Genomic DNA, 120,260 nt, shown 5'->3' with positions numbered 1-120,260 from the left:
CTGAAGTCATAACTTGCCACTCTTTAAAGAATACACTGGACCTGGCCAGATATTTGTCTTCTTAAGCAGTTGAACTTATCTGATAACGGATCATGTGGATTCATCACGCCTCCTTTGGGAGGGAGGAAGACACAGAGAGAGATGGCACTTTTTAAAATGTGGAATATCTTCAATGCAGACTCGCTCACAGATCTTAAGTTATTGTGGAAGTTTAGCTATTCATTGTTCCAATATCCCTGCTAGATTTTGTATAATTCTGTATTAATACGCAGGCAGGTTCTACCCCATGAGAAACACCATCACAGCTTCATTTGTACGTATTGATACTGTGGATTCTTGCCAGTGCTGGCCCTTGTATTTACTTTAAGCACTGATCACTTCTGATTCATTTGGTATGTTTTTTCCTCTTTCTTGTATATGTTCTACTATGAAATGTATTAAGATACTACCAGCTAGGTGAATGTTTTTGTCTATGGTACAAACAGTGGCAAATATTGGTAGTAAAGGCACAGTAAACCCTACGTAAAAGAAAGGAAAAAAAAAACCACACCACCACGAAACACCGAGCCCTAAACTATAGCAGGGTAAGAAAAAAAAAAAAGAGCACCCCGTTCACAGAGAGAAAGCCAATTTTTATTTCATTTTCACTTTTTGAAGTGATTTTTTCCGTTTCATTTTGCTGTAAATCAAACTATTTACACCCTGTGGTTTCCATTCAGCTCAGCACCTGGTTTTCTTTCTTCGTTACACTAAATGTTGGAGGCTCTGGCAGCCGTCGCACTGCGTGTCGAGGATGTCCAGTGGAGAAAGCTCTGTACCGCTGGCCTCGGTGAGCAAAGCGTGCCTGTGGATCCCTGCAAGGAGGAGGAAGGGTGCAGGTACAGGGAGCAGGGAGAGTCAGTGACGTGCCTGTGTCGTCATTTTTCTTTCTGGAACACAATTGTGTTGCTGCTTGGTGAGCTGTGCAGCCTGTTCGAGCAGCCTTCTCGCAGCTGTGCCCGCCGGGAGCCCTCTTCCCACTGCACCTTCCTCGTGTTGGTTTTCTTGTTGCTGTTGTTTCTTTTTTTGTTGTTGTTAATGAGATTAATAATAATAATAACCACTGAAATGCCTAAAAAACTTCCTTAAATCAAACAACGTTGGCAACAATGTGGCACGTTTCACTGAAATCCACCCCACAAACACACAGCTCTACTCTTGTAGCAAGATGTGGTTGCTCCTAAGCAGAGTGTTTCCTTGCTGACAGAAGGGACAGATTTGGGGAAGATAAAATAAAAAAAAAGAAGTTTCACATCAGGGCCTATTATTACTTCTATTTTGAATATTTATACTGCTGCTCCAATGGAGCCAGTTGGATCTATTTCTACGAAATAGCCATTACCTATCCCGTGGCACAAAAACTGCATGAATATTTTTTAGGAACTTTTCCTATTGGTGTGCATTAAATACTGTAGTATATCATAGCTTTGCATTGTGTGTAAAACCTGAAATCCCTTGTTTTGACTCTTGTGTGTTGTGCAAGAATGTCCTGCAAATTGTTTGTTCTGAGCAGAAGCAAAAGGTACGTTGAACTGCCGTTACCTGTGCCACAGGCGAATCGATAAGCACCTCCTCTATGGGCAGTTTCAGAGAGATGTGCTTGTGATTTGCAACCAAATCAGCCAGTACAGACCTGGTTTGGAGCAGGATAGACCAACTGAATGTGTGCATTCTTGGTTTTGTCTCCAACAGAGAGCTGCTCAAGTTTGTTAGTGTAATCAAAGCCTGTGGAAAAGCCCCCAAAGCAAAAACCTGGAGCGATGGTTCGCGTCCTCCCTGTAGGACACGGCCAGAGCTCACGCAGACAGTTACACTCAGCTGCAGTGCGTGTTGATGGCTTTGCTCTGCGGGGCCAAGCGAGGGCTGGGTGCGAGGGGCTCTCTCCTCCCGGCGTTAGGGCAGGAGGTGCCGGCCACGCACGGGAGGCAGCCGGCGCGCGGCTCCGGTTCCCGGTGCCATGGGGTGGACGGGGGTGGCTGGCTGTGGGGAGGAGGGAGCTGAGCCCCCAAGGGGCTGTGGAGGGGCGCGGGGATGGGGGCTGAGGGAAGCCGGGGTGAAGCCAGCTTGGGGTGGGTTTTGTCGATGCGACACTGGTTCATTTGCGGTTTTATCCTTCTGAAAGCAAAGCGCACCGGCACGTCTGAGGCTGCTTGGGTCTTTGGACCACTCCACTGTTTGTGTTTCCATTCCTGGCAGTTTCAGGCAATTCTTAATGACTAGTTCAAAGGGAGATTAAAGAGCCTTTCCCCAGTGGAGAGCGCTTCACTGCAGCTCTGACTTTGACCTGATTTAAATACGTGATCCCTTGGTAGTTTCAACTCTGCTCATCGTGTGGACGGCCTTCTTTGGCAGCGGTTCAAAGGCGGAATGGTAGGATGTGATACAATGCGAGGAGGTCTTAAGACATGCTGGAAAAACTGCTTTTGTCCCTACCAAAGCTGAGTTTTATACTTGCCTTTTTTGTTTTGGTTTGGTTTGGCTTTTTGTTTGAGGTACTGCACTTTTTGGTACATTGTTTCTGTGATAGGAACACCAGCCTGAGATGTGTACATGGGAGGAGATTTTCACTAGTATAATCTGGTTTTTTTTTTCCTTGTGATGCTGCTTCTCTGCTTTGTTTTCATCTTTCTGTCCTCAGCTGTGTCACTGAAATCAGTTGATTATCATGCTTTGGATTAGTGATATGAGCCTTGTGAAAAACGAATGCTCATTCTTAACATTCAGATAGATGCGTGACTGGCTTTTTTCTTGACAAAACAAATCAGGTAGAACAGCAATCTACTTTTAGAAAAACAACGTACAGTGTAGGTGGAGCAACCTGAGGGAAACATTTAATATCCTGCTGTCAGAACAGGAATTTTTATATGCCTTTTCCAAATAACCATATTAATATTTGTGAGATAAAATGTAGATTGAATATTGTTGGATAACTTTTTAGAAAACCATAACTTTCTGCTGATTGACAAATATTTCTCGTATCAAGATTTTTTGGAAGCCCTAGTCCTTTCAAATAAGGCTCACAGAGATGCAATAGTGTAAGGTTTATCTATTTCAAAGTTTTACCACTGGAGCTTTAAAAGTGTTTAAATATGTACTTTAAAAATCAATCTCAGTGGACCATGCTTAGCTGGATTTAAATCTACCCTGTATTCATGAAGCTTCGCTTGATCAGTAGCCACTGTAAGTTAGTCTAAAATAGACTTAAATCCAGGTAAGAGTGTCCGTGTTAGGTTTGTACAACTTCAACTGCATCAGTTTAAAGCCATGCTTTTAAGGAAAGCGGTGGAAGTTTGAATATTTGGAAGACCTCAGCCACTTCACTTCAAATTTGTGGAACTGCAGAGTTTGAGCACGCTGAATGGGTGTACCGAGGGTGACGCAAAGCTTAAAGGAAGAGATTTTTCAGTATTCACTGACCTGAATACTGAAACCAGCAGCAAAACCCAGTGATGGTTTTGTAGGGTCGGCGTACATGTTTGCAGCAGTAAGTCCTGAAAAGGACTGTTGCACTTTGTTTTTTAAAGATGAACAAACTTCTTATTTTCTTATCCAAATAGATAAATAACTATTAATACAACCAGGCACCTTTAAGGGAATTTACATGAATATTCTGTTAGCACTTAGTGGCCTCAAATCTGAAGCAGGTTTCTTTAATGCATCTACGTCCACCCAAACTGCTCTGACTTGTTGGGATGAAATCTCCAGAATCGGTCTCAGGTGTGGCCAACTCCATGCCTTTTGGAAAAGTTCTCTTTATTCACAGGAAAGCAGTGAGGGAAGAAATGGCAGTTTGTTTCATAGTACACGAGGGGATATAAATTTGGCTGTGAAATCCATTGTTCACTGCCCTGAAACAGCCCGAGATCTAGGCCAAGTTATCCAACTTTGGGCAGAAGCATCTAACTTCAGGAAAGCTTCTAAAAAAGCACAATTTGTTTAAAGCAACAGATTTTGTAGTGTATTTATATAGTTAAAATGACTTTATCGTGGTATATTTTAGGTAGTTTTTTATTTTACTTTTTCTACCAGCCTTGCAGAACAAGTTTTAAACCTTCCACACCAAAACAACCTGACAGAAATCCTGTCAATGTGATCTTTGTCTGCCGGATTTGAATGGTGCTACAAGTCAACATGATAATTTTACGGCAACAATTTAACATAACCTTTTAATTGCCAGTTGAGGGCAAACATACCGTTGCATGCCTCGGCCCACGAGGACGGTGGTAGCTGATGACAGACCTGCTCAGAGGTTGCAGACTCTGAGGTTCTCCATCGGCGTGCCTGGCGAGCCGGGCGGCGGCTGTGCCAGGTGACGAGGTGGGGACCCTCGTCCAGCCCCTGCAGCACACACCTTCCCTCTCTGCTGGAGCTTACCGTCGGGCAGGCTGCTGGGGTGCTTGCACGCTCATCGGTGCCAGAACACCGGGGGCTGGTTTGAGCAGCTCAGCAGACAGTTACCGGTAGGAGCACAGCTGTTTTGGGAGGGCACGTCTCTGGGACCCAAGAGGAGAACTTCTGATAGAGGTGGGATACCCAGACCCTGTATGAATGCTGGGACGTGCCATGAAATCTCTTTCAAAAGCAGACCCCCCTGTACACCCAACAGCCACCTGCTTGTTTCCTTAAGGTTTTACCTTGCTCCTTGTGTTGCAGGCATTCAGCATTTTGCTTCCACTTGCTGTGTCATCAGCTGAATCCCTCTGGCTTTGAAGGCTGACCCACGTCCTCCTTAACACAGGGTTCATGCGCTGGGCTGGCAGAAATAGGCTGTAGTTTTTGATCCAGTAAATTGATGGGAGAAAATGCAAGGAGATCTTTGCTTGGCACAGCAGTCTCAAACAACCCGACGCCAGAACAGTGTCAGCCTACTGTCTGCCTTTTGAAAATGCCCCAAACCACTGAAATAACCACTCGTTTCACAGTACGTGGGAAGGTTTCCCATAGGATGTCTTTGCAAAGACTCTTCAAAGGGAAATTTGCACATATGAGGATACTTTATATCTTAAGTGGCCTCAAAATGAATGAATTGGGTGCAACCCTGCTCAGTTCCAGTTATGCAAAGACACTTTTTTTTAATACAATAAACATAATTGATCTGATTAAGTGATTATAGATCTGACCTGGGCCTTTTACACTTTATGAAGCCAGACTATGCTATGCTATACTAGTTTTACTGAGGAACTCAGTCATACGATCATATAATTCATTGGCAGATTTTTGGCATTATTTTTTAAAATGTATGAACGTACATTTATATTCAAGCAATATATATATATATATACACACACACACTTTACCTAGTATGTCCACTGTTGTTAAAATGAAGCCCTGCGGTAACCAGCTGCCATCTGCCTAGGAATGCAGCCCTGTTGTGGCAACTGCTAAGATGCTCAGTGTATCAGTATTTAAGATAGTCTTACACGCATCTATTTATAAATGCAAGAGATGGTTACTAGTTTTTATTTGTTTCCGCATTGTATTATCAAGGTGTTGTGAGTGGTGCATGGCAGTTGCATATCTATAATATAGCAGGTCAAAAGCTTAAGCAGCTTGTCTTTGTACATTCAGTAATATTTCTACTTGTAATTATTAAGTCGTTTGAAATTCCAGGTGCGTTTGCTGAACATAAAGACAGCTTTGAAAAAGAAACGAGCACGCACGAGACGTTGAGGAGGTCAGGAAGTTCTGCACTGAAGTATTTATATGTTTTATTTATTTATTTATCGTACACTGAGAGCGGAGCCCCTGGTTCAGGAAAACATTTCCTCCTGCTGGCAGAAGATTTAGGAACTTCTTAATTTCAGTCCCCACCTAAAGCTCAGGCCAGGTTTTCCTGAACCAGGGACCAAGCAGACTAAGCCATTAAAAGCATCGTACCATCCTTCTGAGTGGCCACAGAAAGTGGTGAGACCTTCCTGGATGCTTCTTGTAACTTAGATTAGTAGAGCAGCTGAGGAGCGCTGAGACCCCCAAAGGTGCTTCTGCCACACTCACCTCTCGATCTGTAAGAGCAGACATACATAAATAGCAAATACTCATTGCTCTCTAACGTTTGTGATATCACTGTCACGAGGTCCCATTTGCAATAATTAAAACTCACATTTCGTAATGTACCAACAAGTAGAATTATTATTTTTTTTTTTACATTTTTTAAATTTTTAGTGATCTTTTAGTAAGGAAGTAATCTTCCTTTGCCTGGTTTTCCCCAGCTCCCTTAAACAGTAAATGGCTCTGGTTAAATGTGAAGATCTCTCTTTAAAACAGATGTCACGCGCTAGCAAACGCTGGGGTGAAGCTGACATTTATTGTCCCAGCTTTATGATGGGGTGGTTACCGTTTGCAGCAGGGAAGGATCTCCACCTTGAAATCCTGCAGTAAAAAATGGTCCCAGCACTCGCAAACATGATTCTTCCCCATTTCCACTGCATTGTTTTGGTTTCAGGTAGGTCAGTAGATCTCCATTGCAGAAGAACAGACCGCGTCATTGCTATGGGTGTGAGTTGCAGTAGGGCTTGTTGGGAAATACAGGAGCAATGGTGGAGTTGTTTCACAGTCAGTGTGTTGGGGGGGGAACTGGAAGCCTGTATTTCATCAGCTCGTAAAGACTTGGGGATTTTTCAGATTAGAAAAGAAGGAATTGGGAGATAAAGGCTGATTGCATAAAGTACTGCATCGATCCTTCATATGATGTTCAAGATTTGCATAAGCGTGCTTCCACATTCTGTCCAGCGCAGAGCTCAGCCGAGCTGTTTGTCCCAGATTCGCAGAAACAATCCTTTTCTTTCCCTCACCAGTTCTCACTGGCGACTCAAAACCTCTGAGCGTAACATACGTTTCTGTAGCTCAGAGCTCTGTTGTGAAATTGCACAATGCTTGGGTCAAATGAGCAAGCACAGAACTTGAACTACAACAAGTTCGTGAAAGAAGCCAAAGCAAGATGTTTGTGGAACAGCTTTGTTCTTCAGGTTTTTTCTTTAAATGGGTGACAGAGGCAAAGGACACACAGTGTGATTCTGTAATTACTCAGCACCCGTGGAGAGCAAGTGCAGATGAGAGTAATACGGCATCACAAAAAGCTGGCTGTTGTGTAATTAGGGTTCTGGCAAGTTTTGCAGGGATTGCATTTACGCGGAGGTTTGCCTGAATACTGCTTGATCTTTACAGCTCTCGCCCTCCTGGTGAAAGGTATTTGTTCCTGGCGAGAAACAGTGCATCCCTTTATCAGGGAGAGGGGGAGAGGGACGCCAAAAAACAACCTCGCTTCACAAGCGTGCGTTTGATCTGTTAACATAAATGGTTGCGTAAACACGCTCGTGGCAGTCTGCATACCTGAGAGATGAGCTGGTGTGCAGTGAACTTTGCCGTGCACTGAAGATTTAGGGACAAATTTTACTTGATGTTCTCTGGAGGAATAGTTTGATCGACTTCCCTGTCTGTCCTTGTGAAGCTGAGGATCATTACTAGCCCTTAACGCAGGCAGGATTTGTGAGAGATGACTAAAGGAGTGATAGATTACATTCATCCTCACACTGAATGTTTCCAAGACTGAAACCAAACTAGGAAGATGTTTGTTTGGCGGATTTGGGGTTTTTTTTGCTGTCTAAGTCCTGTGGAATCCGAGATCCCTCGGTAAGGTCTGGCAGTGGTTCAGGTGCTCCTGTTGGTAGAGCATCTGTCAGCGCTCCACGTGCAGGAGGGCAGCACTGGTGCTCCTCTGCAGCCCGTGGCTCGTCGGGTCACCGGTTCATCGGCCCTCGGGTGTGCTGCATAGATCCCAGGGCTGTAAGGACAGACGGTGTCTGCGTGGGGGCCGCTTTTAGCCCTGCCAGCCCTTTCCAGGGCCAAGCCCAAACTGTCCTATTTCCGTGGCGCCAGCCCTGACCCGGTGAGCCCCGTCGGAGCCGGCCCAGGTCAGCTTTGCACCGCCGAGGTGTGCAGGGAGAGCCCCGGGGCCAGCACCCCAAACCTTAAACAGCGGCGTGTGTGTACATCACCTCGTGGCCCAGCAGCTGGCTACTCAAGATCCGATAATTCCGTGGGGCTATTGTGGAAAACTTGTTGTTGTACCATGACTAAAGGTTGGGGCGCTGAACGCAGCCCCTGCTATGGCCGGTTCTAAACAAACGGTGATGGCCCCGTGCGGGTTTCTTTGAACTGAGCGCGTGGTGAGTTCCCTGCTCCGTGGTGCAGTCACGGCATCAAAGCTGCGGGAAGCACAGCAATAAAAGTGACTGGTAGAAGCAGCTTTTGTTTGATTTGGGGTCAAACGACGCTGTCTGGGTTCCCTTTCAGTGAGTGCGAAGATTCTGTGATGCTTCTAACCGCAAGGAAGAAAACGTAGGTGGAACTGAGTGCAAATGCACATACAGTGTATGTTCACTTACAGCCAGCCAGAACACAAAATCAGGAGTGGTTTCTAGTAATACCATTCTACTCAAAATAGCTTTTTACTGAGTCAGCTTAGAAGTGTTAAAATGGTGGAGCCACAGACAAAACATTTGTTACCTTTTGAAATGAGTTACAATGGTTTTGTCATACTTGTACGAGTATTATAAGGTCAGTCTTTCTGTATGTTTGTTTTACAACTTGTTGTAGAATGGTCTTCTATGCATAGCTGTTCCACTTGCCTGTGTAAGTTACAAATTTAACAAATGAAAGCATGCGTTTTTCTCTGTTTGCTGGTAACCTATGAAATTAGAAACTTGTATTTCTGTGTTTTTAATGTGTTATACTATAAACAAAATTCACAGCACTATTGTCTATGGAATATCAAAAAGTTTTATTAGAATTAATTACTTTAAATGTTTTGTCATTTGATTTAATAATGTGTCAGACATCTACACTAAGACAATATAATGTTTATCAATAAAAATATCCTCTCTTTGTACTAACTTAACACTTCAGGGTGCGCTTGGACACAGGAGTAGAGCACCCCTGCGGGTCACAATCCCAATGATTTGTTCATTTTTGGCATAATTCTGAGAATACTTTGTACCACTCGTTTGACCTGAGCATTGAATTAGGGAGCGAAGGAAGAAGAAAAGAGAGTTTTTATACTTTGTGTTTCCTCCACCACTTAATGTGCCTTCGCTGTAAAGGTGTGTGCACCACGGTAGTTCAGGTGGGTCAGCTGGCTCGTGTGACCTGTGCGTGTCAGAGTCCGTACAGAAGCAAACGCGGAGGGAATTTTATTTGCTGTTATATAACGAGTCAAATTCTGCTCTGTTACAACAATACAGATCTGAAATTACTGAACTTAGTTACTCTCTTCCAGACGCAGGGTAGTGGGAGTTGGTTTTCCATTGCTTGCTTTCCAGCTCTGTGTGCTGGCAGCCCAGAAGGTGTGTTGGAATCCGTACGGGTGCTGGGTCTCTGAGAGACTTTCCCGTGAGTAGTTTTCTGGTTCAAAGATAATCTTGCTTTTCGTCACAATTTGGAGCAGTTCCAGCTGGCTGTTGGACTCTGAAGATGTTCTCACTCCCTAGCCCCTGCCGAGGTGATATGCCAAATATGCATCTTCTTTTATTTAGCCTTGTGATTACTTCACTTTAGAAAAATCTCCTGTAACTTACTGCCTGGAAAGCTAGAAATTGGTTTGCAGAGGTCAGGGGGAGTAATTGGATTTCTAGCTGCCTTCATTAAAGTTAGGAAAATCAGAGTGTTAAGGCAAGGCATCATTGCTTTTGCTGGAGGAGTTATTGAAGAGTATGTATTTCGTGTTCATGTATTCACTTTTGCTTTTTTAGAAGCTGTTGCTCTGTCATTTTTGCAGCTATTCTTCAGCCATCACAAGCCCTGCCTAAGCAAAGATGTGAATTTTTAGTGCAGAACAAAAAAATGAAACATCAGAGCAGAAGTACAAAGTGGCAAAAAGAAAACTAAGCCTCCTCTCCTACCTGGCCATCTTTATCCACCATAAAGACGCAGAACTAGGGCACAAATCCTATTTATTGTCCCTTTGGAGGTCACTTCTAGCTTGCTTTACAGAGGCTCAACTTGCGTCTTTGCTACCCCAGAAGCTATTCACTTTGAAATACCGCTTCCAGAGATGAGCGCGCTGTTCTCTGTACGTTGTGGATGACAATCTCCCTCCAGGCTCTTCCCAGCTGATTTTGACCTGTTTATTGCATCGTTTGCTGCTTGAACAAAACTCTGTCTGCCTGTGTGCTCAGCATCATGTCCTGATTGATAACTCAAGTCTTCAGTCATCCCAAAATCAGGTTTGCAAGAGGACGGATTAATGAATGTCTCTGCTGCTGAGGGAAGTGTCTTTTTTTGTTTTAATCTTTAGAATAACATCTTAAAAAAAAAAACAAAACACAAAGCAAACAAACAAACAAACAAAACCTAAAAAAAACCCTAAACCCTGAGATGCAGGTTTTGCGGCTGGTCTTCCCTTCCCGTTATACCACAAGACAAATTGTACTATATGTACATCCCCAGTACACACCCTAACCTGTACTGGAGCATCAGACTGATCTTCCTTCCAAAATGTCATTCTTAAAGCCAAGGAAAACGACGCCGTGCCCTGCTGCCTGAGCCTACCTGAACCTGCCACAGCGCAGCCGGCGGTCCTGCTGCACAGCTGCCCACGTCAGCGCTGCAGACCCCGGCGTCGGAGGAGCCAGGACTTTTGTCTCGTGCCTGAGGGATTCAAGCACTTGCCTTCCTTTCTGTCATTAACAAGGGAGAGCTCGGAGACAACCCTCCACCCGAAATGTTTTGTAGCCTCTTGGTGCTGCAGCCTCCCAGGACACGGGCAATGGAAAGAGCAGGACGTACCAGCGCTGCTCGGCGTCCCAAAGGAAGCGCAGTGCCCGTTCATGCGCGAAGAGCCGTGGACAGAGCCACCTCTTCAGAGAAGCGATGGGGTTATGAATCCCAGAAGGGCTGAGCCATTTCCACACAACTCTGCCGCAGCCCCGGGCTTCAGCTGCAGGCATCCCCCAGCTCAGAGACTTCGCGCCGGCGGCTTCTCCCCGTCCTCGCGTGGGGTGCCTGGACACCTTATCCGCACCCCGGAGAACGAGCGCTCAATGGTTGGGGCTCTGGGTGCCAAAATCCCATGTTAGGCAGCCGTCAGGTCGCTGGTGGGCTGCACAGCTCCTTGAAGCTGCAGCTGCTGATCCTCGGCGCTGGGAGGTGGATGCACACAGGTACTTTCCAGAAAGCTCCTGAAGCAGAGGCAACGCGTGGCCGTGCCTCTGGAAGGGAAGTTTGCAGACACAGGGCTTGGGACAGGCTGCAGGTGTGTTGATTTTGCACATGTTTTTCCTCCCTGCCGCAATGGCAATCAGCCCTCTTAGCGTAGCTGAGCATCTGCCCACGTCCCCTCCAGCTGCTTTAGGTGGGCTGCAGCTGGCACTCGGAAAGGAGGAGGCTCATCTTCAGCCTGTGGCTGTGGGAAACAAACGGCACTCTGTAATTAGAGTGAGCCTTCTTCGCAGTGCCAAGCAACTCGCTAGAGGAGAGCAGCACAGAACAAACAACAACAATGAAATGCCACAGCCTGGAGAGAACAGGTGCAGTGAAACCACTTCAAACCAGAGCAGTTGCTCTGTTTTTTTTCAACATCTTGCACAAGCAGATTTTACAAGCGAGCCTTTAAAGAATGAATGAAAAAAAAAAAGTGGCATAATTAACGTATCAGCTGCAGTGGAAATGTCTCAAACAAGTAACATTAAAAAGAGAACTCTGCCATTATCTTTGTGTGTGTGAACTTAAATCAACACTCGTCCTGCCTGAAATTCTTTTGTGCTGGCTGCAGTGGGAGCTTGGATTTTAGAAGTGTGTTTCCTAATGTTGCAGAGCAATGCCATCTAGGGCATAGAGACCTACCGACAGGAATGCTGTCCATCCCTAGGGACAGAGCTCGCTGGACTGAATATTAACAACTGGTCCATCACATATGCGTTAGACCTGTTGGGATTTGCTCATTTTCAATATCTGCTTCCAGTTTTCCAGAGTATGCTGTGTGTCAGATGTTAATGGATAGTTTTGTCTCCACTGGAAAATAATGAGTTTCCGTATATACCTTATTTCCTCCGTAAATCCACTTGAAAGCTTTCATCTGTGCAGCACAGCAGGGATTGTCGATGGTCTCTAATCTTCAGCTACTCAAGGACTCCTCTGTGGCTGTGATTAGAGCAGTGATACCCTTAGAAGCAGATTAAAATATTAAACCTAACAGGGCAGATCTTGGCATCCTTATTCAAAAAGCTACTTACTCTGTCACTGAGATCCTCCTGCTCAGACCAAGCTGCCTGTAGAATATGGGTCTGCGTTAACTGAAGATGCCTCAAGAACCTGGCCCGGTTGCAGCTCTGTCCTCGCTCCTGGCTGTCGCAGCTCTCCAAGCTGAAGGGTAAGTGCCAAATAGAAGTAGGTAGCAATGTACTGGGTTCAGTGGAGCTCTGTGGCAATAGCTACTTCTGAACTGGACTCACGTGTATTACTGTCTTGTCCTCTTGCTTCCTACCACTTCATTATGCTTGGCCTTTCTAAGGGATGGTAACAATATTTAGTGGCACTTTAGACCAATATGGTTTATCTCTGTAATGGGTTTTCTTGTTCTACACACACTGATCTGCTCCCTGCTGGAGAAGAGCAAGGGCTTTAACTCTCACATCAATCTCAGGAGATCCTTCAAGCTCCAAGGCTGCACACCAGCTTGTGGACCAGCCAGCTTCTGCCCACTCCTGTAGGAGTTATGCTCACAGCTTATCATCCTCACGTTATTGGCCTAGTATGACTTAGCTGTTTTTACAAGCAGCTCTAAGCTGAAGGCAAAATACTTGACTGTAACTTGAAAGCACGCTGGGAAACGTTAATACTTCCACTAATAAATAGCTACAGGCATTTTTCCCCTCCCCTTGAATAACAGCAGCCTTGTTGCTACCCCAGCGAAGGGAGGGCCTGATTCTCCCACAAGTCTGCAGAGGTCTGGTTTGGCTGCCCCGAGATAATAAAGCAAATGCCTGCTGCCACCCTGGAATGGCATCGCCTGCGGGCACAAAAATGCACGTGCACGCAGGCACGGTGAGGCAGCAGAAGTCTTGGGAAGCAGCGGGCAGATGTTCACAGTATTAATTAAGAAGCAGAAATTACATTAGTAATTACATTTTTGTTGGGTCTAGTTAAACAGTGCACTGTCAAAACATCATGCTGAAGTGACACATAATGAGTTGATCACAGTTCTCCCTAGTGGTACATTGGTGTGGTGTGTGTCACTTCTCATTGTAACCGGAGATTTGAAGCGCAGTTGACGTTATTTAGCAAACAATTTTATGGCCAGGCTACAAACACTGTCTTTTTCCCCCTTTTTTCTTCTTCGGTAGTGTTGTAAAGATGAAAGGATGACTCACAGTCATTCCTGCAAGTTAAGGCAGTTGGCGAGAGCAGGACTGGAAATGGCAGCCTGTGTTTTTGGAAGGTGATGAGAGCGTGTTCTCGTTTGCCAGCACCACGACCACTGTAGTGACGGCAGAGGCTGGTTTACTCGGTAGCTGGTACTTCCAAGCCCTTTAAAACTGATGTCCAAACTTGAATCAACTCAAGTCGCTGTGCTGCAGTGGTGGGTCTGAAACAGCATCTGTGGTTCAGAATTCAGGTGGAGTGAGGAAGCGATGACCCGAATACACGTCCTACCGCCCCTTCCCTCCTCTCCATACGGTGTCACATAAAAAAGATACGTGTTCGGTGGTGTGGTCAGAATAGGGCTCTGATGCTTCCCAAGTTCCTCAGGATTACTCACAGCTAGTGTCTGGCAGTCATCATCTCCCTGGACAGAGATCTCCTCACTACTCTCATGTCACTTTGGCTCGGGCTGCAGAGAAAGGAATAGCTTTTGGCACGTACGCAGCTGGAATGAGCTTTCATTGGCAGCTGGAGGCTCGTTATTGCGCCTTCCTTCTTGCTCCCTGATCTGGTGAGGCTGCTGGTGAGGAGATGGGATAGATGCCATGGCCCTCGCAGCTTCCTTGCATGGTGCTCGGAGAGGGCAGGACGTGTGGTGCCCCTGGGTTGCTTTTGGCCTGCCTCAGTGGAGGCTTTCTGAGAAACTGGGGGTTCTGGTCCACGCGCTCTTTGAGAGCTGGGATGTCCTGCAGCCCTGTATGGATATACGTTTTATTGGAATACTGTTTTCAAAAAAATTACTTCAAATTAAAGAGAGGGAAGGTGAAAAGCAAGTGCTACTGAGCTGGAAATGCAGTTTTGCACCATTTCCACTTATTCTTTTCCTGGCTGTCAGGAAGACGCGTGAAGACGAGCTGCTGTCAGATGTCTCATCAGAACCCCAAGGTGGAAATCCGTCTTGATGTGGGGGAGTGTTGAAACGCTGTTGGCCAGATCTCCCTTCATGGAGCAAGACTCAGAGAGTTGAACTTAAGAGCACAGCACCGTGAAATAATAAAAGAGTGATTTCTTCCCATGGATGCAGTGACTAACGCTCGTAAACAACTCGATTCCAGTCCTTTGCTATCAACCTTAAAGAAGGGAGGAAAAAAAACATTGAAGATGCAAAAAGAGTAGCTCTGCGATGAGTACAGAAAATATAAGACACACATTTTCCTTCCGTGTTGGAGAGGCCATATGAAGAAGCTTCATAGCATTTGTCCAGCCTGATTTTTATCCCCAGAGGTGGGAAGGAGTGAGCGTGGATTGCCCTGGCCTGGGATCCAGCTGCACCCTGGGACTTCTCTGGGCACCCTCCTTCCACGCAGCTTTTTGAGGTTCATGGTGTCTCTCTTGTGGCTTCTGATTGTGTGAGGTTTTGGAGTATATGGCTTTCAGGGTCAGGATAGCTGTCTACCTCGGCACTCGTGAATCCTGAAGTAGGAAGGACTCTCTGTGACAATGAAATTTTGATGAAGATGGAATATCCTCTGGATCTGGAAAATGACGAGGTGGAACAAGGAGAGATTCTGCTTCGCCATGCACGGCAGGTCATGCCTGAGCCCAGAACAACTCAGGATCCCAGTACCAGCCTTGCTACAGCTTGCAGAAAAACTAGTTGGCTCAGTTCTGTGGGGTTTGTTCACTTCTTGGTTTGTGGGTTTGTTTGCTGGGTTTTTTCTTTCCGTGTGTGTGAGTATGTACGTCCCCTCTGCTCACTGTATGAAAAAGTCATTAGGAAAACTAAACAAAACAACTAGGTCTGTTTTGCTCTTAAGCAGTTTTTGCTGTGCCTCCTTCACGCAGTTTGGTTCTCGTCTCCCCCTTTGCTATAAAGCACAGCTGAGCACCAGTGTTGTTTTGCAAATCGGAACAAGAAATCCGACTTAGAGCCCGAAGTGTGATACCCACAATACTGCCAGGGGATAAGATTTTGACTGTGCTGCAGTAATCACTGTCACATGCTGTAAGCCGAAACACACATCGTGTTCTAAGGTGAGAAAAGATCCCTCTGAAGTTATCAGTGAACATGACCAGGCTCTGGAGGGCTGGGGCAGAGGCACCTCCACGGCTGGGACACCGCACAGGTTGCTGTGGAGCAGCAGCAGCGTGTTGGGCACGCAGTGACTCATCTGCCTTTCCTGCACAGAAGTGCTGCGGTTTCTCGTCCCCCTCCTGCAGAGCTCACGGCAATGTGGCAGGCTTCTCAGGTAGGAGCTGGTGGAAGAGGAAAGTCTCTTGACGTAGGGATCTTGGCTACCACGAGAGAAGCTGGCTGAAGGAATTAATAGTTGCTACCCCTTGCTGCAGTTGCCAGGGTGTGACAAAGATAAGCAAGTCTGTTTCCTGTCCCCTCGGTATCTACGCAAGACGCTGGAGATCCCAGAAACAGTTTTCTTCTGCGCTTGTGATGGAAATGAGAAACGGGTGTTTTCATTTTTAGAGCTAAAGTACATACTGCCCAGGCCTGGTCAAAACCACATTACATGGGAAAGCCTCCCTCACCTCACCTCACCGGGGTGTATAACACAGCAGCTTGGGGAAGGCTCAGTGCCATTTCTTGTCCGGACTAGTCAAGTCCTCTAGCCCTTTCCACCAAGGCTTAAAGCCTTCTGCCTACACATCTGTCTCTGCCCCACACCCGTATGATAAATACAGCACAGCCGTTCAGGGCTTGGAAAAATCTGCTTTTCTGCAGGCTTGCTGTATATATAGAAAATCACGCCAAGCCCGTGCTCACAGCTGGATTGAGGGGGGTCTCAACCAGGGATAAATAAGAAACACAAGCCATGACACTTCACCCAGTGTCTCGGGTACTTGAAAGGCTGTGTGCGGCCAGGTCCTTTCCAGTAAATTTCCTCCAGTCTTTGGAGCTCAGTTCTGCTCCAGTTTGGCAGGGCTGGCTGTGTTCTAACCTGCCTCTCATTTACTGCCTCCTCTTAGCTCTTGTTTTCCTCCGGGGCTGGCAGGCACCTTACTGAACTGCTCCCAAGTGCCTTAGGGAGGCAGTGGTGCCTCCCCCCTCTCTGTAAGGGTAGCCAAGGGCTCTCACAGCTATGCCAAGCCAGGCACTGCAAAGCTGGACTTTAATACCGTCTACTAGGCTACCTGAATAAACACCAGCAGCTGCCAGAGGCAGCAGGACTGAAAAGTCAGTCACAGTATCCCTTGTGATAAATGCTTTTTGATGTCCAGGTTCTGCGTGGTGTGCGCGGCAGGTGGAGCAGAAAGGTTTCAGAGGCCCTTGAGCAGCTGCAGGACTCGCCACTGCTGTCACAACTGGCAAGCAGGATTGCTTCAGCTGCCCCCAGCTCACACCAGTGTCACACCGTGCTGTCAAAGGCAGCTCTAGATTGCACGAAAGCTGCAGCAACAGAAGCTGCCCAGATGCATTAAGCAGTTGCATCCATGAGCCAGCCAGGTCTCTTACGCCTGAAGATCAATGGCTGCTTTCACAGACGCTGTGGATTAATGTAACTGTCACCACCTTGTAAGACAGCATCGCTTTGTCCTACTGCCTCAAAGCCAGGTAGGCATCCACCTTTCATTTTAATGGTCTTTTTGGAACTGCTGTACCCCCTTTAAGTAGGTTTTTCCACCGCCGTGTGTTTGAGTATGTTCCTAACCCACGCTTGACATGTCAGCTGCTGTCTCCAGCGTGGTTGCTAGCGTTTTTAATAGGTCCTCTATTTACGGAGAAAACAGCTGCCAGACCAGAGGGAAAATCTTGCTCTCATTGTTTTGTTATTGAAGTAACTTGCACTGAAGTGAGTCTAATAAACTGGTGAAACACCGAGTGTTGGGGTCCTGGAACGGACTGTGGAACGTGCATCCTAACGGCATCGATGCTGTGATGTATTTTCCCTGGTTCGTTAGCTGAACTCAGTGAAAAGGGGACATGGGTCAAATCCTACAGCTGGCGGAACAGAAAGGTGCACGGGCCGAGCACCCCGCGCCCCGGGGGGTACCGGGGCAGGACCGCAGCGGGGCTGGTTTGGGCCCGGGCGGTCAGAGGGGCCTCGGCCGGGGCTGGGCCGTGCCCGGGCTCCGTGAGCGCCTCTGGAGCCCCCCCGGCTCCCCGTCCTCGGGGCCTCCCCGCTGCCGCTACCGGCGATTCCCGCTGCGCCCGGCCGGGCGGAGGGGCGGGCGGCGCCGGGGAGCCCGCACTGCAGCCCCGCGGCCCGGCCCAGGTGAGGCCCGCGGCGCCAGGCCGGCCGTGCGGAGCGCCCCGGGCCCGGCGGCTGCGCGGGGCGGGGCGGGGGCCGGGAGCGGAGCGGGCGCAAGGCGCAGGCGCCTGGCCCCAGGGGGAGCCGGCTCCGGGGTGACGGCAGGGGCGGCCCGAGCCGGGCGGCACGGAGCCGCGGCCCCTCCCCGCGCCTCGGCCCGGCCGGGGGCGGCTCCCGCCGGCGCTGCGCGAGGCTGACCGGCGGCGAGAGGTGAGGGGCGGCCGGGGCGCGGGCGGCTGCGGGGGGCCGGGGCTGCGGCGGCCGCGGCGGCCGCTTGAAATCGCCTCCCCGAGAACGCGGCGCGGGAGCGGGCGGGCTGGGGGACGAGGGGCCGCGGGGCGGGCGCGGGCTGAGCCCCGGTGCCCCGCGGTGCCGGGCAGCGTCGCCCTGTGCCGCCGGGCCGCAGGTGGGGAGCCGGGCGGCAGCCGGTGCTCGCTGCCTCGCCCCCTCCCCAGCCGGGCTGCCTCCTCCCGCGGTGGCCGCGGCCGAGGGAGGGCCGGGTCGGGCCCGTCCCCCCCGCGGCTGTTCCCGGGGGACGGTGCTCCAGGGCCCTCGCACCCCGGGCTGGTGCTCGGCGCCGGGCCTCTGCGCAGGGGCTGGGGCCGCTGCCTGGCTGGGGACCCCGCTGCTCGCCCGCCCGCTGTTCCCCTCGGTGTAACTGGGTCGTACGGACTCGAAGGAGAAGCTTCGTGCGTGTTCGCGGTGCGGGCTCACCAGCCTGGGGCCTGCGGGCTGTACAGCACAGCACAGCCGTACACCCCGTAAACAGGGGCGAAGAGTTCTCAGTCTGGGCATCTGCATCCCTTCTCTGACGGGAATGGGGCTTCCTGGGGCCCGAAAGATGGGGTACAATGTATGTATTGCCAGTTACTCTTCCCAAGTATTTCCTTATAAACATAATGGTAAAAGTTTATTTTAAATCACCCAGGTTTGATAGATCACACTGATTTGATAGATGTAGAAAAGCAGAAGATGCACTTTCCTCTGTTAGCTTGATTCCTTTGTCTTCTCATCCTTCTAAGATACTTGTTTTATTTGCTGAAGTGTAACTCTTAAGCTCTTTTAAGTGAGGAACGTGTTTATGTGCCTTTGCCAGCACAGCTGTGTTGATGAGGATTGAGCAAAACATGCTTTCCACCTGGTATTTTGTGCGGGCAGAAGCCCCTGGGGGGTAAACAGGGCAGCGCTTGCGGGAGTGCCGTTTCTCCGTTAGATCTTGGCTCGTGGGGAGCAGCTGAGGGACTTGCGGAGTGACGGGAGTTAACTGTTTGCAGAAGTGCGTGTTAGCCCAGGTGTGGGCTGTAAGGCTGATGGAGCGGTGGTTAGAAGGGCAGGTACTTGGAGCTGGAGACTCTGCCACCCCACAGCAACTCTGCCTTCAGTTCAGCTGTGTCTGCGCTGACTCTGTGAGTAACTCTGTTTTGCTGGGATAAAATGTGCCAGTATAGCTGTGGAACCAAGCTCTTACCTTTCCTCGGGCCAGATCTATATTAAGTTTAATTAATTTTAGATTATTTAGCTCTAAAAATATTTAATTGTTAATAGCTTACTTGGGACCTGAATATTTGATTACATGAGCAGGAAGACTAGTAAATAGAGTTGTCTGTTAATCATATAGTTATGCAAGAAAACTGCCATGATTCTTAAGACGTTTATATGGAACAGTCCCCTGTGTTTTACCATATATAATCCTAGGAGGTATTTAATTTCATCGAGAGGATTTGTGTTCAATCCACTGCCTCATTCTTTGTGTTAATTAAAAACATAAACTAATAATTACCAAGAATATCAGCAATACTGACTCTTCTGAAAATGATGATAGAACAGCTGTGTGCAACGAGTTTCCTGTATGTTGCTAGGAATGCACTCACCAAATGGGTTTTGAGGCTGGCTTTTTTCTTCAAGGGATTTCTGTAGGTTTCAGTCTGTTTATATTTGGTAAACTTGTAAATGTTTGGATTTTTTGTTTGGTTTTGCCACTCACCAGGTTTGGGATCAGACAGCACTGTTGGAAATGACATTCCAGGGTGAGGTATCCCTGGTAGGTCAGTCTGGCAAGACTCGGTGGTGCAGTAGCTGTAATGTAGGTTTTCTCTCCGGTTAAGGCTTTAAAAGGACAGCTAGTGTAAATATTAGTCTGTGCTGAGAAATTGATCCTGTTAAGCTTCAGGATTCTGAGGTTGCTTGAAAAACTTCTGGTGGCTTGAGAAACTTTTGTGCTGAACAAGGTGCAAACCCAGGAATGTGTAAACTCTGCTATTCAGAGCACAGGTGGCCCAACTGTGGGATGGTGGTTGTTTTTTTTCCTTCAGAAGTGCAAATTCTCTTGTGTCAGAGCTATACCACATGAGTGGTACAAGGCTGGGCTGGTGTCTGCTGGCAGCCTGTGCTCCTGGCACGGCTGGATGAGGTGCGTTGGGGGGCTCTTGTTGCTCTATCACCCTGTTGCGCTCCCAGCCAACCCGGTGTCCCTTGCTCCAGCTTGAGGCCCTGCTGGGAGGTGTGTTCATGGTCTCTGTGTGAAACTCTGCTCCAGTGTCCCCCTCCCTAGCTCGCTGAAGCATATAGCGTGTGAGGGCTTTGGCGTGTGGCTAACAGGACCAGGAAGGGTGGCTCCTGTTGCTCTCAAGTATGTCTAATGTAGAAGATGACTAGCTCTTTTCCTTAAGGCTTAGGGCATTTTTGGATTGTTTCTAAAGATAGATCAAACATAGTAGTTACTAAGGCACTGGATGAGTAGTATGGTGACTGAATTTTTCGCAAGGGAGCTACTGCTTTCAAAAAAAAAAAAAGGCAGAACAGTGCTGCCAATGTAGCAGTTAAAGAGCTTCTGTTATCTACTAGAATAATGCAGCTGTCACATTGTAGTGATGAGTAATGTAATTCATCTCCCATCAGCAGGAGGGAATTGGTAGAACACTATATGAAGTAGATACGGTCTCAGCCCTTTTCTTAACAGACCGCAGTCACAGCTTATCAGCCCTGTAGGATCACTGAGGGCATCTGGATCAGGAGCTGAAAGGGGTTCAACAGCAAAATCGTGGTCTTACCTTCCAGATGTAGTGACTCCAAGCACAGAGTGAAGCAACGTACAGAAAACTGGTTCTGTGGTCATGTGTATTGCAGGCTCCCTGGTTGTGCAGGACTTGACTGTGGCTCTAAATACTTGGCATACCATACAGATCTCGAAAATAAGAGGTTTACATACCTCTAATCTGTAATTGGAGATTTATCAAGATGTGTCTCTCAAAAAAATCTCTAAAATTCCTTACTTAAGAGCTGTTCAGGGAGAATGCTAAGCAGAGTCAAGTGTTGCCAGTTAAACCGTTTGTTTTGTTCAAGTTGCTTATCATTTGATTGCTAGTGTGTATTGGGAGAGGGAATGAAAGCGTGACAACATTTGGCACCCTGTGTTAAATTCAGTCATTGTGTAACAAAACACAGAGGTGGTGCAGTAGGAATTGGTTGGATACGAGGCTCTAATTTCCAATACATGTCTTAGTTTAGAACACTGTAATTATTCCTGACACACAAAACGCTACAGCAAGACACTTAATGCCATACAGTTATCCCATATCTTCTTATGGAGCATGTTACTCAGAGCTGGAAGGGATGTCATGTCCACTTCTTAGCATTTATGGTGCTTATGACCTAGACTAGGCCTGCTTACGGTCATTAGGTTTATCTGATGTTCTACCACCTGCACTTACCCGATCCTAAGGCATGCTGGTTCAGCCTGCCATACTTGTTCAAGAGTCTGGGTATTTGCAGTTTGAGCAGGACAAGGAGAAAAGGCTGGCAGGAATGTGGAATTTTCGTTGTCTCTCGGCTGCTGTGAGCCGCAACATGGTTGGTTTGTGGAAGGGTGGCTGCTGCTTCTTTGCGTTCTTGGCTGTAGAGTCTGAAGTGCTTATGTGGTCTGGGCCCAGTGTGGTACTTACCTGGCAGGGGAGACTTTCTGTCCTATAACCCAGCCTGTTTTAGTTTGGCTTAGAGGGCCTCTTGTAGAAGGACCAAGACAAACAGGTACAGTCTTTCCTCTGCCTTCTTGTTCCACAATGCTGCTGCAGAAATGGAAGGTGATGCAGGATCTACTGGCCATCACGGCGAGTCTCAGCCCACGGCTGCCTCCACACTGGACCTGCTGCCCTGAAAAGCACCCGCTCTCCCAGCTGACGTGGTTGGCAAGATGGAGACAAAGGTTCGTGCAGCGTGCAGGCACGAGTCCTTTCCTCATCCAGGCGCTGCACTGCTTGATGCAGCCACGGCAGCCCTTGAGTGAAACGCGTGCTGCTGCCCTGCGAGCAGGCGGTGCATGCGAAGCCGTCCCGTGAGGCGTTCCTGCAGCACAGGCCGTTCTGTGAGATATTACCCCGTGGCCCACAGTGTTTTGTTAGAGAGGGTGAGGGTCCACTCGCTGGGCAATGAACGCTGTCCCGACGGGTGTGCTTCTCTGGCCTGCCCAGCGGTGGGCTCACAGCTGCAGGGCGGGCTGGCGGAGGCGAGGCCTGGCCTGCTGCGGCGGCGGCCTGTGCCCCCGGCGGGCCCTATGCCCCCAGCAGGCCCTGTGCTGCGGGCAGGCACAGCAGGCCCTGTGCCCCCAGTGGGCCCTGTGCTGTGGGCAGGCCCGGCGGGCCCTATGCCCCCAGCAGGCCCTGTGCTGTGGGCAGGCACGGCAGGCCCCGTCAGGCCCCATCACTCCGGCAGCTGGGGCCCAGCCTCCCCTTTGATGCCCTTGTGGAAGCAGGGCTCTCTGCCTTTCCTGCTCGTGGGGTGTCTTGGCTGAGAGGAGCTCCTGGGCGGGAGGTGAGTGAGGAGGAGGCTGGAGAGAGGAGCTGTTTGGCTTAGCGGTGGGAGGGGGTTTACCCCAAAACCTGCACCTGGCGCCCCAGGAGGCGGAAGGAGCAGGGCAGGAGCCTCGGCACAGAGGTGTTAGTGACTGCCTCTTTTCACCCGAGTGTTGTTGCCTACAGTTTTCAGGCAAAACAAAAAGCAGAATAATGTAGCACAGCATTCCTAGGGTGTCTAATGCTTGGAATGTCTGTTGTTTGTGAGGATCGTCCTTCAGTCGAAGGTGGGCAGGCCTAGTTCTCCTTTCTTAACGGTAAGTTTTGTACCTACTCGGTTGACTTCAAGGGAGTTGCTCCTGAATTTATGCTGTTAGTTGTGAATGCTGAATCAGGCCCAAGAGCTTGGTCTTATCCTTGTAATGTTTTGTTGCCTTTTGTAGTTTTTATGACCCTACGTATATAAAGCCCATGCTTAACTCTTTTAAATAAAATGGAAAATTTTGCAGGATTGCTAAAGCCATGTATCTGTTCATTTTGTTTTTTTTCTCACGTATCATTTATTGAAAGTTTGCAGAAAAATTTAAATGTGTTCTCTAAGAAAAGTGACTAAAATTGATTGTCTTATAATTGCAAGACTGTTACTATATCATTTGTTGTGTGCTTAGGAGAAGTTGGGGAATATTTTTTTTGTCTGCTGTTCAGTCTAAGTTAGTTTGATTTGCAATTGTTTGAAAATGGTCATCTGTCTACTGCAATGCGTTGAAAAGAAGCTGGCTGATAAAGCAGGTGTGGATTTTTCATGGTTTTTTTTTTTCTGAATTGAGAGCAGCAGAGAGAAATTGCACATGAAGGAAAAGAAATTGTGGAGCTGCAGTCACATTCTCTCAGTAGGTTCATTCTGGTTTTTTGGAAATGCTGTTCTAAAAATAAGCTCAGTTGAAAATTACTGAGCACCCTTGCTATACTGTTCTCTTTGAAGCTGGTAGGGATTCTACCATCAGTGTGAATATGGGAGAGGAGCGTGAAGATATGATAGAGTGGAAGTAGCAAAAGGAAGTTATTGGAGTCCTACCAGTCCTCTGGCAGGAATAACAGTATTTTGTAATATGTAATTATCATATATGATTTGGAATTAGTGAAGCCATTTGTGTTGGGTGATGCGTGAAATGCGTGTTAATGATGCTGCACCGTGGAGGATTCTGGCCTGTGAAGATGGTGTGTAATGAAGGTAGGATGAGATGAATGGTATTTAAAAACTAAGGGACACATCCTTAGTTGAAAATTAGTGTTGCTCCATTACAATCAGTGGAGCACTGCAAATTGACTCTGGTGAGGGATGCCAGCAATTGTCTCCCCCAGTGTCATATATACAGGCTTCGAAGCAGAAACAACTTTATTCTGAGGGGCTTTCCTCAAAAAAAAGGCTATTCTTGCTCCTCACTCCATCAGCTCCAGAATGTGAATGTCATCTGGCCAAATGCCCAGGACTAAACACAGTGCTCTAAACATGATCTCACAAGCGGCTTGTAAAGGAAAAGAAAAAAAACAAAAACTTTTTGGACATTTAAATGGTTCTCTTACTTTTTTTTTGCATCCAAAATGATGTCTTTGGCTTCTACTTTATATTTGCTGAACACAAATCCGTGCTTTCCAGTAATTAACTCCAGGGCTCTTTGACCCTGACTTTGTTGAAACATACTTCTAACATGAAAATAACCCAGAGTCTTACTGGTTTTGCTTTCACTCGTGATGTATATTACACACGCTGACATTCACTTTCTTAACTTCCTTTGCTTAGTAGTTTCTCTTAATCGATGATGCTTTTTGAGCATATGCCAACATATGTATTTAAGTATGTTTGAGACTGCATGTGTGGAAAGCGATGGAAATATTTGCTTGACTCACTGGACTGTGTTCCTCACTGAGCTTACTGGTTCCGGTGAAGACTCGGAGGTGTGGAGCACGTGAGGTAGCAGAAGGCAGGTCTGAACGAGTGATCAGAGCAGCACGTTGAGTCAGTGCATGGAGAAATGTTATTTACCGTGGAAGAGGACCCTCTTTTATCTTCATGCCCTGCAGATGCCTGGTCAGGTGCTGGAGGCAAAAGCCAAATGCTCTGGCACAGGGTGGTTTCTCCTGTGTGGAGCCATGGGCAGAATCGCCAGCTGTTGTTTTCCAGCTCCACCTGTGCCCTTGGGCCCATGTGGCAACGTGCTGCCTTTCACTCAGGCTTCGTGCTGATTCTGTAAGTGAGCTTTGTGATAACTTTAACTTAGGAATTAAATAAGGCCCAGACTGAGGTCTGTGTATGCCTGCTGCCAGTTTTGGGTCTGCTTGTGTGGGAAACTGCTCACCACTTTTTGCAAAGAAGTTTTTAAATTTAATTTCTCTCTCTTTTAAATTTTTTTTTCATACAACCACAAAGCAACCCCATAACCTTCACAAAAATAAACACGCGTCCTTCTGCCAGCTGGGGCCTTAGCATGCTTTATGACGCATAACTTGCTGAGACTATAATTTCTTAGGAAAACAGTTAGATATTGGCAACTACGAGATGCCAACACTCAGTAAATTGTCGTAATAAGCTATTTTAGCTCCAGCTGGGGATTTAAGAAAATAATTTCTTCACAATGTTCTCAGTGGTTAATGCGAGATGAAAAATCATAGTTTGGTCACTTTGAGCAGCTTGGGAGAAGGAGGCCGGTGTGTTTGCTAAGGGCCACTCCTGTTTGGTTTGCCTGTCCGGCTACCTTCAGGGTGCTCTGCGTTATTTAAATTGTGTCTGTGTGTGCCATGTATAACCCCAGCTTTGTACATAGACCTCACTAGCCTCTGTCTAGAGACAACTCTTTAAAATGGCGGTTGTTTTGGAAGTTGACAAGAGAAGTCTTGGGAGGCGTGAGTAGAAAATGTGAATTTTCAGTCCTGTGACTTACTGCCAGCATTTTGAACTTGATTGACTTAAACAGTAGCTGCAGTGAAACTCGTATCCTGAAGTGTTCCTCTGAACGTGTGTTAGACCTGGGAGTTGTCGCTGAAGGCTTCGTAAACTGCTTTTAAAGAATAGAAATTTACTAAAATTATCTTTGAGCCATGAGTAAACTTTTCCACTAGTTAAATATGTCAGACTTGTTGTAAAACTGTTTAGTTAAGTCAATTACGAACGTGGGTCAGGAGTCTACTGGCCCCTCTGCAGTGTCCCAGAAAGGTGCCATCCCTGCCTGCCCTACTGTGTGAAAAATAGACTGTGGCTCTACTTTAAAGTGGGGTAGGATCCAGGAGCTTTTGATGCAATAAAAACAGTGAACAGAAGTTATTGCACAGCAGCAATGTTTGAGGCCTACAGACTGGTCATGAGGAGTTATGCAGAAAGTCTCAGTCCCAGCTTGTATCAGTGGTCTTCATTTTCTGTAGTACATACTTCTTTGCAGACTGCATTGCTTGGAATTTTTTGCTTATTTGATCAGAGAGAAACTGAAGATTTACCATCAAGTGAGCAGCTAGCTTTCCTTTGGTTAATTCAAATTTTCTATTTAATGGTTCCGTAAAAATTCTTAATTCATGTTTGTTGATAAATGCACAGCTTATCCATTTTGGCAGGAATTCTCTACAAAGATATTCTCAGCACTTGTTTTCCAGTATGTCACTTAAAATATTTAACTTTATTGCAAATTTTTTTCTAGAAGGTATGATCCGCCAAGATAAATATTTGGTTTGTTATAGTGCAGATTCATTTTTTGATGTCTGTATGAAAAACGTTATTTCATCCCTTGGTATTTCATGAATGACGGGACATATGTTAGCTATCACTTATGGTGTATTTCCCATATGGTTAACAACAGCTCTGCGAGCCAGAGAAGTGTTTTCGCTCTCTCTGGCGTGTCTTGCTCCTTGCTAAAGACAGTACGTGCACGCCCTGTTGGCAGACACACCAGGCGTCTTCCTTTACTGATGGCAGTCTGCTATTTGCTGTGCCAGGCTAGACCTGAGAACCGTTGCATTTACTGCTCCACAGTGAGCTGGGGGCATCTTTTTTTCCTTAGTATCACAGCCTGAGAGCTATGTCTAAATCAGCCTTTTATTTAAGGTTTATTTCAGGCCAAGGAATACATAGTGTTGTGTTACCTGTTGTAACGCAGGTTGCGAGTGTTTCCTCTGTCGAGGCAGAGCGTGCCTTTTGGGCCCAACAGAACGGGAAGGTGGCCTTTATTTCGCTAGTGGAAATCTTTATTCGCAACATTGTGCTGGAATCTGGTACGTTAAAAGGACAACGAATTTGAGAAAGGTAGATCAGAGGTTCAGTAAGCTCTCCATTCAGCAAGGTGTTTATATATGTATAATTTCAGCTATGGATGATCCATCAGTTTTTCTGTTCACGCTTGTCCTAATTGACACACGTTGTTAAATGAGCGCTGATGCAGCATAGGCCAACGGATCACGTTTAACTCTTGAAACTGTGGTAAAGGTCCTGACAAAGACCACCAAGACGAGCAGCTTACAGGTTGTATACACCGTCCCTGACATCTGTAAAGCCCTCTTTAGTCTGAATGTACAATCTCCAAAGGCAGCTCGTGTAAAGATTTGGCAAAGGTCGTTACGTGTGACGCGTGTAGCGTTGCTCTTTCAGCATTTTATGGAATCCCTCGCTTTTATTCGTCCGCTCTGCAGTGGCTATCATGGAAAGCTGCTTGTCAGCTGGAAGCCTTTTGTCTCAAGCTTGCCAGCTTTTAATTGAAGGCAATATGATTATTTGCTTGGCTATTTAAACCCATTTTGAGGCTATCACCTTTTCCCTGCCTTTCAAACCGTCATTAACCCCAGCAAGGCCTTAGACCTTCCTCTTTCAGCAAAGTACCTGCACTGGAGTCAGTGCCCCTCTACTGTGTTCAGTTTTGGTCCCCGCTGTACAAAAAAAGATGTGGGCAGGCTGGAGAGGGTCCAGAGAAGGGCCACAAAGATGATCAAAGGACTGGGAAGCCTGCAGCATGAGGAAAGGCTGAGAGAGCTGGGTTTGTTCAGCCTTGAGAAAAGAAGGCCTAGGGCGGAGACCTTATCACCATGTTCCAGATTTAAAGGGTGGGTGCAAAGAAGATGGAGACTCCCTTTTTACAAGGAGTCACATGGAAAAGCTCAGGGTAATGGGTACAAGTTACTCCTGGGAAGATTCTGACAGGACATGAGGAAAATTTTTCTCACTCAGAACAATCGGCCATTGGAGTAATCTCCCCAGGGAAGTGGTGGATTCCCCATGTCCTGGTTTCACTGGGATTTGGTTTCAGTTTGTGGCTAGCCCTGGTGATCAAGGCCCTCAGCTGTTAAATCCAGGGCAGCTGACCCCGGCTGGCCACAGGTGTGTTCTGTATCATTGACATCAAGCTCACTATAAAAGAGAGGGTTTGCAGGGAAGAGGGGGGGCTCTTCCTGCTCTCCTTGCCTCTCCTCCCTCTTCCTCATCATGATTGCTGGAGCAGCTTGCTAGTGATCTGTGGGTAAGTGTACTTTTGTCTGTTTTGTGTTGTCATTTATATTGATTTCTTCATTTAATTGAAATCTGATTAACTTCAACCTACAAGTCTCCCTCCTTTTCCCAATTCCCTTCCTCATTTGGGGAAGGGACACTGGGTGAGAGAAAAACTGCTATTGTTTAGCCTCGGGTGCGGGCTAAATGAAGACACCCCAGCACTGGACACTTAAGATTTGGCTGGACAGGGTGCTGGGCTGTCTTGTCTAGGCCGTGCTTTTGCCAAGAAAGGTTGGACCGGATGATCCTTGAGGTCCCTTCCAACCTGGTATTCTGTGATTCTAGTGTGTCGAGTCCTTGGGTCTGTGTTGTGAATGTGTAGGCTGATTCAGAGTTGCACATAAGGCGATCATCTTTTCCATGCCAGACCTCCCAAGGCTACATGTTCTGTCTTGGGTTGTTGGAAGGGGGCTAAGTTATCGTTCCCAGGGGCAGTCTCTTAAGTCCAGCCTTGGTGGTCATGAAATGGCAAATTAAACCGTTACTGTTCGAGGCCTGAATGTGATACGGTGGTGTCAGTGCAATTTGTATGTGGGCGTGAAATGTGTGAGTGCAAGGGTAGGTATGTTTCTGTGTGAATTTATGCATTGAGGAGATTGGGCAGAGATGCTTTTAGTTTGTGGCAAGCTGCTAAGAAGCATGGCAGCTGTTTGAAGATGCTCGTGGGCTTGGAGTGCATTTCTGATCAAGAGATTAATGAGCAGAAGTTGTCAAAAGTTCACTGAACATGCTGGCTCCAAACAAGTAGCTATTGCTGCCGAGTTCTGCCATGCTGGTAGCATGGGGCAGTCGGTGTTTGGTGCTGTACCAAGAAGCAATGGTAGAAAGCTTAGACTGACATGTCACTGGCAGGGTGGGCAAAGCGTGGAAGGAGAAATGGAATTGCAGTGTGAAAAGTGATATAGATGTTTTTGAAGCTGGGTTACAGTCTGGGTCTCTTTCCACTCTGCAAGTAGGATGAGACACAGGACAGTGATCGTGCCCATGTGAGGCCATGGTCCATGAACTGTAAGAGATGTTTATTTCCTTTTTGATTTCCCTTTTGGTGCTACGGTTTTGGAAGGAAGGCAGAATGGGAAAGACTTGAGTTTTAGAGGTGGCTTGAGTTCCCCTAGCTCAGTCACAGCAAGTCAAGTTACTGGAGAGATTTGTGGCTCCTCAGAGACATGGATTTGTGTTTGTGCAGGGGATGCATCATAGCTGAGGTACAGAAGAACAGAGAGCAATGAACTTCTTGGTGTTTATTTTAAGAGCAGTTGATAGACTTTGGTGAAGGTTTTTTTCATGTTGCTGAATTTATACAAAGAAGCTGTATAAAAATAACTGGCACCAGATGTAGGAGCAATAAAATAATGCCGTGTTAAGTCTTGAAACTGTGGTATGTAACCACAGGAACTATTTTCATCCATTGGCATCTTTCTCTTTATTATCTACAGAAAGAGAATGATGGAATTTCTGTTAGCTGTTACTCAAACAATTTAATTTTTAAAAGAACCGAGTAAACCTGTATCCCACTATGCTTAGCCCCAGCTCCCAGTACACAATGATTGCCAATGTTTGTTGCTAGCAGTCATGGGAATCTTCTGGTACCAGTGTGTCAGCAAGAATTAAGCCTAGAAAATATCTTGTCATCTGACTGCTGCCTCACTTTCTGGGTTTAATTGCATTTGATTCAGATTAGAAAGAAAAAAAGTTGACACCAACAAACTCTATCTGACCTGTGTGCATAGCATAACCCCCGATACAGTAAACATGTGGAGTCACCAATGTGTTTTACTTCAGAATGGTCTGCTGTTGTCAGTACTTTGACCCAGTTTCACCATTTCACCAAATGAGGCTTATTTTCTTCTAAAACACTTATTTCGAAACACTTTGTCCCAGGAGAGAGAAAACAAATTGTTTACACAAGCAAACTAATAGTGGAGAATTAAACACCCACACTTCCTTCTTCAGGAGTTCCCCTGCTAGTGGTTTGTATGAACTCAGAAGTCCAGCGAGGAAAGAGAAACTTTTAGCAGTAATCAAATGGGTCTTGATGGGACTGACTGGCAATTATGGTATTCCCTGTACCACTGGGGGATCAAAAATAGGTTGAGCAGAAGGGAAAGCTGCTCATCCCAAAATCTAAGGTGGGGGAAAGACCTTCTTTGTTCCTTGTCTACGTGAGGACAGCCTGGGAGAGGCTTTAAGCCTTTCTCTTTACTGTAAGAGCCAGTTAGTGGCTGTAGCATCAATACCTCCCTCTTTATATATGGGACTGTATGTCCTGGTCTTGTGAGAGACTTGAGGATAGCAGAAGATAGGGGAATTATTGGGGTGACTATCTTAGACCCACTTCTCAAATACAAATGTGGTGTTGGAAGAAGGGGGAGGGATGAGAAGGCTGCTCAAACCTGTGTAAAATGCCAGATCTTGGAGATGTTGTATACTATGAAATACATCTGTCTTTCCAGGACCCTTATGCAGATGGCTAGGGAGGAGGGGGGAGAAAAGGAGAAGAGCTTTAGTAGGAAGTAAAAAAGAGTGAAAACTGTAAAAATGTGAAGACAAGTGGGTTGGTGGATGGAAAACTTACAGGGAAGAAAGCTGGCAACATCATGGGGTTTCATCCCCATGGATTCAGCTGCAAGAGTGAGGGCAAGTTGGGTGTAAGGGCTGGGGTAGGAGAGATGGGCTGGTCAGGATAAGCAGAGCGAGAGAGAAGAGCTAGTGATGGACAACCTGATGGAAAAAGGGAGAGGGCCAGGAAAGCAGCAGTAACCTTTGCATTGTTGATGAATTGCAAGTCAGCAGTGACAGAAGAAGGAGCATTAAGGTGATGGAGATACCAGAGATGGTTATCAGAGGGAAAAGTTATAGGGAGAGGTTAGAGGGAACAATTGTCTTCTGAAGGAAGATCAAGAAGAGCAACATGGGGACAGGAAGGATGACCTGTGTTTACGTGACTTGGAAGTTACACAGATTGAGACCCCAGCCAGGAAGCTTGGTTGGGGCTAACATTGTCAGACCCGTGTGTATATATAAAAAAGGAAGAGGAGTGGAATTAACTTGGGACAGATATGTCAACAGCCTTCAGCTTTGAATTTCCTGGGTTTCGTTGGTGTGTGTCATAACCTTTTTGTTTTCACTATTTATTTTTTTTTTCCATGAAGAAATAGGACGGAAGAAGAAACAGTAAATAGTGTTTATCAGAATAGTATGTCATGTTTGGCTTCTCTTATTTGTTTGGTGAAAGTATATTTAGAAACTAAATTGTAGATTCTAAATATTTGAGTCTCTGAAACTCCCTTGTCCCTCAAAAAGAAAGCATCTCCCAAATGAATCCCTCAGCCTCCCAGATAAGAAACAGTTCAGTTATATGAAAAAAAGTAATTAAAATAATATTTCAGAGCATAGTTGGTCAACGTTGTGAGTGAATTTTCTCCTAAAACAATCACTGTTTATAACCAGTCTTATAGTCTTGATCCTCATGGGAAATGTACGGGTGCCTCAAGTGATTTTGAGGGTTTAAACTTCCTTCCTAGTTTTCCCAGACAGGTCAGGTAGGGGCAATACCTCGTATTACACTACCTGCAGACTTTGCTCTGAAGAACTGTTAGATTGCCCTGTTTATGCCCCTCCCGCCCCAACCAGATCCTCAAACAGGCAAGAAAAAAAGACTGTTCAAATTAAGTTTGTTTTCTCCCCGGGATCTTGTGTGTGGTGGTGTTTTTTGGTGTGGTTTTTTTTTCCTAACTCCTAGTAACATTATGAAATAAGTCCACGCATTTTGTCTCCTGTGCTGTGTGTATGGCATAGCTGAAAGGACGATGAGAACGATGGGCTTTGGTGATTATCCTGCTCACTTGTACGACAGTGAACTGACTCACGGACATAGCTCAGCCTGTTTTTTCCACTCTGTATAGTCGAAGTGTGCTTCAGGAACAAATTCCACGTTCTGAGCTTGACAGTAGCTTTCCCTCTACATAATACAGGTTAGCAGCACTGTGAAGGTCTGAAGTGGGGCAAACCCAGCTCACCAGTCTGCCTCTCTAAAGCCCAGACAAACGATGGTGCAAGCTTTCCACATGGAGTAGCTCATCTCTTCGTGGCTAGTGGATCCTGGCTAGGTTACGTCGGTGAAAACTCTCTCTGGGATAGGCATGAGCTGTCTGACACATTTACACGGGAAGTCTTTGTATGGAGAGCGAGTTTGTTTAATTAAGTGAAAGATTTTCTTGCAGTCTTTTCTGTGCACGAAACAAAATAAATAGATCGACCTAAACACTGTTCTTGTAAAGTTTTTCTAGCGAAAATATTTTCTTTTGTTCATTGAGAAATAAATCTTTTGCTTGGTACTCCATGGTTTGCTGTCTGTGTGCACTGATTCTCCATGAAGAGTTGTAACTGTTTTGGAACTGCGCTACAAAAAGTGGTGCTTAAAGCAGTCGCTTCTGCAGAAATAAGTAGCGAGTGCCGAGGGAATAAAGCAGCAAACTGTCTGTAAAGTCTGCGTGTCTCTGATGTGCAAGTGTTTAAAATCAGCGGTGCAACCACAAAAACTTGCATGTGATCTTCCTCATATAGGCTGATTACATTAACCTCTTGGTCAGAAAGCAATAGTGGCAATGTAGCTAATGACATGCAAACACAATTGTTCTTGAACAAAAAGCAAATCCACGACTGCATAGCTTGAGTGTGCTCAGGTCAGTCACTTGGTGCTGACCTGGTGTAATTCAGTACGTAGGAAGCTTTGCATCCTTAAACAGGGATGTTGAAAATTGATCCTTCAAGATCCAAGAATGTCAGTGGATTTACACTGGCTGACCCCGAACACTTAATCTACTTATTTTAGGAGGGAAAAGCGAAGTTCAATCGCTCTAATTTTTTTTCCATTTATTTAACGTTAGATAAATGATCGCATATCACTCACTGGGTGAGCTGCCATTTTTTTTTTGTACGCATTTTCCAGGAGTAGATAAATAATAGTTGTGGTTTGTTTAGTCAAGTTGTCCCTGTAGAAAATGGACATCCAAGCTTTTCTTGTTCCTGCTGATACATAGCTCCAATAGTACATTAAATTGTTTGCTCAGAGTTTAGAGCCTTCTGCGCCTGGAGGTGTTTTCTCACCCAGACTGTATGTGTGTATCGTTTGCTAATAAATATAAATCTAAAAGTCTTATTAATTATTTAAGCTGATATGCTTTTTGATTTTGTGCTTTCTATTGGGTTATGCAAACATAGTAATTCCTGTGTGATGAAAAGTAAAAATGGGTTTTGGAGGGGTGGGGGTCTCCCACCCCTGTGAGAAACTGCGAAAGCAAAATAATGCTTTTCCTCTGATACTTTGTTCTTTCAAAACAAGCAAAGAAAAAAGCCAAAAAAAAAAAGTTCCCAATTTTCATGGGAAAGGAAGACTAGTTATATATCAAAGTTCTCACCTAATCTGAGACTGGTTTCTTAAATCTTGAGAGTGAGTTAACCGCTGGAACTTTTTGTCTTAATGGATCCGTGCATGGGGTCAAAGAGGGCACCTACACTTCCTGAAATTACAAAAACATCTTTCTTTTTTAAAGGTGATGCCACACTGTTCAGATTTGTGTCATTTCACATACACACAAAATCCAAAAAGTGATTCAAACGTTCCCCTCCCTGTTGGTCTAATTCTTTTAAAAGTGGCTGGAGGATGAGGTATCAGCAGGATTTGCAAAGCAGCGTGAGCGTCAGCGCCGGCTGGTGCTACAGAGGCAGCTTTCTGCCCTGCTCCGAGCAGTGAAGGCGGTCACTTCTGCACTGGTGCTGCTTTTTGTGTTGCTGAGGTAACTTAACCTGCTGGCTAGTGTGTAATCACATCAGTGAGGACTGGAGGACACTAATGTTGAGTATAGGCTTGCACAACTATAGCATCCTGTGGGTTGTGTGTCTTGGGATGTGTTATTGTGCAGCTCCTCGACACTGTGAACATCGGTTTGGGTGTACAGCCTGAGTTAGAGTCATAGAATCGTTTCTGGTTGGAAAGGACCTTTAAGCTCATCAAGTCCAACTGTTAACCTAACACTACCCCGCCCACCACTAAACCATGTCTCTAAGCACCACATCTACTTGTCTTTTAAATCCGTCCAGGGATGGTGACTCCACCATGTCCCTGGGCAGCCTGTTCCAATGCTTATAACCATTTCAGTGAAGAAATTTTTCCAGATATCCAATCTAAACCTCCCCTGGAGCAACTTGAGGCAGTTTCCTTTCATCCTGTGCTTGTTACCTGGGAAAAGAGACTAACACCCACCTCAGTACACCCTCCTTTCAGGCAGTTGTAGAGAGCGAGAAGGTCTCCCCTCAGCCTCCTTTTCTCCACACTAAACCCCCCCAGGTCCCTCAGCCGCTTCTCATCACACTTGTGCTCCAGACCCTTCACCACCTTTGCTGCCCTTCTCTGGACTCTCTCCAGCACCTCGATGTCTTTCTTGTTGTGAGGGGCCCAAAACTGACCCCAGGATTCGAGGTGCAGCCTCACCAGTGCCGAGTACAGGGGGACAATCCCTGCCCTGGTCCTGCTGGCCACACTAGTGCTGATACAAGCCAGGATCCTGGTGGCCTTCTTGGCCACCCGGGCACGCTGCTGCCTCATATTCAGCTGGCCATTGATCAACACCCCCAGGTCCTTTTCCACCAGGCAGCTTTCCAGTCACTCTTCCCCAAGCCTGTAGTGGTGCATGGGGTTGTTGTAAATGACCATGTTTCTATGGTCCATAAAATTGCTATTTCATGTAATATGCTAATAATTTGAATAAAGAAAAAAGGGTGAATATGTTCCTAACTAATACTAAGGAGTAAATTGAGAAGTGGCCCAGGTGGTTACATGCCTTAACAGGTTTACCAAGAAATTCAAATATTAGCCCTTACCGTGGACTTAGCTGAAATAAATCTAGTGTATATTTAACTGCCTTAACTTATTACACTCAGAGGAAGAGCAACCTGTGTATTGAAGAGTAGCAGCTACTGCCACTGGGAGCCACCTGAAAAACAAGGTGTCAAGTGTAGTGCATTTCTGATGGCCTGATTCCATAGCTAGTAGGTGAAACATCAGATCAGTGGAGGTCCAATGGCACAACTTACGTGTTTCCTTTTGAATGCATCACATGGAAGATGAGCCTAAGGTCAACATCAGAAGAAGAAAACACTGTTTGTTCCCTAGTTAATCATTGCCTGGAAGTCTCAAGCTGTGCTGAAGTTGAAGGACACAGCAAATGAGCTCTCAGTGTTTGTATTCAACCATCTCAGGCTGAGCAGTACCAGCTTTTAAGTGGAACTTGGAGTAACAGATACGCTCAGCGACTTAGGGGTTTCTTATAAACTCTTCTTGCGAACCATTCAGTGTGCTCTGTACTGAACCTCATTCCAGTACTTGTGGACGTTGATGGAAATCTTTCTGTTGATTTTATGAAACACGATGTAGCCTCTTAGGCATTGGCTACCTCCTGAACGATGGTTTACCTTTAACTGCAGAGTTGAACAAAGAATAATCTTTGCAAAACATTTCTTAGGGAATAATGAAACCGTTGCTTGCAGTTATAAAATAGTTATTTTCTTAGAGGGAGACAGCTATTCAGCAGGTCAGCGATGCAGCAAACACAACTAGAAAGCGATTGCGCTATAACTGAAAGAAGCCATGTTTTGTCATTGTTCAGTGGTGTACAAATGATTTAACATTTGATTTTATTATTTTTTTTAATAGTGAAGAGCCTAAAAGATATTTATGGTTATCTATTAATTGAAAAAAATAACGCAGCTTTTGCAGTTCTCTTAAGGTCACTTTTCTGTCTTGCAATCCATGGCTAGTTTTTATTTTTAAGGTCAAACAACCAACTTCTAGTTCTGTTTGCTCTTTTTTTTTTCCTCCCCTTCTGTGTGCTGCTTTGGGTAAACAAGTGGAATCCTTTGCAACAAATTATATGAAGAAGAATTTTTCAAAAGCAATTCATTTTGCCCTGTCTTTGCAAGGGGAATTGCTTTTACTGGAAATCAGCTGAAAACAGCTCAGAATTTCTGAAAACACCGAGCAAAATGTGTGAGAGCTTTGATGTATGTAATACTCTGCCACGCTGGAGAAATGTTTTAAAATGGGAGTCATGGATGTTTTAGAGCGCTGCAGAAATTTAGCCATCTGACACTTATAAACCAGTCTGGACCTGGTGATGAGCGCTAGAAACGCAACCCTGCTGCTTGTGCTGACCTGAGTACCGTTGCAGGGTGGTACACGTAGTCTGTGGTGCCTGTTCCACTGCCTCTGGTGCCGTGCACTGAGAGTACGTATTAGCACGCGATGGGCCTGGGAGGAGGTTGTGCAAGTGTGGAATGCTATCAGTAGTGTGCTGGACGGTGCACAGGAGCTGTGCTGCTCTTATCAGACTAAGAAAACAGATAAAATGAATTCCTGGCGGTTGTTCTGATATACTTCAGCAGCATGTGGGGAGTTTGAGATTGAAATTATCTAAAGAACAGAACATTGTGTGTGAATTATTGATATCCAACGTAAGAGTGTGTTGGGGTTGTTTTTTCTGGAGGTAGGTGAACACTGTGGCATTTCAGGTGTGTTTTGCGAGGTTTCCAGTTGCCCAGTGAATTTAAGGTACCAGAAGTCAATTTTGGTTTAAAAACATCTATCATAAGCACAGAACATCAACCACATCATCCTGGCTTTTACGTGTGCTGGCCTGGCTTACTCTGTTGAATTTTAAAAGATTTGATGTGTACCTGCTAATCTTTCTAAAGAGCATCTTTGTGGTTTAATGGACGAACCGGCAAAGGTTAACTTAGCTAGGTCAGCTTCTGTCCCTAGGCTCTCCCTGTAGCCAGGGAGGGGAGAGCCAAGTTTAGAGGACCTCTGTTAAGGGACCGTTCTGTGTCCTCCTCGCCAGAGTTACCCTTTCTGTGCTGACTGAGGGGCACCCAAGGGAGATTCGCTCTCTCCGAAACAAAAGTGGTGCTTGTTATTGTCTGCTGGTGCAATATAAAACTCTGCAAACAAGGAAAGGGAGAGATGTATGGGATTAATCCATCAGAGGAAAGACCCACGAGCTCTGGCAAATAAGTAGTAAACTACAAGGTAACTTTCCATGTCTAGTACTGCTTTTATCATTGCTTCAAACACATATACCTTAACCATTAGGTGAAGATAACATGTGCATAGTATGGATGTAAGTTCAAGTTTGATCTGCTGTATTACGGTGTTGCAGGATTTCTTTTCCTGTGTATTACAGATTCACAGAATGGTGATAATGGAGAATATCGGTCATGAAGTAGTCCTAAAAATTTACAGATCTTCAGAACAGACAAATACCACATAGTAGTTTTAAGAATGTTGGTGTTGATTTTGGCAAGTCCTTAAAAATGTAGGTGAAGGTGTCCCTCTCCTTCCATCAGGTTGTTTTAGCAGGCAAATCTTATTTATAATTTCTCCCCCATCTTCTGAAGTTTTGCATATCTACAGATACTATGCACGTGTTTAATGAACAAAGATGTATACTTCAGGTGCTGATTTTCAACAGCATGCTGCAGTGTCCTTCCCTGGCTGTCAGTCAGCATGCCTGTATTTTTTTTCCAAACACGATGAAATAGAAATGATGGTGTATATCAGTAATTGTTAGGTGCAAAAGAGTAAATTGTAGAAAAAGGTGCTGTATAGGTGTAGCTATCTAATACAAGAATATAAGCATATCTAATCACTTAACCCTAGACCATGGAAATATTTGAGTAGATAGAAGTGTTCCAGCTCACTGAACCGGCAGCAGGTCATGTCTCTGCTTCCCTCTTGCTCCACGGAGGGATGTCATCTCTGGCAGCGGCGTGCTCAGAGCTTTGCTTGGTGCCTCTGTTGGGCAAGAAGGTGGGAGTTGCGATGTGAATGCTGAAGCCCTCATCCTTCTCTGGGTTTCATGGTACAGGAGATAGAGACGCTTTTCCCAGGTGCCTCAACCCACGGTCGAGCGCAGCGGGTGGTATCTTGCGCACCTCCATCCAGGTGCAGGTGCTGTAACCCATCTCTCTGCATTTGCTTAATGCTTCATTATGAGTTCTGAAGCTGCTCCAGACCTTAAAGCTATACGGTGATGCAAGCGATTACCTGTTCTGGCTTCTTGCAGGAACTGCAGCTCGATGTTAGAAGTTTTTTTAAGAGGTTTGAAAACATATTTCTGAATGTTTTCACTTTTATAATTCACTGGTTTTGGCAGGAATAACAAATGGAAGTTACTGAAATACTGCCAAGAATTTCTCGTTTTGTGAGATATCCAGGCCAGGGAATTTGGGAAGAATATGAACCTTCTGAGAGGTTATCCAAATCGAAGCAAATCTTATAAATGTGTTTCTCTGACATATCTAGAGGCAAAGCAAGACATGAATGTATCGGCGTACAATCATTCTCTTATTAGAGATGTGGTAGTATCCTTCACGATTAAGTGCGGTGCCAAAGGAAATGACTTGGGTTTTTATTCCTTTTCAGTAACGTGGAAAGTATGCCATGGGAGCAAGCAGGAAGAGGTTGTTCAGTGGAAGAGAGGAAGAAGAAACTGTTTGGAAGGGGTGCAGAGAGACAGCGCTAGCAAACATAATCCTCTTGGTAGTGTGCCATGTTCAGCAAAGCTTAAGGGTTGGGTTTGCCGAGGCATTCGGTGTTTGCCTAGCTGAACGCTCCTGTTGGAAACAGTGATACAATGTCTGCTCGTGTCAGTGGGAGCAGAGTCAGGCCAACTCTGGCGTGCTTTTCAGATGGGATTTTCAGGTGCTTTCATTTCTTTTTGAAGTCATTTATTACCTCAGCATAGATAAAAGAAGTGGGCAGACAGCTGTGAGTGGGACAGCAGATCTACCCAAATTCTAATGGGACTCAAACCTCTCCTGAGAGTGCCATGCTGAAACAAGTTCAAAGTAATTCCTCTTTATCCTTTAGTCTCTTAAAAGGCTGCCAGGGAGTAGGATCTGGAATCAAGGGGAAAAAATAAGCCTGCAGGAAAAAGGCTGGTTGAGACAGGAGTGATGACTAGCTGAAACCAGATGCAGAAAGATCAATGTGTAAGTCTGGCAGTGATGTTCCCACTTCAGATTAAGTCAAATAAACATATCAAGCCTGATGCATGGACTAGTTCACAGCCCCTGAAGATCCAAGTCTGTCCAGCTAGTAGTTCCTTAAGCAGTTGCTGATATTTTATGGCTTAACGCATAGTGAGGTGGAGGAGTCCTTGGAAAGATGGCTGGGATTTTAGCAGCATTGTTATGTGAACCAGGATAAGGAGCATTGATACTTCAGGATGCAAATACAGGTGTCAGAAATGATCAGCCAAGGAAACTGAAGACAGCTGTGACCTGTAAGAAATAAGCAGGCTGACGATGTTGGGAGCTGAAGAGTAACCTTTGCATGATACAGCTTGGTATCTAGGAGAATGTCACCCTCTGTAAGTCAGAGCTCTGAACAGGTCCAGGGGGAGGGCAGTTCGCCAGCTGTTTGTTTTAGGAGAGAGGACTGCTAGGAAAAGAGCAGCCACACCACATCCAAGCGCGGGTCCATCTAGCCCATTATCCTCCTGGTTACGAGGAGGATATGAGGTTATGACCCTGCAAACTCTTCACTGCACCTCCAGATGATACACCTTGCTCCTCAAACTCATTTGCTAGTTCTTAAGGCATCACTTCTGCCTCTGGATTCACAACTGCACCAGACCTTCCCTTCACACTCGCATGAGCCAAGGCTGTGCTGGGCCCTGGCTGAGTTCCAGCTGTCCTCGGGGAGGTGGGCACTGGTGCCAGGAGCTCCAAAAGCTCATCGGCTCGAGGAGATCAGAGACTTCTGCAGGCTCTGGGGTCGCACTGCTGTCCAGGCTCCAGCCCCTTCTGTGCAGGCCCCCAAGAAGGTCAGGAAGGCACAGATGGCTGGGGCTGCCAGCCCAGGGGTGGGCAAGTGCTCAGTGGCCTTCTCAGCTGCCCCAGCTGCAGGCGTGCAAGGTGGGTCCCGGGGCAGGAACGCTGTACGGCACAGGCTGTGCTCTAGGGGCTGGCTCTCCTGCCTGCCTTGGAAAGGCGTCAGCAGGAAGGGGGTGAAGGGCACCGACTTTGTGTCTCGGCTCAGGCGAAGCCTCTGATTTCTGAAGTATCTGGATCCCTTGGCCGGGTCTCGAGACTTGGCTGTTCCTCTCTCACGTCACCCGTTGCGCCGTGCTCTCTGCCTTCCCGGGGGCTGCTGGGCCCCAGAGCTGGGGCTCCCTCCAGGCAGCCCCTCCGCCGAGCAGAGCCGGCCTGCGTGGCGCTTGCCTCTTGTCCCTGTTGCAAGCCGTGGGGCAGTGACCCCGCGTGGGTACCTACTCTGGCACCTCCGACGGGTTTCTGCACAGGTGGTGTCCAGAGCCAGATGTCGCTGTGGTGACCCTCAGTGATTGTACTTGTCCTGTCCTCTCCCAACCCACGGATGTCCAGGTCTCGGATCAGCATTGTGAGTGAAATGAGAGACAAGGATTTCTCTGGAAGGTGGGACTATAGTGAAGTCCGTGACTTGGCTCCTTTTCTGTAACTCCTGGTTAACACGTGGGCTGAGTGACTGTCCTGGTACCGAGTTTGAGCAAACGGAGCGAGAGGTGAGGCAGCCCTACGGAGGGACCTTGGCACCCTGACGAGACCGCTCACGGCAGTGGCCTGAGAGGAACAGCTATTGAGTGGGGACACGCAGTGCCCTGTTCACCTGTACCAAGAGACGAGGCTTGAGAGGGACGGTGCCTGGTGGGACAAATGTACCAACTGAAAAAAACTTAGAAGCATAAAATGGTACGTCAGCAGTTGGGATGGAGCTGAACCTGATTTCACTGATCAGAATATTTGCACATCGTTTAATTCTGCTGGGTGCCTATTAAGATACCTTCCATCTTAATCATCATAACTTCCTTGGAGGAATTAGTGAGGTGTGTAACTGGCAGTAAATTCAGTGGCGTTGCAGTTCATATTCAGCAAAATGCATTAAGAGGCACATTGGGGCAGTAGTAAGCACAGTTTGCCTGTCACCTCCTCATTGTTTTTGAAAAGTTGATGTGTGTTGTGTGTTTCTGCTCTCTCTTTAGTTTTTCAAGGGAGTATTGTTTCTTGAAAAGGATTGCAAGCAGTCATTCATGGCCTTTCTGCCTACACATGTAGTGAGCGTTTATCTTTGTAAGTTTTGTTTTGGTTTTTTTTTAGCTCATTGTGGGCAGAAATACTGTTGCTCACTGACAGCATACTGGTGGCAACCAGGCTTTCTTCAGGGGAGTAGCTCACACAAACTCATTATGTTCAGGTAGCAGAGATAAAAGTAAAAACAGCACTGGAAGAAAAAAGGAGGTTGATCAGGGAGTGTTTGTTATTTCCAGACTTTTTCAAAGATTTTAATTAAAATGACCAAAATACAGAAATATGACCCTGTATAAAGAGTGACTTGTCACTTTTGCTGTGTGCATTATTTGTTTTCTACAAGTAATGTGCTCTTGCATTCTTTGAAGAAAAAAAAAAAGATGACTGTAAGCCCTTTCTGCAGCCAGAAGAATGATGGAAGTTCGAATCCTTTTTGCATAATCCCCTCGCTTTTTGCTTGTGGATACAGCTGTGCTAACACAATGCAACATTTGAGTTGAGAGGTCTGCAAAATCCTGGCACCAACCATAGTTTTCAGACTGAGGCTCTTATTTGGTAGATTTTCAAAGTGATACTGTGCTCAGTTGTATCTATGTGGCCCTGGAAGGAGGCTTTCAGTTAACTTCTCAGAGGAAATATTTTCAAAAGGAAAAGTTTAATTTTGCCAAGAATCAGATAAGGTCAGAGTAATTAGACAAACCAGAGCTTTGTAGGTTAGAGATGAAAGCAACACTCTCCGTGGGGTAGTGCAAATGTGCTAGGAGAACAGGAAAATGAAATGCATGAGGATGCTTAAATTTGCTGAAGATGTGAAGTTCTGTGTATATCTCATGGCATATTCTCAAGTGTAGGATTGCATTCTAGAAGTTGGGGTTTTTTTCCACATTTTTAAAGAAAAGTAGAATGTATGTGTCCTTTCTGTTTCTGGTTTCCAGTTTAACCCACCAGAAAATGGGTTCACTGAATTAACTGTAATTTTTTTAGTACTATATATTTATAAATTGCTATTATATTTTGATTGTAATATGGTGCTAATTCACCATAGGTTTTCAAGTACGTACGTAGCAGGCCCTACCTAGCTTTCATGCGTTTCTGTTAGAGACAGCAGGGATTGTCTTTCAGCTCCTCTGCTGCACCCCGCTACTGGCAAAGTGGATGGCCGAGGGATGGCGTTGACAGCTATCAGTCAGCGTTAGTCTTCTGACATCAGCTGACCTTTGCCAGTGTGTACTTAAGGTCTGGACTGATATTTTCTCCTGTTCTTCTTTGTCTGCAGAATAGTAAAACCCTTTTTTAGTTTGCCTAAGTGAGTTTCTGTGAGTGTCTGTGCTCAGTGGTTGCACAGCCTTTACAGACTGAGAATGAAAGAGGACAGCTAGTTCCTTCAGTGGGGCGATTTAGGCTTAAAATACAAAAAAGTGTGTTCTGCTAATTCTGTTGTCAGCCAGCAAAAGGAAGGCTGCAGATCTCTCCTCTTCCTTCAGTGAAGGCATTAGTGGAGTCTCTTCCCTCTGTCCTTTTGTCAGCATTTGTAAACAGAGACTCTTTGCCTCAGTCAGATGTTGTTAAGTTGGGCAAGAGATCAAAAAATCGTAGGGACTAAGGAACAGAAAGGCGGTGCAGTTGTATAGCCCCAATTCCTTTGGAAACCGAGCGGAGGGTGGGGTAAGGAGGACTGTGGGCAGGGACTTCTTCAGTTCCCCAGATCGCTGTGGCCTTTGCTTTCCAGCTCAGGGGAGGAATACAGACTGTCTCATCTTTGCCAGGGCTTTTAGCTAAAGAAAATGGGATGTTTCACCTTGTAAAAGCAAGATTGGAATGAGAGGATTAAAGGGAAGGATGCTGAGAAGTCCAGGAAGACTGTGGTTGCCACTACTACGGTTAAGTATAAGCACATATAAAATACCAAATAAAATTGCAGGAGAGGGAGGAAAGTAGGAGCTGTTTTGACAAGAAGTCAGAAGTCTCGGTTACATCCAGGCGCCTGAATGGTGCTCTGGCATTCCTGTGTAAATGAAGACCAGGAGGAGAAGGGAAGGGAAGAAAAAAAGCAGCGGTGTGTTTGAAACGTACAGCTTGCGCGGGTGTCGGCATCCGTGGAGTAGCGTTGCCTTTCAGAGGTGTTTGCCAAGCAGACGAACCGTTCCTTTTCCATGCCCTGTCCTGTCCTTTGCACGCACGAGGTTTGTCCCAGAGTCGAAGCGCTGGGGCAGACAGCGCTGCGTGCAGGAGGGACGCGTGAGCCGCCCGCACACCGCAGCGGCAGGCGGTGCTCCGGCGAGCTGCGGGGACTGCTGGGAGGGTGAAGCACTGACCGCTTAAACGCAGAGGAGGCTGCCTTCCAGAGGGCTGCACAAAAGGTCGCATGAGTTATACAGCGAGCTGGCTCCTGCTGCTTGATGACATTTCCAGACGGGTTTGCGAGCAGTCACCCTGGCAGTGTCTAACAAAACCTATCCAGACTCTCTGCCTCGGTCCTTAAAACAGAGGAGGGGGAAAATGCTTGTCTCTGGTATGTGCAGAAGACGACACGCTTTGCCGTCTTTGCCATCTTCCCAATCAAAGGAGGCAGACTTTTCCTTCCTGACAGCCTCATCCTGTCGGAACACGACAGAGACAACTTCAGAGCGGTGGTTTTTCAGCCTGTTTTGGACCTGGGTAAGCATCAGGTGTGGACGGCTGTGCAGAGAAATGAAACCTCCTGAGAGGAGGTTTGTTTTTCTGCGGTTGTTTCTGTGCACTGTGTGGAGGTACCTCTGCTCTCCGAGGTGGGAGACAGGTAGGGGCCCACCCTCAGTTTTTGGGGTGTTGCACCCACCCCTGGCCAGCCGTTTTACCAGCAGGTCTTAATGTCTATTTGCCTATTGGGCGGCCTAAAAAAAGCATATGCACCCAGGGGAAAAAAAAAACAAACGCAAAAAAAAGCCAACAACAGTGTTTCCCACTGTGCTGATTTTAACCAGAAATGTTAAAAACCACTCAGACGTGGAACAGTACTTAGGTTACCCTAAGTCAGCTTGAAATTGCACTGTAACCTCAAAGGGTGGCGTGGATCGATTCACTGGCTGTGTAGAGAGCTGAGAAGGGCAAGGACCTGAGCTCAGCTGAGGCTCAGAGTTACGGTCATACAGATAGTGATAATATTACATGACTAGCAATACTAATAGCAGCTGTGGAAAAGTTTAGAGCTTCAGAACCTCTTATAAGCCAAATAAGCAGTAGTCTTGTCTGAGGCTTTCTTCTGACTTAGTCTTTGAAGGGCAAACTGTGTATTTGTATGTTTGCATTCTTCTGGATGTTTGAGTGTGGAAGCGTATAATCTTTGTTCTGTTTTGAAATGAGATGAATGTAAAAATCTTGGCACGGTCTTATTTCGGTAATAGGATTGCATGCAGACATCCTCGTGGTTAAATTAAAAAAAATTGAAAACCATTAGATTTCCTGTGAAGGGGTTGTTGTGTGCAAACAGAATGATTAATGACTGCGACTAGAGGTGCAAATACAACTGCATGATCTTGCTCAGAAACCCTCGATGTAACTCAATTAAAATCTTTGTGTTTTTTCTGTGGAATTGAATTTGGTGTTGTCATTAAGAGGACAGCACCAACTTGGAGAACTGAATTTTTATTCTAACTCCTTTTTGGGTTTCTTGGGTCTCCGTCCACCTTAAGTCTTTCAGGTGCAAATTCCCTTTTCAGAATTCATTGAGAGAAAACATTTTTATTTTATAATTAAAAAACTCTTGTTATATGGCAGCCTTTAGATTGTTTAGAATAGCCACTATCAAATACCAAAAGTCTGTAAAATGTCTGATGCTCCCCAGAGTGGAACAACTGTTCTGTGCCACATGTGGCAAATGAGGACACCGAGCTCGACTGATTTAATAGCGCCTGCAAACCCACCCACTTCACTGGACTTCAGTCCCTCATAGGATTGGTGCAGTCGAGTTATTTAGACTGTGAGTAAAGCAACACGGATCCCAATGCTTTAGAGCCTCATCAGGAATGTGTTCCTTTAAATATGCTGATTTACAAAGAAAGTTTGATTTTATTTCCCCCCCGCCCCGTTTTTTTGTCTTCTCTTGGTCATCCTCTAGCGTCTGGCTTTCACAAGAATGCAGAATTTGGGATTTTCCTTTCAACCTTTACAGTCTGCAGACTCTGTCTGGAAAACAGGCTGCTTCCTGAGCTTCCCAGCACGGCTGCTTTTTAACCAGAAACCAAGTGGAAAAATGTAACCTTTTCTAGTGCTCTTGTGGTATGACCTCTGAAAACCGGGTGAACGATTTAAAGCTTCCTGCTACATGGTAAAAACAAGAGAAAAATGTTTCTTTTCTCCTGCTTCTACCTCTCACCCTTCTCCAGTACTTGTGCTTTCCAGGGCATTTTATTTAACCCTTTTTTCTTTTAAGCTCCTCCTTCCTCCTCGGTCCTCTTTACCCTCGTCGATGCCTTCTCCCGAGGCACTGGAGGGAAGCAGAAGCGTGTGTGTGTTGTTTGTGTGGGGGGGTACGTGTCAAATTCGGGTTTGTAGCTCCCAGCGTTCTCTGTCCCAGCTGCTTTGTTTTGCTCAAGCTCCATCTGCAGCCGTGCCACTCAACTTGGTTTTCACTGCTCTCCCTGCCATGTGTATTTTGGTTCCTGCTCGTATCAGATCGAAAGCTGTGCCTCTGCGTTAGTCTGTCGTGTTTTGCTCTTGCAGTGTTTGCCGTGTAGGTAACCGAAACATCCAACGTAACTGCCCGCTATGTGGTCAGTAAATGTGGGAGCGAGGAGAGGAGTCAGGCTACTTAAACGCAACTAGAAGCTCACTGTTAAAAATCCTAGAGGGATTTTTTAGCCATGGAACTTGGCTCCTGTTTAGTTCAGAAGTTCATTAACAAGTTACTGGTGTGAATTGGCTGTGACTTTAGAGGAACTCTGCTCAGCTGGAGATCACCCCCATGATATTTCTCATGATGTGCACACGTTCTAGTTACGTGTTACTGTATTCTCCTGGGTGTTAAACCGTTCGTTCAGTTTGCCTGATAGTGGAAAATGCACCTTCTTCCTAACTGCATCTTCAGTTTCTCACTTGGACATGACTCTCAGAAGACTTAACTGCATTTTAGGAACTTCAATCAGGATTTTTGAGAGTTTGCGTTTTTTTTTTGTTTGGTTTTGGGGGTTTTCTTCCTTTTTTTTGGGGTTGTTTTTTTTCGTTTTTTACATTCATGGTAAAGTGTTTTCTCCCTTGTCTGTGATTTTAGATTTTTTTTTTCCCCTTCTGGTCAGCCCCGTTAACAGTGTAATATTTGAGAGCAGATTGCAGTGACATCTAACATTCTGTTCTATTTGTACTTCACGCTGAGGTCAAGCAAACAAGCAAAGCAATCATTATGTTTTAGCATTCTTTTTTAATGAGCACATTAAAGTCTACTCAGATCAGCTGTGAAGAGAAGGGAGAAACATGGAACTCCGAGTAGCACTGTCTTTTTGAAGCAATTTATGGAAAAATAATAGACTAAAGGGATATGTAAGGACTCTGGTAGGAAATAAATGGCACCCTGTTGTTGACGGAAAGGGTTTTGGCAGAAGGCTTGTCATGACTGTTTCTGTGGCTTAGAAAGGAATTTCCGACAGACTGGACTGACCATTAAAAAAATGTTTCTACTTTTAGGAGTTCGAGGCATACAGTGGAGTCTTTCCGGGGAAGATGTCATCTTTGACAATGAAAGCCCGTTGTCTGGACAAAAGAGGAAGTTTCTTTAAGGTAAATGGGATATTTATACAGAACATAAAGCACATGGGTTTATGTGAAGAGAGTGCTGCAGAATGTGCAGTGCGGTCTGTGATACGTAGCAAGCCTTTTCTGTAGAATAGGAAGCACTTCACTGAGCATCTCTTTTCACAGGTGTATTCCTGCTTAGATTACCGTCCGGTTATTTCATGTGTAGATGTTTTTCCTGTGCACTGTATAGAATATTTGGTGTGAAACAGCTCGTGGCTTTCTTTGCTGCTAATGCTGAGAACATAAGCTTTATTATGTATAGGCATAGAATTCTTAGAGCTTTCATAAACTGGATTTGTGTAGATTAAAGTTGCAGTACAAGTTTATGATTTCCAGTATTGGATTGAAAAATCTGTGCCTATCTTAAGAAAAATTGGTGGGGGCTTCTTGTTTGTGTGTAATCTGAACACTCACAACAATACTATGTTTGTATTCTCAAGGTATATTTCAGTCCTTTTTGTGTTTGGTGGTTTTGCTTTGTTTGTGGGTTTTGTTTGGTTGTTTTTTTAAACCCTAAGTGCATGTTGTTTGAAATGAACAAGAAGCTGGTGCTTAGCTCATTGTGTACTCTCAGAAATCCAGCAGGGCAGAGGTCTGTGTCTTCAGGTGCCCACGAACTTTAAAGGAGTCTAATGCTTCCTCCCTTGAGATACTCAACCCAGCTTCCTGACGATACAGGCACTGAGAGCTGGTAGTTCTGCTCTGGCATGGACATGCTTGTAGAGAGAGAACAGAAATCCGTTCTGGGGGCTGTTTTGAGATGTCATGTGGCTTACAGCACACCTGATGCAGCATATTCCAGTGAGAAATATGTTTCAAGGGAGAGCCCTTCTGTCTGCCCCCAATTCCATCCCATCATGGAGCAGAGCTGATGCATGGCAATGTACAAAAGGGGCCGGGAAGGCAGGATGCAACAAACGCTCTCCTGATGCCCCTGGGAAACTCATGGGAGTACAGGCATGGGTGGAGACCTCTCCAGACTTGAGGTGGTGCTCAGAGGTGCAGGGAGGTAGAGCCTCAGGTGAAGCACCTTCAAATACTCCCTAGAACTCTTCAGAAATGCATTTTTCCCTGGCTGTGAATATCTGATTTTTGTTCTGCTAACCTCGTAACAGCTGGAAAGTGGAACCTTGAGAACTGCATGAGAAAGGGTGTACTTCAGATTGGCTGCCTGCCGTCATTAGGCTTTGTGCATCTTCTGTGATCATCTTCACTTCTACACAGTTATAAATCACTTCTGTCTTTGGGAACTTCTGTCAAGGATTATACTTGATGACTTAATTTTGCTTTTCCCCAGTATTTCCTGTGGAGTTACCTTGCATGGTTGGCACCAGATTTGCTCAGCAGTAGTAGCTTAGCTCAGGCATGAACAATCACACTGCAAAAGGAAGCATGGGTCACCGTGTCCTCTCTTCTGCCTCCTGCTCTATGTGAGGTTTGTTAAGGCTTTGGGGGATCAGTCGGAGGGCTTCTGGGACTGAATAGCTTGCCAGTGGTTACAGAGGGAGTCTGTGGTAAAGCAAGGAACTGAGTATATGTCTCTGACAAACATCCTTTTTACTGAACCATCCTCCTTCTCATCAAAATGTTCTAACCTTTGTTGAACTGGCATCAGAGGTTTTACACCACTAAAGCTTTTCTGTCCCAAAATCAAACATCAGGTAAAACTTCGTTGCTTACTGATGAATAAGACACTGAATAATGTTAGTGGTCTTGGGAATTCGTAGCTTACTGTGCAAAATAACCAGAAATTGCAGCCACATATCAAAATATTTAATTGTATTCAGACATTGGACAAGTCCAGAAATAGCATTCCCAGTTTGGCTTGTCTCTGGCGCTTCGCCACCTCGTCACACAAGGGTGCTCTTTGAGGGTTGCTACGCTCTGCGTATCAAAACAGGAAGGAAAAGATGTGATGCCAAAGAGGATGCAGGTCTCCAGAAAGAATGAAAAATGAGATGCTGGCAGGAAGGGGGGGTGCTAAGCGCTGAGGCTCGTTTGTCCAGTCTGATACTGATCCTTACTGTCTTCAGCCCTTGTTCCCGCGCCAGATCAGCAGCACTGATCTTACCTTTTCATCTTTAGCTGCTGTAAATCTCAGGGCTTGGAAACATTCCGTGGTGGTCACCTTGGCTGGCTCTTTCAATGCGCTCTCAGAAAGATGGCAGCTTTGTTAATTCTCTGTACAAGCTTATTCACATTTCAACACAAAAAAAACAGGAATTCAGTTGCCGTGCAGTGATGGATGAATGATTTTTCTAAAAATGTCCTGAAACAGACATCAAGTCAAAGCCATCTGGGACTGGGAAACCTCTTGGGACTGGGAAACTCTTCATGAGGGGAATAAGTAAGAAGACCTTTAGCTCTGCTGGGCTTCTGAGAGAGGCACTGGTCTGTGGCTGGTTCTGGGCAGGTGCTTTCCCTGATGCACAGCAGTGACGTGTGTGTAGATAGAGCAGCTTCAGAAAGGTGACTGGAGCTCCTTGGGAGTGTGTTGCTTCTAGTGAACACGCTTGCTCTGATTTTTGCTACTTATATGACATCCTGAAAGACATAAAAATGGAATACACGTGATCTGGTGAGAGAGCGATGGGGAGCTGTGATGAGTTGTTTGTGGTCTGTATGTGGGAATTACACTGTCACCCCTGCCAGCTTCTAAAAGCTGAGGTCAGTCGTGTTGAACAAAGAATCAGTTGACAATAAGCATAGTGTGATACGTTATGAAAGGAAACGTTGTGGTTTAATATGTTTGCATTTCATTATTTCGTTCATGGATTTTAGGAATGTAAACAGTCACAGTACATGGGTATTTGTGGCAATCTAATGTTTAGGATAGGTTTAGTTAGGGAGTACTGTACTGGGCTGCTCTGTGAATTCATGTTGTCCAAGTCATAATTATTATTTGGGTTTACAGTGGTTGTATTGTAGTTTCTTTTTAACTTACAGAACAGTGTTTTATCAGAATTAAACTCCAAAGGGAAAACATTAGACACAAAAATGGTGTTTTATCTTGTTATATAAGGTCTCCTTTTAATTTTGGGGTGTTTTTTTAGTGTTAAATAATTCACCACCTGAGCAGATGTCATACTTTCAAACACATTTCTTTTCATGTAAACCACTTCTTTCTGTAGCATATCAGGGTAATATCTATTTCATAGTCCTAAATAATCTGCAACAGATTTCAGATTACTTAAGTCTTGGGGCTCATGTATGTTGTTTTACACTAGCAGGGGCCTCTAACAAATATATACGTCCACTTCAGTTGTATTTCCCTTTGGAAACTGCCTCTTTATGGTCTTGATCTCAAGTCTGTTGAAACCAATGGGTGAGTTTTCTCATTATTTTCAGGAAAATAGGAATCACAGTCCTTGCAAATAGAGAAATCTGTTTGAAGAATTCAAATATTCTGAGCCTTCTGTGAAGAAGAAGGCAGCCTTCTGCTGCTTGTTTTCTCAGAGTTGGATCTAATAATAGTACACACCCAGGATCCTTCCTGCATTTTGTAGAAACATGTTATTAACAGCTCATCTTGTATAATTCTAATCGTGCAAGCATCACATACACTGTATAATGACCAGAAGTTTCGTTGGTCCTAAGTACTTCAGCAGTGATGTCATAAAATCGTGAGTACACCTTATGTTATTTGATGGAAAATAATTTTTCAGGTGCTGTTGTAACAGTATGTGTCAGTTAATTGCAGGAATACCCAAATGATGCAACTCCAAAAGATTTTATTTTTTTATATCAAGAGGAGAGTAACTTTTTTTTACATGAAGAAGAATTTAAGGAAAATTCGTTGCCATTTGCAGAAAATATTGGTAGGGGTTTTTTTAAAAAATTAGAGCTTTGTTCTTAAATGTGTTAGTTCAGGTGCAGTACCTGCTGTTAGCTAATGAATAACAGTTTGATTGCAGAGTGTGTCCCGTTTCTGGGGGACTTTGTAGGTCAGGATGGGGTTTGATGCTCGTCACTTGACCTAGTTTCCTTGTCCAGGACGTACTGACTTTTCATAGACTAAGGAAAGACTGCCTTGTGTTATGGAGGTTACGTGGTGCACCCAAGAAATTTGGCCTGTAGAAGACCATGTGAGCATAAGTCTGCTTGAAACGTGCCATTTTGTTGAAGTTCTCTTTAGAAAAAGAAAAAATAAAATTGCTAAACACAGAAAAATTCCTCTCAGGAAAGACAGTTTCTGACCAGTTCTCATCAAGGCAAACATACAAATTAAAGCGCGTTAAGATTACAATGTCTTCAAGGTAAAACTGTCCTGCAGTGCTTACCTTAATGCTATTCTGATTTAAAGCATTTATATGTTAAAACCTGTTTTAAAATATTTGTTTTCAAGAACTTTAATCTTATATAAGCAGGTACCTTTCCCAGACAAAGATGTAAAAGGCAGTTGTGTTAAAGAGGCTGAATGTGGCAGCCATACAAAAATAACCACAAATAACTTCCAAAGATAAACTGGATATTGGAAAGCATCAGAAAACATGCTGCCATGGTTAGCTTTTAGGTACAAGTAGACAAAAGAACTAACGCAGGAACTGCAGTGCAGGAAGGTTATACAGTATTTAAATTCCTTTGCATTGTAGATCTGTTCCATCGTCCAGGGTCAAACTGATGTATGAAATGATGGGGTGAAGTGTGGAGTGTCAGCTTGAATTTTCGAGCACGTTACCGTGCTGTTAGTACAAGTTGTATTAGAATTCTTCGCTGTAGTTCCCAGAGACTTTGTTTTCTGGGAGGGAGTTGTTTCGTGAGATATTTTTGTTATTTCTTTCCCCCCAGCTCTGGTCAAAGCCAGTTAACACGGTGAAGTCAGTTCACAGCCAGGTAGCAGCACAGCAAGGCAGGTGTTGAGGCGGTGGCTGAAAGCCCAGGGGTCCTTCTGCAGACAGCTCCTGTGTTGTGTACTTTTCAGGGAAAGATGCTGAAAAAGCCCTTTTGTTGTGCAAACTGTTGGCCTGCGAACCACTTGCTCTCTGTAGATGTGTCAGAGAACAGGGCACGCTGGCTAGCGCGGTGGTTCTGTACAGCTGCAGTGGGTCTTGTGGGTGCAAAGCCCTAAGGTGGTGTTGCCCGTGAAGAGGAGCTGCTTGTGCAGAGCCGATTGATCCTGTCGTCGTGGCTGGCAGCTGGTTCACGGGGAAGAGCAGCTTAGCTTTCATGCAGTTACCACTGCAGGGAGTTTTTTAGGGAAAGAAGTCTGGGCTGTGGTGCCGGCGGCTTATGATTCAAAAGCAGCTGCTAATGTAACAGCGGGTTGCTCCACTTTGCTTACAGTTTCCCCTTTCTCTCTTTGAAGCAGAAGCACATGCTTCCCATGCCACTTCTCGCGATGCCTGGTGCCTCCATACTCCAACTGGGTGGAACAGATGGTCAGTTCCAGCTTGGTTATTCAGAGATTGGCTGTCTTGTGTGATTTGCCTTAGGTTTTACTGTGCTCTATGCAATGGAAGGAGCTGGCGGTGCGGGTGATTCCTCTGGTTTCACGCTCCTGGGCCCTTTGTGATCACCGTCTACATCCACTGATCAGAGCGGGTGACCAGTGCGTGTAGCACGGGGGTAGGGTTACATGGCTAGTTCAGTGAAAAGCCTCTGCTGACCATACACAATATTGCACGCGGCAGAGGTTTTACCTGCAGTAGGTGTGTTTCATTAGCAGATTAAATCCTTGAATAGCGTTTAACAATATCTTGAGCTTCAGGTAGTGATTTCCATCACGAGTTCGTATTTTAAACAGTCAAATGTAGTTGCAGATCATTGTGAATCAGCTGCCGTCTGCAATGAGACTCCAGGCGCTGACTCACGTTCTGTGCTGGCAGGTGACTAGTGGCGCCTTCCTCCTGGGATGGCTCCAGGCAAGCCATGACAGAAAGCCCCGATGTATTTACAGCTGGCTAAATTGCTCATATTTGTGACTACTTGGTGCTTGAAGAACTTTGCGCTCTCACAGTGAATAGGGAGCATCTTCAGGGAGTGCTGTGATTTGCAACTAAAACCTGAGCCTTGCTTCATCCATTAGAAAAGTTAATTTTTAGCCATTACTGCAGGATGGAGCACATAAGGCGGTTCTGTTCCCAGCGTGGCTGCGTTCATGGCTCTGCAGACAGTGTTAGAGCCTTTGTGGCTATCTGGTGGCAAAAGAGAAAAGGCTGTAATCTGGTCAGTTCAAATAATAATTCAACTCTCAGTTGTGTTCAGGTGCAACTTTGGAAAGGTTTTAATGGCGGCAGAGAGTTGCTGCAGTGAGGAAGGGCTGCGTGCTACCTTACTGGAGCAGCTGGGAGGGTAGGAGGTCTGAAAATGTTAGAAACTTCACAGTAGACAATGAATTCCACTGTACTCATTCAGCAGCTGGAGAGACTGGGAGGATTCATCTGAGAAATCGACTGTTTGGAGGCTAGTATGGAAGGTGGAAACCTAGTGCCCAGTGCAGCTAGGAAGAGAAGGATATTGCCTTAATTTAAGTCTGCCTAATTCTTAATCTGAAAGTTCCATTTCCTGGCACTGAAGTCAATTAAAATTTGCCAGTCTTGTGTTTGCATACTTGAAAAAGGGACTAAGGTGAAACATTGTCTCTCCGGAATGGAGGACAGAAAATACAGGGCAGGGAAGTGGTGAGATGTATGCCAAGATGTAGGTGAAGGTGTGAAGGATGAGGGAGTAAAAAAAGCGAACAGAAGCCTATGCTGAGCAATTACGAGCTGCTTTAAGGAACTGAAATGAAAAGCTTCAGCAGCAACAGAAAGGATGAGGCGGCTGCAAAAGCTGTAGAGACATAGTAAGACTTGTGTCAGCAGTGTATATCTCATTTAGCAGTAACAGCTTGTACGGTTGTGTTTGACTACCTCATTGCACTTAGCAAACCTGATAATGAATGAAGACTGGGGTAATTTAGCAGGTACTTAAAACAGAATATTTTTTGCTGTTGTTTTGATGTTGGAACTTCTCTCTGATGAAGCAAGCCCCTTTGCTGTATGTTCCACTGTGAAGCACCATCAGTTATGAAATATGATTTTTAATCCAGGAAGAGGAAATCCTAATTTAAATAATTGATAGGCTGTAATTAAACCTGGAATGGATTTTGTTCACTGAAGGTGTGGTCTGTTTTTTCCATATTCTTGTCACACTCCTTATTTAAAAATGGCAAATTGTATATTTCTTTCTGAATGTATATTTATTAGGGTTTTTTGACTTGTGTTTCATGCATCTTGATGCAAATAACAACAAGAAATCCATTGTGTCAGTATTTTAGAATGCCATTAGTTATTTAGAACTGTCCTGGTTTCACTGGGATTTGGTTTTAGATTGTGGCCAGCCCTGGTGATCAAGGCCCTCAGCAGTTAAACCCAGGGCACTGACCCCGGCTGGCCCACAGGTGTGTTCTGTATCATTGACATCAAGCTCACTATAAAAGAGAGGGCTTGGGGGGAAGAGGGGGGGCTCTTCCTGCTCTCCTTGCCTCTACTCCCTCTTCCTCATCATGATTGCTGGAGCAACTTGCCAGTGATCTGTGGGTAAGTGTACTTTTGTCTGTTTTGTGTTGTCATTTATATTGATTTCTTCATTTCATTAAATCTGGTTAACTTCAACCTACAAGTCTCCCTCCTTTTCCCAGTTCCCTTCCTCATTTGGGGAAGGGACATTGGGTGAGAGAAATACTGCTGTTGTTCAGCCCCGGGTGCGGGCTAAACGAAGACAAGAACTAACTTTAAGAAGGCACATTCATGTTTGAACCTAACTGAGTAGTTTAAGAGTGATTATTGCAGCTAGAGACTGTAATGGGTTGCTCATTAGAGATTTGGGCCTAGTAGAGCTGATCCTTCCACTTCTACTGCTTAGTCACAGCTTGGAAGAGAAATGCAATTTTTCTGTCTTTTCACACTTGCAGTCAGCTTCTCTGTTTTGAATTAATTGACTGTTGAACTGAATTAGTGGATCTCTCTGACCACAGGTACAGAAGGATTACTGTACAGAAGGATTACTGTTAAAAAATTTGGCAAAGTACATCAGCTGTAGTTTGGTTTGTAGCCAAAGACTTTCCATAGATCAATTGCTTTATTTTTCTTTAAAACCTGAACAGCAATCCATGCGATTAAAAAAAATTATTTAAATTTTGTTCTTTTAATGGTTGACTTGAAATCTTGGCATGGCTTGTCATAATTTCAGGTGTTATTTTAAAAATAAGAATATTTGATTAAATATCCTGGGAGTTGTTTCTTAGACTGTCATGTGCACATGCCCACTCCAGATACAGTCCATGAGAGGGGTGTGTAGCTTTTTATTCCGTGTGAAGGCTGGTAGTTATTTTTTTCATTAGTAAATGTCAGCCCAAAAACGTGTTTCCTGCTACTGGGTGGATGGCTGGAAGACCTGCGCGGTCTGAATCCCAGCCGTGTCCTGCTCAGACTGCAGAGTTCTGGGTGGCTGATCCAGTTACTGGCTGGTTTGGGGTGTCTGAACTGGGGCATGGGTTCCTGTTCCTAGGTCAGCACAAACGGCCCAAACCCCTAGGCTGCTGGCGGGGGTGGCTGAGCAACAGGGCATGTTTTCACAGCGGGGCTGATGTGATCTAGTGACTTGCTGAACGGGGCAGACGTACTCCCAGCCTGGTGCTGTCCTGCTTCCTGGTGTCTGCTCTGGAGCTTGTCCGACCCCCTCAGAGATCAGGTTCAGGTCGTTAAGCCAGCAAAAAACTAACCAAAAGACAAAGTGAAAAAGTCTCCCAACCTTTCAGCAAACTGAACCAGCTAAGGGGGCTAGATGAAGAGCCAAGCCAGCCTGAGGGGAGCAGCAGAACCTCCCTGTTCGGGGGCAGCACGCCGTAGCATGAGACCCCCCCTCCATCAGGTCAGTGAGGATTGCAGCGGTATTGTGTTTCGGAGGATGACAAGAATAAACGTGCTAAGGGTGATGATGCTAAGGCAGTAGAGGCTTTAAAAGAGAAAAAGCAAAGCAGTGTGATCTGCCAGGTGCAGTGTACTGGCTGGAGCCTGGTACTGCTCTCTGAGCACCCGGGTCAGAGCTCCCCTCTGACGCGATGCTGCTGCCCGTAACCGCGGTCAGATGCACGTGGTGACGCAGTGGCTTTCTAGTGAGGCTCCTCCGACAGCAACGGCAGGTGTATTTTTCACCATGTAAAGCCAGCGTTGCCTGCAATTCTTTGAAAACGCTGCTGTGCTGAGCTGCCTAACGCTAGTGGGACGCAGGGTCACGTCCTGCGGGCGACTATGAAGACCGTTCCAACTTGGACTGGAAAGCTGGTTCTGCTTCGTCTGACAGGGTTTTCGTTTGTTTGCTCTGAGGTGTGGGGTGGTGCTAGAGGAGATGGCGTCACTGCAGACCTTTTCTTTAGGTTTCACTACAGGCAGGAGAGGTGGAACGCTGCCAGGGTTTGTCCGCTGTCGTGGTGTGGTGTGCCAAGCAAACTGATGCAATTGCTGCAAAGGATGTCCAAGGCAGCCGTTACCTTGCAGGCTTCATAGTTGGTCTCTGCCCAACAAGACGTTTCCCAGACATCTGGCTAGCAAATGCTGTATTTCTCAGGATACAGCCCTAGTGCTGATCTCGCCCACTCTAAAATGAGTTGTTGCCCTCGTGTCTGAAATTAGGATTGTGTTCCACCTGAGCTGAAGTGTTACAAGGCAGTTCTCTTTTAATTGAGTTGTTCTGTTCAAGTGCAGTCCAAGACCTAATGTGAAAAGCAGCAGCTCATTTCCTTCTTGCTTTGTTACTTTTCATCCACCACAATATTGTAGTGCTGGCTTAGTGTCCGTTCTGAAATAACTCTTGCAGATGGAACTCTTCTAATTATATTTTTTTCTTTTTATTTGAGAAAGTAAATGCTACAATCAATCAAATAATTTAGTTCTTTTAAGCTGTTGTATAATATATTGAGGCTGCAGATTTAATATATTTAAATAAAAAAGCTAGCCAACCTGGAAGGTTTTGTACTGGCACAAAACAGGAATTATTCTTCCTCTGAGGACGATTATAAGTGGCCCCAACCCTTACTTTTTCCTTTGCAAGGGGAAGTCCACATAGGATGCGATTTAAAAAAAAAGTTTGTAATCTCTGGTGACTAAACTTGCCCGGGCTTCTTTTCCACGCCTCTTCCACTCACTTGACGTCATACTATTTTTGTCCCTTTCTAGCTCATTGACACAATTGCCTCAGAAATCGGAGAACTGAAACAGGAGATGGTACAGACAGATCTCACAGTGGAAGATGAATCTGCTGATTTGCGAAGGTGATTAAAACGTTTATTTTCATAGTTCCTGGAGGTGTACCGTGACAGGAATGTTTTCATTATGCTGTCGTCTTGGGTGGCTTACATCCTAGCACTTTTCATCCCAGCAGCTTAGGGGGTGTAGGTAAATCCTGCTCTTAATTCAAGGAATTTGCCTTTGTGGAGGAGGAGTGCCCAGAAATTCAGTTGTTCTGTGTATTTGCTTTAATATCTTCTAAAAGCAACTGAACTTCACTTCTACTTCCTTGTTGCAGACCTTGGATACTGATGAATGCCTAAAGCAGGAAACTACTAACGTTATTCCCATTGTCTATGGCAATGAGCTTTGCTTTCACGCTGTAAAGACTAAAAATGTCCATTGCTTCAAGGGGCTCTGTGGAGATTCAACATACAATAACGTTATTTATTTATGTTCTCAGGTTAGGAAGTAAAATATTGACTGTTACTAGCTGATGCTTTTGTGGGTTATGTGTTTAAGTTCACTTGTATGTGAGTATCTTGCACATAAAAAAAATGAGGTAGATGGGGCCATTTCCTTAACCTTAAAATGATTTGAGATGCATAAAAGTTCTGGCTTTTTAAAATTTATCATGCCACGTAGGTGTGGACTGTGGAAATCTGTAATGTTAAACTTGTACCTTTCAGTGGGCATAGCGGGACCGCAGCATTTTGGCTTTGCTATGGCTGTTGTGCTTGATTGGTAATGCCTGTTAAATTGACATCTGGAGGAGACTCAATATTTTAATCATTGTGTTAACAAGCAAACACATTTTTGTCCTTATTGTTGAAATATTTGTTGCAAGAGGAAAGCAACCGATGCAGACGTTCTGTTTTACCTGACTGCACAGTCTGGGCCAGCTCTGGAGCTGGTGGGCTTTGTTCTTCAAAATAATAGTGGATAATAGTTTGTTACTTAGAATTACATCCATGGGTTTTAACTTTTTTTTTCTTTCTATAAATACTTTTGAAATGTGCTAAAACTTGCTACTATATATATTTAAATTATTTAAATGAAACATTCAGCAGCACCTTTGTTGCCCAAGTGGTAAAGAACATAAGACAGCTGAACTAATTAAAGTCCTTGGCTATGCCCTTGGTTGCACATTATTAAAGTTTTAAAGCTTTTGAAAGCACTTCTTTTACAGGGGCAGAAAGGATACTTTCTCCATTTCAGTGGATTCAGCTAATTAATTTCAATGATCATTAGCTAATCCTCAGTTAAGAAAAGGCTTCTTGTATCTTTGAATATACCATATGCATGAAAGATTAAGATCTACTAGTTCTGAAATCTTGGTGGGAACACTTAGATGGAAACAGCCAATTAAATCTCCCCATTTTACAGATCCAGAGGATTTTTTTTTAGATTTGTTTTTTTTTTAAATTGAGTTTGCTAATTTTGAGTGCAAAATGTATTTTGATTAAAATATGTAAGCAAAGCTAACATAAAAAAGTGAATAATGCAATTTCCATGACTACTTAACTGAATTCAATTTCATATTGAAATAATGGGCATCTGATAAAAAAAAAAGAAATTCATTCTTTTCTGTCACTTTTAAGATTATAAATGTAAAATATGAAATCTGCATAAATGACTGTATGACTGCATAATTCTGAACTGCATGCTTCTATGTAAGGAGGAAGTTGTATCAAAGTTGGTATAAATTATATAACTAGTTGTGCACTGATATCTTTTGTTTATATAGAACTACAGAGCAAGATTACAGTAATTTCAACTGAGATTTTCCAGAATTCTTATTTAAAGTGGACTCCCCACAAGGATGTGTTTACTATCATAACTTTATTTCTTTGTAGTTAATTTAAAACTTTGTAATTAATGTAGGTTGATTTTATTATTGTGTGTTCTGCTGTTCGGAAGTTGGTATCTTGATGTGGCATCTGGATTTGCATCTAGAGAAACTGGACTGTCTGTTTTCCTTGCTCGTTTTTCACCTTAGCACATATCTGCGTGCACCCAGGACGGTTTCGGAAGGGCAGCAGTTGCTGGAGCTCTCAGCTGTGTTCAGAAAAACACGTACATGAAATCGTGTGCCTGCAGCCTCAGTGTTGTGGTGTGGGGGTTTGTTTGGTCTTGTTGTTTTGTTCTTTGGGGTGGATTTTTTTTGTGGTCGTGTGGTGACTTTCAGATTTATACTTCTCCCCCGAGTTATATTTTGGACTTGTCTCCCCTTTTTACATCTGTGGCCCGTGTAATACCAAGAATGATTCCAGTAACTGGGCCTACAGCTTTGGCTTGTGAGCATGTAAAAGCCAGGCAAAACAGGGGCTTGCAAACACGTGCCTTAAGTGGGGCGCTCACGTCGTCCGTTTCAGTATTCCATGGTGTTTTTCCCAGCACAGACACGTATCTCGGTAATGCAAGTGAGTGGAGTTCTCAAAAAAGGGCATAAATGGGATAAATTCCCAACCTGCCCTGTACTGGTGACCTTTGAAAGGGTGGCTGGAGAGCTGCTGCGTGCAACAGCAGCCCAGGTCCACGTAGGATGGGGGAGCACATCTGACGTGGCTGGTGGCATCCAGGTGGTCTTTGAGGAGGCACTCGGTCTCCCTCGAGGGCCCCAGGACCCCGGCGTGTCTGTTGTCTTTGTGAATGACAGAGAGGGGAAGGCTGTAAAGGCCCCGTCTTCCTGGGGCGTTTGGTGCCTGGGAAGTGATTCAGGGACGCTTTGCTGGCGGTGGCAGCTGCTGCAGCTTGTCCCCTTCCTGCTCTGTTACCGTGACAGAAACAAGGGCACGACTTTGCTCCCTCCCTCATGTTTTGCACTGGGCAGCCCTCACACCTGTGTCTTCCACATTTTCCCACAGCAATTATTAATGTAAGTAGCATCAGTAGGCGAGTATCCAACAACCTTTTCCCCAGCAGCTTTGTCCTGTCCCTTCAGCTGTAATGGGACGGAGCAGAAAGTGACAGTCCAGCTGCTGAGGAGGGGAGGTAATGCTTGGCAGATGCTTTATGCCCTCTCTCAGCTGGCGCTTGATAGGACTGTAGAGGCTAGGGTGGTGCAATTAAGGCCTGATAGATTGCAGGATTTACAGAAATCCGGATGCTTTTGCGGTGGGGAGCCAAACTGGGTTAACTGGGGAGCCTTTGCTAGGGCTGGAGCAAGGTTCACACTCATCTGCAGTTTTAGAAAGATTCGCTTTACCTGCCTGTTGCTGTTCTTTTTGCCCTTGTGACTGGGAAAGAAACAAGAGGAATATTCCTCGCTGCTGAGTAACAAGGGAGTGGGAGGGCAATGAGTCTGGACACGGAGCTGTGTTTTGCAAGCCTTTGCACCATGGCAAGGCGCTGGCAGCAAGGCTCGTTAAGTTGCATCGCTGGGGAGATGCTGAGCATCCTACTGCCATGGGCAAAGAGCAGACCTCTTCTTCTCTCTGTCCCTCCGCCTGGGTAACACCGTCCTGGTGTGCAAGTACCCTAAAAACAGAGGCCAGTCCAGGCAAAAAATGGAGTGAGGAAATGTGGACGCATTCAAGTGCAAGTTAGGGTACTTATCCTCATTATAGTATCAAGCCTGGTCTCTCGCTATGACCTTCCTCCTGGCTAGTGAGTGCATCTGGGAGGACAGGCTACACCCAGGGCTGCTCTTTCGTTTGGGCTGATAACCAGCCTTCTCCACGGTGTGGGAGCAGACTGAATCCCTCAAGTGCTGATGGTCATCTGGGTCCTTCCTGCAACTCCGCTCATAATCTCAGAGGGTGGGTAAGTTCTTCCACAGAGGGGAGTGTGCGTGTGCATGTGTAAATCCTACAGCAGCTGGCTTAGTTTAATTCAACACAGCAAACCCGTGGAACAGCACTGGTCATCCTGGTAGGATGTGCGCCTAAGCTGGATGCACCTTCACTGGGGCCATGGTCCCAGAGAGAGAGAAGTCCATTCCTCAGGCCAGTGTTTGTCAGTGCAGGAGGCTGGGGAGGTCAACGGTAGTTTCAGAGAGCCGATTAGCTCGTTGTCCCAAGTCCCACAAAAAAATGGGAGAAATGCTGGAAGTTTAGGTTTTACAAGGTTAGAGCAAGAGGCATAGGTAGGATTTGAGAGACCACAAGAAAATCACTGTAGCGAGCGGGAGGGCAGGAGCATCCGCTTCATAGATACGTGATCGAGGTGTATGTTACAGCCCGGTGGGTGTGAGAGAGGATCATCCTGGTTACAGGCTTCAGCCTGTTCCTTGTCCTTTTTACTCTGAGCTAGGTCTAATCAGGATGCAGCACGGCACTGTTTATCGTGGCAGTTACCTCTGTTTACTGCCCACATGCTTATGAGTGTTCTTAAATCTAAGGAAAGTTGTGTGAATCGTGTATTTTCTTTAATTCATTGTGAGTTGTGTTGAAACTCCTCTCCCACTGGAGAGGAACCGGTGTAGTACCCCTGCATTAAAGTAGACCATCTGTGAAGGCTGATTTGTGTTTTGATTTTGAGTTTAATGTGTCCTAGTCAGACTGTCTTTTATTGGGAGTCACTGTAAAAAACAAACAAAACAACCCCAAACGCCCAAAAGTAAAACCAGGAGAGAAATTTAATTGTTGCATAATATACAGCGTGTTTTGCAAGCGTTTAGGTTACAACTTCTTGTTCTGTACGCTTGAATTAATCAGGTGATTGTGAGGAATTCAAATGGTTCTTTCCATGCTATTGTTTCCAAAGAAGTTACACACACATCCCAGTCCCAAATAATTTTACAGGCTCACTCTAACGTGTGACAAATTTCAAGAACTCCCGTGTGTCAGGATTTGACTGTGTTTAGTGCCCAGATCATTAATTAAAATAATTTTAAGAATAAAAACCAAGCTTGGACTGTGATGCTCAGTAGTGCTAGACCGTTTCAAATAGGCTGTCAAAACAGACCGATGGACTTTTGACTGCATTTAGCTCCTGGGCCTTGGGAAGTGGCTTCTCGTAGGTTGTACGTAGGTTTGCCAGATGTGTTTTTTCCCAAGCTGTGCCCTTGCCAGAGTTCACCAGGTCTGATCTTTCTCTCTGCCTCTTTCTTTATTATTTGGATAGGAAATAATTTTTTTAAAGTGTTGTTTGTTCCTAGTTTACCTTCCTGCAGATTGCAATAACATACTACCACTGATCTAGCTGAGGTGCATCGGGGTCGTTTGAACTGGTAGTGTTTAGGAGTGGCAGAAAGTCTCATCATGATCAGATACTCGTAATCTGTGGCTTGTTTCTTGAGGGGGCAGAAGCAGCTGCAACAAGGAGGTGCAGGTATGTCTAGGTCAGTAAGGTGTGGGCTCAGAAGCTGCATTCCTCCTCAGATCTCAGCATGTGGGAGGGATTGTGCTTGTGAGTACCTGGAGGTTCCAAAACCCAACAGCTCCCTGTTCAGATTAGTCTTCCGATTTATAACGGTTTGGGTGTGTTTGACAACATTAAGCCAGCCATACTGAAGAGGAACACTGTGACCCTACATACATGTGTAAACACTTACTAGCTTTAGGTTGTTTCGTGGTAGGAAGCAGTGCCAGTCCTTATAGTCATAGAGTCATAGAATGGTTTGGGTTGGAAGGGACCTTAAAGACCATCTAGTTCCAACCCCCCTGCCATGGGCAGGGACACCTTCCACCAGACCAGGTTGCTCCCAGCCCCATCCAACCTGGCCTTGAACACTGCCAGGGAGGTGGCAGCCACAGCTTCTCTGGGCAACCTCTTCCAGTGTCTCACCACCCTCACAGTAAAGAATTTATAGCTGATACCAGTCATGCACCTTCTTTTGCATGTGATGTAACTTCATTTTGTAGGCAAAAAATTTTTCCCTCTCAGACGTATTCCCTCTGCAACATGTTTGGTTTCCACCTCGTGACCAAGGAATGGAAATAAGCTGTACCTAGTTAAGCCCACAGCCAGCGTCAATGTATAACTTGCACTTTGCCACAACGTTTGTAACGTTGCTAACTGGCTCTGAAGGTGAGTGGAAAGTTTCTGAGCAATATTTACTGGAGGTACAGCTCATGAAAACGCTTTTGTGATTCATAATTTGACTATTGTGGAGATTCATACATTACAACAGTAAGTTCTGCAGGGACTGTGGTTGAAAGGGGAACCCAGGATTCCTATTGCGGCAGTTTCGGAGCCCTGTCGTAACTGGTGTAAGCGCTACTTCCCTTCTGCACACAACACGTTTCTGTGCATTTTGTGCCCCTTGAAGGCGTATTGGCAGTTACTGACAGCTTTTGGCACTCGGGGAGGGAGAATCACCTGCATCTTAGATGCCTTGCAAATCTAAAAGGCATCACATCATAAATAAGCAAATAGAGAAAGAGTCCAAAAAGGGAGGGACACACAGGTGATCTGGTAGTGATAATTAATCCAGGTAATGAAAAGTTTGCATGATTGTGCCTGTTCTTATCTGATCGTGCAGTGAAAGTTCTCTACCCCATTTACTTTCCTTTCTAGCCCTGCCCAGAGATGCTGCAAGTTGCTGACCAAAGCTAGAAAAAAGCAGTTAGGTTGTTTGGGGTGGTTTGTTGTTTGGTTGGTGGGTTTTGGTTTGGGGTTGGGGGTTTTTTTTGGGCCGGGAGGGGCAGATTTTTCTGTTTGTTTCTATGTATTCAGTGCTCCTGCCCTTGTGAAGTCTCTTCCCACTTGCTGTGGGTACGGTAGCTGGCATAATGGAGGTGGTAAATGCTGTTAATGATGCTTACTGCCTGTCCAAAATATAAAGTTCAAAGGAGCTGCGAGACAGTTTGTGGTGGAGAAGTGCAGCTGCATTGCCCTCTGCCGCTCAGGGCCTCCTGTGCTGTCAGAAAAGGTCTGTAGGGAGAACGCAGCTCCTGCGCCTGACATCTCAGCGAGTCAGAACTGGAGCTTGCAGGGTGTTTGTGTCTGTGCTCAATGCTGTCATCAGGAAGCTGTTACCAGAGTAACTGCTGTGGAGTGATTTCTAGCACTGGAAGAATCACAGGATGTACTTCTGGCTCAGAAATGAGGAATTTGAACCAGCAGCACACGTGCGATGGTACTGGGTGTTCTGTATCACATGAATGATGGTGAAGCTTTGCATAACAAAAGGAGTTCTCAAAGTATTCCGTTTATTTGGATTTTTAATGCATAACAAGTACCTGTGGCCTCCAAGGACTGTACTTCATTACTGAATTCAGCAGTAACTTTAGCTGTCCTGCCCCTAATAAATTTTAACCTTACATTAGTTTGCCACATTCACACTTAGCTTAGCCTTTATTCCTCACACAGGAGTCAATGCAGAGCCAAAGAATTAGGAGCGTAAATATACAATTCCTTACTTGCTTCTGATCCTGGGAAGTGTAGTACTAAAATGTGAGGTAAGGACCTTTCATGACAAAATGGCGAATATGTAAATATTTAGAGAGTTTAGAGCATGGACCATAAACAATTACTACCACTTAGGATGATTTCTTAATGAAGCTGTGCCTTAGGGAGGGTTATTTGTGGGACTTAACCTTTTTTTTTTAAAAAAAAATTTTATTGTCTTTTTTTTTATTATTTTCTTTGTTCTGTTTCTTTTCTCCTGACTGAGGTCTCTGACAGCTCATTAGCAGAGGGGAACAAAGATGCAGAGGGGAACGCAGCTGCAAAAATGACAGGGCTGGTGGAGCAGAGACAGTAGTCTGGAGATAGGATGAAGTGACGCTACTTTGTGGTCTTCTGTTGTGAAAATAAACCCTACAAGCAAACGGAGAAGGTGCTTGTGTTTGGTGCAGCGATCGCCAGCAGGTGGTGGGTTGCTCCATTGTCAGAGCATTGAACAGATTTTTCTGAAGTGGTTGCCAAATTTCAACAAGCTAATAGAAGAATGCTAAGGCTTATCTTAGGGCTAGCTGTTAAACTGAGGACAAGTGGAAGAAAGAAATCTTACGGATAAGATAATTTTTTGTGTATACTAATTATATGAATTCTCAGTAGGAGAAATAACAGTCCAGGGTGCCAGCAATGCCCTTAGCTTTGTGATAACTCTGTTTGCTGAACTGAGTGACTGTTTATAGGAGGTTAGCGTGTCTAACTTTTTTTTTTTTTAATTTTTCACAGTCTAGTAAAGGACATGGATAATGTCTCTCCTGAGAAAAATGATGTAAAAAGCTGCCCCCGGGACTCTGGATATGACAGCCTATCCAACAAGCTAAGCATACTGGACAAGCTCCTCCATACTCACACTGTGTGGCTGCAGCTTGGTCTGAATGATGCTGAAGCCGTGGAAATTCTGCAGGCCCAGCCTCCTGGGGTAAGAAGTTACATTTCAATTTATTTGATGCAAGTGTTTAAAAAAAAACAAACACACACCAAAAAAACCACACACAAAAAACCCCAAACAAACAAACAAAACCCAAAACACACCAAAACACTCAAACCAACCAGACTAAAAACCAAACCAACCAACTGACCAACATCCCACCCCCATTTCTTCTGTTCCTTGGGTAATCCAGATGAGGCCTTCCTGAGCGCTTGGCAGCTGGACCTGTTGGAGTGTGACCCATTACCTGGGCTGATACATTGGGGGACTAGTTTGGGGTCCTCTGGAGCTGAGAACTGGACTGCTGCAATTACAGCTCCACAGCTGGACCTTGCTAACCAGGGTTGTATGTAACAGATGTTTTTCCCCCATAACAAGAAAGCAATAGATAAATGGAAAGTGTCAGCATTTTATCCTCCACTGGTGCCTGCATTAAAGTTGCTAGGATGGAAACCAGGCCCTGTCTGCTTGGATGAGGCTGATGGCATGTTTCTAATGCTGCCTCCGTCCTTGTGTGAAGGACTGCATGAATGGGCTGGTGGGACACAGGAGCCCTCCATCATCAGTCTCCTACAGACTCTGCGGCTTGACTCAAGGCCTGGGATTTGCTGGGTGTTAAACTGGAGAGCTCAGAGAAGGGCATAATGGACTTGGTGTCATGTGTCTGTGTTATACAAGGGTGAGACGCTTTTCTAAATGTTCTCCTGCCATTTTACACCAAGCTGTTGGACCTGGTACAGTAACAACCGAGTAAAATTTTGAGACGTTTTATATAGAGCAGAGATTATGAAGTTGTTCCAGTTCCTTTTGTCTATAATCTGTCTCGATTAAGGCATCTGTGATGAAGCTAAAACCGTGTCCTTTTGCCTTCTCCACAACAGATATTTCTGGTTAGGAAATCTGCAAGACTGCAGAAGAAAGTCATCTCTCTGCGCCTGCCCAGTGACTGTGGGTCCTGCCTAAAAGAATTTGCAATAAAAGAAAGCACATACAGTAAGTTGTGAGTTACGTTCTTTTCAGCTCTTTGTCACCCTGTATGAGCCAGGAGCACTCTGCATTGGTGGAACCCACAGCAGAAGATACCCAAAGTCACGCAAATAGTGTCACAGACTGCCTACAGTGCTCTCTGCGGGGGGCTCTGCGAGTGGGTCAGGCACATCCTGGAGAAGGGAAGGTATACAGAAATGTAAGTCTGTGCTGGATACAACTGGAACATTTCTGTTATGTACCTTGCTGAATCCAGGATTCGTTGTTATTATGGGCAGGTATCCTCTTCTGGAGAAACACTGTCTGCTGTCAATGAAATGTCATTGCATTTCCTTGTACTCGGGGACTGTTCTTGGAGGCGACTCTGTCACGAGCTTGCTCTGTCTACACACTTGTGTGTGGTGGGTTTTGTTGTTGTTTTTTGTTTGGTTTTGGTTGGTTGGTTTTTAGTGTAATAACGAGATGGATTTTAACCCTTTGGAACTGTTTCTGATGCGAGATCAATGATTTTTCTTTTTTAATTCCAACTATATTTGTTTTCTAATAGAAATGAGCAAATGTTGTTAGAGTTCCAGTCAGTTTCAAAACAATACTGCCCTCACCTCTTTAGAGGGAGGGTGTGAAAAGTACGCTTGAGATACAGGAATGAGAAAAGGAAGCTGCAGCTGGTGAGCGTATGTAGTGTGGAGACTGCAAGTGGAGCAAATAGTTCATTTTAACAAGAAAGTGAAAACTGGAGAAAATCTGCAACAACTTCAGTTAAACTTCCCTGAAGCAGAGGGTCTGTAGTGAACTTCTATTTCTATTAGTAAACTGAGATAATTTTTGTTGAGTTTTTCCTTTTTACCTCTCCCTTCCCTGCCCCCAGCAACAAAAAGTTAATTCCATGTGTCTGGTTTTGGTTCCACTTACAAACAAGGAGAAGAGAAAGCTATGAATGATAGCTGATCTAAGTGTGATCTAAGGCTGTGTTTGTAGGCTTGTTACACTAATGAATTCCCTCTCTCCCATCTAGAAAATAAAATAATAATATATTGTCTTTCATGAATAAAATTTTACCGCAAGGGGGAAGCATCTACTGATGCTTTTACTCACCAGTCATAGCTGAGGTTTTAATTGTAGTCAGGAATCTGAACACTCATCTTCTCTTAGCCTGCCCCCAGATCACCTGCACTCTTACTGTCTGCATTGTTAGTGTCTGTCTGAAAGAAATCCCTTTTTCTGGGCACGTAAATGACCAGGTTGACCTGTCCTTCGGTGTACAGGTTGGATAAAAGATCAGTACCTGGTTTAAGTTTTCCCCAGGTTTACGTGCAGACTTTGTAGTCAGTAGCCCTGGAACCTGGGCGTCGGGGAGCTGGCCTTACCGCGTGGAGTACTGACAAAACCACAACTTTGCCACTCGCTGAGAAGCGTTGCTGAAGTATCCAAAGCTGCTGCGTGGCTTTTGGCTTTCCCCACCAAGCACGGAGTCTGCCTTGTTTCAGGCCAGATGCCTGAAGTGTCTGCAGCAGTGGAAATACTATCCTTGGGAGATTAATTTCAAAAGCATTCCTCTGCCCATGAAACAGTGTCAGTGTGTGCACCACACCAGCCGTGTGGAGATTCACACCCGTGATCTGGCTTTTCTAACTCGGGGATGGGCTGAAGCAATCACAGACTTCACATCCACCCCTCTGGAGAAGCTGTCTGGGGCTGCAAGAGACCAGCGTTCGTGCGCTTCAGGAACCTGTCTTAACATTACCATCACATTTCAGAAATGCTGTTCCTTCTGTTCTGGTCTCAGTTATATCCAGAGGTGAAAGACTTAGATTGTTTCACTTTAGGAGCTGCTTCTGCTTGATGTTTCTAGGTGTTGGCTGAGATCTGCCACTGGAATCAGAGAGAGCTTAATGTGAGGTGGCAATCACTTTTACGTCATTATTACTGTGGACAAGTATTTATATCAGTAACAAACAACAGTATGAAGTGGGAAAAAAATGAAAGGTATTGCTCATGTCTTCCTCCCCCGCTGTGCAAGGCAATGGCATGAAACAGAATTGTCTGGGGTTTTTTAAAGGGTTTTCAGGTTAAATGTTTTCTTGAAGTGAATGAAAATTTATCATCTCCCATTAGGTGCTAACACATCGGGGGAGAAGACAAGTGAGTAGGATGGAATGCAAGAGGAGGAAATAAGAGGTTTAAAATTAGGTATATTAGTACACTGGGCAAAAAAAAAGTCTCAGTTATTGATTTATTGCCTATTAGCAAAACGTTGTGCAATTCTAATCACAGTTGATCTGTTTCCCAGGAATTAGACCATATGTTTGGAATACAAAAGCAAACCAACCCCCAAGACTATCAGTATATTTTTGAAAATGCCTTTAGCAGAGACATGTACTCCTCCAAACAGTTGTTTTTCCCTTAACCAAACAGTAGCTAGTTTGATGGTGCAAACTTACTAATTTTGTGCAAAAACCTGACATGCATTTTAATAAGCTTTTCTAAGAAATGATGGATACATGTGTGATTCTTTCACTCTTGTAACTTTCTTGGCAGCGTTTTCCTTGGAGGGGTCTGGAATAAGTTTTGCTGATTTATTCAGGCTCATTGCTTTCTACTGTATTAGCAGGTAAGATGGTGTTATGTTCCGAGTCACATTTGCTAGACTGTCTTGAAAAACAGAGTCTCAAGGACTTGGTTCAGCGTGATATTTATGTTGCCAAACTACAAATATTCCTGGGTAGTCTTGGAAGGTAATGGGAGAAATAAGAGATGAGAATTGGAAGCAAGTCTCTGTCTTATTTGGTACTGGTTATTGGAAGGCTGGTGTTCTGTTACCCAGCCAGCTGTGAGGTGTTGCCAACTTGAACTTCACTTTAGCTGATATCTCGTAATGCTTTCTTAACTGTAGCTCATTCAATAAGCACCATGAACTATCTTGCAATGTCCATTTCTTGGAATTGATAGTAAAAAGCATTTTTGGAGCATAATGGAAAAATTTCAGATCACACTGTAGAATATGACAACTGAGAGATGTGGATGTAAATTGTGAACAAAAATGGCCTCGTCAGCTTCCCAGTTTATGGTTCGACTTGTTTTCCAGGTAGTATGCAGAGAAAAAATAGCTGGTGTTTTTTTATTTTTAAGTTGTTTTCAATTTGACTTCAGTTTGCTAGTGAAAACTTCCAGACTGATGCCCAAGCCTTACATTTGTTCACAGACAGGACATGGCCAAACTGCACGTCTGCACATTTTCTGAAGGAAGAGGGGAGAGGCAACTTTGATGGTCTTGGACCTTTTACTGCAACGAGATTGCTAATTAGTGCTGACAGTGGTGACTTCTGGTGTGGGAAACACTCGCTAGGGACGCACTTAGGTTGCTGTGCTTATTGGTTTTGTTTGTGGTGGAGAAGCATCTAGACCCCCTTTGTTACAGGCCTCCGTTTTGCCGAGCTGTACCTGCGTGTGATGAAGGAAGCACTTATACCACATCAGGAATTGGTCAGCACTCGGATGAGAAATGAGCTGAAACTGCATGTAAAAGCAGTTTAATGATGAGAGATTCCTTAGCTTGTCACCCTTTCAGCTCTGTGCTAGCCAGGCTCTGGTAAATTCCCTCTGATGCCTACAGGGAGCAGCTTGCAGCAAGTGTAGATTTCTTTGTATTAGTTTATCCCTTTTCCAGGTTGCTTCGCATTTGCTAAAAGTAAGCCTCTGCAAAGTGGCTTTAATTTTCCTAATGGTATTTCAGTCAGCCAGGTGTGAATTCAGTATCCTGCTGCAGTCAGGCCTCCCATTCAGGACGCCCATACAAAACTGCATAACCAGGCTCTTCACCTGTTCGTTGGTCTGTTCCTTTTCTTGTTGCCCTTTGGGGAAGGGGAAGGAAGGGAAAAGAGTGGCGATCACAACTTAGGCATGGTGTTAAAGCTTTCCCAGTGCATCTTCTTAAACACAACTTTAGCTGCAAACCCATCCACAGGTACCAGTAATAAATACAACTTCAGCTGCAGACCTGTCTGGAGATGTCCGTAAATGGAGCCCACTCTTTGATTGTGGGTATGCTTTTGGAAGCGGATGCTTATTTCCCCATTCAATGGAGAAACATTGTGTTTGTTTGCCTAATGTTTCTTAAGTGGCAGCATCTACCCTGCATCCTTGTCGTCTTCGGGCAGCAGTCTAGGATTGCTGGGGGTGCAGGAGGAAAATGGATAGACCTCTTAGGGAAGCAGATAGGTAGCTATCGTGTGAGAGTGCCATTTGGTACATCACAGCAAAACCAGGAGGATTTCCTAAAACCACAGGGAATTCTTGCACTAGATACCCTGTCAATTTGTATGAGGAGCCAAGGGTTACCTGTCTATGGACTGAGTCCATGATGATGTTCTAGACTCTAGATTATCTGTGGTACAATGTTGAAAGTGTCCTTTCAAATCCTTTTTAGCTAGTGTTATCAGTCTCGTGCGTATGCTTGATTTGAATTTGAGTGGCATTCTGTGATCCTGCCTTTTCAACAAGTTAACATACAACATAGAGAATATTCGTGTGATAAAACCCCACTATCTTCCTGTGCTACAACGATGTCAATTATGCTGACACCAGTTGTATGTAGGATTCCTGTGCTCTGTTTGTTCTCATTTACTCTCAGTTGCATAGGTACTTACACCACAGGTTTTCCAGTTTAGCATGCACTGTTGTTTGAGGGTGTATCGGTACCAACTGGGCAGGCAAGAGGTGTAGTATTGGTTGGTGGTAGTACTCATGCAATGTACATATGGTTAAGTCCTTCTGTCCCTTAAAATCTGTCTGAAAGCTTTTTACCCTGGATTTGGCTTGTGTTATTGTTCATGCATTCAGGCATCTCCCTTTTTAAACATCCATTGATCTTACAGTATGCAGTGAAGAGAAACCACATATGAGAATAAATTATAAAGACTTTCTTAAATGAAGTGTATTTTCAGCCTAGGACAGAGTAGCATCCGAGCTTAGAAATTTTTAGGATAGCTGCCCAAGTACTCATTTAATTTTTTTATTCTGAGAACTGGAATTCACCTTTGAGAGCAATCAACAGCATAGTCAGAAAATAAGAAGCTTCACTGAAGCTTAAGGGCAGATAGCACTTTTGCATCTCAGTGGTATGCTTGTAAAAGACCAGGTGTGAAAGCTTCTGCTGTAACGGGAGAAAATATTGGATGGCTCTGTGGCAATGAGCCTAAAGAGAGTCCTGGGGACTTGGCTGTCATTTGCACTTCACACTGCTTTCCAATGTAAAGGAGCCTTGGGCTTGGTAATGTTTTCACTGCGTGCTCTGTGTTTAAGGCTCTTGCCACCTGCCACAGCTCAAGAAGAAAATAACAATCAGAGCTTAGCCACTGCCAGTGTTGAAAACAAATGCTTTTAAAATTATGGATGTTGTTGTGAAAACCATATTTGTTTTTCTCTTTGACAACAGGGATGTCCTTCCATTCACCCTGAAGTTGCCTCATGCTATTGCTGCAGCAAAGACAGAAGCTGAACTGGAAGAGATTGCTCAGCTTGGACTGAGTAAGTAGCTCTCTACATAGATGTCGTTCCCTGTAGCTTGAAGAAATAGTCTATACCAGTAGGTAGTTCGTATTGGCCAGTGATGATATGGATTTCATTTAGAAAAGCAGCTTCTCGTATTGGGAAGGCCAAACCTTGTGCTTGCCAGATGGTGACCCTGGTGCTCTTCCTTCCCTCTGTGCCTTCTGTGATATTTTTGTTAGTGCTGTTTCCTTCCTTCCTTCTCCTCTCCCCTCTCTGGGCAGCCCTTGGGCAAAGCAAGTCTTAACAATCCCCAGACAGAGGTTTGATGTAGCTTCTCCTCCAAGGGCTAATGTTGGCTGCGGGCTCACGTAGCAGGCACTATCTTGATAATTTGCTGGGGTTGCCAGGAGAGTGTAGGAACTGAGGTTCACTGTTAATAAAGCTTCTGTTCAGATTGACATGTGATCTCAGACTGGTGATTTTTGAGATCAGCGGCTCAGTGCAGTAGTATATTAATAAAAGGAGGAGTGTATACATAGGATCTGCACGTATCCGTGCACATTGGATTGGTGAAATTTTTAAAACAACAAAAGAAAATGCAAGGACATGTCCTTGCATCGCTTGACTGCTGCAACCAAATACAGGCTCATTGTAAAACGTACCTTGAGCTTGCAGGAGACACAGAGCCTGGCAGGAGTTGAAACGTGGCCTCCACCCAGATGAATTGTTGAGCAACTCATGCTAAGGGCTGACTGGCCTCATTTCCTTTTGCAGGAAGGGAGGGTGGACTGTCAGCAGTCTTTGTCCCAGTAGATTTTTGAATCATCTTTGGTTTAGAAACGGATCCTCGCTAAATCAGAGTGTTACCACGAGGCTCTCTAGAACTATTTGGTGGGACTTTACAGCAAAGCCATACACAGGGAAGTACTGCACTGCTTTGCATTTTTTTTGCTGCAGTAGCAATGCAATTAAGGGATTTCTTTTAGAGAGGAGAAAAATGACTTCTGCACTGTGTGTCTGCAGGTTTAGGTAATTAGATTAAAGCATGGATTTTCAGGGGAATAAAGGCAAACAGGGAACTGTTGATTAGGTGAATGTTTGGACAGGAAAAAAAAAAGGTCTGACTGGGATACAGTGTAGTGAAGACAGTCTCCCTGGGACACCTGGAAGCCTTGAAGTAACATGAGGTGAGTTTCTCCATAGGAGAGAATGGTGGTGTTGAGCAAGCTCTCTAGACTAACCACACTGTCTTTGTCCTCAGTACTTGAGAGCACCGTGGCCTACTTGCTGCAGAGTTAGTCTTGCTCTTGAACAGTGTCTGTCTACATTGTGTGCGTTGTTTCTTTAAGCTAATATGTTTGAAAGCTAAGGAGGAGACTGATGGGTCAGTGTCTAACTGTGTGGTTGGTGTATTCGGGATCAGTTACCTACTATATACCAGAGTAAGAGCACAGTTTCTGTGAGCAAAAACCAGACAACAAAGTTGAGATTTTGATGGAGTTTTAGGTGTCCACGTGCAAAAGAGCACACCAGGAAGTCAGCCCTTCAATGCTGTGGACCCAAGAGATGCCTAAAAACTCCCAAAGGCCCTTCCTGTTAAGTGTGAGCTTTCCTTAAGCAACATGTAGGCACAAAACACCCTGGTCTGAACACAGAGGGTTGTAGCTCCTGTCAGAGCTCTGTGATGCTGTAGGCTTAGAGGGAGGATTGCCCAAGGCAGGTCAGCAGCATGTAGCCCAGCAAACCACACCAGGAAGAAGAACCGGTGGTAAAGGTTTCAAGGCTGTTGCCAACCTGTAAGGTTTCACGTGCTGAACATGAGAGGCTGAGAGAGGGAATCTTTTGTGTTTCACCTGCAGCGGCGCTTACATCATGTGTGTTTGCAACAGCACACGTGCCAGGCACGCTGGCCAGTCGTCTGAGGGATCTGCAGGCAGGATGTGAAGTCATGGAGCTGGAAAGCAACAGCGGCATTGCATGACTATGTAGAGAAATATGCCTGTGCCTACGTGTGTTCTCTGGCAGTGGCCTCTCACCAGGGGCCATTTCTTGTCATCTGCCCCATAGGCAAGACACAGCTGTCATGGACCCTGTTGGGGAGTGCTGGGCATTCATGCAGTTGGGCCCGGGTGTCATTGCTCAGCAGCCAAAATGAGGCATCTTGACACTATAGGAAAAGGGGCCATGTCAAGATTGGCAAATTTTAGCAAAATCTCTCTCCTCTGGCATTCCTCCCTTATTTCAGTCCGATCGGTGTCCTCAAGGGCTCGTCTGGTTTCAGCCCTCATACTTTCAGGAGCTGATGGGCTTTACCGTTGACTCAGTTTCACAAACATGCTGATGCTTTGCTGGGACAAGTGTAGAGGCTGCAGCTGAAACTTGCTGTTTTAGCACGGGGTTTTCCACACTGCTGGCGTGGGACTGCACGTTCGGTCTATTTATGTGCTGTCGAGCGTCCAAAACCTCGGGCAAACCGTGCCACCATTGCAAAGGCAGGGCTGCAGGCCAGTGCTCTTAAAGAGACGCGAGCATTTGGTCTGCATAGCTAAAGATTATGTGTAGGCCCACCACAGCAAAACGTGAGCTGTCGTTCCATATGTAGTTTCATTTGCTCGCTATCAAAAGAAACCAAACCAAAATTTTTGTTGCGTTGCCACAGGTGGCCATCAGTGACCATCAGCTGGTGTAAATGAGCCTAACTGTTGTCTTTAATGGAGTGAGCCTATTAATACCAGCTGAGAATCTAGGCTCATTTCTCCTGAGACGCTAGTGAGTAGTTTATGTTCATTTCAGTCTGAAGTTGGTAAGAATTACTGTGTTACAGTCTCCATTCCTTTATTTGATTCTCAGTTTATTAAGCTTAGTTCAGTGGGCTGATTGGAAACTATGCATGGGTCGTGATATTTATAAATGAGTAAGAGCAGCCCCAGGAGTGTAGCATGCAGTTATGTCTGGTTCACTTGGAATTTTTTTCCCCCTTGAATTAATAAAAGCTTGTCTGAATTTCTTAGTACTTGAAACTGGGGATGCTGAGCTGAATGCTCTGAAAGCTATCTGCATGCTGTTTTGCATTCTTACGTTAACGCAATGATGATTTTCAGACTTTTGGAGCTCCCCGGCTAACAGCACCCCCCCAGATCCTTCGCCTCCCCGTAGGCCTGTGCCTTTGGACAGTGCTTGTAAAGACTCGCGTCAGCTCTGCCTTATAAATGGAGTGCATTCTATACGAACCAGAACGCCTTCGGAGCTGGAGTGCAGCCAGACCAACGGAGCGCTGTGTTTCATTAATCCACTCTTCTTAAAAGTGCACAGCCAGGACGTCAGTGGAAGTCTGAAAAGGCAGAGCCCCAGAGCTCAAGACGTGAATGGCACAGCGAGGCCTCGCTCCCCCCCGCCCCGGCCGCCACCTCCTTCTATTAATAGCATCCTCACGAGTCCGCAGCTTTCCAGGACTATAAAGCAGGCGAGCATGCCAGAAACAGTCAACCATAAGAAAGAGAGAGGCTTGGATTTGCTGCAGAATAAACCAACCCCTATTCCGCCTCCTCGGCTGAAGAAGCAGGCTGTTTGCTCAGAGGTGGAAGGTAGCTCGAAGACCGCAGCAGTGACTCGACCTGGCTGCAGCTCGGCGCGTGTGCCCGAAGCTGCTGGCGTTCCAGGTGAAACCCTGCCTGAGCCGGCTCCTGCAGCTGCTCCAAAGACGGTAGCTCCCAGCTCTGAGTCACACATACCGTGGAATGGAGGCAGGCAGAGGCTGAGCGACATGAGCATTTCCACCTCCTCGTCTGACTCGCTGGACTTCGATCGGAGCATGCCGCTGTTTGGCTATGAGGGGGACACTAACAGCAGCCTGGAGGATTTTGAGGGGGAAAGCGACCAGGAGAGCATGGCACCCCCCTTGAAGCCCAAGAAGAAAAGAAACAGTTCGTTTGTTCTCCCCAAGATTGTGAAATCTCAGCTACGGAAAGTCAGTGGAGTTTTCAGTTCCTTCATGACACCTGAAAAGAGGATGATTAAGAAAATTGCAGAGATGTCCCAGGACAAACGCACTTATTTTGGATGCCTAGTGCAGGACTACATCAGCTTTCTACAGGAAAACAAGGAGTGCCATGTTTCCAGCACTGATATGCTGCAAACGATTCGGCAGTTCATGACCCAAGTCAAGAACTATTTGTCCCAAAGCTCCGAACTTGATCCCCCAATCGAATCGCTGATTCCCGAGGACCAAATAGGTAAGAAACACTGTCCTGTGTTTTGGGGGAAGGTGAAAATGTGTGATCTGTGTTTATAGCAGTGGTCTTTGTGCCAGTTTGCAAAGGTGGGGTTGACTTTGCTAGCGGAGTTCGAGCCAGTGAGTATTTGAGTCTTGAAACAAAACAACCCCACGCACCCCCCTGCCCCCAATCACTCTAGCAACTCAGAACTATGCTACCAAGTTGTTCATAAAAAGGTACCCTTAAAATAGCTGCAATGTGGACTTTTTACCTCTGATTATTGTTTTTTTTTTTTTTTTTAGCTGCTGTACTCTTAGCAATACAGAATCCTTTCTTTGCTGGCACACATCTATTTTTCCCTGAATTGGGCTGAAATAGTTCTCGATGCTTGGACCAAAACTGTGCCAATTTTAACCATATGGATTGTAGCTGTAAAACTAGAATTTATTAAAAACCAGTGGCAGCTAAGAGCAGAGAGACTTTTTGTAGCAACTTACTTTTGACATAAATCTCATTCTTCTAAACATTCTCGTTTACTCCTAGCAAAACTGCACTGTCCCTACACTTGAAGCTAAATAAAAAGATATGTGAGAGTTTTAAAAAAACAAACATGTGCAAGAGAGACAAGAGGCTGCTAATCTCGGGTTTTCTGTACCTCTCTGTTACGTGTACGTGTTTGTAAACGGTTGCAGATGAGCTATATGTTTGAATACATTTTAACAACAGAGAGAGACTTGTGTATCCACAGAAGTGAAATCATTGTTGCTGCATAAAATCTGGCTGCCCTCTATCTTGCTGAGTCTGAGCAGTATTTGTAAAAGAGCCTATAAGCCACGTTTAGGAGGTAAACATCCCTCGGGCAGAATACTTTCCTTGTGAGCTCACTTCAGTCCTAATTTGCTTGTTTTTCTCTCGTACCCCAGCGTCACAACAGTTGGCCCGGTGTAAAATTGGCAGATAGTTCTTTCTCTGGGGCTAAAGGGTGATTTTATGTTGACATTTCTGTCTGTCCTTGACCGAGAGGAAGTATTCTCGCACAGCCTCAACTTCATTTACACAAAGCCAAGCAAAAGTAACAAGCACTGCTAAAGCAAAGATAACACTACCAAGAGCGTCCTTGAAATCGAGACTCTTTCAGAGACAGATGAGTAATGTTCTCACGAGAATAATAATATTATGTGGGTGTTTTGTGGAAGAAAAAAATGGTGAATTGAGTGGTGGTGCAGGCGCATTTTTGCCTGGGTTTGTGCAGAGTACTGGGTATTTGACAAATACAGATCTAGTTTGATTGTATTTTGTGAAGCTTAGTTTGACTTGTACTTTTCATCGTAAGGGTGTGGTTGAATCAGACTGTGGGTCTCTGAGGACTGGCAAAGTGTGCTGGCTGCTTTTAAATGTTTCAGTAGTTTGGAGTAGCATAAGCTATGAAATATAATAACTACATTGGTTTTCTTCAGTGACAAGGTCTGGCTTTGATCATGTGATTAAATGCAATTAATTTATAAAGTGGGGTAGTTTAAACAAAGGAAGAACTTGCTTTTGAATCGTCTACTGCCTGTGGCTTGAGCCTGCAAACAACCACAGTGGATCAGGAGCATCAGATGTGCTGATCTAAGCAGATAACTATGTGACAGCAAGATTTAGTCATCCCTGTAGAGAACATTTTATGATGTAGCCCTGCCTATTATCCGTGGGGTTGCTTGACTATTTCAGTACGGAATTGCAGCCTGAATTCTGACTTTGTGAGCGGTCATTTTTCCCCTCTTGTCAGTTTACATTTTGGTGGTGTGGGTTTTTCCTCTCGACACTTTTATTATGTGTGCTCCTTCTGTCTGTCTGTCGTGTGCTGTCCCACGGCGGTGGCAAGCCAGCGTCGGGGCTGCGAGGCTGCAGTCAGGCCTGATGGCTGCCGGGTCAGAGCAGGCCGCAGCGGCCGTGCCCTGCTGGGGACACTTGCTCAACAGCAGCTTCGCCCGCGACTCGGACCCCGCAGCTGGTGCCGGCGGGGCCTGCAGAAAATGTTGGGGCCTCTGAGCTGCCCGGGCCAGTCGTGCCTCTGCAGAGGGGAGCTGGAGCCAGCCCTCGCTCCCTTTCCCACCCAGCAGAGCTGCTGCCGCCGGTCCCCAGTTCGGGGGCAGCCAGGCTTCACCTCATCCCGCCGTTGTCTCCTGAATTTCGGTACGTGCTAGAGCAGCATCCCCCAGGCTTAGCGAAGCCCTCGGTGCTTGGGGCTTTCTCCTGGGTCTGTGTAATGATCTTTGTGATAGCGTAGCTTTTCTTGTAGAGCTGCATCGTGGACTTCCCAGACTCCGGCAAGCAAAAGACTCCTGTGGGAGATCTTTTAAATTTCCCAGACAGGGGACATATCAAATTGTTTAACTTCTGCCAAATCATCGGGAGAATGCGCATCAACGCTTCTAATTATTCCTGCCAGGTGCCTCCTAACAGCACCGTAGGCTGTTAACCCTTACTGAAACAATGGGATTCCCAGTGTTGGGACAGAATCAAGACGAAGGCACATGGCTTTTTATTGTTTAAGGATGAATGCAAAGTATTTTTAAAGTCATCCACACCTGAATATGTATCCACAGAATGAAGACCTGGACTGGTCAGAGGAGACCCTGATAGTCCACAGCTGCTTGAATAGCAAATGTTCAGGAGTTTTTATTTGTGTTTCTTCTTTTCCTGGCTGTGAACAGAAAGGAGTCAAGTTGACTGTCATCACTTCGCCAGGTGATCACCAGGTGGGATCTAACACCTGAACTGCTTCAGTCTCAATGCCCGAATCTTGGCCTAGCCCAAGAAATGACTGGTTTAAATAATTTGGCTATAAGGTATTAACTGATCACGTGGCACGGTGCCTGAACAATACTGCCTGTTATTTGTTTGGTATTTCTAATGCGTATCTGATTTTTAAATACTGAATGTTAAAAGAGGCATGGAGAGAACGTGTTGACCCTTTAGTGGCAGGACACGCCTTGTCGCAGGGGTTTGGGTCTGTATGGAGGAGTTGCAGGCAGACGGAGCTGGAGGTTGTTCAGAGGAGCGTAGCCCGTTCCCCTTGGGAGCCGGTGTGCCAGCCGCTCTGAGGGAGGCTTCTCTGAGAAGCGCTTTTGCCTTTGTATTCCTCTTGCTGAGAGGCAATGTTTTAGTTTTATTCTTATGAGATTTTTGTCATGTTAGCTTTAGGCTTCTTTCCCACTTACAAAGGTAACTTTAAACCAGTCTGCAAAGGACTGGTGATGCCCTTCTCCCACCATCGCCATGACATCACATGCAGGTTTTGTATGTGAACTCTCTGCTTTATCATCCAAATTTTTAATGAAAATACTAAATAGACTAAAGCTCAGGGCTGACCCCCATGGTACCTCTTTTCAAGTATCTGTCTTTTTTGACAGTAAACTATTGATAATTGGGTGCTCAGAGCAGTATTTTATGCACCTGTTCATGCAGCCACCTTATGGTAATTACAGCAAGACAACATTTCCCTTGTTTGCTTATAGGAAAGTTGCATGGAATAGGGTTATGGGTCTCAAAAAGGTTAAGATACAGCCCGCTCCCTGCTCCCCTCTTCTTCACTGATCCAATTATCCTCTTAAAGGAATTAGAATGGTATGCCAATGATTCTTCTTGAAAAACTCATGTTGGCTGGTTTTTAGCACTGTGTTACTTTTTAGGTGCTTGTACATTTGTTTTGGTGTCCCATCACCCTACCCTTTATTGCATCCTGGTATCTTTTCATGTCGAGTTGAGGCCGACTGACGTGTCCCCCAGTGCTCCTCCTTTTATTACGGGAGCAGGGGCATAGGGCAAGTAAGAAGCAGTGGTAAAAGCGCTGAGCAGAGGCAGAGGATTTGGTTTTCCCTTTCCCGACCACCCCTTTGATTTATTTTGTGACTGCTTCATTAAGAGAAGATGTGTGTTTGCCACACAGCCATAGTGCGAGTTTTAATTAACCCAAGGCTGATTAAAGCAAAACAAACCTAGCACAGATAGTTCTGTGACTGATTGGTGTGCTCTGTGTAGGTAAAACGAGGGGAGGTTTACCCTAGAGACCTTTCTTCCCTAGTTGCTCAACTTCTGCCATCCCCACCTATCCATCGCCCACCTCAGTCCTGCCTCTCTTTCCAGGGTTGTGCAGATTATCGTTATTTTTGTGACGGTTCCCAGTCTCGCTCAGGCTCTTACTGAGCCCTTCTTTTACTAATGAATGGTTTGGCCATCGCAGGTGATAAACAGGGCCTGTGTGTACATCCAGGGACTGGAATCTGACAGGTAATCTCAGTGGAATAACAGCAGTTGGTAGCAGGTGAACTGACAGCCTGGAGAAGGTGAGAGCGTGCCTGCAATTTCAGGCAGCGAGGGTTGTAAGGAGGCTGCGTAAGGACACTGGCGGTGACTAATATGTTGTCCTCTCTAGATGCAGACTTGTGTGGTTTGCAGCAGAACAAAATAGCATGTCAGCACAGGATACAGATGTGTTTCCACAAGTCACAGCGAAACTAGCTGGGCTTTACAATTCATTTATCAAAGCATTTCCAGTTCCCCTTTTGAGGCTAGAGGCTAATTATAAGTATCGTTTCAGGAACGCTACATGGCACTCAGCTCAAACGATATTCAATTAAAAAAATAAATCTGAAGAGTGTCTGTTTTGATTTTGGAGTATTTAGCATCCTGGGAAGATATTTGAAAACACTTTGTGTATGCTGAAGTAAACAGGAATTTTTGTTGCCGATTTGGATCTGAGAAATATACAGAGATGTTAACGCAAAGGATCAGTCCTCAGTTCACAACTTAGACACTGATTTGCCTGTGACACCCTCCAATACTTTTTTATGGCCATTAGAAGTTAAACAGCAAAAGCTGCTGCTGGCTGGGAATTGTTTTGTGGGATCGTATCCAGAAACACCTTTCTCTGAAAGGGGCCAGTAACGGCAGTCCAGAAGAAAGGGTAAATAGTCGGATGGTCTGATCCAAACATGCTTATAGGCGTCTTGTGACACTGAACATTGGTCTAAGATGCAGATCACAAGAAATGCTGTCCTTCTAGGCTTTAATAATAATACAAATATTTATATATGCTTTATATTAATTAGGATACATGTGGGTGTTGTTATTGACCGTTAAAAAAAGTCCAGTCCTTACCAATCTTGCTATGTTGTTGGCCGCATCAGCTTGCTAGAATTTGCCACTTTTTACCTGAGGGCAGAACTCTGTTGTTATTATGTCTGTGATGAGAATTCATCAGGAAGAAGAAAAGATTGTGTGTTGGTTTGGGTTTGTTTGGTTTGGTGGTTTTTTTGGTTGTGTTTTGTTTTTTAAAACAACAGCAACAACGTGTGACACACTGTCATATCTTAGTCACTTCCTTGTTTGCTGGCTAGTTCTGTGCGAGCATGCTGCACTAAAATGACAGTTTCTCTCACCCTTACCAAGCCGAGGCAGTTAGCATCTCTTTGGAACCACAGCTATGTGTACTTTATTTCCGTTGTATCCTGTTAGCAGTAGTATAGTCACTGAACAGCACTGAAGGATGCTTTACTAAATATCCCACCCTATTTTTATTTACCTGATGGTGTTAACAGCCCAGAAGCCATTAGGAACAGCCTTCAGCAATAAGTCCTTGGATGCTGTGTGGAGCTTTGAGCACAGACACGTGAGTTATCTGCTCTCTTCCTCTGTGCTGCTTCAAATCGATTTAAGTTCCCGGAGAAATTACGCAATGTGATTGAGTAAATTTCAAAGCAATTTCCAGGCGCTGTTTTTGGAGCCTGTGACGAATTGTAAATATGACAGAACACCTCCTTGCCATCTTGCACAGCCATAAACACTCTGTGCAGTCTGTGGGATTCATCTGTATGGGAAGCTGTGGAAGTGGCACTGGCTTACTAAGGGTTGAGGGCAGAAGACTGAAGGCTTCCACTTCTTGCCTGCAGATAACAAGCCTGGCCCCAGCCGAGGACTGGGGTTCTGTGGAGGAATTTCCCCTCCCAGCAGCATCCAGTTCCTGTAGCCTCTGGGGAGGGACTGCTTCTGCAGCTCCCTCCATGCTCATACTGCAGGCAGCAGCTCAACCAGCTCCAGCCTGGAGCCTGCAGGGACCACTCACAGAAGCGTACTGAGTTTTCTGATCTCCCGTCCCAGACTTGGTGCTCCCTCATTATCAGACCAAGGGCTCTGAGGATCCGCGCTGAATTCTTTACAATTTATTGAGCCTCCTGTGACCAAATGTGGTGGTGACCCCACTTTGTTGAGATGAAGGATGGCTGACGCTAACTGTTCATGTGCAGAACTTCCAGTGGAAGCCTGTGGGAGTTAAAATTTCATGGGGATAGAGAGTCTTATTGCTCAACGTAATGTTTGGCAGCACCGACTGTTTTAATTTTGACTTAAACGAGACCAGGAGGTTGGAATGCAAGCTGCAGAGGTGTCCCACTTAAAAGCAAAGCAGTTGGTGTTTTTGCTGCTTAAAAAACTGAACAGGCAGTAGGAATAAATAAAGTAAGCTGAATTGTCAAAAAAAGAAAAAGAAAATCATCATCATCAGTGAAGCTAGCAAGGAACTATGAGTACCCTCTAGAAATTTAGCTAGGTAACATGCCCACGGGTGAGATCGGTGCATTTTTCTTGGTGGAAAAACATTTCTGCCCCATGAGCCCTGAGGATGGCTTTGGTGGCAGGGAGAGGCGGTTCCTGTCACTGCGCAGAAGGGTGATGCTTCTGCTTTCCTGGCTGGGTTCGGAGGTGCTGTCAGTAGCGATTGTGTGGTCCTACTAAGTACAATAGAGAAGGATCAGTCATTTGAAACGTTGCCACTTGTTACTTATAACTGGTGGCTCTGGTCCGGTGGAAGGCTGGATCCACCCTTCACGCTGTGTGACAGGCCATCAAGAACACGTGTCAGACTGGTTATGACTTTACTGGTGGCCATAGGGAAACCTAGAAAATCAGAGGGCAAATGCTGCTCCTCACGTTCACACTCTCCCTTCCAGCAGCTTTTGCAGTCTCCATTGTGAGAGCGCGCCCGGGAACGAAGCAGACACAACTTTGCTACCTCCATCAGGGTCTCAGGAGGGGAAAATGGCAAGAGAAGCTACAGAAGCCCCAGCAGAATTGGGACAGGGGAGGTGGGAGCTCCCAGTGGAGTTGGACGTTTGGGAATTGCATGCCAGACAAACACAGGATAAATGCCACGTATGAAGCAAAGGCATCCTAAGAGGAGGAGTGTGTGAAGGGCATGTTTCCATGGGAAAGAGAGGTATGAAGACCCAAAAGGAAAAATGGCTGAAAACAGGGATAAGATTAATGAAAGCATAAAGCAAAAGCAAGAAAACCGAAGTAGGTAATGCTTGTTTGGAGGGGGTGTGTGTGTGTGTGTGTGTAAATCCTGAGCCTTAAAAACAGTCTGCAATTAAAAAAAATAAAAAGTGAAGGTGGGGAGAAAAGAAAAGAGACTGTGGTCTAAGAAAAACACATAGGAACAGGCAAAGAACCTGGAAGGGGCATGAGGTTTAATGAAATTTTAATGAGTCACCACTAGTAGCAGGAACGTCCACTGCTACCTTGATTAAACGTGTGATCTAGCAGAGACAGGGTCTCTTCTCTTCCTGCTCTTGGTCCCTGTGCTCCTCTAGAACATCTGCTGCCTCCAGGCTCCGGTCCTGCCCCACCGTGAGGGTGTTGGTGCAGTGGCCAGGCTGAAGGGTCTCCAGTTTCTTTTGTGCCTGTGGGAGTTCACAATGATACAAATAATTGATGTAAGCTAATTATTAATGTAAGCTATGCTGCCATAGGGACGCTGAGTGGGAGAGGAAATTAGCTTATAAAGTAAGGGTTTGCAGAAAAAATGTTTAGCAAAGAGCTTTCTCTGTTGATGTGGTCTGTACTTTGAAAATGGAGAATGACTGTTAAAGAAAAACTTGAGTAGAACAAAGAATAAAAAAAAAGAACTGTTAGTGGTTACTGTGCCACGTGCACACTACTGCCAAACAAAGAACTTCAAAATTGATGACAAAGCTGTATATAAGCTTGGATGATGAAATCCGAAGCTGGACAAACACAGCCTGGTTTTCATTTATAGTTTAAAGCCCATAATCTGTCCAACTGCATAAAGATCTTGACAAAGTTGAGCCAAGTTTTAGGAGACCTTGGTTGAGTTATAGTTTCTGATAGAAACTATGCAAAAAGGACGGGCTTTCATGCCAAAGCAGACAAAAGTTATGGTTTTGACTCTGTTTTACTTTAAGTTTGGGAGTTTGAGTCTAAGCTGAAAGTAAAATAAAACTCGGAGACTTCTGGCCAACAAAAGAAAATGTTAACTGGAGCCACAGCTGGCTTTTTTCTTTTTTTTTTTTTTGTGACAGTCTCTTGTCTCTCTGTGGTTTTGGTTTTTTTTGTATTTACTACATGGCCATAAATGAAAATGGAACACAGATTCTGCTCTGCCTTTTGTTTTCTTGTTAACAAACATCTGGAAACTCAGCTTGTATAATAAATAGGCCTTAGCAAGTAGGTTTTGCTCTACAGTGTCTCTTTTGGGAATGGTTATATTAATACTGGCTCTGCTTTAGAGGAGGAAGTCAGCTGGACTTGTGTTTTCCCGTTGCAGATGTTGTCCTGGAGAAGGCCATGCATAAGTGCATTCTGAAGCCGTTGAAGGGCCACATTGAAGCGATGTTGAAAGAGTTTCACACTGCGGATGGTTCTTGGAAACAGCTAAAGGAAAACCTGCAGTTGGTGCGGCAGAGGAATCCTCAGGAACTGGGCGTGTTTGTTCCGACACCAGACTTTGTGGATGTTGAAAAGATTAAAGTCAAGTTCATGACCATGCAGAAAATGTATTCACCTGAAAAGAAAGTCATGCTGCTGCTGAGAGTTTGCAAATTGATTTACACTGTTATGGAGAATAACTCAGGTATGGTGCTTCTCGTGGTTCAAGTTCACTGATATTCCCGACCTGGGGTTGTCTCTTGGTGGAGGAAGTGAGACCACCTGATCCTGCAGATATGTCTCGTTCTCCTGGAGCTCTTGTAGCATCTCCTTGCCCTTTTGAGAGGGATTCTTCCTCTCCGCTTCTTTGCTGGTATCTGGTGCATCTGACAGCACATCTTACAAATTCAGGATGAAGCAGAGTTGTGAAGCAGCTTAAAAAAACAGCTTTGCTTAACTGTAGGCTTTTGAAGTTGGCTGTCAGAAAGGCTGTCCTGTGAGCCTTGAATTTGACACTCGTTCTAAATGAGTATTTTTCTGGAAATTGTAATAGAGGTAACACCCTGTATTTAGCTATAGTAATGCAATAGCGTGTATGCACTATGACAGCTACGAGGGCTCTGTGTTAATGGGTGGAGGAAAGCAGCCTTTGATCTAGCATTTTTGGCTTCCTGTGCCTCTGAATGTTCTCATTTGGACGCTTTCTTTTGTGTTTTTGGAACAGAAATAACATCTATTTCTACGCTGTAGCAAAAGTCCAAAAGTGACCTTGAAACCTAGCTAATAAAATGGAACTACAGACCAGTAAGACTGCCAAGTAGTCAGTGGCACAATTAAAATGCTGTGCTGGATGGCATGAATTCATAGGTGCAACTCTGTTGCCTGACGTCTTATCATCCACTGCTGTGGTAGGTCACAAGCTACAGTGAAGCAACGCTGGTGGTAGTGGGAGATGTGTTTCCCTAAGCAAGTATAAGCTGCTGCAGGTGGCTGGCAGTTTTCTTTCTAAGTGGGCATTGAATGTGCAGCCGGGTCCGGTGCTGATCAAGACGCCTGCTTTCTTTTGATATTTGAGATGAATAGTAAGAGCTTGTGGCTGTTAAAGACCCCCAGGCATTTTTGCAAGATTTAGGTCTGAGCTCCTGCCCAGCTTATTATTTCTGTGCAAAATCCTGCGTTTTAAAATGGATATAGCAATCTTGGCCTGAAGTGCTGTAAACTCTTTTCTCCAGGCTGTGTTATCACATTGAGTAAGATATTTCCAACATGCAGAAGAAAAATATTGAGAGGCTGCTGCTGGTTAACTGTTGCACCGAGGGGCTTGGCCTAAGATGTGGCAAATGCTCCTTGGGTTGTTTTGTTTTGTCGTGTGGAGTTTGTAAAACATGGCATTGAGCCGGCAGCTGTTTGGGTATCTGCTTTGTCATGTACTCTCAGCCAGACAACAGTGTAATGCCTGGAGGGTAAGCCTTAGCCGGTGCAGCTTTATGTATCAGCCCTTCAGTCGTTGGGAGTTTCACCAAAGTTTAAGTTGGCTCCTGCTCTTGGTGGTTTTAAGTGACCATCACACAATTCTGCAACGAACACAGTTTGTCCAGACCCAGAGATTTGGCCACGTAGTATTTTCTAAACAGAAAGTTTAAATGCAATAAAAGTGATAGGAGCACAGACAGACCTAGCCACGTACAGCGTAGTCTGTGTGTTAGCTGCGTGCTGCCATTGCTCATGATGCTTCACCGGCTCGTTGGAAATTATATGAGCCTTTGCTCACTGGTGCTTTTAACTATGTTCTGTCAAGGAAATGAGTTTTCACGTCAGATCTAATAGGCTTTTATATTCAGGCTGCTCTGCTGGGATCCAGACTCAGAAATTGATATTTGTGGCTCGGTCCTTCCAGAAAGTGGAGCTTGTACAAGGAAAATGCCTATTCGTCATCTCTTAGCCAGCGATAGAAGTGCAGATGGAATAATACAAATGTACTGGTCAGTGAAGGCAGCAAAATAATGCTTTCCTTTCAAACACTGAAACTAGTAAAAGGCTGTGGTTTGTCTGTCACTGTCTGTGTTCCCTTCAACCCAGGGAGGCTGTATGGAGCTGATGACTTCTTGCCTGTGTTGACATACGTACTAGCCCAGTGTGATATGCTGGAGCTGGATACTGAAATTGAATACATGATGGAATTGCTGGATCCGTCTTTGCTGCATGGAGAAGGTAATTTATTTATTTGGTTTTATTAGAATTGAGTAAAGGATGAGGGAAGGCAGATTCTTCCTCATGGCACAGTTGCTGTTAACCCTGTTTGAGTAGAACACCTTTCAAGAGGAGTCCTAAAGTCAGTGATGTCGGTAGTGTAACAGAAGAATATCATAATTATTTCCACCTTAAACTAAGAGAAAGCTGATTAGCTTGCAGACTACAGGCCTGAGTGACCTGGGAATCTACTGATGTATACTCCCTTATGAGGAAACACGTTGTTTTCAACCAAGAAGGGGGAGGCATTGTGACTTAGCAAGCAAACACATATGCTCTGCAGGTGCCAAATGTGGTTATCTTTCTGTTCCTGAAACTTACCTGGGAGTATTTATAGGGCCACAGCATTCAGTTTACTTGTGAGACACATAATGGGACTTGGGTTAGGTGCTTTGTAAAAACTTATGGGGGAATTCTCTGTTGGGGAGATGCTTTTGAGAATATTGCCCTCCTTAATGATCTTTGCTTCTTCTCAATATTTACTCCCCACAAAGTATTTTTATGAGCCCTAGAAATATGTTTTCTAAGGCACCCTTGAATGACAGCTGAAGTCTGCTAGAGGCAAGGAAATCTCCCTCCTTTCTGTTTTCCTGGTGCTGTTTTTAACAAAGAGGTATTCTGCAAGCCCTTGGTAGGCCCCAGAATCTACAGGTTTTTGAGGATGTTTAAAGGTTCTTGTGACCAAGCTCAGCTGTGAGTTTAAGTATATGTGTATGTTTCCCATTCCTGCTGTCTCTTGGCTTGCTGAAATTGCTGTATCCTCTTACATGCCGGTATCCGTGAAAGAACCATGCCAGGATTCCTCCAATTTGGCACTAGTCTGTTCCCTGCTTTGTGTGCAGAGCATCCTCTAGTGCATTGTTCAGGAATCTTCGCACAGAAAATACTTGCGATGTGAAGCTGGAGATCATTAACATGCTTGAAAGGCAGAAACATTTACTATTAAGGCATGTTGGTTTTAATGCAGCAGCAGAAGTCCATCCGTTAGCTGTCTCTGTCTTTGGCACCAGATGAACTATACCGTGCAGGAAAAATTGTTCAGTGCTTTGGGGTTGTGCAGTTCAAATGTAATGTATTGTCCAGTTTGTCTCATGGGTCTTGCATGTGTTTTATGTATTAAACTTGTTGCAAATCTAAAGGCCAAAAGGATGCTATCAGTAATGCAGAAAATACTACTATGAGTATAGAATGCGTCTTTGAATGACTCCATGAATAGACTGTGCTGTCTCTGAATTGGACACTCCCACTCAAATAGTTTACTTTAAAAAAAAAAAAAGAGAGAGAGCAAGAGAAATAAATGACAGCGTGTCTTTTTTGTTTCTCCTGGTTGTTGAGGACTGTTACCTCCTGTTGACACTCCTTTTCCTTTGTGACCTGCAGCTTCTTTAGTGCATCAACAACTCTGTCTTGACTTTAATTTGTTCTCCACTCATGTAGTAAAGATAAAGTATGGAAGGCTGTACACATCACCTCCTGAACCAGCTGGACATTATCGGGAATGCTAAAAAGGTGGCAAAGAGAGTCTTACTTCTAAAAACAAAAGCAAACTCTTTGGGATGCTTGCGGGGTACAAATCGCACACACAGTCATCCCTATGTTGCCGCTAAGGATGGTTGCTTTTAAGTTCCTGAGCAGTGGTAGATTGTCCTTTACTTTGTTTAAACAGCTATGTTTAGTTCATCCACACTTGAAGCTCAAGAAGAAAACAAATCGCTGTTTGGAAATTGTTTAGAAGAAAAGTCATGTTCCAACTTTGTAAAAACACTCAGGAGTAAAGGAGTGACCCCAGCACCAGTGGACCCCGAGTTAGATACTATCGCACCACTTGATAGTGCGGAGCGCGTGCAGCCGCTGCGTGTCTTTGAGCAGCTGAGAACACACCAGCCAGTGTTCTGCAGGGCAGTGAGCTGTTTTCCTTAATTGTCATGGTTCAACCATAGCCAGCAACTCAGTACCAGACAGCTGCTCGCTCACCACCCCCGGTGGGATGGGAGAGAGAATCGGAAGAGTAAAAGTGGGACAACTCATGGGTGGAGATAAAAGACAGTTTAACAGGTAAAGCAAAATCCGCACACAAGCAAAGCAAAGCAAGGAATTCATTCACCACTTCCCATGGGCAGGCAGGTGTTCAGCCACCTCCAGGACAGCAGGGCTCCATCACACCTAACGGTTACTTGGGAAGACAAACGCCATCACTCCAAACGTCTTCCCCCTTCCTCCTTCTTCCCCCAGCTTTATATGCTGAGCGTGACGTCATATGGTGTGGGATATCCCTTGGGTCAGCTGGGGTCAGCTGTCCCGGCTGTGTCCCCTCCCAGCTCCTTGTGCCCCCCCAGCCTGCTCACTGGTGGGGTGGTGTGAGGAGCAGAGAAGGCCTTGACTCTGTGTAAGCCCTGCTCAGCAGTAACTAAAACATCCCTGTATTATCAACACTGTTCTCAGCACAAATCTAAAACATAGCCCCATACCAGCTACTATGAAGAAAATTAACTCTCACCCAGCCAAAATCAGCACATTTATGTATAAATATTTTGGCAATCGAGTACAGGGACTTTCATATATATATATGTGTGTGTGTGTGTATTTTTTTTTTAATACTGTGTTTGTACTTCTGACCGTGACCAGTTGGAACGAGCGTTGTGTTTGTGACCACTCTGAGAAGTTCTTTGCTGTCCTTCACAGGAGGCTATTACTTGACAAGCGCTTATGGAGCACTTTCACTGATCAAGAACTTCCAGGAAGAACAAGCTGCCCGACTGCTAAGTTCAGAAGCCAGAGATACTCTCCGGCAGTGGCACAAGAGGAGGACAACGAACAGGACGATACCGTCAGTTGATGATTTTCAGGTAGAGCTTAGGGCTGAAGAAAAAAAAAAAAGAGGGGATGATTGTTTTGTTGGAAATCCCTATTTGAGAGGTATGATTCGTAACAATTCCCTTGGGGACACAAGGTAAGTGGAGTGAAGCAGTGCTGAGAATATGCCTCGGTTTTGAAGTCTTTGCACTTTATAATAGAGTTTGTTTATGATGGTCTAAAGAAAACACTAAATAATGGAGCTTTCCCACCCTCCATGCTATTTAAGTCATGCAGAGCGAAGACAAACTGAATCATATCTTAGATTCAGCTTGTTTGTACGCTTTACTGTTAAAAAGAACAAATCCAGATCTCCAGTGTTATAAATCAGCACAACTCCCCAGCAGCCAATGGTGGCATACAGCAGGTAATAGGGGTGTGAGAAAAGCTTGCCTACAGTTTTAAAGATTAAGCAAGGAGTAGAGTTCTATACTATGGATGTCTTCATGATTGTTTGTGTTTTTTCCCTCTCTTCCATTTCTTACTGCTCTTTCAGAGTAGGGCAGTAACTTCAGCTGAAGAATAACAAAACAGTCGGGATTACTTCATCTTTTAAAACCAGGCCTGCGTGTCTTTCATATAGTGTGCTGTTGACTGTCTGTTCAGAGGCATCAGTTTGTGGACTGAAGCAAGGAGGATGTTGGAATCAAGAAGAAAGGATTTACTCCTTTGTGTTCATGTGTTTACAGTTCATACCACAGCTCAAAGTTGCCAGAGAAGCTAATAACGACCATCAGTTAGTTACGATGTAGTTAAGAGCTTGGGAAATGAAGGTGTGGGGTTATCAGGAGATAATGAAACATTTCAGTCGAGGCTCTTTCTGCTTTATCAGTGTCCATGCACAACACTGAACAGGAAGGAGTCTGGAAAAGAAGCAGTCTTCCACAATTTGCCTCTCTTAGGAGGAGGAGAACTGATTAACAGAAATCCAAACTATGGCCAGTGCACAAAGCTAGTCCATCTTACTGGCATCCATTTTATATTCTGCTTACCTGTAGTTAGGTGTCAGATTGAAGTAGCTTGAGTCTTTGTTCTTTCTAGCAAAACACTACACTGGTCACAGGAAAATTCATCACCTTCTATTTCTGCTGGATGACTAAATGACGGAAGATTCGTTCAGCAGGATCTTGGGTTCCGTTTCACCGTCTCTTCCTCAGCGAATGAACTTCAGCCAAGCTAATTGTACAGCTGGATGCCGTGCTGGATGCAGGAAGATGCAGGGGGCAGGGGAGGAGCTTGCACCGAGCGTGTCCAGTGCTTCTCCTTCTGCTGTCTCTTTCAAGAGAGCCTCAAGTCAGTAAGATCACACCACTTCCAGGCTATGCTGGGCACAAATTCATGCATTTTGCTGCCTGCTCAGAATGCCACTTTTCCATCTCCCTTCTCTACGTCCTGCCGTCCTGAAATGAAGCACCTTCCCTACAACCAACGTGTAACACAACTTGAGCTCAACTCATCTTTCCCACCTTGAACCAGGATGTGATCACTGCATTTCTGTGATGCACTCTCACAGCCTTATCAGCTTTTGGGCCCTGGAAGGCCTTCATCCTCCCTCCCTCGAATGGATGGAAAAGCAAAACCAGCACGTATTTTGATGATGATTAAATACAACTTTCTGATACTGCATAAATAATTTTGATATTTAGTATATGAGCTATGCAGGCATTTGTACGAACTTCAGCCTCTCCTTGAAGCAATCCTGTCCATCTAAAAGCACATGCATTTAAAAACAGGTCTTCTCTGTGTTAACTACATTAGAAATTAAAACCGTACTGTGTTTTGCCTTATCTAGACTGATTTTTTTATAATTTCTTCACGCTGGGTAACAGAAATGGATTAGTTATATTCAGTCAGGGTCAGTCCCAATGGTTTAAATGCTGTTGCAGAGCTTCAGTGTTTCAGTCTGCAAGCTATCAAAAAATACTTTATTAAAGACTAGAGTGCTCTTTGGAACTGAAGTCATGTGAACATTCTTCTCAGTTTTTAACAGCTTATTTTTATGAAAAGTAAATTTTTACCACTGTGATTTAGCATGCTTAATACAGTCAGCATACAAACAGAGGTACCAGTTCAGTCAATAAATAAGTCTTTCTTACTGACGTTTTTCCACCTCCTTTAATTTTACTGCTTTTTAGTCTTTAATCACAGTTAATTTCTTTTTTAAAAAAGCATGTAACAGCAGGCTGCTTTGTTCATGTGTCCGAAAGGGGTTTTTTGTTTGTTTTTGTTTCCTTCCCCTCAGTTGTTGGTTTTTATTTTACTTTTTAAATGTTTTTTGAAAGGTAGAACTGCATTTCCTTGTGGGGCATATTTAGAATTTATCCATGTTATCAGAGTTGTGGGCATGTATCAATCTCAACAGAGAAAAAAGATCCAGCTTTTGCCTCAGGATGATTTACTCTAATGTTGCAGAGTAAATTTTCATTCTGCATCCCTCTAAGCCTTATTTAAAAAAAGAAAAAGCGTCACACAAAACTTGGTTACCTCAGGCTCAGACACCAAATTGCCACCGGTTAACGCGATGAAAATATCCTGTGTGAGGATGGATTGCCTTTTGTATACTGCAGCAGAAGAATGCAAACAGTTTATTGTGCAGTAACTTGTGGATCAACACCCTTGTGTGCCGCCGGCAGAGGCTTTTTTTTCTTTTTCTTTCTGACTAACATATCAGGTGAAGCTTCTGTTCTCTAGTATTGACCCAGCAGTGGCAGCACCATCACTCGGGCGTGCTGCCTGAGATGTCTATTTTGCTTCACAGCATTTTCTTTCCTCGTAAGGCCAAACATCAAGTTTAGTTAAAACCACTGGTGTTTTCCATGTGGCTTTAGGGCTGCTATCTGTTCACTTTTAATTGCAGGGTTAGAATGTAAGCCAAGGAAAGGAAGATGTCGGCTTACGAATTTCTGTTACGCCCACCGCAGGCTTGCCACAGTCTTACCACCACCGTGGCAGTTCACAGGGTGGACGTAACGTACAGGAATCGCTGGTGTGTGTTTCACAGCTAGAACGTGGGAAGGCTTGCTGTTTGTTCCTGACTCTTCACTTTCAGAGGATGAGTTTTGGTTTTTTGAGTTTCTGATGTCTGTTTTCTCGTTCTACAGAACTACCTTCGTGTTGCATTCCAGGAAGTTAACAGTGGATGTACGGGAAAGACCTTACTAGTAAGACCATACATCACTACCGAAGATGTGTGTCAGCTTTGTGCTGAGAAGTTTAAAGTGGACAATCCAGAAGAATATAGCCTGTTTCTTTTTGTTGACGACACGTGGCAGCAACTGACAGAGGATACCTACCCTCAGAAAATTAAGGCAGAGTTGCACAGCCGTCCGCAACCCCAGGTCTTTCACTTTGTCTACAAGCGCATTAACAGTGATCCATACGGTGCCATTTTTCAAAACAACGATGACTCGGCTTCTTAAAACCAGCAACTCATTGTTTAATTTCTGTTCCTTGTTAACTGTTGAAAACACCTTTGTTGGCTGCCTTCCTTAGGAGCTAAAACAGGTCTTAAACCGCAAATGCGTAGTAAAACACGCGCAGACACTTCTAGCATCGCTTACAAAGCCCCGTGTAAACCGTGCATATGGCCAGTTATGCGGAATATTCCACCAGCGTGTTTGAGTGAGCAGCCCACGGGGCTCAATTTCTTGTACCAGACTCTTTTGAAGCATATTATGCTGTGGCCCTCTGCAAGTCTTTTGCTGTAGTGTGCAGAAATCTATTTTCTTACACTCATCCTTTAGCCAAATGTCATTCTGATTTAAATATATGTACACTAGACAAGTATTTCAGTAAACTGGCTGGTATGAGCTCATTTCCACCAGCATGAGTTTGACAAGACTGTCCGATGCAGGGCATCAGTTAACTCATAATTACCTGGATGATTGCATCCTTTCCTAATTTTTTTAATTACAGAAAATTGCCATGTTTTTTTATATATATATATATATATCATAGAAATTTTATAGCAGTTGCAGGTAAACTGTCAGGGTTGGTTTTTGAAATATTTTTTTAACTATAAAGTATTCTATAATTATGCATGTGATTTTAACATTTAATATACAAGAATAAATCTCTTGCTGGTTTTAGAGTATTGCATTAAAAGTCTCTGTGGTTTCTCTTCTTTTCCTGTTACAGGAGAGTTTTTATGAAACTTCTGTTATCTGTAAGAAGATTGTAACATTGGCACTGGTGATTTCAGTGCCTTTATCTGAACTTGATGTACTGTTATCTGGATTATTGTTTATATGCATTGTTTTAGACAGAACTATGGGGGGTCGGAAGAGGAAGTGGAAAGAAAAGGATGTAGAGAAGGGGCAGAGAAAGAATGTAGAGAACATAATTTAGGATTAAAATGTGTTAGTCTGCTGGTTCAGGCTCCTTGCAGAAAATAAGCGGAGGTGGTTGGTGAGGAACTTCGGTGTAAGCAGTATTGTAGATTTGCCAGAGGGATTCGGCAGCACCTATCCCAGACACTGCTTGTGTTAGCAGAGGATTAAATACATCAGTAAGCTGAAGGAGAACACTAACTATTTTGTGTAGTCTGTCACCAACATCAGAATGTGTCTTGGACTGAAGAATGTGTTGTAGCATTTCATGGTTCTAAGTTACTCAGTAGTGAGATGTGGAAGTCAGTCCTACCTATGCAAAGATAAAATGGTGTTAAATGTGTGTATACTATAGATTTGTCCAAGGTAGCCGAGGCTGTGGGCGACGCTCTGGGCCCCACTGAAGTCAGTTAGGGCCACTCTCTTTAGAGGCACGTGGGGTTCTCCCCAAGTCTAGTGTGAGCAGTGTAACGTAAGGCAGATGATTACCCACATGTCACGGGCGGCACGTGTATTGTACATACAGAGATCTGTAGCATTTTTGTCAGTTTGCCATGTATCTGAAACCCCTGGCACATGTTTGTATTTCATTTTGTAAATGGTGAGTTTTGCACATAAAAATACATTGTAATACTGAACTATAATTTGGGATGTTGTGTGCTGTGGTTTTTGGGGTTTTCTTTTTTTTTTTTTAAGAAATGGTTCACACTGGAATGTTTTATGTATCAGTAGACTTCGATGCTGCTGCTTTTCACACTACTTGGTCCACTTTAAACTCTGCAAAGGAAGGATACAGTAACTTTATTGTCTGGGTAGTGTGCTTGACCTGAACAGTCAGTAGGAGCGGCAGGCAGGTGTCTTGACTGCTGAACCATTTCTTGCAAAATTAGGACCAACGTTCAGTGCTAAAGAAAATTCCACTGTTTTCATACGATGGTGGCTCTGCTAGGGGAGGGAAGGACTGGGGCAGAGGCAAAGTATTAAGGAACTCAGAATTTTGGGCGTGAAATGAAGGAAAGCAAAGAGTGCAAACAGGGAAACACATGCCCAGTGTTCAAGGAAATTAACCAGACGTGGGTACCTCTAGGTTTGCTTTATTGACAACTCAGAGTTGGGCCACCACCTCAGTGAATGGCAAATCAGTTAAAGAACCCACGCAGTTTATATACCATTCTAAGCTTATTACATAAAGTCCAAAGCCTTTGTATATTTCCACTCAACCTTTTAGTTCTCAAAACTCATCATTTATTTGAAGTCCATCACAATCCCTTGTAAATTATTCTTTTCTGGTTCCAATTCCCATTTCAGTTTCAAGGTCGTCTTCAGGTCATCGTCGTCTTAATCACTTCTTCTGCTAATCCCATCTCGCACAATTCTGAGAAAGACTTCAAGATGTACTATCCAAAGCAAGCGATTTCTACTTACTAAATTCTCTTTATCTAGCAAAACACCTGTTTCTAATTAATTAATCATCCTTTGTTTAAACCCTCTCTACATGATTAGCTTGACTGGGTTTTAAACCAGCCCTGGGTTGGGTCTGTACAAGGAGCAGGCTGAGAACAAACACTCCAGGCCTGTTGAGCAGCATTCTGGTTGCATCTGGTAACATATTACAAGATAGCGATGTCCTAAACACATATTACTAAACCAAAAACTCATATCAAAGCTTTTACTAAAGGTTGTACTTAAAAATTCTTCTACACCCAAACCACCTCAAGATGATTCCGCTGTCTATTCTTGTGCAATTGTTTCTTTTGAAAATTAGAACGCTTTTGCGCTGTGCTGTGCAAAACACTTCTCATTTCTCATAATGCCAGGAAACAGATGATACAAAAACTTTGGAAGGAATTTGGATTTGTAAAAAGAAGCTATTCCATCTTCTCTAGTGCAAGGTGTTTGATGTTATGAAATACTGAAAAGCAAGAAAAAGCTTATAGTTGAGGAGGTCTCTTTTTAGTTATTACTCTCTTTTTGAAATAGAGAAGTAATGGGAAAGGCTAAAGAAAATAAACCTGGAGGTAATAAACTCCTAAATCTTACTAATGAAAGAGGCTTAACAGAAAAGTTAACACTTCACCAGGGGATTATGTGTGAATTCACAGAAAGTACATACTGTAAAATCATAAAACGCTACCTACAGCAGCTTAAATCAAATCTAACTTCTTGTTGTCGTTTCCCCATGTTGTTTTTCTTACTGTTCATATTAAAGGCTGTCACCCTTCCCTGCAGTCTCAGCCTTCCATTCGGTGGATCGTCCTTTCGCTGCTGGAGTTGCAGCATGACAAACCGGGTGAGGATTCGTTACCGGGCCGGGCGGAGGCCATGTCTGTAATTCCGGAAAACTAAAAGAGTGCACAAAGCCTGCTGTCTGTAAGTTGCCAGATAGATTAGACTGAATTTAAAAAAAAAAAAAAGAAAGAAAAAAGTTACTGCGCTGCTCTCCTCTCTTGCCAGGATGGCAGAGATGCAGGCAGAGGTAAGGGAAAATGACCCACATCAAGCTGCTAAAGCAGGGAGGAGGCTGTATTTTCGTACAACGCTTTCATAAAATAGAGTTTTCGTGACACTTGCCCCTTTTAGCGGGGAAGATAAAGCCAAGGGAACCCAGGCCTCGGCCTCTGCTGCCGGCGGTGGCTCTCGGGGGCTGCGTGCGTCCGCGGCCCGGGGTGCGTCCGCGGCCCGGGGCGCCTCGGGCGCTGCACAGGCTCTCCCGGCCCCACCACGCCGCAGGCGGACTCGGCCTTCCGCGGCCCCCGCTCCCAGCCGCAGCCCCTCCGCGGCCTGGGCCGGCGGCTGCCGGTGTCCCCGCAGGGGCGGGGCCGGGGCGCTCCGCGGCGGGAGCGCTTCCGGGGCGGCGGGAGCGCTTCCGGGGCGGCGGCGGGAGCGGCGGCGGCAGCAGCAGCATGGCGGCACTCCGCGCCTCCACCCGCGGTGAGCTCTTCCGCCTCGACAACCTGTGAGCGCCGCTCGCCCTCCTCCCTTCTCCCTCTCCCTCTCCTCTCCCCCGAGCCCCCTGCCCGCTCTCCGCCACGCTCGGCCCTGGGCGCAGCTCCCCCTTCCCCCGGGGGAGCTCGGGGCGCCCCGTCGGCCCGCAGCCGGGCCCGCGGTGAGCGTTGCTCTCCCCCCGCAGCAATCCGGACCCGCTGGCCGAGACCGCATCCTCCGGGCCGCCGGGGCGGAGGCGCGGGGCCTGGGGCGGGCGGCGGCGGCCGCGGCCGGGACAGCTTGCTCCTGATCCGCGGCCGCAGTACGGGATTCCCTTCTGCCTGCAGCACCTGGCCCGCTGGCCCGAGTGTTTCATTGCGGCCGAGGCGCCCGGCGGGGAGCTCGTGGGTTACGGGGAGTGCGGGCGGCCCCGCGGCACCGGGCTCTGAGCGGCACCGGCTCTCGGCCCCGCGCGTTGGGGGCCACAGCGAGTTAACTGCGGAGCACGTAGATGCCAGTAGAAACGTAATGAATGAAACACGGTGGAAACGGATGTTTCAGCTTGATTTTTATTACATTTTTGGTTTTTTATTATTGCTTTTTTTTGCACAGAGGCGGTTTCCAAGGACAGACGGGTAGCTGCGCCGTAAGGAAAACATTCGACTCGGGACGTACGGGGCGAGGAGCGGTGTCCTAGAGTCCCATCTGGGGTGCCAAATTCCATTAAAGAAAATTGGCAGGGTCCCCGGGTCTCTAGGTTTGCTGATTCTTCATTGAAGCAGCTCGGAGCTGGACCACCACCGCAGTGAGTGAATGGTACCTGACTCAAATTCACTATCAGTTTATATAGAAACTAGTAAGTAATTACATCACAAACTTCTCATGAGCTTAGTTAAAATTCCTCCAGCTATTTCAGTTGCGCTTTCATCTCTCTCTGTTGGCCCAAAAGGGAGCCCCAGTCAGGAAATCTCTATTTGAGATCTCTGGACTCTTCAGGGGGCCTCAGGTATTGAGCAAAGAAGAAATTAAAAGGCAGTAGTAGGGCATCTGGCTGCTGAGAATTAGCAATGCAGAGGTATATGTGCACAAATGTATGATATCTCAAAATGTCAGCTACCTTGATACAGCATTTAAAACAGGAATTGATATTTAGAGCCTGCCTCGAGAGTAACAGCACAGAAAAAGCTTTAGAAAGCGTTATCTTCTATCAGATCACTTTGTTCTCATAAAGTAAAAAAGAACATAAAGTGGTCATAAAGACCAGGCTTAAGTATGTTTTTAGTAAGGTTCTGTGTGGATCTGTAGATTGGATGTGATCTTTCACGCGGGGGGGGGCGGAAGGAAAATTTGCACTCCTTCATAAGAACCGTGGCAAACGCTTGCTGCAGGTTTTGCTAATTTTTTTTTTATTATTATCTGATGCACTTTCTTGCAACTGTTCAGTTTTGTAGAATATTTTTCCTGGAATCCGTGCATATGCTTATAGCTCTAAAAACTGTCTTGTTTCGTTTAAGTTCTCTTCCTCCAGAGTCCACAGCAGTCCGTTCTTCGCCGCCGGTCAGCTGATCTTTATCTTCTGGTTCCGCCTGGGCTCCGCTCAACACCCCGTCCTCGATGTTCTCGCCGTGACCAGCGTCCCGTCTTGACCAGAGTCTGCTTTGCACTGCCGGCGTCTCCTAAGTATTAACCTAAAATACCTGAAGTCTGTTTAGAACCTTATTTCTACTGCTTCTTATTTGTAAGTATTTGGGGCGAGCGGAAAAGAAGGCAGGGACTCTGCGAGGGAGGAGGCGAGGGCTGAAAGCCAAAGGCCTCAGGCTCCTTTATTGCTGTTCTACTGCCCCATTGAAATGCAGGAGCCGGACTGGGCGGTTCGAGATAACATCAACATTCACAGGCTGAGCGCTCATCACCCCTTCGGGGAAGAGTGTTGTGTGCTCAAGCCATCAACAGCCATTCCTTGTTTTCAGTTCTGTCTTCAGAACTGCCCTTCAACACACATTTACTTCTTTCATGCCTCAAAGGGCCCCATGAATTGCTCAGGGCTCCTTTATCTTCAAAGGGAGCGAGAACTATTCTCAGTGCAGCCTTCCCCAGGGAATCCCCTGCTCTGCAAGTAAAGCACAGCTGTTTGTGGGCTGATGGTCTCCCACAAGTATTCTGTATTCTTTTAAGGTAAAAAAGGTTAAGCGTACATCCTTTTTACTGGAATCGTCAGAAATCCATACTTGTAGGCCTAGTCCTGCTTAGCTGCTCATTAAGCTTTGATTGACGATTGGTTTAGTCATAGGTCAGGGTTGTTGTAGAAATTTTCACATAAATTGTTATAGAAGTTCTCATGAATTAAGAATAGAATAATAAATATAAGTCAATCTGATAAACACAGGTGGGCTTTCACAATCCATGGATATTGTTCTCAGAGCTCCTTGTGTAATCCTGACCTATGACTGAACAAATCATCAATCAAAGCTTAATGAGTAGCTAAGCAGGAGCAGGCCTAGAAGTATTACCTTCTGATGATTTAGTAAAGGGATGTATGGTTAACCTTTTCTTTAACAGAAATATGGGATACTTAGAAATAAGCATTAATAGAAATAAAACTCTAAATAGACTTTAGCTATTTTAGGTTAATACTTAGGAGACGCTGGCAGTGGAAACCAGACTCTGGTCGACCTGGATCAAGGTGGGACGCCGATTACAGCAAGAACGTTAAGGATGGGGGGGTGTCGACCGGAGCCGGAGCGGAACCAGAGCATAAAGATCAGCTCAGCAACGGAATAGAAGGGACTTTCGTGGACTCCTGACAATGGACTTTTGTGGACGCTTGACGAAGGAAGAAAGAGGAATGGAAATAGTTAGTGGATTTTTAACAGAAGCTCGTGAGAAGTTTGTGATGTAACTGCTTGTTAGTTTCTATATAAACTGATAGTGAATTTGAGTCAGGTACCGTTCAGTGCGGTGGCGGTCCAACTCCGAGTTGCTTCAATGAAGAATCGGCAAACCTGGAGACCCGGACTCTGCCGATTTTCTTTAACAAGGATTATACAAAGGAGCTTTGAGAACAATATTCAAGGGTTGTGAAAGCCCACCCGTGTTTGTCAGCTAGACTTGTATTTATTATTCTACTCCTAATTCTTTTTCACCTCTGTTGATTCTTATCTGCTTAATTCATGGGAACTTCTACGACAACTTACGTGACAGTTTCTACAACAGCTTTTATGTTAGGAATGAGTTGGAAATGGTGTCCGTGAGTCCTGATGCTGATGCTGAGTGTTGAAACCCCTCAGGCTTTTAAAGGATGCGTTGTATTTTGAGCTGACCTGTTTACCTAGAGTCCTGCTTTAGCTCATCTGCTCTCGTGGCTCTTATCCTGACTGTGTTCCTCTACTTTTTTCTGTGGTGTTTTTTGACCGTGCCGGAGTCTTAATTTGGGATTTCTGTTTTTCAGCTGCGCTGTCGTAAGCGTGTCGTGAGGCTCGGCGGCTACCCCCGGCGCAGGTTTGCCTGCAGGTCGTTGAGCGTTTGCGAGGGTGAGGGGCCAGCGCCGTGTGTGGACTCTGGTGGCTGTGGGGGCAGCGAGGGGTGTCGGGTGTGGGGGGCCAAGAGGGGCCAGGGCGTCGGTGGCCCTGGGGAACCCGTCCCGGCGCGGGAACGAGGCGGAGCAGAGGTGGAGGGAGAGGCGCGGCACCGTCCTCTGGCACAGCGCCCCTGTGCCGTGGGGCGTCTGCCGGGGGGACAGTCTGCGGGCACGGCGGGTCTTGGAGGGGGGATCCCCCGGTCGGCGCGATCCCCCGGTGGGGTCCGAGCTCTGCGCTCTCGGGGCTGGTGGGGGGGCGCGGAAGCGGCCCCGGGCCGAACGCTGCCCCGGGCTCGCCGGGGGGGTGTTGGGGCCGAGCCCGTGTCCGGGCCGGGGGGAGCAGGGGCAGCCCCGTCCGGCTCTCAGCTGCCCGGTGTTGGGGCCGGGCAGCGGCGGCGGCGCGGGGGGGCTCCGGCGGTGCCGGCGGGTCCCGGTGCCCGAACGGTGAGAGGCGGGGGGGAAAGGGCCGCGGCTGCTGCCGCCGGTGGCGGGGGGTGTCCCGGGAGGCGGCCGGGCGGGGCTGCGCTCCCGGGGCGGCTGGGCCCTGCTCCCCGCGGGGGCTTTTGGGCCTGGGGGGGGGTTCGGGGGCCGGGCGCGGCGGTGCAGGCGATGGCGGCGAAGTAAAGCCTGCGAGAGCGCTAGCAAAGCGCCGTCCGGGCTGCGGTGGTGCCGCCCCGCAGAGACGTGGGGCCGGGCCCTGCGCGGTTCCCGAGCGCTCCCCAAAAGTGCCCGTGGGGCCCTGGGGGCGCAGGGCTGCGGGGAACCGGAGGGAGCGGGAGCCGCAACGAGACGGGGGGGCGTCCGCCGTCCGGAGCGAGCAGCGGGGAGGTGAGTTGCCCTCCTGCCGGCGGGGAGCCCGGCCTCTTCCCTGGGGGACCGAATCCGCGCCTCCGTCTGCGCGGAGGGTCTGTCGCGGTCCCCTTCCCGAGGGCAGAAGCGAGGGGCGGGGGGGGGTCCCCCGGCTGTGCCGGGGCAGCCGCGCTGCGAGGGGGCTCGGGCGAGGCGGCGGCGTCTCCCCGGTACCTGGCAAAGGGGAGAGAACCCGTCCGGTGGGAGCTCCCGGGGCGCGCGGCCTGGCCCGGCACGGCCCCTCTGGCAGAATCCTCCCCCGTCCGCCGGGTGCGACAAACGGGTTCATTTTCTGCCTCTTTTTTTTTTTTTTTTCCCCAGCGTCGCCTTCTGCGTCACACGAAGAAAATCCTGTGCGGTCGATTCCGCTCGCTGCTCGGGTACTGGCGCGTACGGGGCCGGGGGAGCGGGCAGAAACGTTCTGGAGTTCGAGGACCCTCCAGGTACTCCACCTCAAAGCCAGAGAAAAAGCAAACTCGCAGAAAAGCTGGTGGAAAACTGCGGTTAACAGAGCACGCCTCGTTCCCGAAGCGGTGCCTCGGTAGTTAGGAGAGTTTTCCTTTCCGCTAAAAGGAGGAACTTTCGCCCCGGATAACCGAAGGGCTGCCCGTTACGTTCTTTGGGGTCAAGCGTTTGTCCTCTTTGCTCCTGCTAATTTTACGGGCGAGTTGGAAATAGCCTTTTATACGCACGACTAGGATTTTGAGTGGTATGTGGCGTCAGCAGAGTTAACTGCTGAGCACCTAAATGCCAGTAGAAACGTAATGAGCGGGAGATGATGGAAACGGATGTTTTAACTTGATTTTTATTCCGCTGTTTGTTTTATCATTGCTTTTTTTGCACAGAGGACGGTTTCCAAGGACGGACGGGTAGCCGCGCCGTAAGAAAAACGTGCGACGCGGGACGTACGGGGCGAGGAGCGGCGTCCTAGAGTCCCGTGTGGGGTGGCGAATTCCGTTCAAGAAAATTGGCAGAGTGCGGGTCTCTAGGTTTGCTGATTCTTTATTGAAGCGAGTCAGAGTTGGACCAGCCCCGCAGCGAATGGTACGTGACTCAAATTCGCTACCGGTGTATGTAGAAACTAATAAGTAATTGCATGGCAGACTTGTCCCGAGCTTCTGTTAAAATTTCACCAGCTATTTCAATTCCTCTTTCTTCATTTGTCCAGAGCGCACAGAAGCCCGTTCTTCTGCGTCGGCCAGCGGATCTTTATCTTCTGGTTCCGCCTGGGCTCCGGTCAACGCCCCGTCCTCGACGTTCTGGCCGTGGTCAGCGTCCTGTCTTGAGCAGCGTCTCCTAAGTATTAACCTAAACCGAGTGAAGTCTAAGCTGTATAATAAGTTCTGTTTAGAACCTTATTTCTACTGATTCTTATTTGTAAGTATTTGCAGCCAGCAGAAAAGAATGCAGGGACTCTGGGATCAGAGGGGGCGAGGGGGGAAAGCCCTGAGGCTCCTTTATTGTTATTCTAGTGGCCTATTGAAATGCTACAGTGCAGGTGGCCGGAGGAGGCAGTTTGAGATAACGTGGACATCCATTCACGTGCTAAGCGCTCATCCCCCCCAGCTCTGGGAAGAGCCGCAGGGTTGTGGGCTCAAGCCATCAACGGCCATTCCTTGTTTTCAGTTCTGTGTTCAGAACCGCCCTTGAACACACGTTTACTTCTTTCCTGCCTCAAAGGGCGCCCTGAACTGCTCAGGGCTCCTTTATCTTAAAAGCCAGCGAGAACTATTCTCGGTGCCGCGTTCCCACGCGAATGCTCTGCTCCGCAAGTAAAGCGCAGCTGTTTGCGGGCTGCTGGCCTTCCACGAGCATTCTTTTCAGGTAAAAAAGGTTAAGCGTGCATCCTTTTTACTAGAATCCTCAGCAATTAATCCTTGTAGGCCTGCTACTTAGCTACTCATTAAGCTTTGCCTGACGATCGGTTCAGTCATAGGTCAGGATTGTACGAAGGAGCTGTGAGAACTACAATCACGGACTGCGAAAGCCCACCCGTGTTTGTCAGAGAGACTAGTATTTATTATTCTATTCTTAATTCTTTTTCACCTCTGTTGATTCTTATCTGCTTAATTCACGAGAACTTGTACGACAACTTATGTGAAAATTTGTACGACAGCTTTTGCGTTAGGAACGTGTTGCAAACGGCGTCCGCGAGTCTCGATGCCGATGTTAAGCGTTCAAAGCGCTCGGGCTTTTAAAGGATGCGTTGTATTTCCAGCTGACCTGTTTACCTAGAGTCCTCCTCTCGCTCAGGTGCTCTGCCGGCTCTTGTTCTGACTGCATCCGTCGTCTTTCTTCCGTGCTGCCGTTTGACCGTGCCGGGGTGTAATTTGGGATTTCTGTTTTTCAGCTGCGCTGTCGTAAGCGTGTCGTGAGGCTCGGCGGCTGCCCCCGGCGCAGGTTTGCCTGCAGGTCGTTGAGCGTTTGCGAGGGTGAGGGGCCAGCGCCGTGTGTGGACTCTGGTGGCTGTGGGTGCAGCGGGTGCCCCTCAGGGGCGGCAGCGAGGGGCACGTCGTTGGGGGGGGGGGGGGGTGTCCGGGGCCAAGAGGGGCTGGGGCATCGGTGGCCCTGGGGAGCCCGTCCTGGCTCAGGAACGGGGTGGGGGGAGACACACACGTGGCGGAGCGATAGCCGCGGCCCCGACCTCTGGCCCTGTGCCGTGGGGCAGCTGCCAGGCTGCGGGACAGGGGCCGGGGGGGGGCAGACATCTGTGGGGGGGGGGGATGCCTTCCCTTTATTTTTCTAGCAGAGCTCCCCTTTTTTTGGGGAGGGGGCGTGTAGACACGTAAATGGCCTTGCTAAAGTAAGGAGGTGGGGGTCAGGGCTGTTTCCCTCATTTAGTGCCCTTTTTTTGGGGTGAACAAAAAGCGGGGAGACGCCGGGGTGGCGCTGACGTCGTTCGGGGCACCTGAATGTCACCGATGCGGGGGCAAGGATGCAGTGGAGGAGCAGGTAGGTGGGGCTTGTGTCTGGGGGGGGGGGGTCCCCAAAAGCAGAGGGTGTCACGGCGTAAAAATAGCGACAATGGGTGGGAGAAGCGAGGGAATGGCGCGCCCTGGTGTCCGGGGCGCGGTACTGCGGGCGGGGAGCCGCGCATGCGCGGTGGGGGGCTCTGGCCGCGCTCGGTGCCGCAGCCGTCGCTTTTTACATTTGTCCATCCCCGTTTTAGTTTTCGGGGCCTACTTTTTAATTTTCTCCTTTTCTTAATCGCGGTTGTTTTTAAGAATGTCTCTCGGCGGCTGCGTTGTAGTTCGCCGCCGCTGTTTTTGCCGAGGGAGCGGTGCTCAAACGGGGGGCGGGCTGGAGAGGAGCGGGGGGGGGCGTCTCCTGGGCAACCGCGCATGCGCAGTGGGCGGCTGTGGCCGCTCAGTCAGAGCTGGCAGTGGGCGGGGCCGTGTGCCCGTGGGGGCGTGCCAGGGGCGGGGTGTGCTGCGGAGCCCCGCCCCGAGGGGCTGGGCGGGGGCGTGGTCTGGTTCGGAGCCCCGCCCCGAGGGGGTGGACGGGCGGGGCGTGGCCTCGTGCGGAGCCCCGCCCCGAGAGGCGGGATAGGGGCGTGGTCTGGTTCGGAACCCCGCCCCGGGGGTGGGGTATGGGCGGGGTCCCCTCAGGAGCCGCGCATGCGCAGTAGTGGGAGGCGCTGGCGGCGCCAGGTGCTGCCACCCTGTGGGGAAATTTCGGTACTGCAGCCGCCGCTTTTTTTTGTTGTTTTTTGCTTTTTTTTTTTTTTCTCCTTCTTTCTTTCTTCTCCTTTCCTCGCCCTTCTCCGCTTCACTTTCCCGGGGCATTTTTTAAACTTTCTCCTTCTTTTCTTAATCACGGTTGCTTTTAAATTTTTCTGTCTATTTTATCCCGTTCGCTGCCTTTATTTCGCCGTCTTTTGTGTTACTAATTGGTCTTTCCTCGGTGGCGTCGCTTTTTAAGTGTCCTTTCCGTGCCCGCTAATTTTCCCGCTCCCTGTCCTTATTTTTTTTTCACCGCGTGTTGTCTCTCCTCGGTGCCGTTGCAGTTTAAAAAGTCTCTCGGCGGCTGCGTTTTACTTCGCCGCCGTTTTTTTTTGCCGAGGGAGCGGCGCTTAAACGGGGAGCGGGCGGCAGCGGGGTCCCCGGGGAAACCGCGCATGCGCAGTGGCCGGCTGTGTCAGAGCCGGGAGTGGGCGTGGCCGTGTCCCTGTGGGGGCGTGCCAGAGGCGTGGTCCCGTGCGGAACCCCGCCCCTGGGGGCGGGAAAGGGGCGTGCTCCCGTGCGGAGCCCCGCCCCGAGGGGGTGGACGGGCGGGGCGTGGCCTCGTGCGGAACCCCGCCCCCAGGGGCGGGATAGGGGCGTGGTCTGGTGCGGAACCCCCGCCCCGGGGGCGGGGTGAGGGCGGGGTCCCCTGGGCGGCCGCGCATGCGCAGTAGTGGGAGGCGCTGGCGGCGCCAGGTGCTGCCACCCTGTGGGGAAATTTCGGTACTGCAGCCGCCGCTTTTTTTTTTTTTTTTTTTTTTTTCCTCCTTTCCTCGCCCTTCTCCGTTTCACTTTCCCGGGGCTTTTTTTTAAACTTTCTCATTCTTAATCACGGTTGCTTTGAAACTTTTCTGTCTACTTTTATCCCGTTCGCTGCCTTTATTTCGCCGTCTTTTGTGTTACTAATTGGTCTTTCCTCGGTGGCGTCGCTTTTTAAATGCTCTTTCCGTGCCCGCTTCTTTTCCCGCTCCCTGTCCCTATTTTCTTTTACCGCGTCTTGCCTCTTCTCGGTGCCGTTGCATTTTAAAAAGTCTCTCGGCGGCTGCGTTTTGGTTCGCCGCCGCTTTTTTTGCTGAGGGAGCGGCGCTTAAACGGGGCGCGGGGGCGGGCCGGGGGCGGGCGGGGGCGGGTCTCGGGGCGGTGCGGAGAGGGGCGGGGGCGGGTCCCGGCGCGGCGCCTGCGCGGGCGCACAAGAGCGGCGGGTCCCGGCGCGGTCGGTCGCGAGTTTGGTTGCGGTGCGCGCGGCGTTGGCGGCGGCGCCGCGCCGGAGCAGGTGAGGGGCCGCGGGCGCGGCGGGTTTGGGAGGGGCGATCCCCCGGTCGGGGCGATCCCCCGGTGGGGTCCGAGCTCTGCGCTCCCGGGGCTGGTGGGGGGGCGCGGAAGCGGCCCCGGGCCGAACGCTGCCCCGGGCTCGCCGGGGGGGTGTTGGGGCCGAGCCCGTGTCCGGGCGGGGGGGAGCAGGGGCAGCCCCGTCCGGCTCTCAGCTGCCCGGTGTTGGGGCCGGGCAGCGGCGGCGGCGCGGGGGGGCTCCGGCGGCGCCGGCGGGTCCCGGTGCCCGAACGGTGAGAGGCGGGGGGGAAAGGTCCGCGGCTGCTGCCGCCGATGAGGGGGGTCCCGGGAGGCGGCCGGGCGGGGCTGCGCTCCCGGGGCGGCTGGGCCCTGCTCCCCGCGGGGGCTTTTGGGCCTGGGGGGGGTTTCGGGGGGCGGGCGCGGCGGTGCAGGCGATGGCGGCGAAGTAAAGCCTGCGAGAGCGCTAGCAAAGCGCCGTCCGGGCTGCGGTGGTGCCGCCCCGCAGAGACGTGGGGCCGGGCCCTGCGCGGTTCCCGAGCGCTCCCCAAAAGTGCCCGTGGGGGCCCTGGGGGCGCAGGGCTGCGGGGTGGCTACAGCCCCCCCCAGCCCTCGGTGTCGGACGTGGGGGCTGCAAGGGGGGTCAGAAAGCAGGCGGGGTGAGCAGCTTGGGGGCCCGAATAACGGAGGCCAGGTGTTGTGTTCCTGGGGCTCGAGGAGAGGCTCGCGCGGCTGATTTGGGGGGCTCAGGAGCAGAGGTGAGCGGTGCGTTTTCGGGAGGTGAGAGAGGGGACTCGGTGGTGTGGTTTTGGGGTCGGCAGCAGAGGCGGAGCGCTGCGTTTTTGGGGCTGGAGAGCAGGCTCGGGCAGCTGGGTTTTTGGGCTCGGCAGCGGGCGCTGCGTGAGCTGGTTCGGGGGCCAAAAGCAGAAGGTAGCTCGGCCGTTTGTGCCGGGGAGCGGGAGGGTGTCGGGGGGCCGCGTGGGAAAGCGTCGGGTGGGCAGGGTGCGTGGCCGTTGGCCGGAGGCGGGGGTCCGGTCCCGTCGGAGCCCGAAGTTCGGGGAGGCCGGCACGCAGCGGGCCGGCCGAGCCGAACGTCCGAGGTGGTCTCCGGGGGCCAGGGTGCTTTTCAGACCCTGTACGCCCTCTTTGAGTCTCGCTCTTCTTTGCGCTGCACTTTAGAACGGATATTAACTAAACCATAATGCAAACTAATCCGTATTTATATGACGTACAGGTACGAGGCTTTATAGGAAAAGCGCCGACGTGACGGCGATTGATTTCGGACCGTGCCGCAGCCGGGCTGAAGGAGAAGGAGCCGAAGCGAAGCGGGGCTTCAGTGCGGAGCCGGAGCTTCGATTAGCCGGAACCGGAGGGAGCGGGAGCCGCAACGAGACGGGGGGGCGTCCGCCGTCCGGAGCGAGCAGCGGGGAGGTGAGTTGCCCTCCTGCCGGCGGGGAGCCCGGCCTCTTCCCTGGGGGACCGAATCCGCGCCTCCGTCTGCGCGGAGGGTCTGTCGCGGTCCCCTTCCCGAGGGCAGAAGGCTCGGAAGGGGCTCGGGCGAGGCGGCGGCGTCTCCCCGGTACCTGGCAAAGGGGAGAGAACCCGTCCGGTGGGAGCTCCCGGGGCGCGCGGCCTGGCCCGGCACGGCCCCCCTGGCAGAATCCTCCCCCGTCCGCCGGGTGCGACAAACGGGTTCATTTTCTGCCTCTTTTTTTTTTTTTTTTTCCCCAGCGTCGCCTTCTGCGTCACACGAAGAAAATCCTGCGCGGTCGATTCCGCTCGCTGCTCGGGTAATGGCGCGTCCGGGGCCGGGGGAGCGGGCAGAAACGTTCTGGAGTTCGAGGACCCTCCAGGTACTCCACCTCAAAGCCAGAGAAAAAGCAAACTCGCAGAAAAGCTGGTGGAAAACTGCGGTTAACAGAGCACGCCTCGTTCCCGAAGCGGTGCCTCGGTAGTTAGGAGAGTTTTCCTTTCCGCTAAAAGGAGGAACTTTCGCCCCGGATAACCGAAGGGCTGCCCGTTACGTTCTTTGGGGTCAAGCGTTTGTCCTCTTTGCTCCTGCTAATTGTACGGGCGAGTTGGAAATAGCCTTTTATACGCACGACTAGGATTTGGAGTGGTATGTGGCGTCAGCAGAGTTAACTGCTGAGCACCTAAATGCCAGTAGAAACGTAATGAGCGGAAGATGATGGAAACGGATGTTTTAACTTGATTTTTATTCCGTGTTTGTTTTATCATTGCTTTTTTTGCACAGAGACGGTTTCCAAGGACGGACGGGTAGCCGCGCCGTAAGAAAAACGTGCGACGCGGGACGTACGGGGCGAGGAGCGGCGTCCTAGAGTCCCGTGTGGGGTGGCGAATTCCGTTCAAGAAAATTGGCAGAGTGCGGGTCTCTAGGTTTGCTGATTCTTTATTGAAGCGACTCAGAGTTGGACCAGCCCCGCAGCGAATGGTACGTGACTCAAATTCGCTACCGGTGTATGTAGAAACTAATAAGTAATTGCATGGCAGACTTCTCCCGAGCTTCTGTTAAAATTTCACCAGCTATTTCAATTCCTCTTTCTTCATTTGTCCAGAGCGCACAGAAGCCCGTTCTTCTGCGTCGGCCAGCGGATCTTTATCTTCTGGTTCCGCCTGGGCTCCGGTCAACGCCCCGTCCTCGACGTTCTGGCCGTGGTCAGCGTCCCGTCTCGACCAGCGTCTCCTAAGTATTAACCTAAACCGAGTGAAGTCTAAGCTGTATAATAAGTTCTGTTTAGAACCTTATTTCTACTGATTCTTATTTGTAAGTATTTGCGGCCAGCGGAAAAGAATGCAGGGACTCTGGGATCAGAGGGGGCGAGGGGGGAAAGCCCTGAGGCTCCTTTATTGTTATTCTAGTGGCCTATTGAAATGCTACAGTGCAGGTGGCCGGAGGAGGCAGTTTGAGATAACGTGGACATCCATTCACGTGCTAAGCGCTCATCCCCCCCGCTCTGGGAAGAGCCGCAGGGTTGTGGGCTCAAGCCATCAACGGCCATTCCTTGTTTTCAGTTCTGTGTTCAGAACCGCCCTTGAACACACGTTTACTTCTTTCCTGCCTCAAAGGGCGCCCTGAACTGCTCAGGGCTCCTTTATCTTAAAAGCCAGCGAGAACTATTCTCGGTGCCGCGTTCCCACGCGAATGCTCTGCTCCGCAAGTAAAGCGCAGCTGTTTGCGGGCTGCTGGCCTTCCACGAGCATTCTTTTCAGGTAAAAAAGGTTAAGCGTGCATCCTTTTTACTAGAATCCTCAGCAATTAATCCTTGTAGGCCTGCTACTTAGCTACTCATTAAGCTTTGCCTGACGATGGGTTCAGTCATAGGTCAGGATTGTACGAAGGAGCTGTGAGAACTACAATCGCGGACTGCGAAAGCCCACCCGTGTTTGTCAGAGAGACTAGTATTTATTATTCTATTCTTAATTCTTTTTCACCTCTGTTGATTCTTATCTGCTTAATTCACGAGAACTTGTACGACAACTTATGTGAAAATTTGTACGACAGCTTTTGCGTTAGGAACGTGTTGAAAACGGCGTCCGCGAGTCTCGGTGCCGATGTTGAGCGTTCAAAGCGCTCGGGCTTTTAAAGGATGCGTTGTATTTCCAGCTGACCTGTTAACTAGAGTCCTCCTCTCGCTCAGGTGCTCTGCCTGGCTCTTGTTCTGACTGCAGTCCGTCGTCTTTCTTCCGTGCTGCCGTTTGACCGTGCCGGGGTGTAATTTGGGATTTCTGTTTTTCAGCTGCGCTGTCGTAAGCGTGTCGTGAGGCTCGGCGGCTGCCCCCGGCGCAGGTTTGCCTGCAGGTCGTTGAGCGTTTGCGAGGGTGAGGGGCCAGCGCCGTGTGTGGACTCTGGTGGCTGTGGGTGCAGCGGGTGCCCCTCAGGGGCGGCAGCGAGGGGCACGTCGGTGGGGGGGGGGGGGGGCTGTCCGGGGCCAAGAGGGGCTGGGGGCATCGGTGGCCCTGGGGAGCCCGTCCTGGCTCGGGAACGGGGTGGGGGGGGGACACACACGTGGCGGAGCGATAGCCGCGGCCCCGACCTCTGGCCCTGTGCCGTGGGGCAGCTGCCAGGCTGCGGGACAGGGGCCGGGGGGGGGCAGACATCTGTGGGGGGGGGGGGATGCCTTCCCTTAATTTTTCTAGCAGAGCTCCCCTTTTTTTGGGGAGGGGGCGTGTAGACACGTAAATGGCCTTGCTAAAGTAAGGAGGTGGGGGTCAGGGCTGTTTCCCTCATTTAGTGCCCTTTTTTTGGGGTGAACAAAAAGCGGGGAGACGCCGGGGTGGCGCTGACGTCGTTCGGGGCACCTGAATGTCACCGATGCGGGGGCAAGGATGCAGTGGAGGAGCAGGTAGGTGGGGCGGGGGGGGTGTGTGTGTCTGGGGGGGGGGGGTCCCCAAAAGCAGAGGGTGTCACGGCGTAAAAATAGCGACAATGGGTGGGAGAAGCGAGGGAATGGCGCGCCCTGGTGTCCGGGGCGCGGTACTGCGGGCGGGGAGCCGCGCATGCGCGGTGGGGGGCTCTGGCCGCGCTCGGTGCCGCAGCCGTCGCATTTTACATTTGTCCATCCCCGTTTTAGTTTTCGGGGCCTACTTTTTAATTTTCTCCTTTTCTTAATCGCGGTTGTTTTTAAGAATGTCTCTCGGCGGCTGCGTTGTAGTTCGCCGCCGCTGTTTTTGCCGAGGGAGCGGTGCTTAAACGGGGCGCGGGCTGGAGAGGAGCGGGGGGGGCGTCTCCTGGGCAACCGCGCATGCGCAGTGGGCGGCCGTGGCCGCTCAGTCAGTGCTGGCAATGGGCGGGGCCGTGTGCCCGTGGGGGCGAGCCAGGGGCGGGGTGTGCTGCGGAGCCCCGCCCCGAGGGGCTGGGCGGGGGCGTGGTCTGGTTCGGAGCCCCGCCCCGAGGGGTGGACGGGCGGGGCGTGGTCTGGTGCGGAACCCCGCCCCGAGGGCGGGGTATGGGCGGGGTCCCCTCAGGAGCCGGGCATGCGCAGTAGTGGGAGGCGCTGGCGGCGCCAGGTGCTGCCACCCTGTGGGGAAATTTCGGTACTGCAGCCGCCGCTTTTTTTTTTGTTGTTTTTTGCTTTTATTTGTTTTTTTTCTTCTTTCTTTCTTCTCCTTTCCTCGCCCTTCTCCACTTCACTTTCCCGGGGCATTTTTTAAACTTTCTCCTTCTTTTCTTAATCACGGTTGCTTTTAAATTTTTCTGTCTATTTTATCCCGTTCGCTGCCTTTATTTCGCCGTCTTTTGTGTTACTAATTGGTCTTTCCTCGGTGGCGTCGCTTTTTAAATGCTCTTTCCGTGCCCTCTAATTTTCCCGCTCCCTGTCATTTTTTTTCCACCGCGTGTTGTCTCTCCTCGGTGCCGTTGCAGTTTAAAAAGTCTCTCGGCGGCTGCGTTTTACTTCGCCGCCGGTTTTTTTTGACGAGGGAGCGGCGCTTAAACGGGGAGCGGGAGGGAGCGGGGTCCCCGGGGACACCGCGCATGCGCAGTGGCCGGCTGTGTCAGTGCCGGGAGTGGGCGTGGCAGTGTCCCTGTGGGGGCGTGCCAGAGGCGTGGTCCCGTGCGGAACCCCGCCCCGGGGGCGGGAAAGAGGAGTGGTCTGGTTCGGAGCCCCGCCCCGAGGGGGTGGACGGGCGGGGCGTGGCCTCGTGCGGAGCCCCGCCCCGAGAGGCGGGATAGGGGCGTGGTCTGGTTCGGAACCCCGCCCCGGGGGCGGTGTATGGGCGGGGTCCCCTCAGGAGACGCGCATGCGCAGTAGTGGGAGGCGCTGGCGGCGCCAGGTGCTGCCACCCTGTGGGGAAATTTCGGTACTGCAGCCGCCGCTTTTTTTTGTTGTTTTTTGCTTTTTTTTTTTTTCTCCTTTCTTTCGTCTCCTTTCGTCGCCCTTCTCCGCTTCACTTTCCCGGGGCATTTTTTAAACTTTCTCCTTCTTTTCTTAATCACGGTTGCTTTTAAATTTTTCTGTCTATTTTATCCCGTTCGCTGCCTTTATTTCGCCGTCTTTTGTGTTACTAATTGGTCTTTCCTCGGTGGCGTCGCTTTTTAAGTGTCCTTTCCGTGCCCGCTAATTTTCCCGCTCCCTGTCCTTATTTTTTTTTCACCGCGTGTTGTCTCTCCTCGGTGCCGTTGCAGTTTAAAAAGTCTCTCGGCGGCTGCGTTTTACTTCGCCGCCGGTTTTTTTTGCCGAGGGAGCGGCGCTTAAACGGGGAGCGGGCGGCAGCGGGGTCCCCGGGGAAACCGCGCATGCGCAGTGGCCGGCTGTGTCAGAGCCGGGAGTGGGCGTGGCCGTGTCCCTGTGGGGGCGTGCCAGAGGCGTGGTCCCGTGCGGAACCCCGCCGCGAGGGGCGGGAAAGGGGCGTGGTCCCGTGCGGAGCCCCGCCCCGAGGGGGTGGGTGGTCGGGGCGTGGCCTCGTGCGGAACCCCGCCCCAGGGGCGGGATAGGGGCGTGGTCTGGTGCGGAACCCCCGCCCCGGGGGCGGGGTGAGGGCGGGGTCCCCTGGGCGGCCGCGCATGCGCAGTAGTGGGAGGCGCTGGCGGCGCCAGGTGCTGCCACCCTGTGGGGAAATTTCGGTACTGCAGCCGCCGCTTTTTTTTTTTTTTTTTTTTTTTTTCCTCCTTTCCTCGCCCTTCTCCGTTTCATTTTCCCGGGGCTTTTTTTTAAACTTTCTCATTCTTAATCACGGTTGCTTTTAAACTTTTCTGTCTACTTTTATCCCGTTCGCTGCCTTTATTTCGCCGTCTTTTGTGTTACTAATTGGTCTTTCCTCGGTGGCGTCGCTTTTTAAGTGTCCTTTCCGTGCCCGCTTCTTTTCCCGCTCCCTGTCCCTATTTTCTTTTACCGCGTCTTGCCTCTCCTCGGTGCCGTTGCATTTTAAAAAGTCTCTCGGCGGCTGCGTTTTGGTTCGCCGCCGCTTTTTTTGCCGAGGGAGCGGCGCTTAAACGGGGCGCGGGGGCGGGCCGGGGGCGGGCGGGGGCGGGTCTCGGGGCGGTGCGGATAGGGGCGGGGGCGGGTCCCGGCGCGGCGCCTGCGCGGGCGCACAAGAGCGGCGGGTCCCGGCGCGGTCGGTCGCGAGTTTGGTTGCGGTGCGCGCGGCGTTGGCGGCGGCGCCGCGCTGGAGCAGGTGAGGGGCCGCGGGCGCGGCGGGTTTGGGAGGGGCGATCCCCCGGTCGGGGCGATCCCCCGGTGGGGTCCGAGCTCTGCGCTCCCGGGGCTGGTGGGGGGGCGCGGAAGCGGCCCCGGGCCGAACGCTGCCCCGGGCTCGCCGGGGGGGTGTTGGGGCCGAGCCCGTGTCCGGGCGGGGGGGAGCAGGGGCAGCCCCGTCCGGCTCTCAGCTGCCCGGTGTTGGGGCCGGGCAGCGGCGGCGGCGCGGGGGGGCTCCGGCGGCGCCGGCGGGTCCCGGTGCCCGCACGGGAGGCGGGGGAAAGGTCCGCGGCTGCTGCCGCCGGTGGGGGGGGTGTCCCGGGAGCCGGCCGGGCGGGCCTGCGCTCCCGGGGCGGCTGGGCCCTGCTCCCCGCGGGGGCTTTTGGGCCTGGGGGGGGTTCGGGGGCCGGGCGCGGCGGTGCAGGCGATGGCGGCGAAGTAAAGCCTGCGAGAGCGCTAGCAAAGCGCCGTCCGGGCTGCGGTGGTGCCGCCCCGCAGAGACGTGGGGCCGGGCCCTGCGCGGTTCCCGAGCGCTCCCCAAAAGTGCCCGTGGGGGCCCTGGGGGCGCAGGGCTGCGGGGTGGCTACAGCCCCCCCCCAGCCCTCGGTGTCGCACGTGGGGGCTGCAAGGGGGGTCAGAAAGCAGGCGGGGTGAGCAGCTTGGGGGCCCGAATAACGGAGGCCAGGTGTTGTGTTCCTGGGGCTCGAGGAGAGGCTCGCGCGGCTGATTTGGGGGGCTCAGGAGCAGAGGTGAGCGGTGCGTTTTCGGGAGGTGAGAGAGGGGACTCGGTGGTGTGGTTTTGGGGTCGGCAGCAGAGGCGGAGCGCTGCGTTTTTGGGGCTGGAGAGCAGGCTGGGCAGCTGGGTTTTTGGGCTCGGCAGCGGGCGCTGCGTGAGCTGGTTCGGGGGCCAAAAGCAGAAGGTAGCTCGGCCGTTTGTGCCGGGGAGCGGGAGGGTGTCGGGGGGCCGCGTGGGAAAGCGTCGGGTGGGCAGGGTGCGTGGACGTTGGCCGGAGGCGGGGGTCCGGTCCCGTCGGAGCCCGAAGTTCGGGGAGGCCGGCACGCAGCGGGCCGGCCGAGCCGAACGTCCGAGGTGGTCTCCGGGGGCCAGGGTGCTTTTCAGACCCTGTACGCCCTCTTTGAGTCTCGCTCTTCTTTGCGCTGCACTTTAGAACGGATATTAACTAAACCATAATGCAAACTAATCCGTATTTATATGACGTACAGGTACGAGGCTTTATAGGAAAAGCGCCGACGTGACGGCGATTGATTTCGGACCGTGCCGCAGCCGGGCTGAAGGAGAAGGAGCCGAAGCGAAGCGGGGCTTCAGTGCGGAGCCGGAGCTTCGATTAGCCGGAACCGGAGGGAGCGGGAGCCGCAACGAGACGGGGGGGCGTCCGCCGTCCGGAGCGAGCAGCGGGGAGGTGAGTTGCCCTCCTGCCGGCGGGGAGCCCGGCCTCTTCCCTGGGGGACCGAATCCGCGCCTCCGTCTGCGCGGAGGGTCTGTCGCGGTCCCCTTCCCGAGGGCAGAAGGCTCGGAAGGGGCTCGGGCGAGGCGGCGGCGTCTCCCCGGTACCTGGCAAAGGGGAGAGAACCCGTCCGGTGGGAGCTCCCGGGGCGCGCGGCCTGGCCCGGCACGGCCCCCCTGGCAGAATCCTCCCCCGTCCGCCGGGTGCGACAAACGGGTTCATTTTCTGCCTATTTTTTTTTTTTTTTCCCCAGCGTCGCCTTCTGCGTCACACGAAGAAAATCCTGCGCGGTCGATTCCGCTCGCTGCTCGGGTAATGGCGCGTCCGGGGCCGGGGGAGCGGGCAGAAACGTTCTGGAGTTCGAGGACCCTCCAGGTACTCCGCCTCAAAGCCAGAGAAAAAGCAAACTCGCAGAAAAGCTGGTGGAAAACTGCGGTTAACAGAGCACGCCTCGTTCCCGAAGCGGTGCCTCGGTAGTTAGGGGAGTTTTCCTTTCCGCTAAAAGGAGGAACTTTCGCCCCGGATAACCGAAGGGCTGCCCGTTACGTTCTTTGGGGTCAAGCGTTTGTCCTCTTTGCTCCTGCTAATTGTACGGGCGAGTTGGAAATAGCCTTTTATACGCACGACTAGGATTTTGAGTGGTATGTGGCGTCAGCAGAGTTAACTGCTGAGCACCTAGATGCCAGTAGAAACGTAATGAGCGGAAGATGATGGAAACGGATGTTTTAACTTGATTTTTATTCCGCGTTTGTTTTATCATTGCTTTTTTTGCACAGAGGCGGTTTCCAAGGACGGACGGGTAGCCGCGCCGTAAGAAAAACGTGCGACGCGGGACGTACGGGGCGAGGAGCGGCGTCCTAGAGTCCCGTGTGGGGTGGCGAATTCCGTTCAAGAAAATTGGCAGAGTGCGGGTCTCTAGGTTTGCTGATTCTTTATTGAAGCGACTCAGAGTTGGACCAGCCCCGCAGCGAATGGTACGTGACTCAAATTCGCTACCGGTGTATGTAGAAACTAATAAGTAATTGCATGGCAGACTTCTCCCGAGCTTCTGTTAAAATTTCACCAGCTATTTCAATTCCTCTTTCTTCATTTGTCCAGAGCGCACAGAAGCCCGTTCTTCTGCGTCGGCCAGCGGATCTTTATCTTCTGGTTCCGCCTGGGCTCCGGTCAACGCCCCGTCCTCGACGTTCTGGCCGTGGTCAGCGTCCCGTCTTGACCAGCGTCTCCTAAGTATTAACCTAAACCGAGTGAAGTCTAAGCTGTATAATAAGTTCTGTTTAGAACCTTATTTCTACTGATTCTTATTTGTAAGTATTTGCAGCCAGCGGAAAAGAATGCAGGGACTCTGGGATCAGAGGGGGCGAGGGGGGAAAGCCCTGAGGCTCCTTTATTGTTATTCTAGTGGCCTATTGAAATGCTACAGTGCAGGTGGCCGGAGGAGGCAGTTTGAGATAACGTGGACATCCATTCACGTGCTAAGCGCTCATCCCCCCCGCTCTGGGAAGAGCCGCAGGGTTGTGGGCTCAAGCCATCAACGGCCATTCCTTGTTTTCAGTTCTGTGTTCAGAACCGCCCTTGAACACACGTTTACTTCTTTCCTGCCTCAAAGGGCGCCCTGAACTGCTCAGGGCTCCTTTATCTTAAAAGCGAGCGAGAACTATTCTCGGTGCCGCGTTCCCACGCGAATGCTCTGCTCCGCAAGTAAAGCGCAGCTGTTTGCGGGCTGCTGGCCTTCCACGAGCATTCTTTTAAGGTAAAAAAGGTTAAGCGTGCGTCCTTTTTACTAGAATCCTCAGCAATTAATCCTTGTAGGCCTGCTACTTAGCTACTCATTAAGCTTTGCCTGACGATGGGTTCAGTCATAGGTCAGGATTGTACGAAGGAGCTGTGAGAACTACAATCGCGGACTTGCGAAAGCCCACCCGTGTTTGTCAGAGAGACTAGTATTTATTATTCTATTCTTAATTCTTTTTCACCTCTGTTGATTCTTATCTGCTTAATTCACGAGAACTTGTACGACAACTTATGTGAAAATTTGTACGACAGCTTTTGCGTTAGGAACGTGTTGCAAACGGCGTCCGCGAGTCTCGATGCCGATGTTGAGCGTTCAAAGCGCTCGGGCTTTTAAAGGATGCGTTGTATTTCCAGCTGACCTGTTTACCTAGAGTCCTCCTCTCGCTCAGGTGCTCTGCCGGCTCTTGTTCTGACTGCGTCCGTCTTCTTTCTTCCGTGCTGCCGTTTGCCCGTGCCGGGGTGTAATTTGGGATTTCTGTTTTTCAGCTGCGCTGTCGTAAGCGTGTCGTGAGGCTCGGCGGCTGCCCCCGGCGCAGGTTTGCCTGCAGGTCGTTGAGCGTTTGCGAGGGTGAGGGGCCAGCGCCGTGTGTGGACTCTGGTGGCTGTGGGTGCAGCGGGTGCCCCTCAGGGGCGGCAGCGAGGGGCACGTGGTTGGAGGGGGGGGGCTGTCCGGGGCCAAGAGGGGCTGGGGGCATCGGTGGCCCTGGGGAGCCCGTCCTGGCTCGGGAACGGGGTGGGGGGGGGGGGGGGAGACACGTGGCGGAGCGATAGCCGCGGCCCCGACCTCTGGCCCTGTGCCGTGGGGCAGCTGCCAGGCTGCGGGACAGGGGCCGGGGGGGGGCAGACATCTGTAGGGGGGGGGGCTGCCTTCCCTTTATTTTTCTAGCAGAGCTCCCCTTTTTTTGGGGAGGGGGCGTGTAGACACGTAAATGGCCTTGCTAAAGTAAGGAGGTGGGGGTCAGGGCTGTTTCCCTCATTTAGTGCCCTTTTTTTGGGGTGAACAAAAAGCGGGGAGACGCCGGGGTGGCGCTGACGTCGTTCGGGGCACCTGAATGTCACCGATGCGGGGGCAAGGATGCAGTGGAGGAGCAGGTCGGTGGGGCGGGGGGGGGGCGTGTGTCTGGGGGGGGGGGGTCCCCAAAAGCAGAGGGTGTCACGGCGTAAAAATAGCGACAATGGGTGGGAGAAGCGAGGGAATGGCGCGCCCTGGTGTCCGGGGCGCGGTACTGCGGGCGGGGAGCCGCGCATGCGCGGTGGGGGGCTCTGGCCGCGCTCGGTGCCGCAGCCGTCGCTTTTTACATTTGTCCATCCCCGTCTTAGTTTTCGGGGCCTACTTTTTAATTTTCTCCTTTTCTTAATCGCGGTTGTTTTTAAGAATGTCTCTCGGCGGCTGCGTTGTAGTTCGCCGCCGCTGTTTTTGCCGAGGGAGCGGTGCTTAAACGGGGCGTCTCCTGGGCAACCGCGCATGCGCAGTGGGCGGCCGTGGCCGCTCAGTCAGAGCTGGCAGTGGGCGGGGCCGTGTGCCCGTGGGGGCGAGCCAGGGGCGGGGTGTGCTGCGGAGCCCCGCCCCGAGGGGCTGGGCGGGGGCGTGGTCTGGTTCGGAGCCCCGCCCCGAGGGGGTGGACGGGCGGGGCGTGGCCTCGTGCGGAGCCCCGCCCCGAGAGGCGGGATAGGGGCGTGGTCTGGTTCGGAACCCCGCCCCGGGGGCGGTGTATGGGCGGGGTCCCCTCAGGAGACGCGCATGCGCAGTAGTGGGAGGCGCTGGCGGCGCCAGGTGCTGCCACCCTGTGGGGAAATTTCGGTACTGCAGCCGCCGCTTTTTTTTGTTGTTTTTTGCTTTTTTTTTTTTTCTCCTTTCTTTCGTCTCCTTTCCTCGCCCTTCTCCGCTTCACTTTCCCGGGGCATTTTTTAAACTTTCTCCTTCTTTTCTTAATCACGGTTGCTTTTAAATTTTTCTGTCTATTTTATCCCGTTCGCTGCCTTTATTTCGCCGTCTTTTGTGTTACTAATTGGTCTTTCCTCGGTGGCGTCGCTTTTTAAGTGTCCTTTCCGTGCCCGCTAATTTTCCCGCTCCCTGTCCTTATTTTTTTTTCACCGCGTGTTGTCTCTCCTCGGTGCCGTTGCAGTTTAAAAAGTCTCTCGGCGGCTGCGTTTTACTTCGCCGCCGTTTTTTTTTGCCGAGGGAGCGGCGCTTAAACGGGGAGCGGGCGGCAGCGGGGTCCCCGGGGAAACCGCGCATGCGCAGTGGCCGGCTGTGTCAGAGCCGGGAGTGGGCGTGGCCGTGTCCCTGTGGGGGCGTGCCAGAGGCGTGGTCCCGTGCGGAAACCCGCCCCTGGGGGCGGGAAAGGGGCGTGCTCCCGTGCGGAGCCCCGCCCCGAGGGGGTGGACGGGCGGGGCGTGGCCTCGTGCGGAACCCCGCCCCCAGGGGCGGGATAGGGGCGTGGTCTGGTGCGGAACCCCGCCCCGGGGGCGGGGTGAGGGCGGGGTCCCCTGGGCGGCCGCGCATGCGCAGTAGTGGGAGGCGCTGGCGGCGCCAGGTGCTGCCACCCTGTGGGGAAATTTCGGTACTGCAGCCGCCGCTTTTTTTTTTTTTTTTTTTTTTTCTCCTTTCCTCGCCCTTCTCCGTTTCACTTTCCCGGGGCTTTTTTTTAAACTTTCTCATTCTTAATCACGGTTGCTTTTAAACTTTTCTGTCTACTTTTATCCCGTTCGCTGCCTTTATTTCGCCGTCTTTTGTGTTACTAATTGGTCTTTCCTCGGTGGCGTCGCTTTTTAAGTGTCCTTTCCGTGCCCGCTTCTTTTCCCGCTCCCTGTCCCTATTTTCTTTTACCGCGTCTTGCCTCTCCTCGGTGCCGTTGCATTTTAAAAAGTCTCTCGGCGGCTGCGTTTTGGTTCGCCGCCGCTTTTTTTGCCGAGGGAGCGGCGCTTAAACGGGGCGCGGGGGCGGGCCGGGGGCGGGCGGGGGCGGGTCTCGGGGCGGTGCGGATAGGGGCGGGGGCGGGTCCCGGCGCGGCGCCTGCGCGGGCGCACAAGAGCGGCGGGTCCCGGCGCAGGCGGTCGCGAGTTTGGTTGCGGTGCGCGCGGCGTTGGCGGCGGCGCCGCGCTGGAGCAGGTGAGGGGCCGCGGGCGCGGCGGGTTTGGGAGGGGCGATCCCCCGGTCGGGGCGATCCCCCGGTGGGGTCCGAGCTCTGCGCTCCCGGGGCTGGTGGGGGGGCGCGGAAGCGGCCCCGGGCCGAACGCTGCCCCGGGCTCGCCGGGGGGGTGTTGGGGCCGAGCCCGTGTCCGGGCGGGGGGGAGCAGGGGCAGCCCC

The 120,260-nt window shown here is 47.9% G+C and overlaps 2 protein-coding genes across 12 annotated transcripts; both read left to right on the top strand.

Moving 5' to 3' along the window:
- Positions 1-17,829: 17,829 nt before the first annotated feature.
- Positions 17,830-94,808, top strand: RIN2 (Ras and Rab interactor 2). 5 transcript variants are annotated; one of them, XM_068407174.1, is made up of 12 exons: positions 17,830-17,870; positions 46,755-46,847; positions 57,023-57,117; positions 65,144-65,336; positions 66,227-66,338; positions 68,871-68,943; positions 71,767-71,858; positions 74,924-76,054; positions 84,645-84,950; positions 86,825-86,956; positions 89,678-89,841; positions 92,950-94,808. In XM_068407174.1, the coding sequence occupies exons 2-12, from the start codon at positions 46,791-46,793 to the stop codon at positions 93,265-93,267; spliced, it is 2,673 nt and encodes an 890-aa protein (XP_068263275.1). In that variant the 5' UTR covers positions 17,830-17,870; positions 46,755-46,790; the 3' UTR covers positions 93,268-94,808. The 5 variants fall into 5 exon arrangements, with proteins under 5 accessions (XP_068263275.1, XP_068263274.1, XP_068263299.1 ...); XM_068407173.1 differs by lacking the exon at positions 17,830-17,870 and adding an exon at positions 18,502-18,513; XM_068407198.1 differs by lacking the exon at positions 17,830-17,870 and adding an exon at positions 18,502-18,513 and having other exon boundaries at positions 90,345-93,042.
- A 2,223-nt stretch (positions 94,809-97,031) lies between these two features.
- NAA20 (N-alpha-acetyltransferase 20, NatB catalytic subunit) lies at positions 97,032-102,200 on the top strand. 7 transcript variants are annotated; one of them, XR_011048690.1, is made up of 5 exons: positions 97,033-97,107; positions 97,714-97,906; positions 98,616-98,839; positions 100,550-100,631; positions 101,849-102,200. XR_011048690.1 is itself a non-coding variant. In XM_068406946.1 (2 exons), exons 1-2 carry the CDS (start codon positions 97,080-97,082, stop codon positions 97,548-97,550), a joined length of 297 nt encoding a protein of 98 aa, XP_068263047.1. In that variant the 5' UTR covers positions 97,058-97,079; the 3' UTR covers positions 97,551-97,667. The 7 variants fall into 7 exon arrangements, 1 of the variants encoding a protein (XP_068263047.1); XR_011048689.1 differs by having other exon boundaries at positions 97,714-97,917; XR_011048693.1 differs by lacking the exon at positions 98,616-98,839 and having other exon boundaries at positions 97,714-97,747.
- Positions 102,201-120,260: the final 18,060 nt, after the last annotated feature.

This window comes from Nyctibius grandis, chromosome 1, assembly GCF_013368605.1.
Source record: "Nyctibius grandis isolate bNycGra1 chromosome 1, bNycGra1.pri, whole genome shotgun sequence".
NCBI lineage: Eukaryota > Metazoa > Chordata > Aves > Nyctibiiformes > Nyctibiidae > Nyctibius > Nyctibius grandis.
This window is presented reverse-complemented; position numbering and strand designations above follow the sequence as displayed.

Bases quoted from the DNA above. Each gene is read 5' to 3' on its own strand.
- RIN2 (XM_068407173.1), top strand. The intron at 57,118-65,143 runs GTGATTAAAACG...AATTTTTCACAG, and splicing joins GAATCTGCTGATTTGCGAAG to TCTAGTAAAGGACATGGATA. The intron at 84,951-86,824 runs GTATGGTGCTTC...CCTTCAACCCAG, and splicing joins TGTTATGGAGAATAACTCAG to GGAGGCTGTATGGAGCTGAT.
- NAA20 (XM_068406946.1), top strand. From the start codon at position 97,080: ATGGCGGCACTCCGCGCCTCCACCCGCGGTGAGCTCTTCCGCCTCGAC. The intron at 97,133-97,306 runs GTGAGCGCCGCT...CTCCCCCCGCAG, and splicing joins CTCTTCCGCCTCGACAACCT to CAATCCGGACCCGCTGGCCG.